Genomic DNA, 143748 nt, shown 5'->3' with positions numbered 1-143748 from the left:
ATATATATATATATATATATATATATATATATAGCTACATATATTTAGTCCACATTTTTTGTTTAGTTAGTATATGCAACATGTTTCGTAATCCGTCATGGAAACATTATATATATATTATATATATATATATATATATATATATATATATATATATATATATATATATATATATATATATATATATATATATATATATATATATATATAATATATATATATATATATATATATATATATATATATATATATATATATATATATATATATATATATATATATATATATATATATATATATATATATATATACATATATACATATACATATATTTATATCCCGCTACGTATATGAAACCTTCAGCTACATACTTGGTAAACCACCTTTCCGATATACATATTATGTCAATATCTGAATTTTCGAAAATATATTTGAATTCGTCAATTTTACTTGATAAGCTTTGAGTATTTATGTGACATATATTTAGTCCACATTTTTTGTTTAGTTAGTATATGCAACATGTTTCGTAATCCGTCATGGAAACATTATGTCCCCAAGGACATGTATAATACATTTTTGCAACTCATTTTTGGATTTTGACAAGTGGTATTGATACTTTTTTCCAATATGTTTATGTATAAAATATAGTATAAATAATGAATTAAAAATCGAAAGCATTACTTTAGGCATTAGAGTTAGCAGGACAAAAAAAACTGGTTTAATGTCATCAACTCTTATCCCGTCATCCTCCGGTGACGATTTGATATAAATCAGTCCACGGTATGAAAAAGCCGATGAAATAGCTTTTTGTTTTTAAGTCTTATTGCTGCTTGAAAAATTTTGAAATTTGTTGCAGTAAGATTCTCGTTTACATATATTACATTGGCTGACTCAAAACCAATATGATGAAGACGCAATGGACTTTTGGTATTTTTTTTAAACTTAGCAATTGTTTTCAGAAAATTATTTAAAAAAAATGGGCTTATTAGTTGAATCATTATAGTCGAGTCTGGGAAATTGTTTTTGTTTCCAGTTGGTATAACAGGTTGGCTGACAAGTCCCCGGTCTAACAAAGAAAAGTACATTTTTTTTGTCAAAATTCGTTTTTATTATTCCCTTCAAGATCGATACAACGATTATAACGACCTTCTAATTTTTTGATACCATTTTGGTAGTACTCCTTCGGTTTTGCCTCAAAATAGGCCTCAGTTTCGGCGATCACCTCTTCATTGCAGCCAAATTTTTTCCCTGCGAGCATCCTTTTGAGGTCTGAGAACAAGAAAAAGCCGCTGGTGGCCAGATCTGGAAAATACGGTGGCTGGGGAAGCAATTCGAAGCCCAATTCATGAATTTTTGCCGTCGTTCTCAATGACTTGTGGCACGGTGCGTTGTCTTGGTGGAACAACACTTTTTTCTTCTTCATATGGGCCGTTTTGCCGCGATTTCGACCTTCAAACGCTCCAATAACAATAAATATAATATTCACTGTTGATGGTTTTTCCCTTCTCAAGATAATCGATAAAAATTATTCCATGCGCCTCCCAAAAACAGAGACCATTACTTTGCCAGCGGACTTTTGAGTCTTTCCACGCTTCGGAGACGGTTCACCGGTCGCTGTCCACTCAGCCGACTGTCGATTGGACTCAGGAGTGTAGTGACGGAGCCATGTTTCATCCATTGTCACATATCGACGGAAAAACTCGGCTGCATTACGAGTTAACAGCTGCAAACACCGCTCAGAATCATCAACACGTTGTTGTTTTTGGTCAAATGTGAGCTCGCGCGGCACCCATTTTGCACAGAGCTTCCGCATATCCAAATATTGATGAACGATATGACCAACACGTTCCTTTGATATCTTTACGTGATATCTTTTCGTCAGTAACCACCTCTTTCGGGCGTCCACTGCGTTCACCGTCCTCTGTGCTCATTTCACCACGCTTGAATTTTGCATACCAATCAATTATTGTTGATTTCCCTGGGGCAGAGTCCGGAAACTCATTATCAAGCCAAGTTTTTGCTTCCACCGTATTTTTTCCCTTAGAAAACAGTATTTTATCAAAACACGAAATTCCTTTTTTTTCCATTTTTTCCACAATAACAAAAGTTTCTTCACAATAGACGCTCTATCTCATAAACTAATTGACTTACAGACGTCAAATTTTGACAAGAATCATTTGAAGGTTGGTACTATATAAAAGTAATATGCATTTAATACTAGCGACGCCATCTATGTGTCAGACCGGGGACTTATCAACCTGTTACGATAAATGGTCTTATATGGTGGGGTTGTTATTTGCAAGGCATATTATTAGATGATTCACTATTCACTTAAAAAAAAATGTGTCAATTCCAAAAATTAATTTTCAGAGTCAGTCCCAAACATTAATTTTTGTGCATATGCTTTTGTGTTGTTCGGGAGCCACCGTGGTGCAATGGTTAGCATGCCCGCCTTGCATACACAAGGTCGTGGGTTCGATTCCTGCTTCGACCGAACACCAAAAAGTTTTTCAGCGGTGGATTATCCCACCTCAGTAATGCTGGTGACATTTCTGAGGGTTTCAAAGCTTCTCTAAGTGGTTTCACTGCAATGTGGAACGCCGTTCGGACTCGGCTATAAAAAGGAGGTCCCTTGTCATTGAGCTTAACATGGAATCGGGCAGCACTCAGTGATAAGAGAGAAGTTCACCAATGTGGTATCACAATGGACTGAATAGTCTAAGTGAGCCTGATACATCGGGCTGCCACATAACCTAACCTAACCTAACCTTTGTGTTGTTCGTAAAGAGCAATGCTGCTCAAAATTAAATTTCGTATTTTCGCGGTTTTGGTCACAATTTTTGTTCAAATATGAACATTTAATATATTAATTTAGTGCATCTTAAACGGTATAATTTTGTGTAAAATTGGCAAACTACAAAAAGGGAAACGAAAGAGATTGTAAGCGTGCTGTTATTTTTTTCGTTTATTCTTAATCTTCGGAACTGTCAAACATAGTTTGACACCCATGGCTCATCTATGTATTATAGGGTCTATGGTTTCAACAGTTGATCAGAATCCACATTACGTAGACGAGGAGTTTTGGAGATACTCTCCGTCTTTGATGATTCCTCTCTCTCTTTTCGAAACTGCCGTTAGTTTATCTACGAGTTCGTCATGTAGTTTGTTGTTATTATTTATTATCTCCGATAATAGCTGATCTTGTTCAGCTTGAATTTGTATTTTCTCCATTCTCTCCATTCTATTGCTCTTTGTTTTGCAGAGATTTTTATTTTATGTTGTTTTTGTATTTGTCGTTTTAGTATTTTCTTGTATCCAGCACAAGTACACAACACAAACAATATATTTTTGATAAATTATTTCATTTTTTCTGGTTAGATATATTTATTCGCACCAACAGTCTTTATTGTGAAAGTTATATCAGAACTTTATTAAATAGTGCAATAAAGGTGTATGTTTAATGTTTATAAACAATTAAACAGCTATGATTTAAACAGAGCAATCACAAACACGTCCTATCTCTTCTATCTCTCTTTGTTCTTTTATTTGCGTGACAATTAAATATTGAAATTCTTTTCACAACACATTATTGTAATATAATCATCATGTTAGGTATACAAAAGTCAAAAGAAGTAGTAATGTCCATTTCGATTTTTAACAAATTCGTCTTATTGACTTTTGATTTTTTTGAATATAATGTTAATTTTTTACCTCGAAAAAGGATACAGAACATTCTCTACGTGAAAATTTCCCCTGCATACCTCATTGGTAGCAATGAGTTTTATGGCTCATAAAAGAGATATGCATGGGTCTATAAAATTGTCTAAGGAATCTTATTTATTTATATAATTTTTTCACCATAATTTTGTTTTTAATTATATGAACTTTTCTCTTATGATGATTTATTATTTAACACTAATGTGCATATACATTCCGAATTACTGTAGAATTTTTGAAAAAAATCTCACCAATATTTTTCCAAATAAAACTTTAATTGTTTTTCTTAATAAAAATTTAATTGAGGCATGAAATATTTAATCTAATTCTAATCTAATTATTCTCCCAAAGCTCACCACTACGCGAGGTAAAAGTCGAACCCCAAAGTGTGTTCTGAGCATTCAAATTCCGAGAACAAGTCGATGACCCACGGCAAAACCGCCCACCTGACAGACAATGTCCCGACTAACCCTAAGGTCACATTCCTTGTTAATATTGGTGATCTACAAAGGGTTGCAAAAGTCGACAGTCACCGTCTGAAAAAGTAGATCGCCCGAGGAGGTGGAGTGTTACGATACATTCAAACCGTTACTTACGAAAATCACCGTTCCTGACTTAGAGTATGTGTATTCCTTGTGATGAAATGCCTTGTAAAGTGATATGTGTTTCCTGAAGTACTATGATGTCAGGGCGATGTAAGGCGACGAGAAGCTCAAGGGCGTATTTATTATTCAGAAAGCCCCGAATATTCCATTGAAGTATGGTGACATTTAGAACAGGAACCATAAAAAATTAATTTAAAAAGTCAATAAATTATGCACATTCAAAGGGAACAATGCTTAGAATGAAATTATATACTTATGAAATTAAAATGTAATACAATTAAGTCTTGTATAGTGGATTTGAAGAATTTTTCTTAAAAGTATCAGGTGAATTTAAAACATTTAAGTTAGGAAATTTCGTATATGCCTGGCTAGGTTCTGAATTGTCAGGAGATTTTGAACCTTTTGGCGTCTTTGAATAGGCCAAGGCAGGATTTGATGTTGGCGATGAGGTTTTGGGTTCTTGTAGAATTGTTTTTGAGGTAGATTGTCGGATTATGGGTATATGGTGAATATATTCTCTTTATGGTGAACCTTTTGATATATTCCAGGCAGGCGGAACAGAATCCCGGTATCTAGGTCCACCCCGAATACTACCCAAACCCATAAATTTCTCCACAATTAAAGTACTACTGTTACCTTTTTGTGACCGTCAATTATCCAATAACTATTATTACGGTATCATACACTCACTAGAGAGTGAGTGTATGATCGTGTGTCTAGTCGACTGTATTATCGTGTACCAATGTCTAGTAAATAGTATCCCCTATCTTCTTTTGGTTCATCTACTTTTTTGTCTTATTCCTCTTCCCCATCGCTTTAAATCTTGTCGCCTCATCCTTGCAATGTATAGCAAACTTAAAGTAGTATTTTGATGAAAAAGAACCAAATCCGGCTTGGACATTTGAATAATTCCAATTTTTTAATAACTCTACACCATACATGGACGTATAGGGTATCTTCGATCTGGCCGATCACTAGAGAGTGAGTGTATGATCGTGTGTCTAGTCGACTGTATTATCGTGTACCAATGTCTAGTAAATAGTATCCCCTATCCTCTTTTGGTTCATCTACTTTTTTGTCTTATTCCTCTTCCCCATCGCTTTAAATCTTGTCGCCTCATCCTTGCAATGTATAGCAAACTTAAAGTAGTATTTTGATGAAAAAGAACCAAACCCGGCTTGGACATTTGAATAATTCCAATTTTTTAATAACTCTACACCATACATGGACGTATAGGGTATCTTCGATCTGGCCGAATATAGCGCCGTTCTCACTTTCCTCATTATTATATTCCAGAAAAAATAAAATATTATTTAACCTTCAACATTATATTTTGATGAACGAGAATTTTGTACGTGATTCATAGAACTTTTGAGATGTACAAAATTTTATGCAATTTATTCATATCAAAACGTAAACAAAAGATTGTTAGCACCAACATTTTGTAGCTATAGTAAAGCCGCAAGAAACTTCAGTTATTTGAATTTCAATGCTGTATCTGGTCTCAAGAAATCCATAAGATAAATACTTGAATCTTGTAATATCCAAATCTTCTATCATCAGCTGTAAGGTCGTGGCATTAATTGGAAAAATTTTCTGCAGGGGAAACTGGATTTTGAAAATGCAAAAAAAAAGAAACCCAAAACAATCTGGATAAAATTATTATAAGTATATGTGGTATGTGTTTATATAGTAACTGAAGTTGCTAAACTGGTCTTTGAAGTGACGACTGCATCTGAAGTTTTTTGAGTTTTTTTTTTGTATTTTTCTTTCAAATAAATGGAAAAAGAGTTATGTAAAATGGAATTTGTGTTTACCACTATTGTTTGTTCAATAAAAAACTAAATGAATGGTCCAGTCCACACAATTGGACAACAATGGTATGACATAGACAAGTGTTAAGTACGACAATTAGAAATTTCGTTAGATAAATAAACGAGAATTATACAATTTATTGTACTCTTTTCCCGTTTTGGTCTTTCAATGATTTAAAAAAAAATGAACGTCATTGTCCAATGTTCTTTAGATATCTCCACAATTCATTCACCGCAAAATATTGAAAAGTTTTCTTTCTTTGCTAATCGAGTTGATTTTTATAACTTTTAAGATGATGTTAGTTGTTGGAAGCTGGTGGGGCTTAATAAAGACCAAAAACATTATTCACATGGTTGTAGTAAAATCACACACACACAGAATCGCGCACACGTACCGGATGAGAAATTTGGTCTATTCACTTAGATTTTTTACGTTTCTACCACACCAGCCTTCTTCAGTCTTTTTAAGACACTCAAGATATTTCTAGTTTTGTTATTGTTGTTGTTGTTTTTGGATTTTTATCTTACGGTGTATAAAATTTAAACCCGTTTCGAGCTAACAGCTAGCTTAAGCGATCAAGCGTTCACACAGTTGGCGAGCGTAAAGGCAACTAAAGTTGAGCAACCAAAAACCAAACAAACAGAGCGCAATCCAATCTTGGTCTTTCTCTGGCCAATGGTGATAATGATGATGACTGGTTGAGTAGTTGGTGGAACGGCACAACAGAAGAAACCTTTAAAAAAAGTCATTAAGCTTGTCTGTATAAATAATAAAGAGTTGGGAAAGCAAACCAAAATAATTTAGAATAATTTTCTACATAGAATAGCGGCACTTGTCCTCTTCCATTTTTTTTTCGGGTCTTGAAAAATTTCATTTTTGCGATTGTGAAGATATTGTAAAATGCAAATAAATATGTATGTCAATGGGTAATTTGTAATTATTACTATGCACATACATACTCGGCTTGTAATTATAATGTTGTATATGTACATCAAAAGAGTGTTGAATGACTTTTCGTTTGCTGTTATTTTTATGATTTAAACACGTCTTCTCAATGCGTTTTCAGGGTCAAAGAAAAAAAATAGCACAGTCAAATAACAGATGTAAAACAAATAGCAATTGGGGGCAGTTAAATAATTGTGGCATCTCAATACTCTCACCCTTAAATACTTTTAAGAGTTATATTCAATTAGCTACAGTAGACTTTGTAATTTTGGTGCGCCTTAATTTTATACGAAAACTTTTATTTTATTTATTTTATTTATTTATATTTATTGTGAAAATAAACAAGCCTTTAGGCCAATATAAAATGGTTATAAAAAAGACTACAAAAGTAACTTTAAATATCTAAAAATTTGACCAAAAATAACAAAATAAAAATTGGAATAAAAACTAACAGTAATAAATTATAAAAGATAAGAACAAAGAATAAAAAAAATGAAATAAAAAACTATTTTAGTGATTTAGAAAGCAAAGTGAGAAAAACTACTAAACAATGGATAACAAAGAACTTATTACTACTAAAATATCATTACTACAAAATGTGATTTTTTTTTTTTTTTTGCAATTTACGTATTTAATTTTTATTATAAATATTTAGTTCTAATAATTAAGCTCTAATAAAACCTTACTTTATTTATTTATTATTATTCTATTTTTTATTTTTTTTTATAATATATTTTTTGTTTTTGTTTATATTTTTATTTCTATTTTTTTTTATTTATTTATTTATTTCTTTTTTAATTTTTAATGTTTTCCAATCCATTTCTTAAGGCTGTTTAATAACAAAAGTTAAGCAAAATTAATGTCTGCCAATTCTCCGAAATGTCTACAGTTAACTGTCCGAACTATCTGTAAATTGATATCTTTTTTTAGATCACCTCATTTGCCAGTGCCACATTATCTAAGTCTGCCAGCATTCTAATCTTTTTCAAATTTCAAGAAACAAACTTTAGAATAATTCCAAAAAGGTGATTGTATTCTTCCAAAAATGTATTTTTTCTTAGGAAAAATCCCCATGATTCTACATTTAACAAAGCTTTTATTTTTAATAGGATCCAAGTCGAGCAGTTCGAATGCATTACCCAGTCACACTGTAAGAGACTTACAGCTCCAAATGGCATAACAAGTATCTTTCATTTTAAGATGTCGCATATTTTTTCTTAAAAACTGGCAAATATGGATACATAAAATTAAGCAAATTTCATTGCTACAAAGAAAAATTCATTTTTTTGTCTTCAAAGCAATATTAATCCAAATAATTTTTTAATGATATACGGGGAATGATGGTATCAATCATCAACACCAATCAAACAATTATTAAATTAATATTTTTTCCAAAAGTATTAAAAAGTAGCAAAAAAAATCCCCATGTTTCGATATTCGAAACCGCAAATCCCAAGTATTTATTTTTCTTATAACGAAAAATACGAGATACTCTCGGACTCCAATCATTGAATTAAATATTATGGTTTCTTCCCATCTATAAGAATTTATTTTTTCTCTTTTTGAGTTATCTTCACAATGAGCACACATCGTAGCTTTTACCCCCTACGAAAATGTTGCTAGCTACGCCAATGTTTAATAGACAATTGTGACAAATTAAAATTGAAAATAAAATTATTTTATACCAAAAATTTTGAATTTTCAATTTGCTTTAAATTTATGACAGAAAAGTATAGAAATAAATTATCCTCATAATTGATGGTAAGAATTACTTCAATTATTCTTGTATACCGTATCATATTTCGAAGCATACATCGATCATTTCCAGATTTTCTCTATTTTAAATTTCCAACTTTTTGAACATATTGTTCAACAAGTGAGAAATTTAATTCAATTTGACTGAGTTTCAATATGGCGACTGACATTTTGGTTTTTGTAATACTAAAACTACCTTACTAAATCTGCCTTGCATACCCCCATGTTCTGGTTTATTTGCAAAATTTTTAACTGTCAATAAATTCTGAAACATATCATATTTTGACAAGAAATTTCTTCCATTTAATTTCCTTATCCATAAGAACAGTATGTAAAAATTTCGTATTATATATCATTGTGACTTGGAAACTAGCGGTTGCGGAAAAAATTGGGTTTTGCGAATTCGTAAACCAGAACAGGGGGGATAATTCCAACGTAAGGTACTTTTTTCCAGTAGGGAAAAATAGATAATTAAATTATTTTCACCATTGATTGTGTAAAATATTCGACCAAAAAGAGTCGTCCATAATCAATCAATTTAAATTAGGTAATTACACACAAACTTACGAAAACTCAAACCTAGTGATCGCTTAATACGGAATGTGAACCGATATGGGCAAATTGTGTTATATGTACGACCGAACATCAAAAAGTTATTTAAAATTTCTCTAAGTGTTTTCATTTGAATGTGAAATGCGGTTTGAACTCGCCTATGAAAAGCAGGTTCTTGGTCATTGGGCCAAACATAGAATGGGGCAGCACTCATTGATAATATAACATTTTACCGACTGTGTTGCTACAATGGACCGAATGATAACCTTACATATTACTTACACTCATACACAAGTTCTGCAACAACAGTCGGTGATGATGTCGGCTTTGAATCTCATGACCTACACGAAGGATTTTCAAAACCAAACATAATTTTAGGTATATATCAACTCGATATAAATACTGATATGTCTTAACTCGAGAAAAAATCAGGTTTTTGAATTTATTATAATACGAAAGTCTCAAACAAACAACAGCAGATAATGTCTGCAATTTCAGTAAACAATGAATCTTTGTACAATATCGGCAGCCGTTTTGCTGTTTTAGCAGATATTTCCACAAACAAATTTCTTTGGGTGTAACCTAACCCTACATCAATACTAACTACGAGCGGCCATGGCAAGATCTACTCGGAATTTCACTACACTACAAACAATATATAAAACGGAATGACAATGGTACAATGGTAGAGGATATAACAAAACATTTGAAAAACGAGGAAATATAGAGAGCTTAATTTTTGAAAACTAAACGTCATATACTTGCTTTCGCATCGGAAACCAAATCAGTGAAAAGTTTGAATTTGTTTTGTACATGAGCCCAGGGTGACTAATTAAGAACTACTGGCCAATGTAAATGTTCAGAATGCACACTGATGGTGGGCGGGTAAGATGCGACGACAATGCGGATGGTAAATATGATTTCATCAATTTGCTCGTTTATCAACGACGTTAATTAAATAAAGAGGTAATAAAGGTCACCAAACGAAATAATTTCAACGCTGCGCCGGTTTTCCATTAACTATTGCCTACAACCAACGAAAGAGAGGATCCGACTCCAAATGCAATACCAAAATATAAAAATGATACTTTCATATTGCTACGCAGGCGCAGGCGCCACAAAAATATTCACTCTCACATTTAATTTATTGCTTCCCAAGATTTCACTCACTGTTTACATTAAAATATCGTAAATATATTCGTAATATCAAAAGCACATTAACATATTTTTTCGTGCTCCCATTATGGAGCAATACAAAGAAGAAAGATGAACTCATACATAGCTATATACCAGATGAGAGCAGCATCAATGAATTTACAACTCACATGTTTTTTTTCTTTCAATTTTTATTGTTTAAATTTTCACATAATTTATTTAATATTATTTCGTTAACTACACTTTTTACACATAGATTACGACTAGTAAAATTTTTGAATATATACTGATCACTTGTTGCAGCGTAAATATTCCCTCTCCAACTACCAAAAAAAAAAAACAAATGTAAACACAAAGAATGATTGCCAAGTTCCGAATTGAGTCTTTGTGGATAGTTTTTAGGTGTAGCCACTATACCAAGAAAATATTTTCACAATGAACACAGCTTTTGAACACATTACTGTCAATAGGCGATTATGCACCGTTCGCCGTTACTTTATTCCGCGCTTTACAGACTATCAGTTATTCCGGACGAAAAGTCAGTGTTTGTAATGAATCTTACAGTGTGTCGGATCGATACGACTTGTCGGCGATGACTAAATAATCGGTAAATGTGTTATCGATCCCATAAACCTGCAGCAGTATCGATTATGCCTTCGGACTTAACTTATAATGTGCACAATTTATGGGATATGTTCGGCACGAGCACTGTCGTCCGGAATAACTGATAGTGTGTAAAGCGCATTAAGGCCGGTACTCTGTTCGGTTTTCGCGTTGAAACTCCATACAAAATTAAGAAATGCGAAAAACTAGCGAAATTTTTCCATTTGTGGCACTTTATTTTTTTCGAGTTGAAAAACTGACGTTTATAGCATGGCGCCATTTGAAATGTGAATTAAGAAATAATTTATTTATTGAAACTATTTGTGTCGGTTTATAACACAAACACGGTTTATATTTTTGTTCCGAAACTATACAAAGGATCAAAGGAGTAGCAGATCTATTGCCCAAGGAAAATAAAATGTTAATTTTGTAATAACAAGCAGCAACCACCAACTTAATTCAATATCGCTCCCTGTAAAATAGCGCTCCAAGTTACCTAAATAAACACCGCTTTCTATGTGCGAAATAATGGTTTCTATAAAATTTTTTCGCAAGAATGAACATACCCTGCCAGCATTTCAAAGTTCCATTTCATCCTCATCGCTACCACAGACTCGTAAGTTACACTGCAACAATCGCCAACTGTGATAGTATTTTGCCATCACTATTCGCATGAAAGTATTTTGCCATCACTATTGTTACAAGAGCCATTTTATATTTTGTGAAACACCAAGCACAACTAGCTTCTTATAATTTATTTAAATAAAAACGATAATGAAGTGCTGAAAACATAGCTATTTCGCTTAAAATTGTGAAAAGTATATTGGTGAACAATTTTTGATTTTCCAAATGGAATAAAGTGATAGTTTTTCAAATATTTTTCCAGACACGCTGCCTCCATTGGGAATAAAAGCACTGGCTGATAGACGCTACAACATGTAACTTGCAACTTGTAACTCAACATCAATCTTTTATTAATGCATAAACATATGTTAAATGTGATGTGATAGTCATATAAATGTTATATTTTTGAGAATTTATAAATGTTTAATAAAATTAATAAACATCTAAAAAATCATGTTTTACTTGACCACAATGATTCTTTTACAACTACACCCAGAAAACAAATTCGTTGCCTCAACCGAATTATTTGCCAACCGAAAGCAGGTGGTTCCAGCAACTATCAATGATATCTGTCATCACAACTAACATTTGGCAATTGTAACTACATGGTAGTATGTTGGATCAACTTTGCATTGGTTGTCGCAATTTCATATTAATTGTTTTGTTTGTTGGTGCAACCGCCCACGATTTTCTCTATTATTATCCTAACCAAATTCCAATATCAAATGAAAGGTCAGATTATATTGAGATTTTATTAATTTATTACAAGATTTACAATCATAATAAACTACGAAAATAAATACAAAAGGTGCTAACAACAAAGGCTTTTGACCTACATATAGGTGAGATCAATTTACATTACAATTTACAATTTGTTATAGGTAATGTTTGTATACCAATGACAGATGGTTATTTGGTTGCAATTATGTGGTCAAACTACAGAACCTAATTCAATATATACTTGCCAGAAATTTCTTCCTTAAGCCTCTAGATATAAATACAGATCGACTTAGACTCTTCCTGTATTCTTAATACAATAAAAAAAGCTCGCTTGCCGTAAAAAGTATTTGTGTTTGTTGGTGTATGAAGCCTGCAATTTTTATGGAAACTTTTGTAATATTCCTTTTTTATAAATCGGTGCGATACTTACCTTAAGGCAACTTCTTTTGTATGGGGTAAACTTTATTCAATGTATTGCGGACTATTATCAAGTAAATGCTGTTCCCCGTTTTGCAAATTTTGTAGCGTCATACCATTTACCATGTCGATGTTGATATAAATATTTATTTGTTGCAACAACTACCTTACGCCCGTCCTATAATTGAACTAAGATTCTATTAGTATACTCAACTTTTGGTTGTACCAACCATTTGATGACTCCCATGATGTAGGTCTCACTATGCTGGTAGTTAGCTCAACAATTTTATGCAGCATAAAACCAAATTTATCGGCATTGGTTATTGTAACCAATTGAATGGTTATGGGAATTTCGTTTTGATCCTGTGAACTTTTTTATGGTCGTGTTGAATGTATAATGGGGAAAATAATCAAAACATTGTTCTTGTAACAAAAAATAAGTTACTGACATCATTTCCTCATTGTAATTATCGAATTGCAACCAACCATTTCTCTGGGTGTAGCTTAAAATGCACTTTGTCTGATTGTTTAAAGGGGCTCTTATTGGCGTCCTTCTAAATGTATCCAGAAGGGCACCTAATAAATGCACTCATGCGATACTTTTTTGTAGTAACTTGGCGTGGTACAACTTCTCAATAGTGACGGCGCTTTTCCGAGGAGTTTTGGATATCGTATACGACTGTTTTCGACGTAGTGGGGATTCTCAGAAGCGCCCCCAAATTCAAAAAATGTTGGCAGGGTAGTACCGGCCTTTAGGTAAAACATAATCAATATACAAATTGAAAGAAAGTTTTGAATCGAACATTACACCTAAATCAAGATTTTTATCCACCTTTTCCAAAACTTGACTATCTATAGAATAATAAAAGCTTAAAATGGACGATCTTTTAGAAAAAGTTAAATGGACCCCTTGATATATTGAGAGGTAAATGGTTCAATTTACACCAATTCAAAATTCTATCTATTTTGTACTTTTTGTAAGATTGTTGTATTGTCATTTACGAGTCTGTGATAGCGATGAGGATGACATGGAACTTTGAAATGCTGGCAGGGATAATACCGGATTTTAAGGCCGGTACTCTGTTCAGTTTTCGAGTTGAAACTCCATACAAAATTAAAAAAATGCGAAAAACTAGCGAAATTTTTCCATTTGTGGTACTTTGTTTTTTTCGAGTTGAAAAACTGACGTTTATAGCATGACGCCATTTGCAATGTGAATTAAGAAATAATTTATTTATTAAAACTATTTGTGTGGGTTTATAACACAAACACGGATTATATTTTTGTTCCGAAACTATACAAAGGATCAAAGGAGTAGCAGATCAATTGCCCAAGGAAAATAAAATGTTAATTTTGTAATAATAAGCAGCAACCACCAACTTAATTCAATATCGCTCCCTGTAAAATAGCGCTCCAAGTTACCTAAATAAACACCGCTTTCTATGTGCGAAATAAAAATTTTTCACAAGAATGAACATAGTACCGGCTTTTAAGGTGGGTACTATGTTCGGTTTTCGAGTTGAAAATCACTTTATTTTCGCGATTACTTTTCCTGAAATAATCAAAATTATAAATTAAAACCAAAATATTCCTGTAAAGTCTTGCCGAAATCTAGGGGAACAAGAAACTGCGCATGAATTGAATTAATTTATCTGCTTCATATTGTTACGAATTTGATAATTATAGATATAAGTTTATTTAAATTAGTTTCCGTTAATTTAAAATTTAGAATTGTAACGATAAAATTTCGCTATCACTTGTTGGAATCATCCATTCATTTTCTAGTATTTTCCTGAATTTCTTTTATGTTCTTTTGTTTGCTTACCGAAATGTTAGTTCTCACTCTCTCATAGAATAACAACCCCTTTGCTTTGTTATTTTGCTTTCTCATTTCATCTCATTGTCTATTGTCATTGTTGTTGTAGTAATGCGAGCATATATCTATGTGAGTGTGTATGTGTTTGGCAGCCACCAGACGAATTACTTAATGGTCGTAGATCCTTCTAGCATTGTCTAAGAATGTTCTGGCGTTGCCAGAATATTGTAGTGCTACCAGAATGTTCTCGTATTGCCACACCGTCATATATAAAAGCGCTCGCATGCTGCTAACGAGTCAGTCTTAATTAAAGCGTCAAACGAATAACTTCAGTGTGAACGAATTGTAAAGTGTGAAGTCATAGTAAATAAATTGTAGATTGCCGTTATTTAAAAGAACTGTGTTTTAATTGTCGGGTAATTAAAAACGCCTAAATATAAAAACGTAACAATTGGTGTCAGAAGTGGGATAACGAAAAAAACAATCTACAATGAAGTTTAATGAGCTTCGTGTGGAAGACTTAAAAAAGGAATTGAGCAAACTGGAGCTGCCGACAACAGGCAATAAGGCCCAGCTTCAAAAGCGTCAACTGGAAGAGTTTGAACGGCGTAATATGGACATTGCGACGCATGAGTTTGATTATAAGGAGGACATTGATGAATCAATACTCGTCAATACAAGCAGTGTAGAAACTCCATCTGTGGCTTCGAGTGTTGTGGATTACACATCAATGCTCAATGTTTTGAGCAAAATGATGGAAGAAAACTCTAGAAAAATCATGGATGAGAATTCTAGAAAAATGGAAGAAAATTCTAGAAAAATGGAAGAAAATTCTAGAAAAATGGAAGAAAATTCTAGAAAATTGGAAGAAAAATTCGACGAAAATTCTAGAATGGTCAACGAAAAATTGCAACAAATTTCTGAAGGCATGGAGAAACGTGTGGACCATATAGAAAATCAAATTGTGGAATTGGATAAGAAAGTTCTTTCCGTGGATGAGAAAATTATGGTTCATGATGAGAAGTTTCTGCACATCGAGAAAAAAATGTCAGAGCTGGAAATTAAAGGTGGTCCAGTGCGCGTCATCGAGGGCTCAAAAATCAAAACTCCTGTTTTCGATGGCTCAACGTCATTTGATGTCTTCAAATTCCAATTCGAAATGGTTGCTTGTAGAAATTTGTGGAATGACGATGATAAAGCAATTGAACTTCTATTGGCATTAAAGGGCAATGCTGCTGATGTGATACAAAGCATTCCCGCTGCTTCTAGAAATAACTATAATGAAGTAATAGCGGCACTTCAACGCAAGTATGGTGGAGAGCACAAGCAGGACATCTTCAGAATGGAATTGAGAGGAAGAATCCAGAAATCGAATGAAACCCTACAAGATTTCGCAACAGAAGTTGAGCGGCTAGTGCTTTTGACATACCCAGGTGAGAGTCATCCTCTTGTGGACCGCATCAAGATTGAAACCTTCGTCAATGGAATTCGAGACCCAGATATAAAATGTGCAACATATGCGTCACAAAAGGCTACATTCGCTGAAACAGTAACATTCGCACTTGCACAGGAGACTGCGAGATTGCTAGCGCGGCCTCAAATTCACAAAGTACGTAAAGTAGAGACAGAGTGTGATGAATCAAAGTCCGTTATTGAGTCGATGAAAGAGGCCATGAAGCAGGCAATGCAAGAAATGAAGCAAGAGGCAAATAAATCCCGGATCAAATGCTATAACTGTGATAAGCCGGGACATCTAGCTCGAGAATGCAAAGCACGACGCAAACGGTCAAGGTCCACATCACCATCTCCATTAAACAATAGCCATAAGAAGGTAACCCCACAGTCAAGTGAGTCATCTTTAAACTAAATCGAGCTAGTTCAGCGGGGCAAGAGCTGGCTCCCACAGACGATGGCCCCACCATCTCCATAGCAATAGTTCAACAGAAAAATAACAATTTAACTATTGCGGGTGTTATTAATGGCGACAAGCGTACTTTGACGTTGGATACTGGTGCATCAAAGTCTATCATTAGATCTGATTTAGTAAAAGGAAAAGTTACACCACTGATTGGAGTCAAGCTACGCACGGCTACAGGGGAACCCGCAACCGTATATGGAAAGGTCACCGTAAAATTAACTATTGCTAACAAATCCGTTACTTATGATTTCATTGTGGCCGATATTGTAGACGAAGTTATAATTGGAGCGGATTTCATGATTGCTTTTGGCCTCAATCTGGATATGAAGCGTCGTGTAATGACATGGTGCGATGCCGAAATAACGGTAAACGTGGGATACGACGAGAATACACCTGTCAGACGTTTGACAACGAGCCAGTCAGAGTCTATACCACCGAATGCCGAAGCAATTATATGGGTTCCTATGAATGGAGATTGTGAAGTCGGCCAATTGTGGGTTGTTGAACCAGCAGAAAACAAAAGCAACAACATCTTGATAGCAAATGCCCTGGTAACAACGAACGAAGAGAGACTAATACCAGTTCGTGTCTTGAACTTGTCTGACAATCACGAGCAAATTGTAAAATTTTCTGACATTGGCAAATGTACACCAGCCGAGGCAATAGTCAATTTGGAAGGCAACTCATCAAAGACACATGGAGCAGTGAGAAAACATCTAGAAGCGTATGTCGAGGCTTGGACACGTCATCTATCGCCGTCAGAGAGAAATAAAGCCAAGCAATTGTTGTGGAAAAACGCCTGTGCTTTTGCTTCTGAAAAGGGAAATCAAGGAAGAACATCTGTAGTGAAACATGAAATTAAAACCGCAGAAGAAAAGCCCATAAAACAGGCACCACGAAGTGTTCCCCTGGCAAAAAGAGACGAAGTTCAAAAGCTCATAAAGGAAATGGCGGAGAGTGGAGTGATCGAGCCATCATCAAGTCCTTGGTGTTCCCCAGTTGTGCTGGTCAAAAAGAAAGATGGAAGTACCCGATTCTGCGTGGACTACAGAAAACTGAATGATGTCACCAAAAAGGACAGTTATCCGCTTCCACGCATTGATGACACGTTGGACACACTAGCCGGAACAACATGGTTTTCTACGCTTGATTTGCAGAGTGGATATTGGCAAGTAGAGATCGCCGAGAAAGACAAGGAAAAGACGGCTTTTGGCGTTAATGGCGGTCTCTGGCAATTCAATGTAATGCCGTTCGGGCTCTGCAACGCTCCGGCTACCTTCGAAAGATTGATGGAGCGGGTACTGAAGGGGTTGCACTGGAAGTCGTGCTTGATATACTTGGACGACATCATAGTGATGGGCAAAACATTTGACGAGCACCTTAAGAACTTGAAAGACGTTATCCAGCAATTGTCAGCCGCTGGTCTACGCATTAACGCAAAGAAATGCTCCCTTTTCCAGCGGGAAGTTAAATACCTGGGTCATCATGTGACTGCAGAGGGCATATCCACCGATGAAGACAAAATCCAAGCTGTCAGAGATTGGCCACGACCCCGAAATCTACACGAATTAAGAAGTTTCCTTGGGTTATGTACATATTACCGACGATTCGTCCCAAACTTCGCCAGCATCGCCGCTAGTCTCCATAAATTGACGCAAAAAGGTCAGAAGTTCCAGTGGAGCGACGAACAGGAGGATTCATTCCAACATTTAAAAGAACTTTTATGTTCAGCTCCTGTTCTAGCGTATCCTATTCCGGGCGAAAAATTTGTTTTGGATACAGATGCTAGCGCGCATGGTATTGGAGGTGTGCTATCCCAACAGATAGACGGCAAGGAGAAGGTCATCGGATATTTCAGCCGAACGTTGTCCAAGCCCGAAAAGAACTACTGTGTAACGCGACGAGAGCTGCTAGCCGTCATAGAGAGTGTAAAACATTATCATAAATATTTGTATGGACAACACTTCTTGCTCAGGACTGATCACTCAGCTCTACGATGGTTGCTCCAATTCAAGAATCCGGAAGCTCAACTGGCACGTTGGATCGAGAGGCTCCAAAGCTATGATTTCAGTATCGAGCATAGAAAAGGTGGAAATCACGGTAACGCTGACGCCTTGTCACGTCGACCTTGCAGTATAGAATGCAAGCACTGCTCGAAAGCTGAACACAAGGAGGAGATTGTTGATATTCGGCTGTTACACGTCGAATCTGGAGTGGACTGGCCAACAGAACAGCGTAAAGATCCCATTTTGATCAAAATTATTTTGGCAAAGGAAGAGAACAAGAAGCCCAGTAAGAAAGACATTGCAGCCGAAAGTCCACTTATGAAATCATACTGGGCTCAATGGGATAGTTTAGTTCTAGTCAATGGATCCCTGCAACGTAAATGGGAAAGCGAAGATGGCAAGAGCAGCCGAAATTTGATCATCGTTCCAGATTCCAAAATAAGAGATGTTTTGGCGGAGTTCCATAATGGTCCCAGTGGAGGTCATCTGGGAATAACCAAAACCGCCGAGAAAGTGAAGCAACGATTCTACTGGGTTGGATGCCAGAAATCAATTGCTGAATGGGTAGCCAATTGCGAGAAGTGCATGAAGGCGAAAGGTCCAACAAGGAAAAGTCGAGGTCCTATGCAAGAATATAGACCAGGAGCCCCGTTTGAAAGAATAGCAATGGACGTGGCAGGCCCTTTCCCAGTAAGTGATTCTGGAAACCGTTATGTCCTTGTGGTCATGGATTACTTCAGCAAATGGCCGGAGGTGTATGCAATTCCAAACCAAGAAGCAAAAACGATTGTGGATGTTGTCAACAAAAACTGGATATGTCGCTACGGTGTGCCGTCCGAGATTCACTCAGACCAGGGAAGAAATTTTGAATCGGCCATATTCAAAGAGATGTGTGAATCCCTTGGTATCAAGAAAACGAGGACTACACCATTACATCCACAATCCGATGGCATGGTAGAAAGGTTTAATCGCACTCTGGAGGAACATCTTCGAAAAGTAGTGGACAACGGCCAGAGGGACTGGGACGAGCATATACCAAAGTTTTTGCTGTCGTATAGATCTGCCATTCATGATTCCACCTCTCGAACACCGGCCAATGTTCTATTCGGAACTGAGTTGAAGTTGCCTGGTGATCTGATATTCGGTGCTAAACCTAATGAGCTCGCCATGGAAGAAAACAGAAACGACATCCCAAACACTTTCGGTGAAGTTCACGAATCAGTGCGCAACAAAATAAAAATGGTCAGCAACAGAATGAAGGCGAGATACGATCGTGCTGTAAATACTGAAGGCTTCCAAGAAGAAGAATTGGTTCTGCTATTTAACCCGCAACGAAGGAAAGGATTGTGTCCTAAACTGCAAACACAGTGGGAAGGCCCATACAAAGTCATCAAGAAGATCAATGATGTTGTATACCGGATTCAGAAGGACGACAGCCCTAGATCAAAGATGAAAGTTGTACATCTGGAACGATTGGCTCCTTACGGAACAGGTTCTGTGCCTGTTCGGGACGAACAGGCTTAAGCGGGAGGCAGTGTTACGAATTTGATAATTATAGATATAAGTTTATTTAAATTAGTTTCCGTTAATTTAAAATTTAGAATTGTAACGATAAAATTTCGCTATCACTTGTTGGAATCATCCATTCATTTTCTAGTATTTTCCTGAATTTCTTTTATGTTCTTTTGTTTGCTTACCGAAATGTTAGTTCTCACTCTCTCATAGAATAACAACCCCTTTGCTTTGTTATTTTGCTTTCTCATTTCATCTCATTGTCTATTGTCATTGTTGTTGTAGTAATGCGAGCATATATCTATGTGAGTGTGTATGTGTTTGGCAGCCACCAGACGAATTACTTAATGGTCGTAGATCCTTCTAGCATTGTCTAAGAATGTTCTGGCGTTGCCAGAATATTGTAGTGCTACCAGAATGTTCTCGTATTGCCACACCGTCATATATAAAAGCGCTCGCATGCTGCTAACGAGTCAGTCTTAATTAAAGCGTCAAACGAATAACTTCAGTGTGAACGAATTGTAAAGTGTGAAGTCATAGTAAATAAATTGTAGATTGCCGTTATTTAAAAGAACTGTGTTTTAATTGTCGGGTAATTAAAAACGCCTAAATATAAAAACGTAACAATTGGTGTCAGAAGTGGGATAACGAAAAAAACAATCTACAATGAAGTTTAATGAGCTTCGTGTGGAAGACTTAAAAAAGGAATTGAGCAAACTGGAGCTGCCGACAACAGGCAATAAGGCCCAGCTTCAAAAGCGTCTACTGGAAGAGTTTGAACGGCGTAATATGGACATTGCGACGCATGAGTTTGATTATAAGGAGGACATTGATGAATCAATACTCGTCAATACAAGCAGTGTAGAAACTCCATCTGTGGCTTCGAGTGTTGTGGATTACACATCAATGCTCAATGTTTTGAGCAAAATGATGGAAGAAAACTCTAGAAAAATCATGGATGAGAATTCTAGAAAAATGGAAGAAAATTCTAGAAAAATGGAAGAAAATTCTAGAAAAATGGAAGAAAATTCTAGAAAATTGGAAGAAAAATTCGACGAAAATTCTAGAATGGTCAACGAAAAATTGCAACAAATTTCTGAAGGCATGGAGAAACGTGTGGACCATATAGAAAATCAAATTGTGGAATTGGATAAGAAAGTTCTTTCCGTGGATGAGAAAATTATGGTTCATGATGAGAAGTTTCTGCACATCGAGAAAAAAATGTCAGAGCTGGAAATTAAAGGTGGTCCAGTGCGCGTCATCGAGGGCTCAAAAATCAAAACTCCTGTTTTCGATGGCTCAACGTCATTTGATGTCTTCAAATTCCAATTCGAAATGGTTGCTTGTAGAAATTTGTGGAATGACGATGATAAAGCAATTGAACTTCTATTGGCATTAAAGGGCAATGCTGCTGATGTGATACAAAGCATTCCCGCTGCTTCTAGAAATAACTATAATGAAGTAATAGCGGCACTTCAACGCAAGTATGGTGGAGAGCACAAGCAGGACATCTTCAGAATGGAATTGAGAGGAAGAATCCAGAAATCGAATGAAACCCTACAAGATTTCGCAACAGAAGTTGAGCGGCTAGTGCTTTTGACATACCCAGGTGAGAGTCATCCTCTTGTGGACCGCATCAAGATTGAAACCTTCGTCAATGGAATTCGAGACCCAGATATAAAATGTGCAACATATGCGTCACAAAAGGCTACATTCGCTGAAACAGTAACATTCGCACTTGCACAGGAGACTGCGAGATTGCTAGCGCGGCCTCAAATTCACAAAGTACGTAAAGTAGAGACAGAGTGTGATGAATCAAAGTCCGTTATTGAGTCGATGAAAGAGGCCATGAAGCAGGCAATGCAAGAAATGAAGCAAGAGGCAAATAAATCCCGGATCAAATGCTATAACTGTGATAAGCCGGGACATCTAGCTCGAGAATGCAAAGCACGACGCAAACGGTCAAGGTCCACATCACCATCTCCATTAAACAATAGCCATAAGAAGGTAACCCCACAGTCAAGTGAGTCATCTTTAAACTAAATCGAGCTAGTTCAGCGGGGCAAGAGCTGGCTCCCACAGACGATGGCCCCACCATCTCCATAGCAATAGTTCAACAGAAAAATAACAATTTAACTATTGCGGGTGTTATTAATGGCGACAAGCGTACTTTGACGTTGGATACTGGTGCATCAAAGTCTATCATTAGATCTGATTTAGTAAAAGGAAAAGTTACACCACTGATTGGAGTCAAGCTACGCACGGCTACAGGGGAACCCGCAACCGTATATGGAAAGGTCACCGTAAAATTAACTATTGCTAACAAATCCGTTACTTATGATTTCATTGTGGCCGATATTGTAGACGAAGTTATAATTGGAGCGGATTTCATGATTGCTTTTGGCCTCAATCTGGATATGAAGCGTCGTGTAATGACATGGTGCGATGCCGAAATAACGGTAAACGTGGGATACGACGAGAATACACCTGTCAGACGTTTGACAACGAGCCAGTCAGAGTCTATACCACCGAATGCCGAAGCAATTATATGGGTTCCTATGAATGGAGATTGTGAAGTCGGCCAATTGTGGGTTGTTGAACCAGCAGAAAACAAAAGCAACAACATCTTGATAGCAAATGCCCTGGTAACAACGAACGAAGAGAGACTAATACCAGTTCGTGTCTTGAACTTGTCTGACAATCACGAGCAAATTGTAAAATTTTCTGACATTGGCAAATGTACACCAGCCGAGGCAATAGTCAATTTGGAAGGCAACTCATCAAAGACACATGGAGCAGTGAGAAAACATCTAGAAGCGTATGTCGAGGCTTGGACACGTCATCTATCGCCGTCAGAGAGAAATAAAGCCAAGCAATTGTTGTGGAAAAACGCCTGTGCTTTTGCTTCTGAAAAGGGAAATCAAGGAAGAACATCTGTAGTGAAACATGAAATTAAAACCGCAGAAGAAAAGCCCATAAAACAGGCACCACGAAGTGTTCCCCTGGCAAAAAGAGACGAAGTTCAAAAGCTCATAAAGGAAATGGCGGAGAGTGGAGTGATCGAGCCATCATCAAGTCCTTGGTGTTCCCCAGTTGTGCTGGTCAAAAAGAAAGATGGAAGTACCCGATTCTGCGTGGACTACAGAAAACTGAATGATGTCACCAAAAAGGACAGTTATCCGCTTCCACGCATTGATGACACGTTGGACACACTAGCCGGAACAACATGGTTTTCTACGCTTGATTTGCAGAGTGGATATTGGCAAGTAGAGATCGCCGAGAAAGACAAGGAAAAGACGGCTTTTGGCGTTAATGGCGGTCTCTGGCAATTCAATGTAATGCCGTTCGGGCTCTGCAACGCTCCGGCTACCTTCGAAAGATTGATGGAGCGGGTACTGAAGGGGTTGCACTGGAAGTCGTGCTTGATATACTTGGACGACATCATAGTGATGGGCAAAACATTTGACGAGCACCTTAAGAACTTGAAAGACGTTATCCAGCAATTGTCAGCCGCTGGTCTACGCATTAACGCAAAGAAATGCTCCCTTTTCCAGCGGGAAGTTAAATACCTGGGTCATCATGTGACTGCAGAGGGCATATCCACCGATGAAGACAAAATCCAAGCTGTCAGAGATTGGCCACGACCCCGAAATCTACACGAATTAAGAAGTTTCCTTGGGTTATGTACATATTACCGACGATTCGTCCCAAACTTCGCCAGCATCGCCGCTAGTCTCCATAAATTGACGCAAAAAGGTCAGAAGTTCCAGTGGAGCGACGAACAGGAGGATTCATTCCAACATTTAAAAGAACTTTTATGTTCAGCTCCTGTTCTAGCGTATCCTATTCCGGGCGAAAAATTTGTTTTGGATACAGATGCTAGCGCGCATGGTATTGGAGGTGTGCTATCCCAACAGATAGACGGCAAGGAGAAGGTCATCGGATATTTCAGCCGAACGTTGTCCAAGCCCGAAAAGAACTACTGTGTAACGCGACGAGAGCTGCTAGCCGTCATAGAGAGTGTAAAACATTATCATAAATATTTGTATGGACAACACTTCTTGCTCAGGACTGATCACTCAGCTCTACGATGGTTGCTCCAATTCAAGAATCCGGAAGCTCAACTGGCACGTTGGATCGAGAGGCTCCAAAGCTATGATTTCAGTATCGAGCATAGAAAAGGTGGAAATCACGGTAACGCTGACGCCTTGTCACGTCGACCTTGCAGTATAGAATGCAAGCACTGCTCGAAAGCTGAACACAAGGAGGAGATTGTTGATATTCGGCTGTTACACGTCGAATCTGGAGTGGACTGGCCAACAGAACAGCGTAAAGATCCCATTTTGATCAAAATTATTTTGGCAAAGGAAGAGAACAAGAAGCCCAGTAAGAAAGACATTGCAGCCGAAAGTCCACTTATGAAATCATACTGGGCTCAATGGGATAGTTTAGTTCTAGTCAATGGATCCCTGCAACGTAAATGGGAAAGCGAAGATGGCAAGAGCAGCCGAAATTTGATCATCGTTCCAGATTCCAAAATAAGAGATGTTTTGGCGGAGTTCCATAATGGTCCCAGTGGAGGTCATCTGGGAATAACCAAAACCGCCGAGAAAGTGAAGCAACGATTCTACTGGGTTGGATGCCAGAAATCAATTGCTGAATGGGTAGCCAATTGCGAGAAGTGCATGAAGGCGAAAGGTCCAACAAGGAAAAGTCGAGGTCCTATGCAAGAATATAGACCAGGAGCCCCGTTTGAAAGAATAGCAATGGACGTGGCAGGCCCTTTCCCAGTAAGTGATTCTGGAAACCGTTATGTCCTTGTGGTCATGGATTACTTCAGCAAATGGCCGGAGGTGTATGCAATTCCAAACCAAGAAGCAAAAACGATTGTGGATGTTGTCAACAAAAACTGGATATGTCGCTACGGTGTGCCGTCCGAGATTCACTCAGACCAGGGAAGAAATTTTGAATCGGCCATATTCAAAGAGATGTGTGAATCCCTTGGTATCAAGAAAACGAGGACTACACCATTACATCCACAATCCGATGGCATGGTAGAAAGGTTTAATCGCACTCTGGAGGAACATCTTCGAAAAGTAGTGGACAACGGCCAGAGGGACTGGGACGAGCATATACCAAAGTTTTTGCTGTCGTATAGATCTGCCATTCATGATTCCACCTCTCGAACACCGGCCAATGTTCTATTCGGAACTGAGTTGAAGTTGCCTGGTGATCTGATATTCGGTGCTAAACCTAATGAGCTCGCCATGGAAGAAAACAGAAACGACATCCCAAACACTTTCGGTGAAGTTCACGAATCAGTGCGCAACAAAATAAAAATGGTCAGCAACAGAATGAAGGCGAGATACGATCGTGCTGTAAATACTGAAGGCTTCCAAGAAGAAGAATTGGTTCTGCTATTTAACCCGCAACGAAGGAAAGGATTGTGTCCTAAACTGCAAACACAGTGGGAAGGCCCATACAAAGTCATCAAGAAGATCAATGATGTTGTATACCGGATTCAGAAGGACGACAGCCCTAGATCAAAGATGAAAGTTGTACATCTGGAACGATTGGCTCCTTACGGAACAGGTTCTGTGCCTGTTCGGGACGAACAGGCTTAAGCGGGAGGCAGTGTTACGAATTTGATAATTATAGATATAAGTTTATTTAAATTAGTTTCCGTTAATTTAAAATTTAGAATTGTAACGATAAAATTTCGCTATCACTTGTTGGAATCATCCATTCATTTTCTAGTATTTTCCTGAATTTCTTTTATGTTCTTTTGTTTGCTTACCGAAATGTTAGTTCTCACTCTCTCATAGAATAACAACCCCTTTGCTTTGTTATTTTGCTTTCTCATTTCATCTCATTGTCTATTGTCATTGTTGTTGTAGTAATGCGAGCATATATCTATGTGAGTGTGTATGTGTTTGGCAGCCACCAGACGAATTACTTAATGGTCGTAGATCCTTCTAGCATTGTCTAAGAATGTTCTGGCGTTGCCAGAATATTGTAGTGCTACCAGAATGTTCTCGTATTGCCACACCGTCATATATAAATGCGCTCGCATGCTGCTAACGAGTCAGTCTTAATTAAAGCGTCAAACGAATAACTTCAGTGTGAACGAATTGTAAAGTGTGAAGTCATAGTAAATAAATTGTAGATTGCCGTTATTTAAAAGAACTGTGTTTTAATTGTCGGGTAATTAAAAACGCCTAAATATAAAAACGTAACAATATTAAACTGTTTTAATAAAGTAACCGCGAAAATTTCAACTCGAAAAGCGAACATAGTACTTACCTTTAGACGCTAAAATCAAAAATAAAAACAGAATTACTCTTTTTTGCAAAATCTATTTAAAACATGGAGAGGAAACGTAACAGTGAGAGTGGCCATTTTAGCGCGGTAATGTCAATTTAATACCGACCTTTAAATTTAAAAATGTTTGGCAAGGTTATGGAAAATGTACACCGCATTCATATTATGGACTCTTGTTCTCTTTTAATAATTCATTCATTTTTTATTTTTTTCTGTGGATTTTCTCCTGGCCATAAAGAGTATTAGCAAATAAAGTTATTTTTATATAAATTATTTTTTAATCTTGTTTTCAATTTTGATTAGTCGCCGGCCGATAGTTTCGTGTTTACGCACCGCATAAATTTGGTATTCTGAGTTCGATTATTCGATACCAGCTACTCGGTACTTTTACACTGCTAACTCGCTTCGCATCATACTTATAGGTATAGAGAAAAGAAAATTGCATAGTTTGGATTTGGTCTTTGTTGCGGCCGGTAGACAATTTAATTTTGTATTCTAAAAAGTATTAAAATCAATAAATAATTATTAAAATGAGCCGCGTTTTGATTGGAAATTTACCACCTGGTACAACAATTAGAAATATCGATGATTTTTGCAGCCCGTTCGGACGTCTTCTATATGTAGATGTAAAAACCCAAGGCAACGCCACCCTTGCTTGCGTTGAATATGAGGCCGCCAGGTAAGAAAGGCTAAGAAGAAAATTATTATATTTCGTGTTGATTTACAAGGTTGAAAAACAAATATTCCTCTCCAGAAATGCAAATAATCTCATTCGCGCTAGAAACGGGTATAACTTCAATGGTTATACAGTGCAAATGAAAGTCATGACTGAGAATTCGGGCTCAGGTGGCCTCTTTGAGGTTAGAGACGACTCAAGGCGAAGAAATGCGCCTTCTGGTGGTTCAGCATCATCATATCGCTCCCAAAATAACTATTATGACAACTTTAATAGTAGTAGTGGCGGTTCTATGGGCGACAACAATTTAGATTTTACAGAAGCTTGCCGAATTGTATATGATCGTTTCGTTAGCGAAGGATACAATCCAAAAATTGCAAGAGAAAAGGCTTTAGAGTTTGTGAGCAATATGAGGGGAGGAAATAATCAAGGCTTTGATAACAGCAACTCTGATTATTTCAATCACCCTCAAGGTAGAGCCGGCATGCAATCAAACTTTGGCCAAGGAGGCATGAGTTCAAATAATTTTGATAACTATGCCAATGGTAATCAAAATTGGGGCGGAAATAGTGGTGGTGGTGGTGGTAATTGGGGTGGCAACCAAAATTGGGGTGGAAGTCAAAACTCATTTCCACAAAACTCAAATTGGGGCAGCTTCAATGGCCCAAACAATCAACAAAATCCCTCGTCCTGGGGCGGCCCCAGATATGGCTACAACAACTCAGGATGGAACAATGGAGGAAATAACTATCATCCCAACTCGGGAAGAATGGTAATTACGAAATATATATATTTTAAATTTCTTTTTAGTAGCTGTAATACCAACATAATTTGTAGCTTGTGTACAGTCCTCAAGGAAATTTAGTTTTTCCGACCAGAACTGTACCATATAAAAAAAATTGTATGTATACATATATAGAATTTCGAATTTTCCACGATTTGAATTGTAGTATGTTGAAATTGTCGAAACTTTCATTGAAAGATGCATCAACACATATGCATTTTGCAAGAGGTGTTTGGGTATAAACTCTCAAGTATAAACCAAAAAAGCCGATAACATTGCACAATTTTCAATATTCCATTTGGTTTCGAAGAATGGACGAAGAATACATTTGTGTTAAATTTTTGATTTTATCAAGTATAACTTGTTATTACTTATCTCAAATATAAATATTTTGAAAAGGAGGATCCCGCATGGACTGTGGCAATGAGTACACACTTTTCTTTGTCATTTTTTGTTGCCTTGTTTGATTTGAATTTCTTTTTGAAGAATCAATTCATTGGCAATTGGAACGAGTAGTATAAACTATATGCTTTTGAAAAAAATTCAAATATCTCCCAAGTATCACAAAATGTTTACTGCATTTGTCGGAAGAGTATATTAAAAGACACAAACGTTGAAATGGAGTTGAGTTAAAATATTTTTCAAATGTTTTTTGGGATTAAAAAAAAAATGAATAGGGAACTACCAAGACTGTTTTAAAATATATTTAGTATAAAAAAACATCACATGGGCAGTTTTCAAAAATCTCAAATTTAATTAATGAAAAATAGTTTCAACCATTATGCCAGATACTGTGGGAATATTCGTAAAATATTACATGACCCACACAACATATTGGTCACACTCTCTTTCAACGAACATTAATATTCGTTATAACGGGAAGGCATGATGAAGCCGAGCATTCAATATCATATGCAAAATGAAGAGATTTCCTCTGTATATTTGCCAAACATTTTATACATGTCTTTACTTCTGATCAAGTCATCATAATGGTCTGAGTGTTTTATACATGTCTTTACTTCTGATCAAGTCATCATAATGGTCTGAGTGATTTATAATGTAGTCACTAAATCGTAATAGAGCGTTGTGTATATAGTCTGTACATTTAAAGATCAAGGCCATATATACATGATTGAATGTAAAGAGCTGGAATAAAATTATCAATACTTTATTTTGAATTTTGTTTAAAATCTTTTAATATTGCTGAATGATGCTAGCTGCTTTTTCCGAGTTTTCTGAAGCTAAGTATGATAAATGCATTAGTTTTCCAATAAACAACAAAAAATATCACTTTATTATGGAGAACGATATAGAAAAATCAATTTTTAATATACGCGAATATTTTGCGAATATGATCACAGAATAACTAGTGTTTTGGTATATTATTAATTGATATAACTCTTCCATTTGTTGCTATTTTTGTGATAACTTTCAGGATATTTGTAAATATCCAATTTATAATATTATCCTGAAATCTATAAATTTCAAATGTGTGCAATTGCGATCGTCCTCCATTCATTATATATAAATGTTCCAAAATGTCACTATGTGTGCGCGTCTACAACACACATTTATAATGAGAATGTGTAAAATATATATCACCAATCGTCAAAGGTTCGAAATTGTCCAATATTTTATTTTTATTGCATGTGTTCATTCGAAAAAGAATCCTAGTATCGTCGTTTTCCATTGATTGGAAAATGTTATTGTTTTCATTTCATTTTCTTTAAATGGTCCTCGAAACCACAAAATTCGCAATTTTTTTTTCACAGGGCGGAAGACAACCACAGCAACAACCTATTAACGCTGTCGACCATGATACCTATTTGAAATCTGTGGCCATTCGCAAGAAGATTGAGGCGAAAATTACCAAGGGCATCAGTACTCCACGTGATTTGAGAAATCTTCAATTCCATACCCAAATTATTAATGACTATGAACGTAGTGTTCGTTATCAAAAGAAGGCCTTGGTGAATAATAGCAATGAATCCGACGAATTCCAAAAATTGCAACGCTATAAATCAGCTCTGGGTATTGTTCACAAGTTCAAGAAAATGAACAAATCGTTGCTTTCACCAGAGGATCTGAAATCCTACAATAGAAATAAAGTTATTGTGGATGAATACGAAAGCTATGTAGCATCAAAGAACAAGGGTCGTGCACCTGGTGGTGGAGGTAAAAATGGTGCAGCCGTAGCAGCATTCGAACGTAGAAAGAAACAGTTGATAAATGAGGCCAAGAAGACATATGGCACTGATTTCAGGCTATCTGGTGCCGCCAAAAAGAAGATGCGTTTCCTTGTTGCCGAAGACTTCGAGATGGATGATGCTCGACTATTAGCTCTACATTCAAGTGTAGTCGTAAAAGAAATCATTGATATGAAAAAAGCTGCAGGAATTAAGGGTAAACCAGTTGATAATAGCAAAGCTTTGGTAGCAGTAAAAGGAGCTGGAAAAGCCAAACCAGCCGGTGATGCTAAACCTGCCGCACCAGTAGATCCCGCGGCAGGAAAATTAGGGGAGATGAGCAAGAAAGAGAGAGCGGCTTTGCGTTCGGCCAATAGGCTTATCTCAAAATATGAAGCTCGCAATGCCGAAATTGAATCATTGACACAAAAAGACATTATCCTTTTACGTATTGCTCTTAAACGTTTGAAGACCTTCAACGAGAAATTTGAAACGCCAGTACCACAAACGAAATATGAAGAACTACTTTCCGAGAAGTATGATAAGAAAGAGGATGATGATGCTACAAAGAAGGAAGGCGAAGCCGCAGAGCAGAACAATGAAGGCGGCGATGCAGAAGCTAATGGAGATGATGATGGTAAAGATGCAGAGGCTGGAGAGGGGGAAGAGGACCAAACGGCCGCAGATGAATAGATTAGACATTGCAACTACTAACATATAATTATCATAAATTTAATTGCGAAAGAAACAAAATACTTTACATAATTGTACTAATATTTATGTATGTATATGAGCATACCCTAGTAAATGATATACAAGCTAATGTATATCCGTCATAATCCCTATGATTCCAATAAATATAAGACCCACATAATGAAAAGAGAACTGAAAAACTAAAACTGACAAATGGCAAAATTTCGCCCCTAATATTGGACTCCAATCGGTCAATGTCAATAAGAAGACCATCCACAACATTCGATCAAAAAATCATCTTACACATTTTATTGATTAGACACAGTATATGAAAATAAAGGTAGTTCAAATAAAATTAATTCATACTTGTTATTTTTACTGTGATTGGGGATAAAAACAATATGACTGGTCGTTGAATTCCAAATGATACGCATTTTTAAAAGTTTTCTACTGCAACTATTTCCTCCAGCCTAGTAAGATAATTAATATAACAAAAGGAAGATTTCATATTAGATGTTTGAAGAAGCGATTCACCAGTGGTAAAAAATTAGGCGCGAAATGTTTTTATTCATGAATTAGTGATTGGCGTCACTCTTTAACTGATTCCTAGAATTATTTCGTCGGCAACTTCTGCATAATTAAAGGGTAAATAGTCGCCATTATGATTGAACGGTTTAGCGATAGCTGAAAAGATTACATCCTTTTTAAGTGAGTGGAGATCTCTAGGGCCGATAGTGTACTAAACTGGAGTGAATCATAGAAAAATAACTGGTCTAACGTACAGTACTGCAATAAGGCCAGTATTAAGAGTATTGCGTTAAAACAATCATTTTAATGGATAGTTAGTAAGCTTCATTAGTGAAAATCAAATAATTTTAACGTTTTGGTTTTCGCATTCTTTCGAAAGAATCAGCTTAATTTGATGTTACTTTTTCTCAAATTATTAAAAATATAAAAATGTGAATATGTTCCGTTTCAAACTTGGCAAAATCTGGATGAAAACCGTACATTTCGAAAGAATCAGCTAAATTTGCGGTTACTTTTTCTCAAATTATTAAAAATATAAAAATGCGAATATGTTCCATTTCAAACTTGACAAAATCTGGATGAAAGCCCGTACATATCAATTCAATAAGCTTATCTATTTTGAAATATATAATAAATGTAATCACGAATGATGATGTATCAACTCGAAAATCCAAGTTATATGAAGCTTTGCAAATATCGTTGTTCCTATTTTTATTGTTTTAGTTTTGATTTCCACTTGTGAAGCCGAAAGCTTGGTTTCAGCCAAATATGTACTAGCTCGCCGCTAGTACATATTTGGTGCACCATTTCCTAGTCATAGACATAAGAGTAGAATGGCCTATGGGGGAGGGCTTAGAAACAAAAACAAATGAAAGAGTAAGTAGTAAATATTATTTAATATTTATAACAGGTTGGCTGATAAGTCCCCGGTCTAACAAAGAAAAACACATTTTTTATCAAAATTCGTTTTTATTATTCAACATAGTTCCCTTCAAGAACGATACAACGATTATAACTACCTCCAATTTTTTGATAACATTTTGGTAGTACACCTTAGGTTTTGCCTCAAAATAGGCCTCAGTTTCGGCGATCACCTCTTCATTGCAGTCAAATTTTTTCCCTGCCAGCATCCTTTTGAGGTCTGAGAACAAGAAAAAGTCGCTGGGGGCAGATCTGTAGAATACGGTGTGTGGGGGAAGCAATTCGAAGCCCAATTCATGAATTTTTGCCATCGTTCTCAATGACTTGTGGCACGGTGCGTTGTCTTGGTGGAAAAACATTTTTTTCTTCTTCATATGGGGCCGTTTTGCCGCGATTTCGACCTTCAAACGCTTCAATAACGCCATATAATAGTTACTGTTGATGGTTTTTCCCTTCTCAAGATAATCGATAAAAATTATTCCATGCGCATCCCAAAAAACAGAGGCCATTACTTTGCCAGCGGACTTTTGAGTCTTTCCACGCTTCGGAGACGGTTCACCGGTCGCTGTCCACTCAGCCGACTGTCGATTGGACTCAGGAGTGTAGTGATGGAGCCATGTTTCATCCATTGTCACATATCGACGGAAAAACTCGGGTGTATTACGAGTTAACAGCTGCAAACACCACTCAGAATCATTGTTTTTGGTCAAATGTGAGCTCGCGCGGCACCCATTTTGCACAGAGCTTCCGCATATCCAAATATTGATGAATGATATGACCAACACGTTCCTTTGATATCTTTAATGCCTCTGCTATCTCGAACAACTTCATTTTACGGTCATTCAAAATCATTTTGTGGATTTTTTTTTTGATGTTTTCGTCGGTAACCACCTCTTCCGGGCGTCCACTGCGTTCACCGTCCTCCGTGCTCATTTCACCACGCTTGAATTTTGCATACCAATCAATTATTGTTGATTTCCAGCGGCAGAGTCCGGAAACTCATTATCAAGCCAAGTTTTTGCTTCCACCGTATTTTTTCTCTTCAGAAAACAGTATTTTATCAAAACACGAAATCCTTTTTTTTCATTTTTTCACAATAACAAAAGTTGCTTCACAAAAGACGCTCTATCTCACAAACAAATTGACTTACAGACGTCAAATTTTGACACGAATCATTTGAAGGTTGGTACTATATAAAAATAATATGCATTTAATACTAGCGACGCCATCTATGTGTCAGACCGGGGACTTATCAACCTGTTACGATAAATGCTCTTATGTGGTGGGGTTGTAATTTGCAAGGCTTTACATGTATTATTGAATATTTCATTTAAATTTTCTGATCTATTTTATGGTATACCATTTACACGCAAATCGCATGCAAATGTATTTGTACATTCTCTCTTCGCCCTCTTTTACATAGACAATAGAAATACATAGATGTCCCACTCTTCTCTTTAAAAAAATGTGTCAGTTCCAAAAATTAATTTTCTGACATTTCGTTTTGATTTTTTCGTTAAGAGAGATTCTTTTGTATTCGTTGTCCATTCACAATTAATTTTTTATGAGGAGTTTTTTATTACAGAACACCCTGTTGTGTTAAAAAGAGTACCAAAAATGGGACATCTATATGAATCTATTGTCTATGAAAGAGTCAGTCCCAAACATTAATTTTGGTGCATTTGCTTTTGTGTTGTTCGTAAAGAGCAATGCTGCTCAAATTAAATTTCGTATTTTCGCGGTTTTGGTCACATTTTTTTGTTCAAATATGCACTTTTAATATATTAATTTATTTATAAATCCTCTGGTGCATCATAAACGGTATAATTTTGTGTATATATAAAAATAGTATGCATTTAATACTGCGACGCCATCTGTGTGCCAGACCGGGCACATAGATGGCGTCTTATCAGCCAACCTGTTACAATTGTTTTCGACGTGGTGGGGATTCTCAGAAGCGCCGTCAAATTAAAACAAATGTTGGCAGGGTAGTTGTGGTGGTGAAAACTTTGTTGTCTTCTCTGTTGCCCCTTCTTTTCACTGGACAATCTGTCGTTGGCCACAAATGTATATTTCGTTTGGTTGGCAACGTTAGGTTAGGTTAAAGTGGCGGCCCGATTAAGATTCAGGCTCACTTAGACCATTCAGTCCATTGTGATACCACATTAACTAAAAGTATCTATTACATATGGTTACTTCTAGTTTTAACCACTGAACTTTCTCGATTATTTTCTTCTGTTGAACAAACTAGATTGTTCCAAAAAACATTAGCAGACTGCTTAAGTTAACGTTTTCCAGGACCGCCAGTAATCTGAAGCTATATGCCCCTAAAATTTGCTTACGCCTTACACAAAATGCAGGAGACTCACACAAGAGGTGTTTTATTGATTCCTTTTCCTCCGCATCATGACAGCTCATACAATAGTCATTATACTTCGCAACAATAGTTTTTGCAAATTCGTCTATCAGGCAGCGACCCGTTATAGCAGATATCTGACGTCTTGAGAACACTAACATATCTAGTGTACGGTTCAAGTTTTAATCGGGACATATTTGCTTGGTGTCGTTACAACCCTTGCAATTCTCCCATCGAACATTTGCCATCATAACAGCCTTCTCACGCAGTATGAGCTTGCAGGTAGTCAGGGGCATACCAACAGATTCTAGTTCCCCTGGAATATGTAAGATACCGTTTCGCAGTTCCCCGGTATGTTCCTATGGCCAGGCACCCATAGTAGGTGAATATTGTGCTGCTCAGTCATCTCTTTGAGAGATTTGCGGCAGTCGATGGCCGTTTTCGTGTTAAGGAACACAGAGTCCAAAGATTTTATTGCAGGTTGACTGCCTGAGTATATATTAATGCCAACATTTTTTGGAACATTCTCAGCCAATTCGCCACCACTCATTGCTAATATTTCAGCCTTTAAAACACTACAGTGATTAGGTAACCTTTTCGCTATTCGAAGTTCCAGATCTTTAGAACATACTCCGAAACCCACTTATCCATCCAATTTGGAGCCATCAGTGTAGAAATCTTTATATCGTTTGTTCCCCGCGGCCTGTGTGCACCACGCCTCATTGTTGGGAATTAGAGTTTGGCCAAAATGTCTAAAGGCAATAGATGCAGCATGACATTAAGGGAAATTGTTCCTGTCTTGCTGAATGCGCCTGAGATACACAAGCACGTCATACGCTGAACTTTATCTAAACAAGTCGGTTTCTGAAGTGCCGGCCACCAGACTACAACACCATATAGCATTATAGGTCTAACCACTGCCGTGTATAGCCAATGCACAATTTTTGGTTTTAGGCCCCACTTTTTTCCTATTGCCTTTTTGCACGAGTACAAAGCTACCGTTGCTTTCCCCGTCCTTTCTTCAATATTAAGCTTAAACTTCAGCTTCCTGTCCAAAATAACGCCAAGATATTTTGCACACTCAGCACACTCTTTCAATACCCCCTAAGGAAATGGGTCTAACCGTGGGAGTTTTGCGATCTTTGCAGTATATGACTAGTTCTGTCTTTGCAAGATATACCCCAAGACCATTATCTTTCGCCCATTTCCCAGTCATCCGGAGGGCTCTCTGTATAATATCTCTGATTGTGGATGGGAATATTCCCCTGACTGCTAGCGCCACATCATCTATGCCACCAATGTTGGCAACGTTATTCAATTGGTTGTTCAACCAATCTTAAATTGTGAATGACCAGTACGCAATTCCTAGAGGTTGCTCAACAAACGACAACTGTCAAACGCTTGTTGTTTTTACTTGTTTTGTTGTAAATTTATTTAATCAAAGTGCTGGAAATTGTTGTTTAAAAACAAAACAATCGAAATACAATAAAAAAAGATGTGTTAAAATATATACATGATGGTGATATATACAAAAAACCAATGAGAATTTGGTGGGAAATATATTTATGGTTGCTTGGCATTCGACATTCTATGCATGAAAAGATGAACATTTAAAGTACATCAAACTTTGTAATAAATAGTCCTGCTAGAACTTCTAATTATTAAGTTCAAAATGTCCAACAATATGTTGAAGAGTGTAAATTTCTATGACTTGTGCCGTATATGCACAACAACAGCATCAACGGGAAAGACTGACATTTTTTCACAAGAAGGAAAATCCAAAAATTTGAATGGAAAAATCATGGAATGTTTATCAATTACAGTAAGTGGTCACAATATTTTTACTACAGGTTAAGAAACTCTTTGTTTTACTTCTAGATTGAGGAAACGGATCGCTTGCCAAAAGTTGTATGTCAGCAATGTGTAAACTTATTGGAAAATTTTACAGAATTTCGAAACATTTGTCGAAATTCTCAGACCATGTTAAATTCTTGCCTTGATTCATCTCAGAATGGAAGCGGTGGTGGTAGGGTTGTAATCAAAGATGTTATAACTTCTACTGGTAAAAGCGCCAGTGTTCTTAGTAACGTTTCCAATTCCATGGCTGTTCAACAGCAAACAATGCCAATTAATGTTGCTCAGCCACAGCAAGTCCAGATACAGCAACCTTCGATATTCTCACTGCAAGGATCAAATTTGATAGCAATGCCAACCACTCCTACCGTACAAAATCAGGATTTTCTAAATTCTGTAATGCAACTGGGCTTACAGGTAATGTTTTAATTGCTATTCTATTTTTATTATTATTAAAAAAAATTATTGCAGCCCGATAGCGTTGTCAAAACAGAAAAACCTTCCTTGCCGCAGTACACGATTACTATGGATAACTCTAACCAGCAACAATTGGTACAGACACAAATTTGTTCAGAACCTTCCAAAGAAAAGGAAACGAAATCTAAGTAAGTTGAAAAATAAATGAACATGTATGACATTAAAAGAAAAAAATCAATATTTTTAGTGCGTTAGAAGAGTTCTTAAAGTTGAAGCCGAATATTAAAGTGACACCGATTCCCAAGAGAACACAACCGAATCAAATGGAAATGCTTCCCCAGGATCAACTTGTTCAATTGCAATTGCAGCAATTACAACAACAATTACAATTACTAACATCTCAGTTACAGCCTCAGCAAATAACCATAACGGCTCCGCCATTGCAAGCTCCTCTTGCATCACAAACATCGCCTAACACATCAATTCCTGCCACAGAAAATACAACAATTTCTTCTTCGGATATCGAAGATTCAAGCCCTTCGAAGAACAAAAAACCCAAGCTTAATTTTGTTCTCGCACCACCTGCTCCCACACCGACTAATACTGCAACGACGCTATCGGCTACTATACCGCAGTTGGTAAATTCGCCTCAAATACAATTTCAACTACAACCAGCATTACAGCAGCCTAATTCTGCTGCAACTTTGCTCTCGAATTTGGCTCCTTTACTACAACCACAAACACAAAATTTAAATGCTCTTCTACAGAGTCAATCTATTACTCAAAATACGCCGAGTTACTTGCCCATAACCATTAAAGATGAAAATACAGATCAGCAATATGTGGCCCATATAGACGCAAAGAATTTCCTTTTACCAACATACCAATTGCAAATGAAGGTAAATTCAAATTTCTTTATTACGTTATTGAAACCGACTCTTGGTAAAGCCATTAAAAAAAGGCTTTAAAAATTTGGAAAAGATGACTTTTTCAATTCTTCGACTTTTCAAATTTCAAATAAGGCAAATGCCTTATAAAAAGTGGAATTCTAATCCACTTTTAGTGGATTTCGAGCCTAATGTGAATGACGTATTATATATATTTTAACTAGATTTCAACTGTCATTTGCCTTATAAAACTGGTATTTCCAATCCACTGTTAGTAGATTTCGTGCCTAATGTGTATGGGCTATTAGATTTTCCCGATTTGACTTTATAAAAAATTCTAAAATTAGGTTTTTTGACTCTTTTTATTATTTAAAAATTGACTTTTTACGTTAAGACTTTTGTTTCCTTTCCAAAATCTTCGATATTTGGGTATTTTCGACTTTACTAAATGGGAACAATTGCAAAGTTTCGAGCTTTAAATATTTTTAGATTAACATTTAATGTTTGCCAAAGCACAAAAAAAAAACTATTTTTCTATTATTGAAAAAAAAAAACTGTTTCCAATCTTTTTTAATTGTTGTTATAATTTTAAAATTTATATGTGCCCATAGTTACAGCCTCAAATAACCGGTCAACAGATTATGCAATTTGCTCCGACTCTCCAGCTGACCCCAAATCCATCGTATCAACCTTCTGCTATAAATTCACTTAATACTAATATTTCATCATTGAGCGGTACAACTCAAAGTCTACCAATACAAATCGCCAACACACCATTACCACAAGCTCTGACAACTTCTAAGCCACAGATGACAGCAGCGACGACAAATCAACAACAACAGTCCAATGATAATAATACTCAAAGGCTCAAACAGACTTCATCGGGAAAGAACATAGAAATAACATCGCAACAAATTATTAATCCGGGAAAAATAAAACAAGAGCCGCTTGACACTGTAGAAAAACCAAACAAAACTGAGATAGGAGATTCTACTAATCGTCCAAAATATAAAATATCTCAATCTAGTAGTGGTGGTAATACAATAGAAATCACACCCACGACCAGTTTTACGCAGAAAATAATGCAACAAGTCCAGGAGCAACAACAACAAAAAATCTCACCCACAACGTTAGCTCAACATGGTGGTATAACGGTCCAACGTATTAATCCAAAATCGAATCAAGTAACTACAAACGCCACAAAAGAAGCCCCCATACATTCCACAAAGCCATCGAATACCACTCCAACGAATTTGCCAAAATTGCCAATTTTAAACAAGGGTAATATTACGATCAGTCGAGTAACTTCATTAAACCCACAAAGTCAAAAGACAACAAATACTAGCAATCAAAATCCAACACCACAAACTCAAACAGCAAACGTAAAAATTGTCAGTCGACAGCAAACACTGCGTTCATCATCTATACCAGCAACACAACAAAAAATTACACAATCTCCCAATACAACGGCGATCAAACAACAAAATTCAGGACAAAGTCAAAAACCCCAGATTATTAGTAATGTTTCTGCGAACGTGACGTCCTTAAATATTTCACCAACAAAAAAAATTATTAAAAAAATTCAAAAACCTTCGGAATCAGAAAGCGATGGAAATGTAATTAAAGAAAATCAAACAACATCAATGTCTTCAAACGTGGCCCAAGCGGAATCAGGTGCAAAGTGTTCTTCAAATGAGAATAATGTTCCCAGTACGGATTCTAGTCAAAGTAATGCTCAAAACAGTATAGAATGTTCACAATGTGGTCGTGGCTTCAAGAAGAAAGAACATTTAACCCAACATTTGAAACTCCATACAGGCATTCGCCCATTCCGCTGTAATGAGGAAGGTTGTACAAAAGCATTTCATCGTAAAGAGCATCTACTGCGTCATCACGTTAGCCATTCTGGCAAGAAGATGTTTAGTTGTGATATATGTCAAAAGCCTTTTTCTCGAAAGGATAACCTTAGCAAGCATAGAAAGTAAGTAAACACAATTTTCTTGAACGTTGTTGGTTTCGAAGCTTGGTGTAGATGGTTTGATAAACTTTATTTTCTTTCTATTTAGAATTCACACTGAGGCTAACACGAATAGTTACGAATGTGAGATTTGCAACAAAACATTTGTTGTAAAAACCTATTACATACAGCACAAATTGTTACATAAAACGAAATCATTGCCACCACCTGATGAGGTAATTGAATTTGATTTTAAATGAAACAAACCAAACGCAAAACTTCCAAAATCCAATAAAAAAAATTAAGGTAAAATGGATTTTGGAAAATGATACGTATAAAAAATTTTGTGTTTTCAATAATTTTCATTAAATATTATATACATATATATTTTTTTTTTATCAATATAGGATCCCAAATCTGAGACACAACAAGAGGCAGATAATCAAACTAATGAATCCAGCTGTGAGAAAACAACGCAAAATCAAACCGATTATCAAAATCAACATCAATTGCTTCAACAACAGGAACAATTACAGAAACAGCAACAACAGCAGCAACAAACTTTACAATTAGTACAACAGCAACTTCAACAATTACAAGGTCAACCCCAAATAATGCAATTACAATTACCAACATCCATGGTAACAACACAAAATGGCAATACTATAACGATACAAGCATCGAATGATCCCAATGCAAATTCGTTTAAAAGTCATGAGACGACTGTTTTAAATTTACCCGCCACTTCACTCGCAAATTTTGTTCAATTATCACAAGCCCAATTTGTGAATCCTGCAACGGGACAGATTATGGGACATTTAAAAATGGAAAAATGATCAAATAATGTCTAAACATTGGATATAAGGCTTAATCCATTTGTAAATTAATCTCGAGTTTCTATAATCTCTCTAATTATGGCCACATTGATGTAAGTTTCTGTTGTTAATATTTTGTTATTTTTATTTTATATTTTTATATGTTTTTTACACTTTTTCTATTTATACAATTTGTTTCAATTTTATGAGTTATTGATTACATGTTCAGTGTTATTATTATTTTTTTTTCATTTACATAAAAGCTGTAAGGTTTTTTGTTCACATTACCAGTTTAATTTACCTATTTTAAGGTGTCCGTCTTATAATGCCATTTAACAAAAACAAAAACTATCGATTTACCAACCAAATGCTGTCAAATAGTTTTTTATCCCCATTTCATTCTCGGTAAAGCGTTGGGTACCTTGCATAAGATTTTTTCTTGAAAATTTCTGTAAACATATAAATTGAAAATATTCAGAAAAGCCCAGATGTGTGCAATAGGCCAGATATGTCGAATATTTTCACTAGGTAAATGTCTTTTGGCAGACTCCAGGGGCATATATGTATAACAAACGTTTCTTTTTAATTTTAAAATCAAATCTATCCAGTGCAATATCATATTTATATTATTGGAAAATTTATATTAAATTTTTATTAAAATTTGACTCATGACAAACATTTTTACTACGAAAGTGGACTTTTCGATTAAAAAGTCCGAGTCGACTTTGCTTTTGCCCAAAATCCAAAAGTTGTTTTTGGATTGAAAAGTAAATGAGAATCTTTTCTTGCTAACTTCAAGAGTATATGTAGAGGGTACCTTTCATTTAAACATAGTGCTATCATACTTACCAATGAGTTTTATAGAATAGTCTAGTATGGCGTATTTGTTGAACCGCAACGCAGTGTTGTTTCCTTTGTTTGACATTTCTCAAATTTCGATATTTCCAAAATTTTAAATCGATAGGACGAAAACTCCACTTAATATAAAAATGATTTATATTTTCCAAATTTTATTATAATATTTATCTCCAGATAGTTTGAAGATTTTAACAATAAGTAGTCGGACAATCTCATTAACGTAAAAGTTATATATAGTTTGGTGTTTTGCAATTTATTTTATATAATATCCTAAAATAAATAATATAGAAAAAACATTAATATAATACAGAAAATAAACATATCTTCCAGTAATTCTTGCAAAAATTTTGTATATGCCCAATTTACATTGAGAAAGTTTCAGAAGAAACTAAATGTCAAAAATTCTAACCAAATGGCAGCCGGGTAACAAAAATAGTTAGCCTCTTTTGATTATTTTAAGCATGGCATTTCTGAAAATAAATTACATTTACATGTGTAGACACCTTAAAATTATCTTCTTTCCTACAATTTACTTTTAAAATTCATTTTGTAAATATTCTATAGTTCATTAATTATAATAAACAATAAATGTATTTGTGTAATATTTTACATTAATATGAGAAAGCATTTCCAAATTTTTTGGAATTTGAAAATATTTTTTTTTCAACATCAAAATACGATGTTTAGCTTATTTTTACTCGTAATTTACATACGTAATATATTTTTATATTTAAAAATAAATTTAGCTACCCTCAGAAGAATATCAGAGAGCCTCTCCAAGCGTCTGTAAATAGGATTCTTTTATCTGTAAATGGAAATCACATGAAAGAAAATTCATAGAATTAGATTTTGCTAATACATAAGTTTTACGTAAAATAAAATAAAGATAATGTTTATAAAGCAAATGCACAAAATTATTAAATAATAAATAAAATGTAATAATAAAAACCAATTCTTTAGTGTTAATTCTTCGAAGGGATATATATTTTCATCTTCCCTAATCTTCCTCATAATGTTGAAATAAAAAGTCTGCGTTGTGCTTCCCTTTCGCTTTACTTCACTTAACGTCGCCTTTAGTCTAGTATTATGCTTGGTTTCCACACCGAAACTCTCGCGATTTTAATCAATCATGCCCCCAGGTAAATTTTATTTTTATTTTATTTGCTCTATTTTGTAATATAGGTTAAATTACAATAAAAACTACTCCAAATTACTCATCCAATTCTAGGATTGTCCCTATGTTTAATAACGAATACCACTTTATTTTCATTGACGAAGGGTTTTCGACTCTGCACTTACGCATTCTCAAAAGTAAATTTTAACCGTAACATTCGACCCAATGGTGAGTTACTAAAATTTTCTTGAATGGGACGATTTTTCGTGAGTCACCAGGGGGATAATCACGGCATTCGATATCGAATTCATAATCGTATCGAAAAAATTGTCGATACGATTAAAAGTTTGGATCACGCCATTCGATCGAAATTTGATTCAATTTATCTAGCATTGCCAACAGCAAAAAACGAAGCAGAACAAAATGAAATAACAAAATTAAGTTAGCGGCACAAAATAGAATGTAGAAAAACACATGTTTTTGAAGATTGCAAAGTAAAAAGTAAATTTTATTGCATTTTATATTATGAACCCATATCTCTATTTACATTCCTCCGATTTCCTTCCTAATTGGAGGATGAGATGAATATAAAATAATTCGGCGACAGATAAGGAATAAAAGTGCACATTGTTATTGGTGTAAGTACATGGGTTTGAAATGGTGTGCACTGTTAGAAAGTCACCTTTTTGCAGGCTCAATGGACGATTTCGGCTGACGAAGGAGGCATTCGAATGGAAAATAATTTTTGGTGGCATGTCAACGTAAATTCTATCGCTTTACAATTGCCTGCCGTCTTAAAACTTTTTGCCAGTGGAAGCCTTCATCATTCACTATTCTTACAAGGTGGTCCAGAAGCGTTATGTTTGTCACGGAATGGTACGGTAATTGGTTGATCACAATCTCTTGGATATCGATCTAGCATATGCACTTTATATATGGTTCTTTGCCAAGCGAGGATGCTCGCTCCCGAACTCGACTATGACCATTTTTTGTTTAACTTTTATTGGAGTTGCATTAGTCCTAAATATTCAAAATATGTTAATTATATGTAAATTTACTACAATTCGAACTAAAACTAATATATTTACTATTCCTATATGACGAAAACAATGTAAAAACTAGTGAAAAATGTTTTACGATTGCAATTTACCAATCGAAAATATTGTCGATCAAAAAACTCGATATTGACTCCCGTGATCCGAAAAATTTAGATTTCGATCAAAAATTTTCGATATCGAATGCCGTGATTAGCCCCAGATTTTTGGTGAGTCACGATATTTCAGATCGTGAGTGTGAGTCTTTAAAAGATTTTCGTGAGTGTGCGTGAGTTCTACCAAAACCTCGTGCGTGAGTAAATTTTTTTAGTGCGATTAAAATATTACTCGCGTCCACACCTCTTGTTTAGGGGTAATCGAGTTTAAAAAATAGCAGAAAGTGTGTGCTTTTTCAGCAGCAGACTTTCTGCAGTTTTAGTAGGTTTTTCTACTATTTCTACTAACAAATTTCTTTGGGTTTAACAGTTTTATAAGAGCCTATTTCAATTTCAACAAAACGCTGATTTTAGACCCACTGTGTAGAAAAAATGCGCCAACATCCTTGGGAAAGTCGATGAAAAATTGTCTAAATAAGAAATTTCAAATTTTATGTTTACTTAATTGTTGGATTTGCCTCTATACAACAAGCATTCTCTGTTCTATTTTAGATTTATTCAAATTTATTTGTAAACATTTCAATTTATTTTCCAAAAATTTGTTTGGTTTTTTTTCGTGGGAAATGCATTGTTTGTAATACATTAAAAATGTGCAGATTTATTAATTTGAGTTGTAACTATGGCATATTAAAACATATATTTTATGTCATAATTGGAATTTTTTACACAATAGGAAACATTTGTTTAATGAACAATACGTGTAAATATAGAAAACTTTGTGAAATTTAGGAATATTTCAATGCCATAAAATATGATAAATTGAAGAGAAAGTCAAATAAAAAATATTGCATTTTTGTTGAATGTTTATATTGATTTCTGACGTGTTCCTAAGAAAAGTGTTTAGAAATGATTCCAATGACGTACTTGAGGAATACGAGGAATATTAGCCATATATAACCGATATTGAGTGGAAACCCCATAAATATGTTTTTAAACGTTTTGTGAGTAAAATGTTTATTAAAAACTTGCTATTTCATATATATTTGTTTATGACCTTTTCATTAATGACCATATCATATTAAATATTGAACTACACTCAAAAAAGGTGAACCCTATATTTCACTAAAGCCAATTTATCTTTATTTAAGTTCATGGAATTATTATGTTTGGAGAAAGTTTCCTTTACTCTAAAAACAACAGATTTACTAATTTCGTACTTCTCACAAAATAACATAGTTCATTATTTCTATAAATTTGTAAATTTTACTACAAATGCGCCCATCTTGAACTTCGTATGGCACTAAAGACATTCTTGCAATTTTGAACTCCAATTTTTTCCTTCAAACTACAAAATTTTCTTTAACAGGTGAAAAAAATTAAATATGTCTAATAAATATTCCTGAGTTTGTCAAAAAATATGTACTTATTTTTGTGATATCGGCGTGATGTCGGCGTTTGTAATACTGTTTACGGCCATTTTCATGTAGCTCCGTTAGGCTTTAACTGTCAGTTACCAGAAAGTAAATTGCAAATATCTTTTCTCCAGTTAACTTTAACTGAAAAATTTCTAGCAGTTAAGCTCCTAACTGGCATATAGAATGTATAGACAAGATGACAGATATGTCCATAGATTGGTTTAAAAATTAGTTAGCTAACGTAGCACTAACGGAGCTTCATGAAAATGGGGGTTAGTTAAACATTTCTAAAACTAAACTAAATTTTCAAAAATTAACCAAAAAATTTCTGCCTGGTGGGTTCACTGTTTTTTCAGTGTATTTTCAGATTTTATGGAATTCGAAAAATAATTGAATCCGTCGATTTGAATTTTCATTACATGGTTATTTTAGGCAATTTTTTGAAACTGTCATGGTTTTAAATTTAAATTTGAATACTAATCTGACAACTACATCATATTGGTTTTCTCTGGAACACCTCAAAGTGAACTAAATGCGTGTGTGTATCGTACCATAAATATTTATAATGGTACTGGTAGCGTTGCCAAATGCCATGACCGCAATGGTTCAGCGAAAATATCCTGTAATAGGATAAATTATATGCACACATATTGATAAACGATTTCAAGGCAAAGACTTGCAATATAATGTTTTACTATTTGTTAAAATTTCGACACTTGCAGTCATTGAAAAGTTTGAAATTTTTGGCATCGTGACGAGTTGTTAGAGTAGAAAGGTCTACATCTTATTCATTTGACTCGAAAGTTGTCTTCGATCTTTTATATATGTTTTTGTAAAATAGTCGGCTTAATATTTTTGACAAAAAGTCGATCACTTCAAATTCGATTTTCGACTTTTGTATCCCTATCCTACATACCAATCGGATGGAATTTTCTTTTTGTGTTATTTAGCGCGATTTTTTTTGAATATTTCTTTAAAGGAATATAACTTTTTGTAGCTTTTATTGAGGACACACATTAAATCGTGTTTTCTTGTACTCCATTTACCACACCATGCCCAGGAACCAAACTACTTAGGTTTAGAATTTCATGTAAGCGCCTTAAAGTATGCTAATATTTTAATAGATTTTTTTTTGTAGTTAGGAAACAGGTTTATGCAATAATTAGTGTGAAAATGAAGTAAATAATTTTTTATGGGTTGTACCATTTGTTTATAAATCAATATGACACCTTTTATTATAATTGTCATTTGTGAGAATTTTTAAAAATTTCTAGCGGCAACACTGGTTTGTATAGAAATACTAATGGCCGGTTTCTAATCCTTCGATTGGCTTTTAACCAAAGGCTAAATAAGTGTGTTTGTATGCTGTCAGCCACTGTGGTGTAATGTTTAGTAGGCCCGTCTTGCATACAAAGGGTCCTGGGTTCAATCGCACTTTAGACCGAACACCAAAAACTTTTTCAGCGGTGGTTTACGCCTCTCAGTAATGCTGGTGACATTCCTGAGTGTTTGGGTTTAAAGATTTGATAATAATTTCAAGTCCAAAATCAAGATATTTATAATATATTCTTAAATATATTTTTCCTTAGTATTTTATTCTACAAAATGTGGGTTCAGCATTGTGGGTTGAATAAAAAATATTTTTTAAAAGCTACTTATTTTTTCAGCGTATTTTATAACCTTTCCCTTTTTTGTGCTTTAATAAGTAAATCATTTTAAATAAATTAAATGCAACGGTATATAAGTAAGTTCTTTTATTATTAAGAAATAGTTCAACGTTCTTTAAATTTATTGTAACAAATAAGCAATACAAATTAATAAATATTATATTAAAAAAGCTTAAATAAATCAATTGGCATTCTAAAATAAATTAAACTATAAATATAGCTTTGCAATATAAAAGGAATTATGTGATTCCAAAACATTCCGCATATTCTCAACGGTCATTATGGATATTTGAGCTCCACGTAGAATTTGTCCTTCGATTATTATAATAAAAATAAATTAAAAGAAACGATAAAATAGTCTTTGGCCCAAATGAAATGCATTAAAAAATAATAGTTATTCAATAAGCTTATATATAATAACAAGATTTCTTGTTTATATAAGTCAGCTAAACTTTATAAGTGAGCTATATATAAAAATGATGAAGCCTTTCTCGCACAGCCATTAAAAGATAGTTCAATAAGCCAAGTTACTAGTTCCAACACTCTGAACCCCCACTTTATTCAAAAATGCTTCAATTATGGTTCGATACATGTTGGACTTAAGACAGATGATGGCAGGCGGAGCTACGAACTATGTAACATTCAGAGTAGGATGCAGGACAAACACAAACAAATGCAGGAAAGACAAGAACAAAACGTAAAAAACGCATATAAATAAAGACATTTTTTTTAAATACTGTCAACAATTTTGAAAATAATTCAAATTATTAAAATACTTTTGTATGGAATTAGGAAGTGTGCTTAGATGACAGAGAGAGATTTTCAAGCAAGTGAAAAAGAAAGAATAGTAACGGCTATGATTTGAATTAGGTATATACTAACTTTTTCATACCCGTTGACTACAAGTGGATAGTAGCAATCGAGTGTAAGTTCTTAGAGATTTCCATTCCAGACATGGTGAAGGGTGATGTAAAACAGGAAACGTTTTCAATGCACACTTCTCTACGCATATTTATATGTTAATTCCGATATTTTTTTCACATCACCCCAAACTTGTAAACCTTTAATGTCAGATATATCGAAATATGTCTCATATGTGGTAATGCGATTGGGTGCATTCTCATAGATTTTGTATACATCAATCACACCATCTTGGAATGCAAATTCTAATTCGAAAATTTGACCTAAAACAGAGTAATCGAGAATTGAATTATTATTGTTATTTTGGTATGACACTACACTGGACTTATTGCTATCTCTACTATAGGACACACCATCTAAGCTATCATAGTCCTGCTCCATGTGATCCATCCAACTGCCATTGTCCTTGTAATTTTCAACGATAACTTGTTCGTCCAATAGCCATTTGAAGTGATATGTAATAAAGTCGGGATTTTTACAAAGTTCATTGACGAAATTTATCGAAAATCTGTAATGAGAAGCAAAGAAAATCGAAAAATAATTTAAAAAAAATTATATATAAATTATTAAAATTATATTAGTATATAATAAATATATAAATATGCACCAGCTAAATAAATTTCAATTGATCTCATTAAAAAATGTCCTGTGACATGAAAGAGTAAAATTTACTGTTAATGCACACGAAAAATTATAACCATTTTTTAAATTAAATTCTCAAAAATTTAATTAAAAAATTAATTGTTTGTATTTACTCATTTGCGTGATTGTTGCAAATTAAATTAAAAATGAATTGCCCGAAAATTCCCAACTTAAATAAAAACCCAAAGCAATTAGTCACAAGCCATAAAAGGTGGCACATTCATTTAAAAAAGTGGCACACTTTTTCATAAAGAAAATGCTACGCATTTATATCAGTGTATTATATAGCTTAGTGAACTTAGATCTTTATTAATCTAACATTAGTAGAAACTTTTTGAAATTTAATATTAAAAAGTGACACAGTATGGCAAAAAGTGGTGCAAAAGGTATCACATTTAGTGGCACAAAAATATTACAAATTGGGAATTTGCTACTAAAGTGACACAATGGTAACACTGACCCCAATACATTGGTGAACAATTCTTATGAAAAATAAATAACAATTTATTGATTAATCTTTAGACATTTAAATTCGTGGAACAACCCCATATCTTCATATATTTCCACTGCAATGTATAGTGACTTCCCTGGACCCAATCTCATAGGTATAAAAATCATAAAAGACGTATTTCAAGCAAATCGCATTGTAAACGCTTGTTCGATGAACAATCTTTATCATATCTATATTTATGGTCCAAATCAGGGTTAACATTTAGGGCGAATATTTCCCCAAGCAGAGTAAAGTGTACATTAGCGCTCCATTTCTACTCCACATCCATGAAAGAAAATCCCCAATTTGGGGGGAATAAATCTGCACATGCTCCATTTGTAATGTTCGGGGACCTACTTCAATAAGGAAGATTTCAAAAAATCCTCACAAAAGTCCCCAAATGTGTAGACATTTCCCATCAAATAATCAACGAAAGAAAATCCCCAATTTTGGTGAAAAAATCCCAATACTGGCAACACTGCCTAGCAATGCCAACGCTATTGTGATTGTACAAAAAAACGATAAACTAGCTCAAAATTAAGCCTTACATATTCCAAAAGGCAAACTATCTTACATAAAAGCGAACATAGGTTAAACATGACGCACACGAACGTGGAGAGTTTTCCCATGTGGTTATTAGTGAGACAATTTTCTTTTTTAAAAGATACATATATAAGTATGAACTTGGTAATACATCATGTCAGCTACTTTGATTTCATTTCATTTCATTTATTTATTTTCGCATAATCTGTAAGCCTATTGTGGCCAAATCGATCATAAGCATCAACATGAGAGACCATAAGTACAATATTAAGATATTAATACTTAATAGACAAATAGATTACTTAATAATAAAGCTACAAAATAAAAATTACAAGTTTATAATTATGAAATTGTACATAAAAAATTTTACATATAAATTTAAAAAAGTTTCCTTAATATGCTCCGGGTACTGGAAAAAGTCTAAACATTGTTCCAACATTTATGGTAATTTCACATAAACAAAAAAATATTACACCAAAAACATTGATACGCGTGACAAAATTGCTAACAATATTTTATTCCGGGAACAGAAATATTTTATCTTCATATGGCAAACGCTGTTGTTGCTAACATAAAATCATTTTGTCAGACACTTAATTAAAATATTTGGGTTTTTATTTTGTGCTAAAAATAGACTTCTTACGTACTTGTCGAAAGGCGGAATTCTTATAAGCGTGTCTGGGAGACTAATCAAACTCAAGAGAATATGGAGAAACTGGGCTATCGATTATGATGAGGTCTTATAGACATAAATTTGGTATGAACCAGTAAAGTGATGACTAATATTGAATATTTTATTAGGGTTGACAGATAAACCATTCATCATAAATTGATATTAGGTTCTATAGTTTTTTTTATTTAATTTAAAAAATTATATTTTTTGTTTGGTTTATTTGCTGCCAATCAACATGTCCTGTAGAAACTATATTGCAAGCGACGATATGATAAAAAGAAGTACAGTGGAACCTCTCAGAAGTGCGCACGATCGCCTAAATTCTGTTCACATTTGGGAGGTGTCTAGTTTTGAGAGGTTAATGTATTAATATAGCAACGTCTCACGTTTGTGGACAACTTTTAATAGGTGTAGGGTTTTCAGAATGTCCAAGTTCCAAGTAAATACATATCGAAAAATTCTTCAAACTGTATTAGACATAATTAATAAGACTACACGCAAAAAAATAATTCTTTCCTCCCAAACGAAATTTTAGACAAACAAAGTTCGTTTCTCATTTGCTTTTCGCTGTAAGGAAGTGTATTTGGAAGAAAAGTATATACTTTTTGTGATAAACGTTTATTCTTTTCCAGGATGTAAAAACAATTTCATAAAGACTAGCTCAAAAAAAAACATTATTTTCTTGCTAATTGCATTGTCCCTCACATCTTTCTCACATCCACGAGGATTTTTAGTTCTTAACACCTTTTCCTGTAATACCAACAATGTAGAAGAAATTATACGATTTTATAAATTTTTAAAATTTTTTTTACCTTTCGCCTGGACGGAGAATCGAACCGCGGACCATGCACATTGTAAGCCAACACACTAACCACTGAGCTATGTACTTGTTATGGTCATCAATAGATAAATATCCATATAAGTTATATTTATATAGCATAGCTTGCGGCGCCCACGAACCAAATAAACAAAGTTTATTTAACAGAAACAAACATTTAGTTTGGCACCGTGGAGCAGTGGTAGCTACGTCCGACTCTCATGCCAAGGGTCGTGGGTTAGATCCCTGCTTCGGCCAAAGTTTTTTTTTTGCTTTTGTTTTTTTATATATATTCCAGATATATTCGGAAGATTCCGAAAAAATTTTCAACATTACATTGTACTATATTAAATTTTGAACTGTAAAATGTGTCTTATTAAAGACCTAAAGTCAGAAAAGAACAGTGTTTGATATAAACGAAATGGACTGTGTTGTTATTTCAAAAATAACTTTTTTTATTGAAAAAATAAAAATTTTGAAACAAACGAATTTTTTTGGTGATAAAAGTTTAAAATTTTCGAAGCAATTCAAAAAACTCTAACAAAAGAAAAACGTTTTCGGTACACGTTTTCCAAACGTTTTTTTCTTTGCGTGTAGTTTACAAAAAAAGTTTTTTTTTCATGTAAAGTAGCGTATCTTTCCTTTTTAAGAAAATGTAATAATTTAATAAAAATTGTAGTATAATTTCTTAAAAATTTCCTTAGCGTCATATTTTAATTAACAATTTTAATATTTTATATTGCGCTAAGGGCATTCTTATACCAATTATTTTTTTCTTGAAATTATTACATTTTCTTAAACAGAAAATAAAAACTAGTTAATAAATTACAATAAAATAAATTAATAATTAATAAAAAATAATAAGTATACGCTTCATTTCTATTTAATTTTTTTCTCTTCCCTACTTCGTGCAACTATAATTAACAAAATTTGATTAAAGTGAAGGAAATTTTCTCATATTGGAAAATGTTTAACTAAATTCGTGAGCTAAAATAAAATTAAATTGGCTTTAGCGGTGTTTATAATTAATACAACTCACTTCATACTTAAACAATTAATTTCGAACACAATTTTTTTTTGTGACACCCTAATGTACTTATAATGTACACATGTTGAAACATCCATTTGTCCAAAAGATAATGTTTAACATATTTTTATTTCAGCAAAATTTATCGACACCAATGTATATGAACAATTTATAAAAATAAAAATCACACCCAAAGAAAAATATTAGATAACTCTTAAGGAATCTTCAAGTTCGATATTTCTATACGAATTCCAAATGTTCTCTAATATTTGAAACATTTTCAAGTTTGCAATAGATTTGTAACAAATGTTTTGATAGCGATATATACAATTATGAGCCATATACTTTTTTTACTTGGAATAAATAAACATTTAATTACCGCTTTGAATAACAGATGTTAATTTATATTGAAAATTTACACATACCGAAAGAAATAATTTTACATTTGAACTCATAGTTTCCAATACAAATTCTGGAAAATTGTTGTCAACAAGTCTTAAGAAGTATGAATGCCATAACAAGTTTATGTGCATGCAACGAAATCATATCGTGATTTTTAATTTGGAGTTTAAAATATATAACAAATCGTGACTGTATATATTAGCATAATATAACCATTTAGCGGAACTACAATTTTCCTAATTCCAATTAATCTGACAAGTACAGGATATTTTTGTACCAAGGAAAAAAATTCTAAGAAAACGTGATGTTTTAGTGGGTAGATGTATTTATGTCATATCCATGCAGTAATATTAAAAGACTGAAGGAACTTTAAAAATATATATGTACCAAAGAGAAACATAACAGAGAAAAATAGACAATAAATTTAAATCTACAATAAAAATATATAACATATTTACTTAATAACAAATACTGTTTGCAGTATTTGCCACTTTATCAAAGCGTGAATTTTTTTGTGCATACGGGTTCAATGCCAGTTTCGTACAAACAAAAAAATGTGTTTAATGGCGGATTTCTGAGTTTTCCGTTTCTCCAAATGGTTTCACCGCGATGTAGAACACCGTTCGGAGTCGGCTATAAAAAGAAGGTCCCTTGTCATTGAGCTAAACATAGATAAGAGAGAAGTTCACCACTGTGGTATCACAATGTACTAAATAGTCTAAAAGAGCCTGAAATATCGGGCATCCACTTTACCTAACCTAACCTAACTGCCACTGTATAATTTCACCGCCTAAAAGTATGCAAGGAAATTTTTCTCTAGTGTAGAATTGAAAAAAATATTTTTCAACTTAATAGAGATACATTTATTTTTATGATCCTTAAGATCTAGATTGAAAAATTATTTATTTATATATTTACAATCATAATGAATTATGAAAATGAACATGCAATATACACGGATGAAAAAGACTGTTTTTCATATGTTTAGCTATAAACATTATATGTTTGGAACACAAATTTTTAAACAAATGTTCATAAACTAGCATAACATGTTTGGGACATATATGTTAATATGTTAGAACATATTATGTTTGGGACATAAAATGTTTGTAAATATAATATGCTTGGATGCAAGCATATATTAATTTAGAAATAGCCTATAAACATATATGTGTTTAGTAGCTTGGAGCGCTATTTAACAGGGAGCGATATTGAATTAAGTTGGTGGTTGTTGCTTGTTATTACAAAATTAACATTTTATTTTTCCTTGGGCAATTGATCAGCTACTTCTTTGATCCTTACAAACTGTATGGTCCGCTGTTCGAATCCCCGTCCGGCAAAAGGTAAAATTAAAATAAAAAAATCATAAAATTTATTCTACAATGTTTGTATTACAGAAAAAAGTGCTAAGAACTAAAAAATCTCGTGGAAGTGAGAAAGATGTCGGGGAATATACACTTGGGTAGAAACAAAATTTTGAGCATTCAGGTCGAAAACCTATGTTGTTAGCACCTATATTACCTGTTTATTTTCATAATTCATTATGATTGTAAATATATAAATAAATAAATAAAATTTTGAGCACAATATTGTTTGGGAGAATTTTTTTTAAGCATATAATATTTTTGGGTGCAAAATGCTTCCAAACATATTATATGGTCACATAATAACATATTGTTTTTTGGAAGACAACATTATTGAATTTGGATGCAAAAATACAAAATGTTTGGAACTTAGACTACCCAAACATATATTGTTTAGACCAATATGCTTTCAAACATATTATATATTGGTAGAGATCAAACATATAAATGTTTGGGCAATACCCAAAAATGTATATGGTTGAAGCAAAATATGTTTGGGAGTATATGTTACAGAAGCGATTTTTTGTGAGGGTGTAGGTGCTAACAACATAGATTTTCGACCTGTCTAGATTGAAAAAAATCACTATAAAAAAATACTGCCACCTTTTGTGGCACGTTACACTTTTGTGCCGCTCTTTGGAAATTCTCAACGATAACGCTGAATCTGTGGCCTATATTATAGGAAACTTTTTTAATTAAAATTTTATAATTTGCAAGAGATATTTAAATTTGTTAGGAAAATTTGATTAGGAAAAGGAAAATTAAAGTATTATTTGTATATTTTTATTATTGAAGGGGGTCCTATAATTTTCTTTCTAAAGTGTAAATTTAATATTTTTATTTTTGTATATTTTTTAATTCTTAATTTAAAATGTTTTTAATTTCAGTTTCTATTTTTTCCATTTAGGCATTTGTATACTGTCTTTTTTTAAATATTTTGTAATTCTTTTAAAACATGTTTATTAAATTTATTTTAATTAAAATCTTTATATCAAAGAATCAAAAGAATTAATATCATAGTTTTTTCGATGAGTGCACGGATGAAAAAGACTGTTTTTGATATGTTTGGCTATAAACATTATATGTTTGGAACACAAATTTTTAAACACAATATTTTTGAGTGCAAGCATATAATGTTCATAAACTAGCATAACATGTTTGGGACATATATGTTAATATGTTAGAACATATTATGTTTGGGACATAAAATGTTTGTAAATATAATATGCTTGGATGCAAACATATATTAATTTAGAAGTAGCCTATAAACATATATATGTTTAGTAGCTTGGAGCGCTATTTAACAGGGAGCGATATTGAATTAAGTTGGTGGTTGTTACTTGTTATTACAAAATTAACATTTTATTTTTCCTTGGGCAATTGATCAGCTACTTCTTTGATCCTTACAAACTGTGTGGTCCGCTGTTCGAATCCCCGTCCGGCAAAAGGTAAAATTAAAATAAAAAAAATCATACAATTGGATAATTTCTTCTACAATGTTTGTATTACAGAAAAAGGTGCTAAGAACTAAAAAATCTCGTGGGAGTGAGAAAGATGTGGGGGAATATACAATTGGGCAGAAACAAAATTTTGAGCATTCAGGTCGAAAACCTATGTTGTTAGCACCTATATTACCTGTTTATTTTCATAATTCATTATGATTGTAAATATATAAATAAATAAATAAACTTTTGAGCACAATATTGTTTGGGAGAATTTTTTTAAGCATATAATATTTTTGGGTGCAAAATGCTTCCAAACATATTATATGTTCACATAATAACATATTGTTTTTTGGAAGACAACATTATTGAATTTGGATGCAAAAATACAAAATGTTTGGAACTTAGACTACCCAAACATATATTGTTTAGACCAATATGCTTTCAAACATATTATATATTGGAAGAGATCAAACATATAAATGTTTGGGCAATACCCAAAAATGTATATGCTTGAAGCAAAATATGTTTGGGAGTATATGTTACAGAAGCGATTTTTTGTGAGCGTGTGTATACTACGCCCTACCTAATGTTTGCTATTAAATAAACAGTTTTTTGTAGTGTATATATATATTTGTATTGTCATTTGCATAGAATTTTGTTGAATTTTACCACCAACATTTTTCTTGACTGCATACAATATTGTAAAACTAATTGTTTGACAAAGTCATTGACCTTTTCTATACTTGAGGTTTTATTTTTCGAAAGTTCTTATGTTGAGTATTTTTGACCAAATCCTTATTACATCAGTCACGCTCTCATGTTGTATTATGGTATCAACGCGATTAAAAGTAAATCAACTTTTACCATATCACAAAAATAATCGGGTTAATTACTTTTTGTCGTTTACTTTTGACCATATACTCGTACTTTAAAATGGTTATTTGACGTAGAGAAGGCACCAAAGACATGATAGGTACGAGTATTTGTTATACCCTTCACCACTACTGTGGTACAGGGTATAATAAGTTTGTGCATTTGTATGTAACGCCAAGAAGGAAAAGTCTGAGACCCATCGTTTAGTATACCGATCGTCTTAGAATTAAATTCTGAGTCGATTTAGCGATGTCTATCTGTCCTAAAATTTGGTATGGGGTCCTGTTTCGGCTCAAAGACGATCCCTATTGATTTTGAAAAAAATCGGTTCAGATTTAGATATAGCTGCCATATATATTTTTCACCGATCTGGTCATAATTGGCGTGTATATCAACCGATCTTCCTCAAATTCCGTACATCCCAATATTTTATGAGTCTCGAAAAACTTGCAAAATATCATCCAAATCGGTTCAGATTTAGATATAGCTCCAATATAGAGCTTTCGCCCGATTTACACTCCTTTGTCCACAGAGGCCAATTTTTTGCTCTGATTTAGTTGAAATTTTGCACAGGGAGTAGAATTAGCATTATAGCTATGCGTGTCAAATTTGGTGGAAATCGGTTCGGATTTAGATATAGCTCCCATATATAGCTTTCGCCCGATTTACACTCATATGACCACAGAGGCCAATCTTTTACTCCGATTTAATTGAAATTTTGCACAGGGAGTAGAATGAGCATTGTAGCTAAGCGTGCCAAATTTGGTTGAAATCGGTTCAGATTTAGATATAGCTCCCATATATAGCTTTCGCCCGATTTAAACTCATATGACCACAGAGGCTAATTTTTTGCTCCGATTTAGTTGAAATTTTGCACAGGGAGTAGAATTAGCATTGTTGCTATGCATGCCAAATTTGGTTGAAATCGGTTCAGATTTAGATATAGCTCCCACATATATGTTTTTCTGATTTCGACAAAAATGGTCAAAATACCAACATTTTCCTTGTAAAATCGCCACTGCTTAGTCGAATAGTTGAAAAAATGACCCTAATTTTCTTAAACTTCTAATACATATATATCAAGCGATAAATCATAAATAAACTTTTGCGAAATTTCTTTAAAATTGCTTCAGATTTATATGTTTCCCATATTTTTTACTAACATTGTGTTCCACCCTAGTGCATTAGCCGACTTAAATTTTAAGTCTATAGATTTTGTAGAAGTCTATCAAATTCTGTCCAGATCGAGTGATATTTAAATGTACGTATTTGGGACAAACCTTTATATATAGCCCCCAACACATTTGACAGATGTGATATGGTATCGAAAATTTAGACCTACAAAGTGGTGCAGGGTATAATATAGTCGGCCCAGCCCGACTTTAGACTTTCCTTACTTGTTTTATAAGAAATTTGTTTATCAAAGATTAAAATATATTTATTTGTGTTCAGTGATCATTAAATAAAGTATGGATACAAAATTTTGTCAAAGTCGATGTCGTCTTCTTAAATCGATTTTTTAATAATTCCACAAAAAATATTAAAAGTCGATTTTTTCACAATTTTAAAAAGTTGACTTTTTCCATTTAAAAAATTTTAAAAAATAAACTTTTCTAAATTTTAAATGAAAAAGTTGAAAAAAAATTAATGCTCATACAATCCCTATGATTGCTGTTCACTGCTAGAATAAGTATCAAGTCATTTATAGTTTTTCTGAATGGGGACACAAAAGGAACATTTTAATACAAGTATACATTAAATACATTACAATCCCTAAAGTTACTATTCACTCCTAGAATAAATGCCAAGATATTAATATTTTTCTGAATTGTGGAAACGGAAGGAACATAGGTACGATTGACTAATATGATTCTTATATTTGAACCACACACACAATTTTTTTCTGATTCAATCACGTATTTAATTGATCTAATTAATTTTTTAATTGAAATGTCTTCAATCACAGAAATTATAATATCAATGAAAAATTAATTGAAAGTCTATTAAAAAAATAATTGATCCAATTAAAAAATTAATTGATACTATTAATTTCTGTTTCAATTAAACAAATTGTTGAATCAATTAAATGTTTAATTGAATATTTTTGTAAACTCATTAATTAAACTAATTGGAAAAATTTTCGTGAAATTTTTTTCTGTGTACTCATACACTTTGTCTAGGTTGGTTTTACATTACATTCTTAAGTAAAGTGACTCACACGTGACTTCTTCTCGCGTCACAAATGTTATACATTTGTGACGCGAGCCCATCTCCGCTCACATGCTATCGATTTTGATTATTTCATGCTTGTTTTTTATTTTCTTAGAAATTTGAAGAGTATGTGTGTACGTTTTTGTGGCTCCTTTTAAATTTAGCCACATTTACGGTCCTTTTTGAGTAGCCTTATTGTCTGTCTATGACATCATCGGCGCACTACTTGAACGCAATAAATCTTTTGAATTCATTTTGGCAATGGCAAATGAAAGGTTTTGTGAATTTGGTGTGAGTTCAACTAATTTCATACAAAATTGCATGGTGAAATGATTAATTCTTGTCTGGATGAAAAGATCCATTAAAAACTTTTACTTAAAGAAATATAAAACAAATATATATGAAATCAATAATAGTACAATTATACACTTAGAGAAAAAAGCCTGCTACAACAGTCGGTATTTTCTGCTATATTTTTGTGTTCCTATCGGACAACAATTCACAACATTTTTAGGTTGTAAAATGTTACCCAAAGTATTGTCAAGAACAAAAGTATATTTTTTTTGTATATTCCTGCCATAAGGTGAGTATTAAGTTCGAGTTTAGCCGCTAAATTTCACTAAAGTGAAAACTAAATCAGTAAAAAAAACATAAAATTATACATATTTGTTGCAGATTTCATTATAACTTGATGGGAAATATCCCAAAGCAAAATTTCACAAAGTTTGTACTCCTTAAAATGGATTTTTAAAGAAAAGTAATCGTGAAAAAATGACGATTTTAGCGGCTAAACTCGAACTTAATACCCACCTTTACACTGAAAGCTGGGGTTTTTTTTTTGAGGAACGAAATTTTAGGCAACCGAATTTTCCTTAGATGCTAAAAATTTTCTTTAAAAGCAAAGAAAAATGATTGGAGACAATCGTTGGGACGGTGTAGAAGTTTAATTTAAAAAAAAAACAATGTTTGCTTTTAAAAAGTTAAATTTAATTCGGAGATATATTTTGAAAACAAGAGGGAATGAATTCTATTTTTTTAAATGACTATTAAAATTATGGTCTAAATTCGTTAAGACTAATTAATAGGGAACTAATGAATTTATAATTTTAAAGGGAAAATAAAAAGTTTGCTTAAATTAAAAAAAATATGTATTTGAAAAATGTCTTACAATAATCAGGTATACTTTATTTAATAGATCATTAATGTACAATACAGTTTTTAAGACGTGCTTTATAATATTCTTATCTTATAATATTTCTTAATCAGCATCAAAAGTTAATTTTTATTATTTTACCACTCGCATGGATTTGTTTCATGTTTTTTTTTTTTTTTCAAATCAATATATGAATTTATAATTTAATAGGGTACTAAAATGGTTACATAAATTAGAAAATATAATGACCATAGTATTGGCCCTAGAAATCGGTACGTGTGCAATCATAAGGAGCCTTACTTAAGCAGTTCTCATTAATGTATACACCCAGAAAAAAGTGACCCCTTCTTTAAGTTAAAATGAACTCATTGTGAAGAAAGTTGAACTTCGTATAGCGCCAAAGACATTTTTATTTGTTTGAACGATGTGATTTTCGTAGAAATTAGGAATAATGCATTCCATATATTAGTTAACATTTTCCTATATTTATATACCACTATACTACAGAATGAAAAAATTTAACTAATTTGAATTCATATATGGAATGATTTTATTGAAATTTTTTCATTCATTTCGACAAATCTTACACATTTGTGGTAAAACTTTTACTTCATAATTAGAACTGCTTACCTTCGTTTTTAAATACAATATTATTTATTTCTATAAGCAATTTTATCTTCAATTAAAGACATGTTTTATTAATATATTGAATATATTTATTAAGAATCAACAGCATCGAATCTCTTTGAAATATTAGTTTATTATTCCACTATTTCCAATTTCCGTGTGATATTATCAACTGTAAAACGCACTTTTTCTTCTTCTTGTACTTTTCACTTTTAATAAGTTGCTGCCTAACGATTTTGTCCTCCTTTTACAATTTCAATACCTACAAATATAAAAAATCATAAAACATTTTTGTTGCAAAAGGTTAGCGTCACTGAATATTACCTGATAATTGAAGATTCCAAAATGAAGACAAATGAAAGGGTTGTTATTCTGCTGGTGTTTTCTTTGTTTATACACTATCACGCACATTGATAGATTTATTTAAAAAACCGAAAATTTTTCTCACTAATTTAAAATAACAAATATTTTATATATTTTATTTGTTATTTATTATATTATTTTACCATATTATTTTTTAACAATCTCTCCGAAACAACGCGATTCCAACTAAAAAAACAACCGACGCGCAAATATATCGATTACACCCACGCGCAAACACATCGATTACGATGACAGGTATCGATTACAGGTAGACAATAGAAATTTAGGAAAATTTCCTATATTCTAACAAGTGTGTTTCCTTAAGTTTTGAAAGGATTGCATACTTCTTAGTACGAATGAACTAAAATATTTTTCTATGCCAAGTGTTGTTCGTATGTATGAAAAACTTTCTATTATAAAGGAAGTCGCAATTATCATTTTATAAGAAATTTTACTAATTTTGAGGAAACTTGGTTTTAGTTCGGTTTTTGTTTATTTTTACGAATGCTTTGTTATCGGTGAATAAAATTTTCTTTTTCAGTAGTAAATTCTTATACCCAGCGAAGAAAATAGTATGAGTAAAATTCCATGCCTTATTCTAGTTAATGAACTATTCCTAACTGCTTGCAGTTTAGGATTTTTTTACTGAAACGAGTAAATTTTATTATTTTTCACAAAAATTTACCTTAATGGAAATAAAATGGATAAACTATATTGATGAAAATGTTTTCCTTTAGTTTGGAAGGCACTTTTTTCTGGGTGTAGTGGAGTTTTCAAAAGGTGTTTAGTCCGTGACATTGTTCATAGTTAGTTTATTATCGTGCAATAAAAGCTCCAATTGCAGCATAAATTACTATGTCGTAATGATATAATCATTTTTTTATTATACCCTATTTCTAAATGCCTTTTGCTAAATGAAGGTAGCAACTTTTTATCAGATCTTAATGTTTGAAACTGCTTTAATCAAAACACTAATATAAGAGGGTTAGACACAAGGTACGAACCTTTCATCCGTATAATGAAAAGTTTTGTTTGTTAACCTCCCAAACCTACACAGAAAAAAATATTTTTTGTCTTCAATCACGAATTTAATTGATACAATTAATTTTTAATTACAGAAATGATAGTACCATAACCAAATTCAATTAAAATATTACTGTTTCTAATATTCACTTTATCACAATTTCTATCTTATGTCAAACTTGTACTTCTACACTCATAGAAAAAAGTCTGCTAAAAACAGCAGTCGATGTTTGCTGTTATATTTTTGTAATTCAGGCCCAAATGTACAACAATTTATAAAATTTTTAGGTTATACATTTTTCCCCAAGGCATATTTAAGAACCAAAAGTAGTTTTTGGAATATTTTTGCACTGTAGTATACTTACAAGCTCCTAAATACGATCAGCAAACATTTTGTTTGCTGTTATGCCTCAATTCAATAAATATTCAGATTTTTGGTCAAATACTATAGATAATCATAAAATATTGTTTTAATTATGTTAGAATAGCTCCTAAGTTGACATTTTTATTTGTTTCAAAAGTAGCAGGAAATGTTTGCTCAGCAAACAGTGACTGCTGTCCCTTTTTCAGCAGACTTTCTGCTGTTTTAGCAGACTTTTCTGCTGTCCCTACTAACAAATTTCTTTGGGTGTACACTGAAGGAATAAACTATTCCTTTTCTAAAAACATAAATTTTATACAAAATAAGTATTCTTTTGTCGTTAATAAATTTCTTTAAAAGCCAATAGAAATAGTTTTATCTGCTCTTACAGAAAATACTTTGTATCAAAAGGGAGTTTCATACCACATGAACGTAGTTTTTTCTTTCGCTAAAAAAAAATAATAACATACTCCAAGGGTTGGGAATATTACAGTTTCTGATTTTCATATCGTTACAATTGTTGTTATAGGATATACATCTAATTATACACTGAAAGAAACGTTTGAATCTTTTTCAAGGAAAGAAATTTAAAAAAATCAAGTTTTCTTTAGATTTTTTCTTCATCAAAAAACGAAACTGATAAGATCTTGAAACTCGGGATTTATGCATGAATTGGAATGAATCTTATTCTTCAAACTAGAATGGGTTTATTTATGTTTATATGTGCATACTTCAAGGAATAGAGAATCGAGTTTTCAACTAATCGATGGATTTCGAATTAGTTATAAATGAAATAATTTTTCAATAAAATCAAATAATTTTTTCAATAAAATAATTCACTTTTTCCTGCGTATGAGTCTATTGACATCAATTCGATATAACATAATTCTTTAGTTTATTTCATCAATTAGGTATACATTTGATAAGATTATCACACACTTATCAGCAAGAAATTGTTATCATAGAAATTAACTTTTTGTCTATTTTGAACCTATTTTGAAAATAACATTCATAGATGACTCTTCATTAGAATGATAAGAGTCTTGAGAAAACTGTATACAATGACATCACAAAATCGACTATGCGAATAAAACAAACATTTTCAAATATTAAAATTCTCACAGAAATATGAGTCATCAGAGGCGACATTTGAAGGAAGTTCTGATTAGTCTTACAAAAAGAATGCAAACAATATTTTCTTAAAAAGAGCTGATGGTAAAGACAAGTTCCAAAAGCCATGCTTTTCTTTACTTTGGTGTCAGAAAACAGTTAAACTCGAAACGGCTTAAATTTCAGAAAATCGTGTTACTAATTTGGCAAGTTCGAAACTCTAAAAATCATTGCGTTTATCTATCTAACGGGAATTTGAGCATCTCAAGTGATGGAAAGTACAGCATGCCGACGGCTGCTCTCCAACCATTTTCATCGAGCCTCCACTGAAAAAAAAACATGCCTGGTTCTAAAGATTTTGTCTTTACTTTAAAAATTTTGGTATTGATTCCGAGCCAAAGAAGCGGAGAATACAAGTAAGGATACTTTTAAGATACAATTCTCTTTTAAATTTGGGTTTTGTGTATTTGCTTCTAGGAAGCAAATTTTAATTTTTCGCTTTTTCAGTTTTTTTTTTCTTCATATGCTATATGCTATATATCAAAGACCTTTAAAAACGTGTTAACGATAACTTTAGTTTCCAAATTAAGACTCGACTTCCAGTAGAAATTATGCTATGTTTCAAGTAAAAAACGTATTTAAAATAAAGTGTCCTAAATATGAACAATTTTTTACTTTGTAGTCAAGATGCAAAAAGACAACAATTTTTATGAATTATTAAAGTTAAGCTGAGCTTAGCCCAAACATTTTTTCTTTCATGTTATGATACCCATTTTTAAGTGAAATCACTTAATTATAAGGACAATACGACTTCATTGAAAAGTTTATCGACTTTTGGACAAAGAAAAAAAATTTATATTAGAGAAATGCATCTTCTATGCTAAGCAAAATTTGCATTCGTATTTTAAAGACATGAAATCTTTGACCTCACGACAATATTTTTTTCAGTGTCATTACTGTGAACGAAACTTCTTATCGGAAAAAAAATTGGAAACAACCATGGACGTACCAAGAACCGCAACAGAGAAATCGTCTTAAAAATAACGGATATATTGAATTTTTAGATTTAAATAAAAACGTCTTAGTGTAGGCTAAGACTTATTTCGATCTTACATCTTTCACTTAAGGTTTTTTGACATTACGAAGAAAAATTTTGACATATTTGTGGATTGGATTTTTAAACCGACATTACTTGTATTGGAATAACTTTGTTGATATATCGCAAAAAGAGAATGAAAAATCGATAAATAAATTTTCACAAAGTTTGTATTCCTTAAAATGGATTATTAAGGTAAAGTAATCGTGAAAAAATGACGATTTTAGCGGCTAAACTCGAACTTTAAGGGTGATACGGTCAAAATTTGGTCAATATAAACTTGACGTATTTCTTTCAATTTTGCATTTAAAAAACCTGAACACCCCTCATTTTGAAGGTGTGTGTGTGTAGAATGTTGCTCCTATTTTGATTTTGGAATTCACTCTTCAGTTGTCAAAATGCCGTCCAAGCAAGGAGAGCAGCGTATCAAAATTTTGCTCGCGCATCGCGAAAATCCGAGCTACTCGCACGCAAAGCTGGCAAAATCGCTAAAAGTTGCCAAATCAAATCAAAGGAAGGGGAAAGGTAGCAGATATTTTCAAGCACATAAAACTGTCAAAGTTCGCAAAGAAATATCTGGTTTGGCAAGCCATCTGTACCTGTGGCTTGAAAAGCAGCATTTTCATAGCTTCCGGGACTGTCAACCAAGAAATTTACGTGAAAGAGTGTTTGAATAAACGTCTGCTGCCTTTCCTGAAGAAACACGGTTGTTCCGTACTGTTTTGGCCGGATTTGGCATCTTGCCATTACGGTAAAAAGGCCATGGAGTGGTACGCCGCCAACAACGTGCAGGTGGTTCCCAAGGACAAGAACCCTCCCAACACGCCAGAGCTCCGCCCAATTGAGAAATACTGGGCTATTGTCAAGCGGAACCTAAAGAAGACCAAAAAACTGCTAAGGACGAGCAGCAGTTCAAGGCAAACTGGCTTTCTGCGGCGAAGAAGGTGGACAAGGTGGCTGTACAAAATCTGATGGCAGGTGTCAAGCGTGAGGCCCGGCAATTCGGATTTGGAAAAGCGAAAGCCTAACTGAATATTTTTCCTGAATTTTATACTAATTGAACTTGAAAAATAAATTTAATTTGATTTTTTAAATAAACGATTTCACCGATTTACACGCGTTTTCCCTTGACCAAATTTTGACCGTATCACCCTTTAATACCCATCTATACCGCGAAAAGAGAATGAAAATTCGATAAATGTAATCTGTATCCTAATTTTAATTTTATTGTTCCTATATTTAAATCCAGACTGGTCGCAAAAAAATGTCTTTATTTTAAAATAGCCGCATCTTTGGCTTGGGAGCCACCGTGGTGCAATGGTTAGCATGCCCGCCTTGCATACACAAGGTCGTGGGTTCGATTCCTGCTACGACCGAACACCAAAAAGTTTTTCAGCGGTGGATTATCCCACCTCAGTAATGCTGGTGACATTTCTGAGGGTTTCAAAGCTTCTCTAAGTGGTTTCACTAGAATGTGGAACGCCGTTCGGACTCGGCTATAAAAAGGAGGTCCCTTGTCATTGAGTTTAACATGGAATCGGGCAGCACTCAGTGATAAGAGAGAAGTTCACCACTGTGGTATCACAATGGACTGAATAGTCTAAGTGAGCCTGATACATCGGGCTGCCACATAACCTAACCTAACCTAACCTTGGCTCGGTATCAATAGCAAAATCTTTGAGGGGAGGTCAAAATCTTTGAATCCAAGTAAACTTTTTTTGAGTGTATCATTAGTGTAATTCTTTCTTTGGCTCGGAATCAATGCCAAAAGGTGGGTATTAAGTTCGAGTTTAGCCGCTAAAATCGTAATTTTTTCACGATTACTTTTTTTAAATAATCCATTTTAAGGAATACAAACTTTTTGTGTAAATTTGATTTGTGCACCCAAAAAAAAGTGACCCCACCGTGGAAGAAAATGTAGGTTTATTTTAGAAAAATTTTAACTAAAATAGTTTTCTAATTGCAACATGTTACAAATAAGTTAATACTTTTTGTCAAATTGAAGAACACTTTTTAAAAATAATTAATTTTTTTCCGTTGTTTAAGAAAATTTCATATGTTGAAAGAAAAATATACGAAGTTCGAGACAGGTACAATTTTAGTAAAATTTACTCATTTCAGAGACTTATGAACTCAATTTAAGCAAACTTCTGCCATTTTAGGAAAATATGAACTATTTTATTTTTTAGTAAAATTGTGCACTATATTTGTATACAACTTTTTTCTTATTTTTAAGTCACGCCATTAAAGTTAGCAAAAAATTATTCAAATAAGGAACATTTACTCATATTGTGCAAAATTTAACTAAAATCAACTAATCTTCATGAACTAAAATAAAGTTCAGTTGGCATTGGAGCCCTTTTTTTCTGGGTGTGCAATTCCCCATCAAGTTATAATAAAATTTGCAACAAATATGTATAATTTTATGCCTTTTTTACTGGTTTAGTTTTCACTTTAGCGGCTAAACACTCGAACTTAATACCCACCAAAAACATTTGAAATAAATACAAAGTCTTTAGAACTTGGTAATCTTTTTTCAGTGTGCAAACCAAGAATGGCCAAAAAATCCGCACCTCATTTCAAAAACGTAGTGGATGCGTATCCTTCGGCTCTTGCCAATCCACAGAACTAAAGACCACAACTCTAAATTTATGAAAATGTAAAAACAATTGAATTGGATCCATAGATTTTGGTAATGATATTTTGTTACGTTACATAATTTTTGTTCAAAAGTCAATATAGCTGTCTTTCTCAGTATAACTGCAATTAAGGTTGGAATTTTATTTTAGGAAAATAAGGCCATTAAAACACTTACTCTTGGGCATTATCCTTCAAAACTCCTTTGATGCGTATTTTATCACCTTTCCGCAGAATATTGGGTATTATATTAGTAGAATATGCTATCGGTGGCATGTTGATATTTTGTACTCGTTTTCCTTAAAATATTGTAGATGCACTATTCTGGTATGCCAATTTCTTTTATAAATAGCAGTGATATGAACCTTGATGATGCGTTTGTATATTTTTTAATTTATAAATATTTCTTGTCGTTTTAAGACGCCTACTGCTAATTATGTTTTGCTTGAAATATTATGTGAAATATGTTACTTCTGATACAGTTATATTCTTTTCATTCATAAAAATTATTATTTGTTGTTTTTTTTTTATATTTCACTTGCTACCGTTTTGTTTCTAATGCGAAGACGATTGTTATGGAAATTTTCTCTCGTCCGTTGCTAAGTATAGAAATAATTAATAATGTAGAGTTTTTTTTTGTTTTGCACAATTTTCGTTTTTATTTATGATTTCCTTAAATGCTTTCTATATGTTCGATGACACTTTGAACACAAAAATTAATTTTATTATTATTTATGAATTCGAATATTTTTCACTTATTGCGCTTTTTTAATAAATGTTCTGCCACTTATGTGAACTCCGCAAATTCGACTAAATGCAGAGTGTTGATTGGCTTTTAGCGAAACGTATCTGCCGGAATTATATGTTGTGTTCTCTTAATATATGAAAAATACCCATTTGAGTGTTGCCAACTCTGCAGTAACAGATATAATTATTTGACCGTTGGCAAATCGTTCTCTTCGATGTGTACGTGGGATATATAGATTGAATATTCATTAATGGTGAGTCTACCATTTGGTTTTAAATTGTTTATGTTATTCTATAGAAACAACTTGACGATTCTTTTATTGATAAGTTTATAAACTTAATTTTAAAATTGGCTTTTAATGTAAATGTTTTGTTATAGAATTTAACATTATATAATATTCATTTTTGCAATAATGAAAAATAAATGTAAGCTGAAAGACACATGTTTCTCATATTTTACGAAAATTAGATCGAAGTGTTTACATTGAACAAACAAACAATATTTCTCTTAATTCTTGCATATCTTATTTGTTTTTGAATTTATTGCGTAGTATTGAAACTATCATGAATAAGCTGTTTCTACATTTCGGAAAATGTTACTCTCATATGTATAAACAGGTACATTTGCATTTAATTTTAAACCAATTAATTAACTATATTTTTCACTGCTTTTTATAAGAAGTAGAGGTGTGCGCGTGACACGAAATTATCGTGACACGCGTGATTCACGCGTGAATCACGTGAGTCGTGAATAAAATCTGAAGCGACTCTCGTGAATGTGCGTGAATGGGACTAAAACAAATAAGTCGTGCGTGAGTAATAAAATCGGTTCGTGAATGTGCGTGAATAAAATTTCTGCAAAATCACGCTCACGAAAAAAATCAAGATATAATTCTTACTCGTATGTTAACTGAAATTGATTTAGCTGTCGAACTATATTTTATTTATGAATTTTGTTACCCTTGCTCATTCCCGATGGGAAAATGTCGTGAGTCTCGTGAATTTGTCGTGAGTCACGTGAACTGTCGTGAATCGTGCGTGAGCGTGCGTGATTACTGCTTTTCATTTCGTGAATGTGCGTGACTGTGAGTGGGTACGACACTTATCGTGCGTGAGCGTGCGTGAATAAATATTTGACTTCGTGAATGTGCGTGAGTGTGAGTGAAATTTCACTCACGCGCACACCTCTAATAAGAAGTTTCACTGGATAAATCCATCTGGTTACCAGTTTTTATCTGGATTATAAGTAAATTAATATTTTGCTGTTTTTTGCACGCTAAAATTGTAACATTGGACATAACATTGCTCTCTTAATAAGTTTACTCTTGCTCCAATAATTCCGCCTGTAAGTAAAGATTTTCAATCATTTCGTCTATTGTAATAACCAATAAAATGGTAAATTGATTATTGCAATGTGACTCATATACGTTCATACATACTTCACGGGAAACGTATAAAATTCCTGTTTGCTTTCCACCAAAGGCGATTTCTTTTTACCAGCAACAAATATTTTAATATGAGGGGGTGATTTGGTTAACTCTTTTGGAAATTTTTCAAAATTTTCTGAGAATTCCCATAAACGTACAAAGTACAGAATTCCCACATCATTTGAAGAGAGCTCGTCATGAATATTTATACCAATTCTATTTTTGGAATGGGGAGTTTTAAGATTAATCAACTAATAAATCATAATATTACATACACCTAAAGAAATAGTTTTCTTTTATTATTAATGTACACTCATGTACATTATCATGTACACTCGGAATATAAAGTCTACTATAGGCAACAACAGTTATCTGCTGTACCTGGTTTGTGACTAGGCTAACAACAGTGCACTTCAGTTAATAAAAAGAAATAAATATTATAGCCCGATTTTCACTGACATGATCATATTAGTCCAATTGTTGGTAATGTTTTAATTCACAATGCTAAATACGTTATTAGGTAAATAAATAGTAAATGTCAATAGGGTCTTCTTTCCCATTTCGTATAGACAAAATCTGCTTATTTTTCTTTTGTAAACGAAAACCACGGTTACTTTTTGAATCAATGAATTTAGAAAGATAAAATGTTACACAACCAACACAAAAATATTCGTCGTTCTATAAAATTTTATACTTTTACAGCCAATTTCTTATACCCGAAACGAACGCTTTCGCACCAAAAACAGCTAATTTTCGTTTATATTTTTAGCTGTTTCAGTCATCCTAGTCGAACGAAAGCATACGTTTCAGATATGAAAAATTGACTGTTAATTTAAAGTTTTGGAAACGACAAACATAGTATCCACTTTATTCAATGGGAACTTTATTCACAGACTAAACTTGAGGACAAATAAGTATATATTGGCAAAAAAATTGTTTGTACTACGTTCAAAATATGGCAATCTCTTTACAAATTGAGTTCCATTTGTTTTTGGCCAAAAAACACTTCTTGAAAGTGTGGAGATTCAAATTAAACCGTATATAAAGGGTGATTTGTTAAGAGCTTGATAACTTTTTTTTAAAAAAAAACGCATAAAATTTGCAAAATCTCATCGGTTCTTTATTTGAAACTTTAGATTGGTCCATGACATTTACTTTTTGAAGATAATTTCATTTAAATGTTGACCGCGGCTGCGTCTTAGGTGGTCCATTCGGAAAGTCCAATTTTGGGCAACTTTTTCGAGCATTTCGGCCGGAATAGCCCGAATTTCTTCGGAAATGTTGTCTTCCAAAGCTGGAATAGTTGCTGGCTTATTTCTGTAGACTTTAGACTTGACGTAGCCCCACAAAAAATAGTCTAAAGGCGTCAAATCGCATGATCTTGGTGGCCAACTTACCGGTCCATTTCTTGAGATGAATTGTTCTCCGAAGTTTTCCCTCAAAATGGCCATAGAATTGCGAGCTGTGTGGCATGTAGCGCCATCTTGTTGAAACCACATGTCAACCAAGTTCAGTTCTTCCATTTTTGGCAACAAAAAGTTTGTTAGCATCGAACGATAGCGATCGCCATTCACCGTAACGTTGCGTCCAACAGCATCTTTGAAAAAATACGGTCCAATGATTCCACCAGCGTACAAACCACACCAAACAGTGCATATTTCGGGATGCATGGGCAGTTCTTGAACGGCTTCTGGTTGCTCTTCACTCCAAATGCGGCAATTTTGCTTATTTACGTAGCCATTCAACCAGAAATGAGCCTCATCGCTGAACAAAATTTGTCGATAAAAAAGCGGATTTTCTGCCACTGATTTTGGTAATAAAATTCAATGATTTGCAAGCGTTGCTCGTTAGTAAGTCTATTCATGATGAAATGTCAAAGCATACTGAGCATCTTTCTCTTTGACACCATGTCTGAAATCCCACGTGATCTGTCAAATACTAATGCATGAAAATCCTAACCTCAAAAGAATCACCCTTTACATACAGTGTAAAGCATTTTGAACGAGATTTTATTGAAATCCGTTATGTTGCCATTCCAAATCTACTGAAAGCGGTAGAGATTCCAACCGAAATCTTTGTTTTCCATGTCCATAATGATTCTACACTCTTTCAATTTGAATTCTACCTCGAATCTCTTACTAAATTCCAACCTTATTCAAATATGTCATTTTTTCCGTGGGCAATGGCAACACTTAGAACTGAGAACTAGAGAACTAACGATTTTGACCAATAGGAAATGACTTCGTGGAAGAGAGAGAGAGAAAGTGAAATAAAAAGAGTTTTGATTTATTGAATTAAATTCAATAAAAAGTATATTTTAATAAATAAAATATATAGTACAAAAATTTAATATTTTATGTTTTGAAAATTAAAAAACTGGTAATACGTGATATATTTGTTTATGTTTGCTTTTGAACCTCTCACATACCAAAGCCGTTTCCTATCTTACAATAGGCTCTGAACTTCGTGTGCTCTCCAGCGTTGCCATTTTGGTTCGATCGGACCAAAATTGGTCCCAAAGATTTCTAATTTTTAAATTTGGTCCAATGGTCGGACCAAACGGAATTTGGTCCATTTTCATAAATTTGGTCATATTTATAAATTTTTTCTACTATTTAAAATGTTTATCACATATTCAATAGTATCTATGCACTGAAAAAAATATTGTCGTGAGGCCGAATATTTCATGTTATTAAATACGAATGCGAATTTTGCTTAGCACAGAAGACTCATTTCTCTGATATAAAGTTTTCTCCTTGTCTAAAAGTCGATAAGCTTTTCAATGAAGTCGTTTTGTCTTTATAGTTAAACGATTCGACTTAAAATTGGGTATCCTAACATGAAAGAAAATTTCGTTTTACTTAAAAAATGTGCAAAATTAAGGAAATCATTTATAGTATTGTTGAATTTTTGCATCTTGAGTATAAAACTAAAAAGCTAAACTAAAAAAAATATAATATATTTTAACACTTTATTTTAAAGTCGTTTTTTATTTGAAACATAAAATAATTTTCCCTTGAGAAAGACAAAATCTATGAAACCGTGAACGTTTTTTTTCAGTGTGGGATTAGATACCATTTCAATCACAGAAAATCGAATGAAAATTTCGCGTCTTTGGTTTTATATTTTTTGAACAATTTTAATACCAATACTCGAATGTGCACAAGAAGTGGAATATTAGGATTGAGCTATGTAAGAATATGGACCACATTTTCCGCATAAAATTATGGGTGCGAAGCAACACTACAGCAAATTGGATGAAAATTCGGAAATCTATTGTATTCTCTCAAGTAGGGTCTTCATGGGGCAACGACAATACAAACCAAATGCGTGACTGTTGTGGTCTTTAACTTCCTCTAAGTCGGAAGTTTAAATAAAAGTACTATGTACAACAATAAAATACGTTTTAAGGCATTTTTCTTCGAAATTGGAAAATTGGTCCGATGGAGGTAATTTTGGTCCGATTTTTGAAAAAATTTGGTCCAAAATAAAATTTCGCTGTGGCAACGCTGGTGCTCTCTCTCCTGTTGCCATTGTGCCGCCTCTAAATTTCATGTGCTGACTTTCTTTTTTACATTTCACAGTTTGTCACCGGCTAAAATACCTCTCGCGGAATTACTGTTAGAAAGTACTGGAATTAAAAATAAATCGCTCATATATAAAACAACAAATACATAATAAAAAAACAGTAAGTTTACCTATGCATTAAAGTTAGAAGTCTTATCATTTAAAGAAGCTTAGAAATCCTTTCCAAAACGTACGAACAAATCATATGTTTTTCGTGGAAACTGAAATAGCTTACGTGGTCTTTCTTTGCCCTCCCTCAATTTGAACCTCGACATATATTTGTACATTTAATTTCTTGGTATTCTAGGTATGAAATCGTTTGTTTATTTTGTTGCAATTGCTTTGGCCATTTTGGCCCAATCATCATTTGCCTTGAAAGAGGAGGATTGTGAAGGTAATGCCGTTTACGTGTAATTTTACATGCAATTTTACAACTAAAATTTTTCCTAATTTCATCTTTAGTGTGTGTGAAGACAGTCAGAAAATTTGCAGCAACATTGGACGATGCCACCAAGAAAGATTTCAAACTAATCGAAGCTGATTTCAAAAAGTTCTGTAAAGAACAAAAGAACAAGGAACAAAGACTTGTAAGTATTACCGCCTGTTGATATTATTTTGCCATTGGGTATAATAGGCAAGACTCATCTCTAATGACGTGTCTGTTACAAACATTTGCCCACCTATTTCTATTGTGCGATGTAAGTTTGTTTAACTACATATGTATTGTCTGTGTTTTTGTAGTGTTACTATTTGGGAGGCTTGGAAGAATCTGCTACCGGAATTCTAAATGAATTGACGAAACCACTCAGCTGGTCTATGCCTGCCGAAAAAGTTTGTGAAAAGTTGAAGAAAATGGATGCACAAATCTGTGATTTACGCTATGGTAAGAAATGATCGGGAAATATAAATATAACTAAATGTAATAATCATTATCCGAAAGAGTAACTCCTTCTCTTGAGTCATTGGCCAAACAAGTCAGGGTCACTTTGAAATTTATTATACCCACCACCATAGGATGGGGGGTATATTAACTTTGTCATTCCGTTTGTAACACATCGAAATATTGCTCTAAGACCCTATAAAGTATATATATTCTGGGTCGTGGTGAAATTCTGAGTCGATCTGAGCATGTCCGTCCGTCCGTCCTTCCGTCCGTCTGTTGAAATCACGCTAACTTCCGAACGAAACAAGCTATCGACTTGAAACTTGGCACAAGTAGTTGTTATTGATGTAGGTCGGATGGTATTGCAAATGGGCCATATCGGTCCACTTTTACGTATAGCCCCCATATAAACGGACCCCAAAATTTGGCTTACGAGGCCTCTAAGAGAAGGAAATTTCATGCGATCCGGCTGAAATTTGGTACATGGTGTTAGTATATGGTCTCTAACAACCATGCAAAAATTGGTCCACATTGGTCCATAATTATATATTGCCCCCATATAAAACGAACCCCCGATTTGGATTGCGAGGCCCCTAAGAAAGGCAAATTTCATCCGATCCGGCTGAAATTTGGTACATGGTGTCAGTATATGGTCTCTTACAACCATGAAAAAAATTGGTCCACATCGGTTCATAATTATATATAGCCCCCATATAAACCGATCCCCCGATTTGGCTTGCGAGGCCCCTAAGAGAAGCAAATTTCATCCGATCCGGCTGAAATTTGGTACATGGTGTTAGTATATGGTCTCTAACAACCATGCAAAAATTGGTCGACATCGGTCCATAATTATATATAGCACCCATATAAACCGATCCCCCGATTTGGCTTGCGAGGCCTCTAAGAGAAGCAAATTTCATCCGATCCGGCTGAAATTTGGTACATGGTGTTAGTATATGGTCTCTAACAACCATGCAAAAATTGGTCCACATAGGTTCATAATTATATATAGCCCCCATATAAACCGATCCCCCGATTTGGCTTGCGAGGCCCCGATCCGGCTGAAATTTGGTACATGGTGTTAGTATATGGTCTCTAACAACCATGCAAAAATTGGTCGACATCGGTCCATAATTATATATAGCACCCATATAAACCGATCCCCTGATTTGGCTTGCGAGGCCCCTAAGAAAGGCAAATTTCATCCGATCCGGCTGAAATTTGGTACATGGTGTTAGTATATGGTCTCTAACAACCATGCAAAAATTGGTCCACATCGGTTCATAATTATATATAGCCCCCATATAAACCGATCCCCCGATTTGGATTGCGAGGCCCCTAAGAGAAGCAAATTTCATCCGATCCGGCTGAAATTTGGTACATGGTGTTAGTATATGGTCTCTAACAACCATGCAAAAATTGGTCGACATCGGTCCATAATTATATATAGCACCCATATAAACCGATCCCCCGATTTGGCTTGCGAGGCCCCTAAGAAAGGCAAATTTCATCCGATCCGGCTGAAATTTGGTACATGGTGTTAGTATATGGTCTCTAACAACCATGCAAAAATTGGTCCACATCGGTTCATAATTATATATAGCCCCCATATAAACCGATCACCACATTTGACCTCCGGAACCTCTTGGAAGACCAAAATTCATCTGATTCAGTTGAAATTTGGTACGTGGTGTTAATATATGGCCTCATCTTCTCATATAAAAATTGGTCGATATCGATATCCATAATTATATATAGGCCCCATATAAACCGATCCCCAGATTTGACCTCCAGAGCCCCTTGGAAGAGCAAAATTCTTCCCATTCGGTTGGAATTTGGTACGTGATGTTAGTATATGGTATCCAACAACCATGCAGGAATTGGTTCCTATCAGTCCATTATTATATATAGCTCCCATATAAACCGATCCCCAGATTTGACCTCCGGTGCCTTTTGGAGAAGCAAAATTCATCCGATCTGCTTGAAATTTGGTACATTGTGCTAGTATATGGTCGTTAACAACCATGCCTAACTAGGTTATATATGACCCTCAGATAAATCGATCCCCAATCACACAAAAATTGGTCCATATCAAGTTCATAATTGTATATAGCCCCCATATAAGCGACCCCCCTATTTCAATTCTGGCTCTCTACGTACAAAAAGTCCATATCGATTCGTAATTATTTGTAGACTTAACTATACATAACTTTTTTGTCTAATATATTCCATGTATGGACTAAATCACAATTTAGAAAACGATGTTAAGAAGTTTTAATATACCACAACCCAAGTAATTCGATTGTGGATGACAGTCTTTCGTAGAAGTTTCTACGCAATCCATGGTGGTGGGTACATAAGATTCGGCCTGGCCGAACTTGCGGCCGTATATACTTGTTTTTACTATTCCATTGTTACATTGTATCCAAGGGTGGACGCAATTACTATCCACTTGGATTGAAACTTAGTGCAAGAATACATTTTTGTGTTCAATTTAAAAAATTATTCAGATGTACATCCATCGCTTGGTATTTCCTGTTTAACACATCAGGGCTCACAAATTTTCTCCGATTTTAACGAATTGTATAGGATTGTGAACATAGGTACTAAGTGACCTAAGTTTTCTTCTAACGCTTCTGATTTAGATATATGATCAAGATTAACACTCCCGTGGCGACAGAGTCAAGAAAATTTCTCAGAAATGGAGATCTAATTGATTCATATTTAGATATTTTAATGATAAGGATGCTTACGGATATAAAATGTAAGGTTTTGACTATTCCATTCGGCTTGAATATAAGAATGAGTTGTACACTCATTTATATGGAAGATGCTTATTCTACCTACGTTATCACTCCGTAAGCTCATAAAACGAGTCTATCCGTTGTCGGGAAACCACTGATAGATTAGTTATTGTCATATGCTGATAGCTCTAAAATATTTAGTTCTCTATGGCCGTAAAGTTCGTTTACGGCTTACAAATAAATCAAGTAACAACCCGTTAGTACAGATATTAGGAGCCAAGACGTCAATCGTCTTGAGAACATTAGTATGTATAGTGTGTTTATTAATTTTAGATGGGTCACTTTTGAGTATGTAACATTTGCATTTCTACAATCGTTCATTCGCCATCTCGGTAGTATGAACTTTCAGCCATCTCGTTGAGGGATTAGCATCAGGGCATTGAAAGCCACTGTGATCCAATGATTAGGACGAGGTCAGGGATGCTATCATAATGTCTGTTAAAGGAAGACCTTTTAATTCATTCGCACTAAAAATGACATACAAACTGAAGCCGTTTAAAGGGCTTTACTGCACGTTAATGGTACTAAAAATCGAGTTGATAATGGCTCGTTTGGCTGGCTGAGTTTGCTGTGTACTTAGTGAATAGATTTTATCCATTTGTGATAATCCATTACAGATTTTGCCATGCTATACATGTTATTTTATTGAATTAAATTGTTTTACAACCATCCTCAAACGGCTATATACGGTTAGAGGCATACTCATTATAGAGCAAATACAATACAAATAAATTAATAATAAAAATTTTAGTGTGTTAATTACATTTTTTCTTCTTTTCAGAAAAACAAATTGATTTGAATGCTGTAGATTTGAAGAAGCTCAAAGTACGCGACTTGAAGAAAATCCTCAATGACTGGGATGAATCGTGTGATGGTTGCTTAGAAAAGACCGATTTCATCAAAAGAATAGAAGAGCTTAAACCCAAATATGTACGAAATGAATTATAAAAGCAGTTTGGGTTTCAATTCAAACCACACAAACACAAAAGACTTGATTTTAGTTACATAAATAAAACAACCATATAAAACACAAACTTTTCTTTGCATTTTATAGTGCAGTAGTAATTTGTTTAAATAAACGTTTATTATGTGTTCATATGATTGGTAGTACATATATACAAAAAAATGTTTAAACTATTAAATATTTATACACATACATGTTTTTTGAAAAAATTTATTGTCGACAAAATTAAATGAACAAATCAAAATATTTAAATACAAGTAATAGTTTGTTTTTGTGCACATACAATGCAAAATCTTTTAAATTAAAAGCAAATGCAATATGTTGGAAGTGGAATATGGGAATTGAGCAATTTTAGAAAATCAACCAATCGGCCTAAGGTGTAATCCAAAATAGGCCCAAATCGTCTAATCATATATTAATGTCGACCAAAATTAAGGTTTATTGAAAACATTTAAAAACCGTATTGGTCGGAAGGGGAAATGTGATATAAATCGAAGGGTAAATCGGGGAGTATGTGTAGATGATATCTATTGTTTGTCTAAAATGTCCAAACGTTGACATTTCGAAATATTTAAATCTTTCCAAAGACGACTTTTCGAAATATATAATTAACTAAAAAAGTATTTGTTTTAATTTCAAAAATGCGAAAAATGCACAAATGCGAGATATGTTTTTTAAATTCGAGCTTTGCAGTCGAAAGCCGACTATTCAGATTTTTGAAATTCGACTTTTCAATTGTTTTTGAGTGTGATAAACAAAAAATGGATATAATCTAGACATAGTTCCCATATATCGCCCCAATTGTACAAATATGAACATAGTTTATTAGCCATTCCTTTTGAAAATTAGCACAATGTATTCATATATGGTATCACACAGACGCAAAAATCAAAAATAAATATTAAAAAACATAATTCCCCATTTCTAATAAAATTTGCAACAACATTTTTTGTTTAAAATAATTTTTATTTTAAATATTATAATATTAGCGATAACACTCGAATATTGTACCCACCTTTTCTACTAATAAGTGTCTTCGTAAAAATTGGAGTATTATATATTTCTAAACCCTTTAAAATGTATATTAACATTATTACTGAATTTCCCCGATTCTTTTAAAATATTAACAAAGAAACACATCATGTTATTTTAGTTTTTTTTAATACCATACATGTATGCATTTCATAAATATTAGTTTCAAATTACAATATATTCTAATCGTTATGCAATTACGACAAAACATTAATATTCAATTTTTCTTTAAAGAAAAATTCGATTCGGGTTTACATTGTTTAAATGTAAATTAAAATTTATCAGTTATAAATGTTTAGTTTTGCTTAAAAATAAATTCATTAAAAATATAATTCATACAAAATTAAATAAATATTAATAAATTGTTAAAAAATTAAGCTCTATTTATTGCATATAATGTTCCGCTATTCACCGGTGGCATTTAGCGTCTGTAGGGTTGTTTGTTATAACGCCCTCTTTCGTTTTCCTGTGATAAGACAGTGTATTCGCTGTACACAACGCACCAACAGTAGGTTAAAATTGCTGTAAATAAAAAAAGAAGGAAAGAAAAGAGAAAAAATGTTATTATCAGTTTTTTGGGAAGTTTAAACTTTCGACAGATATTGACTGAAATAGGCTACCAAAAAATTGTGTAGCGCTCTAGCAAACACTGCATGCCGGTGGTGGTGAAATGGTGCATGATTTCCCGAAATGTACACAGAAAATAATTTCACGAAAATTTTTCCAATTAAAATCTCAATTGAGTTTAAAAAAAAAAATTTTCAATTAAAAATTTAATTGATTCAACAAATGTTTTAATTGAAACAAAAATCAATCACAATTAATTTTTTAATGGTATCAATTAATTTTTTAATTGGATCAATTAATTTTTTAATTGAAACTATCATTTCTGTGATTGAAGACAAAAAATATTTTTCGGTATGCATCTCTACGAAAATTTCCGCAACCATCAATAATGCATTGTTATTTATGATACCGAAAATCGCTAGGGAAATTTCGGCGACCCGCAATAACTGCATTACTTTAGTTGCTAACGAAAATTTAGTGAGACGTTGTTATCGATTGTATACATTTGACATACATGGCAAAACTGTGACATTGACGCACAAACGAAATTTCCGATATTGATTGTTTAGATCTTCTTCTTCATAATTAGTACTGTATTATCTGGATTTTGTTTTGTAGTTATTTTATCGACGTGATAAATAATAACCGGCTATCGGGAAAACAGACAACCACCATGCCTAATGTTCGTTTCTTATAGTACGAAAATGTAAACAGTCGATAACAAATAGTTCAGAATGTTATCATATTTTTTACCATAAAGCCTGATGTGCACTAAAGCGAAAATTTCGCAATAATGACTCTGATTAAGAGATCCGTATATGGAAAAATTGCATTATTGGCTTTAAAACGATCGTTTCTAGTAGATGCTCAAATCGACTTAAAAATATACAGCAAAACTGTATTATTGGCATACGGACGAAATAGTCTTTGGTGTATACCGGGAGATATGTGGTATTGAGGATGTTCTCTGGTGTCAAATTTATAAAACATGTCAGTAGAAATAAAAATCTCTTGATGTCCCGGTGCCTTTCCTTGCTATAAAATGGAAAATTGCATGTCAATAACACAGTTTTTTTTAATATCAGCAACATGCTACTTTCTAATACGCTAATTTTATGATATCAATGCTCACTCTTGCTGTTTTCCAATTTTGGGTAAAAATTTCACTATCGACACTAAATTAACCTTTTTATAGTATAATGCCATATATCGTTAGCTTGTCTAAAAATTGTTGATAACTTATACATTCCCTCATTTGTTAAAGAAAATCGTTAAAGTAAAACGATATGCAAATTCCAACTTTTGCCAAATGCAAAAACAGATAACAACAAAGCTAAAAGTAAAGCCTATGTGGTTTGCTCTACAAATACAATCGATGTATATTTTATTTAATATCTTTGTTGGCTGTTGTAACACCATCAATGGGGCTAATATAGTAAATTATGATGTGATCTTCTTTCTGAAAACCACAAATGCAGTGTACTTTTAGGACAAGAGATCGTCTTTTGCTACGGTGTAAATGTAATTCGACACAACAATAAAAAATAAACCACAGACTACTTTCATTCGTCAAGCCCTGTATATACCATAAGGTAAGTACTATGTTCGCTTTTCGAGTTGAAATTTTCGCGGTTACTTTATTAAAACAGTTCAATATGAAGCAGACAAATTAACTCAATTGATGCGCAGTTTCTTGTTCCCCTAGATTTCGGCAAGACTTTACAGGAATATTTTGGTTTTAATTTATAATTTTGATTATTTCAGGAAAAGTAATCGCGAAAATAAAGTGATTTTCAACTCGAAAACCGAACATAGTACCCACCTATTAGAGGTGTGCGCGTGACTGAAATTTCACTCACACTCACGCACATTCACGAAACAACCGACTTTATTTCTCACGCACACTCACGCACGACATATTTATTTTAGTCCCATTCACGCACATTCACGAGACTTGCTTTGGATTTTGTTCACGACTCACGTGATTCTCGCGTGAAGCACGCGTGTCACGAGAATTTCGTGTCACGCGCACATCTCTACCACCTATACAACGAAATCTATTCCACCGAAGAAGCAAAAATTCTTAAGTTTAAGTTACATCTCAAACTGGATGGGGTAATAAAGCAATATATGTAAATTGTATTAAAGATTATTTAAAACTGATATATTTCAGTCAAAATAAGAGATTCATTAAGGAACGCTATGGTGTCCTGAAGCAAGGACTATGACATAGAAATATGTTGCAAAACTGCATTACCGGCACTGAATTTTCGCATCTCTAGCGGAATTCCTGCTACACAAAAGGTATCTCGCTTCCATGCTAATAACACAATTATGTCATGTATTTTTTGGGAGCTAAATATAAACCATCGATAATACCGCTTCAAGAAATTTTCGTATATACACCCAGAGAAGGAATATGATCACCTCAAACATGTTTTAAGAGCAAAATGTTATTTTTGGGTTGTGACCATGTAACATGGTTTTCGCAACCATGGTATTTTCTCGGAAATCATGTATCTGATTTCGACAAGCAGGTTATATTTGACGAGAAAATAAATTTTTTTTGACAAACATGTTACATGGTCACCATACCAAAATAACATTTTGCTCTTGAAACATGTTTGAGGTGATCATATTCCTTCTCTGCGTGTACATATATCCATTTTCGATTTTTGTGCTTTTTCGATATTTGTTTTTTCGAGCTTGAGATCTATATGTTTTTATTTGTATTTTCTTCAATATTTCGCAATTTTCTTGAATTGCTTCTTCACGAAGTATTGATATCAGTTACAACAACTAAACACAACACATATTCTTGTTAGAGACAGCGAAACATCACTGCTCTCTTCTGGTGTTTATATTGCACTCAAGCTCGAAAAAACATAGAATTTTCATATCCATTTTCGCTGTGAATACATAAGGAATTTTGTGAATAACACAGATTTGCCATGTATTTCTTATTGGAGGAAAATTTAAACAATCGATAATAACGGAGTGGAGATGCACACAGAGCTTAATGCGCCGTCCAGACTATAAGTTTATCCGGACGACAGTGCTCGTGTCGAACATATCTCAGATGTTGGCCACACAAAAGTTATGTCGGACCGCATAATCGATACTGCTGCTTGTTACGCACCTTGTAGACTATTGTCTATAAAGTTTATCCGGACGACAGTGGTCGTGTCGAACATATCCCATATATTGGCCACATTATAAGTTAAGTCCGAAGGCATAATCGATACTGCTGCATGTTTATGGGATCGATAACACATATACCGATTATTTAGGTTAGGTTAGGTTAGGGTATGTGGTAGCCCGATGTATCAGGCTCACTTAGACTATTCAGTCCATTGTGATACCACAGTGGTGAACTGCTCTCTTATCACTGAGTGCTGCCCGATTCCATGTTAAGCTCAATGACAAGGGACCTCATTTTTATAGCGGAGTCCGAACGGCGTTCCACATTCCAGTGAAACCACTTAGAGAAGCTTTGAAACCCTCAGAAATGTCACCAGCATTACTGAGGTGGGATAATCCACCGCTGAAAAACTTTTTGGTATTCGGTCGTATCAGGAATCGAACCCACGACCTTGTGTATGCAAGGCGGGCATGCTAACCATTGCACCACGGTGGCTCCCTACCGACTATTTAGTCATCAACGAATTGTATCGATTGGCCACACTATAAGATTCTTTACAAACACAGACATTCCGTCCGGAATAACTTATATTCTGGACGGCGCATAAGCAAACTTTTATTATCCATGAACTGGGTCCCACTACCACTTCTTACTAGAGGTACATAGCGGAGTACGTGGTTATCGATGGTTACACTTTTTGTATTATTTGGATACAAAGGAAAGTTTCGGGAATATTCATATGGGGCAATAAGAAACACACACATACGGTATTATTGACCACATTTTTTTCATTTGAGAGCATAAAAGACTTTGGTTCTCCCGAAAAGAAATATTAACAATCGGTGGCAACACCTATAAAACACATGAAACTCCGAGCAATATACCAATACTTACCACATGCAATCAAGCCAAATACCAGCCATAATACACCCGAAAGTACAAAACCATCAATGAAGAATACGACAGCTGTATAGATAACCGAAACCAGAAGACCAATTGCGATCATAATGCCCAACACTACCCATGGCATCATTAGATAATGGTTGCGCTAAATTAAAAAAAAAAAAAAAACAAATAAATATAAATCGGTGAAAATGTTTAATTATCTTTCTCTTACCTTTATAACACCAACAATCATTAGAGTTGAGATCAAAATGGTCATACAGAGATTAATAACCAATATTATTTTTACAATATTTGTATCCAAATCAAAGAATATTGTCTTAAATGCCACACGAGTTGTGAAAATCACAATTATTGTTATGATTGACAATATAATGGCCAGTAAGCCGGAAGCAATGGACCCATTTCGGGTGGATGTGCAAAAGCAACAAGAGTTTAGTGGTGGACCGGCCATATTGAAGTTTGAGGGTTAAGGTTTATCGACTGAAAAGAAAACGAAAATCTATAGTTAATATTTTTTCAAAGCTCTCACAAAAAAATTTAAAATAATATATTTCCTAGTGATAGACAGATGTTATCTATTATTTACATTTCTTTCAATATCGTGATTAATAAAAAACGATTGAACAGTCTTACCGGCATGAAAACCTATAATTTTTTTCGTATATCATAAAAAACGTAAAATATAAAAAAAATCTGTTGTTTTTTTATATATTTTCGTAACCTCATAATTGAGCATAAATGCTTCGTTTTCTGCTGTGACGTCAATTGGTTCATTTTATATTGTTTATTGAACTCATACCACGTAGGAATATATTTATAGAATGAATTTTTGTTAGAAACTAACAAATCTTATTTTTCGATTTCAATGCGGAATATAAAGGGATGTGTCTAACATACTACCCATTGTTTGAAGTTCTTTTCCAATATTAATGGTATGGAATATCCATGGGGGGTGATGAATAATACGGTGTGATGACTTAACTTGTGAGAGATAACAATTTTCGTGGTTTACTTGAAATTATTATTCATAATTATTTGATTGCAATTGAGAAATGACATCAACTTGTTATGATTGCAATTCCTCTTAGTTTTATCATAATGGGGAATAGAATGTAGAAACTTGACCATGAATTCGTGATATAAGTAGGATGATAGAGTTTTTAATAATATGAGCAATTATCTGCGGTAAATTTCTTTAATTTTATTTTCCTTAGAAGCACAAAATTGTATACCTGCCGGTAATACAGTTTTGTGGTTGTTCTAACACTTGTAAACCGGTATGCAATTCTAGCTAAATTTCCACTATTCATAAGAAATGTATATTTGCTACGAAAAATCCCGGTAACATGGTTTTGTCTGGTGTTTCGAAACAGGCGGCAACAACACATTAGTTCGGAATGCAATCAACTGCCATCTGCGTTTTATCTTTTATTGGCATCATTCGTTCGCCTAGTATTTTTCAGTTTTTGCCTTCGTTTGATTCTTAGCCCCATCAATTGAGTTTTCAACACCTTCAACGTGCGTTATAGTGAATTATTCATTGTTGAATGTTTATATAAATATTTCTATTTGATTTGACTACATTTGTAAGACTAATAATCGAACATTTTTTGCTTCAAGTATGGAATGGAAGTTTACGTTTTTAAGACCGGTATGCACCTCCAGCGGAAATTTTCGCCACGCATAAGAAATGCTTGGCTATATATTTACTAACAAAAATTCTGTGAGGCGTTATTATCGATTTTTACATTTTGCTTCTATAAGAAATACATGACAAAACTGTGTAATTTGCACGCTAACGAAATTTTGGCAAAAGGTGCATACCGGGCTTTAGCAGAAATTATTGCTACCCACACAAAATTTGTTATCGATCGATTTTTTTTTCAATATAATAAGGCCGGTACTATGTTCTCTTTTTGCGTTGAAATTTTCACGATTACTTTATTAAAATAAATTAATTTAAAGCAGACAATTTAACTCCATTTATACGCACTCTCTATGTCGTCGAGATTTTATCGAGATTTAATATGAATATCATGTATAATTTGGTGTATTTAAGTAATAATAATCGTGTGATTTTCAACTTCAAAAACCGAACATTGTATCGGCCTATACATGTCAAAACTGTATTATTGACAATAATACTGAATTTCCGCTTGTGATGCATATCGGCTATGCAGCTTTTGAAAAAAATCTGTTTCATGTCAATAAGACAGTTTTGCCAGTTTTTTTTATTATGGGATAAAATGTAAAGAAGGAATAACGCCCAAAAGAAATTTTCGTTAAAGCTGATGCCGGGCTCGCAAAAATAGCTGTCGAGACGATGTTATCTACTTTCACGTTTAAAGCCCGGTATGCACCACTAACTGGAATTTCATTTGCGTGTCAATAACACAGTTTCGCCACGTATTTATTATGGTAGTGAAATGTAAACAGTCGATAACAACACGTCACGAAATTAAGCCGCGAGGCGTTGTTACCGGAATGTTGCACTTACGAAAATTCCTGCTGCATAATATGTCTATGAATTATTATAAAAACTTTATCGGCGTTTCTTATTGCTTTTAATGCTTCTAATATATTTTGCCATTGCTTTTTTTCTCCGTGTACATTTATGACTGAATACCGCTCATCTTAAATACTTTTATAATAGCTTTGTTCTCCTTTCACTGGAAAGCGAACACATATTGAATGCGTTTCTGGTAGTTATTGTAAAAATTGAATGTTCATTTTCTGCACACCGATTGTGAACACAACACTAATTAATAACAAATTGCCAGTCGTTTTTTTTACTTTTTGTCGTTATTGGCTTTTCTTTCCGATTAATGACAATTAATTTGACACAATTTTATTATATTGTCATAATGAACAAGGTGATGAGAAATTTTATGTATTTTTAAGACATGGAAAAATTATATCAAACAAGTTTTTCAATAATCAGATAAATAATTAATTAAGATCTTAACGTTGTATGCAACTCAAGCAAACATTTTTTTCCTAGATATTTATATACTTTCCCAAAAAAAAAAAAATAAATAAATACATAAAACAAGTATATACGGCCGTAAGTTCGGCCAGGCCGAATCTTATGTACCCTCCACCATGGATGGCGTAGAAACTTCTACGAAAGACTGTCATCCACAAATTTCAACTCACTCGGATGAAATTTGCTCCTCCAAGAGGCTCCAAAACCAAATCTCGGGATCGGTTTATTTGGGGGCTATAAATGATTATGGACTGATATGGACCACTTTTGGCATGGTTGTTAAATACTACCACCACGTACCAATTTTCAACCAGATCGGATGAATTTTGATTCTCCAAAAGGCACCGGAGATCAAATCTGGCGATCGGTTTATATGGGAGCTATATATAATTATGGACTGATAGGAACCAATCCCTGCATGGTTGTTGGATACCATATACTAACATCACGTACCAAATTTCAACCGAATGGGAAGAATTTTGCTCTTCCAAGATGCTCCGGAGGTCAAATCTGGGGATCAGTTTATATGGGGCATACATATAATTATGGACCGATTTCGACCAATTTTTGCATGGGTGTTTGAGGACATATATTAACATCACGTACCAAATTTCAACTGAATCAGATGAATTTTGGTCTTCCAAGAGGCTCCGGAGGTCAAATCTGGTGATCGGTTTATATGGGGGCTATATATAATTATGAACCGATATGGACCAATTTTTGCATGGTCATTAGAGAGCATCATGTACCAACATCATGTACCAAATTTCAGCCGGATCGGATGAAATTTGTTTCTCTTAGAGGCTTTGCAAGCCAAATCTGGTGATCGGTTTATATGGGGGCTATATATAATTATGGACCGATGTGGACCAATTTTTGCACGGTTGTTAGAGACCATATACTAACACCACGTATCAAATGTCAGCCGGATCGGATAAAATTTGCTTCTCTTAGAGGCTCTGCAAGCCAAATCGGTGGATCGGTTTATATGGGGGCTATATATAATTATGGACCGATGTGGACCAATTTTTGCATGGTTGTTAGAGACCATATACTAACACCATGTACAGAATTTCAGCCGGATCGGATAAAATTTGCTTCTCTTAGAGGCTCCGGAGGTCAAATCTGGTGATCGGTTTATAAGGGGGCTATATATAATTATGGACCGATGTGAACCAATTTTTGCATGGTCATTAGAGACCATATACTAACATCATGTACCAAATTTCAGCCGGATCGGATGAAATTTGTTTCTCTTATAGGCTCTGCAAGCCAAATCGGAGGATCGGTTTATATGGGGGCTATATATAATTATGGACCGATGTGAACCAATTTGTGCGTGGTTGTTAGAGACCATATACTAACACCATGTACAGAATTTCAGCCGGATCGGATAAAATTTGCTTCTCTTAGAGGCTCTGCAAGCCGAATCGGGGGATCGGTTTATATGGGGGCTATATATAATTATGGACCGATATGGACCAATTTTTGCATGGTTGTTAAAGACCATATACTAACACCATGTACCAAATTTCAGCCGGATCGGATGAAATTTGCTTCTCTTAGAGGCCTCGCAAGCCAAATTTGGGGGTCCGTTTATATGGGGGCTATACGTGAAAGTGGGCCGATATGGCCCATTTGCAATACCATCCGACCTACATCAATAACAACTACTTGTGCCAAGTTTCAAGTCGATAGCTTGTTTCGTTCGGAAGTTAGCGTGATTTCAACAAACGGACGGACGGACATGCTCAGATCGACCCAGAATTTCACCACGACCCAGAATATATATACTTTATGGGGTCTTAGATCAATATTTCGATGTGTTACAAACGGAATGACAAAGTTAATATACCCCCCATCCTATGGTGGATGGTATAAAAATAAAAAAAATCGGTTAGTACCAGAATAATGCCCGGTGTGCACAACCACCTATTTTTTCGGCAAGTCCACTCCAGTATGAACCTTTAGCAAAATTTCCGGTATACATAAAAAAAATTCCCTGTCCAGCTTTTATCGATTGCCTTGCCATAAGATATACGTATGCATTACCGTATATTATGCTACATAAAACAGGCCTGCAACAAAATTCCTCTGGTATTTTTGCTATTGACAATTCTTTGAATCGTTGTTATCGATTATTGACTTTTTACTGCAATGAGAAACATGTGACTAAATTGTCTTACCGGTATACAAACAGAATGTGCACGAGAGATTTATATCGATCTTAATTAATAAATAAATTATAGTTCCAGGAATATATAAATCTTATTTATTGAGCATAACTATAAAAATTTTAAAAGTTTATATTTTCCAATATTTCTGTATGGCTGCATAAGGGGTTTGATGTCTAAAACCACTTTGTGGAATGTTTGCTATCGATCACATATGTTTGGCTTGCTGCAATTAAAAATCATAATTAAATCAATGGAGCTTAAGAAGTAAGATTCCAATATGTTAATTATACCGTTACACTCTATTATTTCGATACAGGTTCCAATGATTGTCTGATATGTGGGCATTTATTCGCCAATTAATTATTGATCTTAAAACTACATAGACAGATAGGTATGTATGTATTGTGCATATATACATATATATTCGACATTTAATAATATTAGAGTCCAGTCATTGCGATTATAAGACATTAACATTTGATGCATACAAAACGCCTACGTAAAATTTGGTATTTATGAATGAAAATTATGATAATACATAGTTTTTGTAATACAATCTTAAGGAAATAAATATGAATGAAGTAGTTGCAAATATTAGCTTTAGTAGAGAGACGAATGAGATGAGTCGAATATCGGCTTTTCGAAAAACTCGAAGACGACTTTTTGTAATGTTTGACATTTGATATTTTTGAAAATCTATTCAAATCGGTTTATCGGCTTTTGATGCTGGTCAAAATAGACTAATCGACATTTAACGAAAAAGTCAACATAGGGTTAAAAGGAGAGTATGATGTCTATGGTATGGTAGAGGATACCATTTATTTTAAAAGGGATGCGTATGTACGATGAATATGAATGTGGAATGCCGAAAAGATGACATTTCCAAATTGAACGTTGCTATCGACTTTCTTCATACAATCAACCTATGGGAAACGCTTTTTAGTGACATGTAAACTATATTTCCGGTAAATCATTAAGACGGGATTTAAATCATAAATAGCTATGTACGTCATTTGGGTAAAGAAAATTTCGCCAGATGTGCATATCACATATGTCATGAATACAAAAATGTGGAAGCAGGCGGGGTATAGATATTTTTAACAGTTCTATTGACATGTTCGCTGGCTCTATATATCAAGCTCTAGTGGTAATTCCGTTTTCATGACGGTTTTGTCATGGGTTTCTTGCGGAAAATCTAAGTGGTCGATAATAGTGTCTTCAATTCTGAGACATTTCTTATGAGTGGCGAAAATTTTGCCAGGGGTAAATAGCTGACATCAAAAACAAAAAAATACGCAAAGGAGACGTATGGAATTTTAACTTAAATTTATTACTTGAATATAATTTAGGTGTCACCCACATTATGGTTAAATATCCACAATGGACAAACATCTCTAAATTAGTACAAGTGGTTTAATTGTTATCAAGAAACATTTATTAAAACAGCAGTAGATTTAGTGCCGTCATAATGTCAAAGATCAACTTCTTTCATGTCACTCCAAGTAAGTTAACTAACATGTGATCTATGGAATTTATTTGTCGCCATTGGTTTGGTCTACAAGTTCCATGGAAAGAGTATTGTGATAATATCGCTGGATTGCTATTGTTTACCAGCTTGGCTTAGAGGAAACTCAACGGAAAACTGGTTACAACAAATTTTGGGCAAATATTTGATGAAACTAACCAACCTTTCGCTTGCTAAAAAGATAAACAGTCTGAGTTGAACTTAAACAGACAGCATCTTTGGCTTACAAAATGCCAACATTGTGGTCCAAGCATACAGTAGTTCGCATATGCTTTCAGTTTTTTCTCTCGATAAAACCTAGAGGTACAATGCGTGGTATGAGTATTAATTTTTTTCCTACTATAATTTGTTTGTTTTTCAAGAAAAAAAGTTGCCTTGTTTTGTCCAAAACAAAAATAGAAGAATTATTTCTGACCGGTTCGTGGGTTGATAGTGAGATAGTGCGTATGTTTTAACGTTAATTTGTTGTTTGGTCTCATAACAGACTTGCCTATCCCAATACGATGCTATGTATGTACATATTATGTTGGTAGATAATATGGTGTAGGTTTTTGAAATAAATTCTATATTGGATGTCTATGAAGATTACGCAGGAAATGTAATGCATTCCATAATGGAGAGTAGTGACGGCAAAAATTTTTCTATCTCAAATATTAATCAATTAATTCGAGGAACGTACAAATCTTTTTTTATATGAAATTTTCGTTCAGGTTCCGTAAGACGTTGTTATCGATTACTTACATTTTTCTGCATTCGAAACAAAAGCACGATTGCCACAGTAGAATTCTACCAATAAAGACAGATTTTGCACTGTTTGGTAGATTGGCAGAAGTTTGGATGTTTTGGTAGATTCACTAATTTTCTACAGAAATAAAACTTTGACAATATTTCTATAGAAAAAAATGAACACAATTTTCTATAGAAATAAAATTTTGACAAAATTTTCTATAGAAACAAAAATTTTGACAAAACTTTCTATAGAAATAAAATTTTGACAAAATTTTCTATAGAAATAAAATTTTGACAAATTTTTTCTATAGAAATAAAATTTTGACAAAATTTTGTATAGAAATAAAATTTTGAAAAAATTTTCTTTTTTCGATTATTGACTTTTTACTGCAATGAGAAACATGTGACTAAATTGTCTTACCGGTATGCAAACAGAATGTGCACGAGAGATTTATATCGATCTTAATTAATAAATAAATTATAGTTCCAGGAATATATAAATCTTATTTATTGAGCATAACTATAAAAAATTTAAAAGTTGATATTTTCCAATATTTCTGTATGGCTGTATAAGGGGTTTGAGGTCTAAAACCACTTTGTGGAATGTTTGCTATCGATCACATATGTTTGGCTTGCTGCAATTAAAAATCATAATTAAATCAATCGAGCTTAAGAAGTAAGATTCCCATATGTTAATTATACCGTTACACTCTATTAAATTTCTATAGAAATAAAATTTTCAAAAAAAAAAAATTCTATAGAAATAAGAATTTAACAAAATTTTCTATAGAAATAAAAATTTGATAAAATTTTCTATAGAAATAAAATTTTCACAAAATTTTCTATAGAAATAAAATTTTGACAAAAGTTTCTAGAGAAAAAAAAAATTGAAAAAATTTTTCTAAAGAAATAAAAATTTTCAAATGAAAAAAAAATGAGAAATGTTTGGTAGTGTTTTGTACATTTTTCTCCAATTTTTTTTCAAAATTTTCTATAGAAATAAAATTTTGACAAAATTTTGTATAGAAATAAAATTTTGAAAAAATTTTCTATGGAAATAAAATTTTGACAAAACTTTCTATAGGAATAACATTTTGACTAAATTTTCTATAGAAATAAAATCTTGACAACATTTTCTATAGAAATAAAATTTTGACAAAATTTTCTGTAGAAATAAAATTTTGATAACATTTTCTGTAGAAATAAAATTTTGACAAAATTTTCTATAGAAATAAAATTTTGACAAAATTTTCTATAGAAATAAAATGTTGACAAAATTTTCTATATGTTAGAAATAAAATTTTGAAAAAAAATTCTATAGAAATAAAAATTTAACAAAATTTTCTATAGAAATAAAAATTTGATAAAAGTTTCTATAGAAATAAAATTTTGACAAAATTTTCTATAGAAATAAAATTTTCAAAAAAATTTTCTATAGAAATAAGAATTTAACAAAATTTTCTATAGAAATAAAAATTTGATAAAATTTTCTATAGAAATAAAATTTTGACAAAATTTTCTATAGAAATAAAATTTTGACAAAAGTTTCTAGAGAAAAAAAAAATGAGAAATGTTTGGTAGTGTTTTGTAAATTTTACTCCCAATTTTTGTCAAAATTTTCTATAGAAATAAAATTTTGACAAAATTTTCTATAGAAATAAAATTTTGACAAAATTTTCTGTAGAAATAAAATTTTGATAACATTTTCTGTAGAAATAAAATTTTGACAAAATTTTCTATAGAAATAAAATTTTGACAAAATTTTCTATAGGAATAACATTTTGACTAAATTTTCTATAGAAATAAAATCTTGACAAAATTTTCTATAGAAATAAAATTTTGACAAAATTTTCTGTAGAAATAAAATTTTGATAACATTTTCTGTAGAAATAAAATTTTGACAAAATTTTCTATAGAAATAAAATTTTGACAAAATTTTCTATAGAAATGAAATGTTGACAAAATTTTCTATATGTTAGAAATAAAATTTTGAAAAAAAAAAATTCTATAGAAATAAAAATTTAACAAAATTTTCTATAGAAATAAAAATTTGATAAAAGTTTCTATAGAAATAAAATTTTGACAAAATTTTCTATATAAATAAAATTTTGACAAAAGTTTCTAAAGAAAAAAAATTTGTAAAAATTTTTCTAAAGGAATAACAAATTTCAAATTAAAAAATAAGAAATGTTTGGTAGAGTTTTGTAAATTTTTCTCCAACTTTTGGTAGATTATTTTTGGTAGATTATTACAGCGTTCATAAATAGCCACATATACTTTGCCTTTGAGTATAAAAAATATGAACTGTTAAAATACTTTGGGTAGCAACATTTTTGCTAAATCTGCATTTTACTAAAGATGTTTGTTAGATGTAATTTAGTGCAAACCAAAGTCATCAAAAATACTAACAATTCAATTATCTATTATTCACTGTAAATCAAATGATAAGGTATAGTACGACAGTCAAAATGTCAATAAACTCTCTGATAACACCAATCATCATAACCCCATTGATAGTCAATTGTTTATAAATTGAATTTTATGTGGTAAATGACACATTAGATCACTGTAACAATGCAAAATCGTATCGATCACAATAAATGTCAAATAATTACCGACAAACAAACAATCACATTGCATAGAAAAACAAGAAAGTCTAGCAAACGTTTTTCAACTAACAATTAGAGAGATAAAACATAAAACTATGTTTTTGTATATCTCTTTTCATAGTCTAAAATAACTAAATTTTGTTTTATCTTTTTATGTGTTCCATGGTGATGGAGAAAATGTCAAATGTAATTAAATTCGTATTCAGCTATAACAAATGGCAATAGAAAAACACGACCTAATCTAACTCACTTTTAATTGTTTAGCGGCACACACTTGGCTCCACATTGTTGGGAAGTGGAGCGAGCATTTGTTGTCGGAAATCAGCACAGTGGTGTGATATCAAAATGTGAGGAGATAAAAACACAGTCTAATAAGGAAATTTTATGTTAAATTTGGTAAAAAATGTAATCGTCAATTTGTAAACACTGTACGTATAACTTTTGTAGTAAATTTTTAAATGGATTTCGAGGTATGATAATGTTGGCATTACTGAAAGGGAACACACGACACGATCATAAATAAACATACAAACTCTGTTGATCGCCATGTCACCATGAAAATTGATGTATCTATCCAACCATTACCCAGCCCATCATATAATCCATAGGTTATTCGTTCAAATCATGGCCCATATATTTGATTATGATCCATTTCATGTTGCCATTGGTTTGTGGTCGTAAACATTTCATTTTGTTGTCGATTTCATGTAATCATTGTCTGTTGACTGGGGGATTTATGTATTTCCTAACACTTCGGTGGTTTTCTTGATGTCAAACGGTATTTTGGAAATACATATAATCCCCGAGCTCATATAGCATATGTGGCATAGTTTTTATTGTTTCAAATGTTTTTTTTGTGGTGGTATTTTTCACTTTTTTTACATAGGTCTAAAAAATAACAAACGGCTTTTGGTGGAGAGCTCAAACTCATCAAATGGAAGTAAATGTTTTTATTTCGCTTCATATAGTATTATAATGATACTGGTAGCGTTTACCAGCATAATTATAAAATGTTTAATCAAAAAAAAAAAAAATCAATCACCAAAATTAATTGAATTAATAATGATTTATTAATTGAATTAATACACTTTTTAATTGATATTGTTAATTGATACTATTTTAAAAATTTATTGGATTGGATGATTGAAAACGAAAATTATTCTTAAGAATGAATGAATTACGATGGCTAATATGCTAATAATTTGGCTCCAATGATTTTCTTCACTTTTCGTTAATCCTTATTTTTATGTGAAAAAATATACAAAACATAAATATTACAAGTATATAGGGCCGTAAGTTCGACCAGGCCGAATCTTATGTACCCTCCACCATGGATTGCGTAGAAACTTCTAAGAAAGACTGCCATCCACAATCGAATTACTTGGGTTGTGTTAATACTTACAGATGGCAAGGTATCTTTAAAACTTCTTAACATCGTCTTTTAAATTATAAGTTAGTCCATACGTGGTATATATTAGACAAAAAAGGTATAAATAGGTAAGTCTACAAATAATTACGGACCGATATGGACTTTTGCGCAGTAATTAGAGAGCCAGAATTGAAATATGGGGGCTTTATACAATTAATAGAATCGATATGGACCAAATTTTTGTTTGATTGGGGATCGGATTATCTGAGGTCTATATATTACTATAGATCGATATGCACCTAGTTTAATATGGTTTATAGCGGCCCTATACTAGCAGAATGTGCCAAATTTCAACTGAATCGGGAGATATTTTCTCCTCCAAGAGGCTCCAAAACCAAATCTGGGGACCGGTTTATTTGGGGGCTATATATGATTATCGACCGATATTGACCAATTTTTGCATGGTTATTAGAGACTATATAGGTACACCACGTACCAAATTTCAACCGTATCGGATGAATTTTGCTTCTCCAAAAGGCTCCGGAGATCAAATCTGGGGACCGGTTTATATGGGGGCTATATATAATTATGGATCGATAGTGACCAATTTTTGCATGGTTATTAGAGACTATATACGTACACTATATACCAAATTTCAACTGTATCGGATGAAATTTGCTCTTCCAAGAAGCTCCGGAGGTCAAATCTGGGGATTCCCATCCTATGGTGGAGGGTATAAAAATATCAGTATATATGCGTTATTTTGATGACGCATTATGGAAATCTCAAAAAATGGTATAGGATTTTGTTTAATTTCATTCGAAGTAGTTCGTTTTTCCCATAAACAGTTTAAATTTTTGTCACATGTAACTATTTTATTTTATTATTTATTATGGAAATCTCAAAAAATGAAATAGGGTTTAGTTAAACTTTCACACGACGTAGTTCATTTCTCCCATTAACCACCATTTTCATAAAGCTCCGTTAGCGTTCCGTTAACTAACCAACTTTTACACCGTATTATGGACGAAGCTGTCATGCCCAAAGGTCAGTTAGGAACTTATCTGACGAAAAAATTTCAGTTAAAGTTAACCGGAGAAAAGATATTTGCAATTTACTTTCTGTTAACTGGCAGTTAAAGCCTAACGGAGCTACATGAAAATGGCCGTAAGCAGTTTATTTTTTTATGTGTGCTTCATTTATTTTATTTATTACTATTTTTTTTATTATTATTTTTTTTTTCTATTGCATAACATTTGGTAATCGACCTTTGGCATACGACATCTACACGCTCACAAAAAATCGCTTCTGTAACATATACTCCCAAACATATTTTGCTTCAAGCATATATATTTTTGGGTATTGCCCAAACATTTATATGTTTGATCTCTTCCAATATATAATATGTTTGAAAGCATATTGGTCTAAACAATATATGTTTGGGTAGTCTAAGTTCCAAACATTTTGTATTTTTGCATCCAAATTCAATAATGTTGTCTTCCAAAAAACAATATGTTATTATGTGAACATATAATATGTTTGGAAGCATTTTGCACCCAAAAATATTATATGCTTAAAAAAATTCTCCCAAACAATATTGTGCTCAAAATTTTATTTATTTATTTATATATTTACAATCATAATGAATTATGAAAATAAACAGGTAATATAGGTGCTAACAACATAGGTTTTCGACCTGAATGCTCAAAATTTTGTTTCTGCCCAATTGTATATTCCCCCACATCTTTCTCACTTCCACGAGATTTTTTAGTTCTTAGCACCTTTTTCTGTAATACAAACATTGTAGAAGAAATTATTCAATTGTATGATTTTTTTATTTTAATTTTACCTTTTGCCGGACGGGGATTCGAACAGCGGACCACACAGTTTGTAAGGATCAAAGAAGTAGCTGATCAATTGCCCAAGGAAAAATAAAATGTTAATTTTGTAATAACAAGCAACAACCACCAACTTAATTCAATATCGCTCCCTGTTAAATAGCGCTCCAAGCTACTAAACACATATATGTTTATAGGCTATTTCTAAACTAATATATGTTTGCATCCAAGCATATTATATTTACAAACATTTTATGCCCCAAACATAATATGGTCTAACATATTAACATATATGTCCCAAACATGTTATGCTAGTTTATGAACATTATATGCTTGCACTCAAAAATATTGTGTTTAAAAATTTGTGTTCCAAACATATAATGTTTATGGCCAAACATATGAAAAACAGTCTTTTTCATCCGTGTAAGATTCGGCATAGATATTCATTTATTTTATTGCTCACCACGGAAACTGTTGTCTAGATTATGAATTATGGTGGGAATGTCTAAGATTATTTTATATTATATTCTCATGTCATTATAAATTTTTATTACTTATTTTTTTTATCAAAAATAATAAAAAAATATATTTGACACTGTGTCCAAATTCCCTTTTACATTGGATGATGTAAGAGATTCTAAAAAATTTGAGAATATTTGTTCTAAACTAGACCATCAAATATTTTAATATTTTTATGATATTATGTCGCTCAGCAATAGGTTAATGACCTGATGGACTGTCTGCCATTGTCATGGACACAGTGTAAGTTTGTGTGAACATGAAGAAAGAATTCAGAATACTGGAGAAGTTTTAGAATAAAGATTTTCAATGTAAACAAATATTAGTTTCAATTAACGAATAAATTTACCTAAAGTTTCTTTATAGAATATCTTCACAATTGATTACGTTATAAAAATAGAAGTTAATTGATTTCGTTATAAACTATTTGTTTATCAATTTGTTAATTGAGCATTTTCTCAACCTTGACAGTAAAAAAACGAAACCAGAAAATATATCTGAACTTGACGTTCATCTGTTTGACCATATCTTGCTCTCCCACATTTTGTCAAGCCATTACAATCCATTTGAAATGTCACACACCTTAAATCTTAAGCACTCTGACAACAGAAATCATCAGCAAACAATATTGTTGCTGGTTTGGTAAAGAGGAGGTTGCGTGAGTGAATAATAATAGACATGTTTTGTTTATTAGATTTTCGAGGAAATAAGAAAGCAAATGTCTGACGCCTCATTGATGTTCAAGCATTGAGTAAGAGATAATCTCTGAGGTTAATGACGTTCGATCTGCTATGAGAAGAAAATTCGATGATGGGAATAAATTTTACAAAGCATTGTTGTGTGAGGGGGAATATAATTCGGCGAAATTTTAGAAGCCCAAAAAAATTTTAAAAACGGACTATTTTGGCTGCATTATACACTGAAAAAATTATCTTCTCTTTTATGGGGTACCTTAGGCACCAACATATGTTCATTTCCACTGTTCATAGTTGAATATTATGAATTAATCTCTTTTGTTTTTCTCCGATGAGAAGCCCTTCCAAATTGAGCAATTTGTGAACAAACAAATTGATAGGGTTTACTTTCCAAAGAGGTTATCTGAAAATATACACCTTCGATTGGATCCATGCTCGTATTCATCGACATAAATGCTGAATATTATCGGGAAAATGTCCTAAAGACAATATTGAAAGAGTCGGACAGGCAAAAATTTTGGCAGCATACCATGTACATTCAAAAGCACTCAGCGCAAGTTAACCATGAATGGCTTAAAAGGGAGGTACCTCGCTACATTTCTACCACATAATGGCTACCAATTTTTTTCGGATTTCAATCACTGTTGCCACTCGTGCCAAAAATAATCTACCAAATTAAAAAAAAAAACAAATTTGACAAAAATACGCATGGAAAACCAACTATGTACACAGAAAAAAAAAATTCCGTAGTTAAACTAACGCTAAATTTAACTTATTTTTATTGTAAAAAAATTATTTGTTAGTAGTTAAATTTTATTTTTGCGAAATTTTCCACAGCCCAATGAAATTTTAATTTTTTTAAGTATGTCTCAAATATTTTATGAACTAAACGTGAGTATAAAGTTCAATGACCGTACACATAAGTTCAATATGAGCTAAAGCAAATGAAAATTTTCCTACGATTCAAAAAAAAAAAAAATAGTAAGAATGAACTACTGTTTGGTTAAAATGGTCATGATTTGGCGCCAATGATTTTCTTCTTAACTTTTAGTTAATATTTTCTTCTATTAGAGGGTGCAATATCGTGAACTGTAGTTAAAAAGTACAACAGGGCATTAAATTTTCCCGGTTTTAACAACGCTTTGGGGAGATCTCAAAATGTGTAGCAAAATTTAGTTCAATTTTCGTACAAGTTACTTTATTCTTCCTATAAAAAAGTTTACTTTTTTTTCGATGTATCCTCATACCCAATTATTTTTTCAAGTGTAGTATTTTTCTAATGGAAAAACGAAATGTATGTGGCATGTTACATAAATACTTTTCTTTAAATATCTTCAAAAGTTCATTGCCAATAAATTAATCTATTTAATTTGTCATCTAATGGAGGGCTGTGAAGACATTAAACAAAATTTAAAGCATGCAATTTAAAATAAATTAAAAGAAATAAAATTAAATCACTTTTTTGTATGTAATGTCTGACATTAATCGCCCTGGACTTTTTATGTTCAACGTCCATACACAATGATCTAGCAGAGATTAGTTTATCTATATAAAGATGTTTTTAATTTTAAGATTTCTCGGCCTTGACTTCTTAGTTTTAGCGGGATGTGTTAATGGTTGTAAATGTTGTGTTTTTATTTTGCTTTGCTTCGAAAAAAATCTAAGAAAATAAATCAATGGGTAGAATACTATACACTTTTCTTCTTGCAAAAAAACTAAGCAAAAACCCATATTATGAAAATATATAACTTTTGTAGTTTTTTTATATAAAAAATAAATTTTCTATTTTTATCTGAAATATACTACAGAGAGATGCTATTCGAAATAGATGAATCATCATTTATTTCGTTTGCCACTTGGATTTGGGAAACATGTTAATGTGCCAATTGAAATAGGTTGTTGATTAACTACAAATTTAAATAAAATTGTTAAAAAAACATATGAAATAAAAAATATATTTATAAATAAATGCAGAGATTTTTATGTTAGCTTGATATCAATATAGGCTGGTTTAATGTCCAAATTAATTATTCCACACATTATTAAAGTTTTTTTAGGAACAAGAAGATGAACGGAATTGAATTGTTGCAAAAGGTCGACATAACCGGTAACATCCATGCAAAACAAGCGTCGTCAAAAAGTAGTGAATATGTTTTTTTTTCTGATTCAATATCGAGATTAATTGATCCAATCAATTTTTTTATTGAAATGTCTTCAATCACGAAAATGATAGTATCAATCACAGTTCTAATATCTGATTAAAAAATTAATTGATTTCATTAGCAAATTTCAATTAATTTTGTAATTGATTCAATTAAAAATTTAATTGATGTTGATTGCAAAACTCAATTAATTTTTTTTTCATTAAAAACGTAAAAATTTCAATTAATATCTGAATTGACTTAGTGTTTTAGTTTGAAATAAATTTTTATTTAAAAATTTAAAAATATGTCCATCACTTTTTTGACTGACTTACTCCTACGAAATTAATAAAAAATTAATTGTATCAATTAATTTTTTTTAATTAAAAATTTAAAAATTTTCAATGATTGACTTAATGAACTTAATATTTCTATCTTGATTAAAAACTTAATTAATTGATGTTGATTGCAAAACTCAATTTTTTCATTAAAAACGTAAAAATTTCAATTAATATCTGAATCGACTTAGGGTTTTAGTTTGAAATAAATTTTTATTTAAAAATTAAAAAAAATATCCATCAGTTTTTTGACTGACTTACTCCTACGAGTTTAATAAAAAATTAATTGTATCAATTAACTTTTTTAATTAAAAATTTTAAAATTTTCAATCATTGATTTAATGAACTTAATATTTCTATCTTGATTAAAAACTTAATTGTATCAATTAATTTATTAATAGAAAAAATTGTCAACTTCAATCAATTGGAAATATTTTGGTGATATATTTTTCTGTGTAGAACGGATGTCCATTATTTCACATATGGACTGAATAGTCTAAGTGAGCCTGAATCTTAATCGGGCTGCCACTTTAACCTTTAACCTAATGTGTGATCCGAATTCATTGTTTTGAATGTGAATTAAAAAATTTTGTGATATTTTGTAAAATAAATAATTTTTATAATTTTTTATGATTTTTAATGCATTCTAACGCTTGTCTGAAATGTTTAACATCATATGTTTTCAAAAATTCGCAATTTTTCTAGAACGGAATTTGCATTTTTTTCGAAAAAAATTTGCTAACATTTTATTAATTCTTACTCTGTTTTTAACCTATGTGAAAAAAAGTTAAAATAATAAAAAAGTTAAAATAATAATAATAAAATTAAAAAAAGCGAGTTAAAAAATTGAAAAAAGAAATTGAAAAATTGTGCCTTTGGATTTTTTTTTGTTTTTTTGCTATGATTACAATATACTTTAATAATATGTATCTGTCTTACGCTTCTTTAGCCAGAAATTCGTTTCAATTTCGATGTGTTTCATCAAGATTTTGGCCATGTTTGCCTTTAAGAAGCAAAATTGAAACAATCGATAACAACGTACTCAGGAAGTGTGCACTAAAAATTTGTTTTTTTATTTGAAGCAAATATTTTACTTATACATTGCAAAATTAGAAATCTTTCACATCATTGTTTAATACGTCACTCTTCAGCTGTATTGGACAATATTAGAAATCTATTTAAATTTTGCAATTCAAAGTGGAAAAATCTCAAGAACAACATTACGGAAATGTTCTCATTGATCAATGAAAAGCCCCATTCAACTATTAACGCAAACCATTAGCTATAGATTACCCGATCGATCTGTGCAATATGCGTGTAAATACCACTCTAGACAAAAAGGGCACATTGCGTATTACAATATTAAGCATCTGTTGTTTTTCTTCTGGTCGTCGGATGGATGAAAGGCTACTATATAAAATCTCAAGTGAACAATTGATAGCATTTAGTTGAGTCAATGAACATTAATGAAATTGGCATAGACATGCAAAGAACAAAAAAAACAAAAAAAAAAACAAAGAATAATGAACTTTAAGAAACAAAATTGAAGGAAAATAATTTAGCATTAAAGGTTACATTTAGTTAAGAAACATTTCAGATTAAACATTTATCACTGCTGTAGTAGTGCTTCGATATTCAATTAAAAAATATTTTAAAAAATAAAAAAAAAATATTTAATTTAATTTTTTAATTAAAACATAAATAAATCACAAAAACTAAATGTATAAATAAAGTTTTTAATTGTTTTTTTTTTAGTTTTTTAATCTATGTTGGTGGTTGATAGTCACCCTTTCTTTGATTAAGGAAATTTCAATTAAAAATAATTGGATCAATTAATGAAACCATGATTGAAACCACAAAAGAAATATGTTTTTCTCAGTAGATGATAGCTTTGGTTAGGGCTTTGTACAAAAATTGATAGTATTCGCTTCGATTAAGGGTATTTATTAACCTGAAGGAACGGTAATACCGCTCAACCCGCTCAAAGCCAATATACGTAAAAAATATCACAAGTAAAATTAAAAAAAATAAATAAATTTAATGTCAGAGAAAAAAAATCTGTGTGGAATTTGATCTAAAATTGAGACCTCCTCGAAAATAGAGATGTAGTAAATTATATATTTTGTTTATGTTTGTAGTAAGTTATATATTTTGTTTACTTTTTGTTAAAACGACGTGAAGGTTATAAGCGAGACGCCCACCGCAAAACATGAGACATTCATACTGTCAAATATTAAGGCCTGCAAATTTATACATAAGAGTGATACAATTGTGTACACAAGTGATATTTATTTTCTTAGTCACTCTTGTTTTTTTCTTAATCAATAAACGAATTTGGCAAAAATTGATGCTGTATTTTGGTGATGACGAAAGATGAACCTGTTTCACATTCTCTCACAATTTCGTCTGCATTCACCATCCTATTTTATTTGTATAATAAAGCAAACAAGAAGTATTAAAAGTAAATGGAAATAAAAAAGAAGCAAAAAAAAACTTGCTCTTGGCCCAAGTTGCCGAAATATTGAAATGTACTACATTTCAAAAATTTTCAATGTCGTGAATATGTTCATTGAACTACGCAAATTGTTCTTGATAATATTTTCTGCAAGGCTATGGCAGAGGAATTCCGAAAATCAATCTACATGTTTTTTAGTTTATTGTTCAGCGAAAAATCTCTCTTGTCGTGGTGATTTACTATTTACTCATAAGAATCATAAAACGGCCTTATCGACATGAAAAAGGAAATTGGTACAATGTCAATAAGGCAGTTTGTCATGTGTTTCTTACTGTAATGTAAAGAATCGGTAAAATTGTCCTAATGAAAATTTAGCTAGCAAAAGTGCCTATGCATTTCTTAAAGGTAGCAAAAAATTCACTAGAGCCTACGAAATATAAACAAACGTAATGAAAATGGATGAACAGAAAAAAAATTGTCACCCTACTATAGCAAACTTAAGGCTTTATTTTAAGACCAGCAAGGTAGTTATGGAGATATGAGCTTATGAAGAAAATATGAGCAGTCGATAATATCGTCTTCACTAAACGTTCACCAAAAATCTTTATAGGCTGTAAAAAAATTGTTAGAGGATCTACTTCGTTTAGAGTACAATTTGTTCGAATGTATGTAACCCAAGCGTATATTTTAAGATCTTAACAGTATTTGCTTTGTATTTTGTTTGAGGAAAATAATTTTTGTAAAAACCAAAGGGGGAGATTTTGCACGTACTTCATAGTTAAAATTAAGTGTTTATTTCAAAGTAAATTTAAATCGTAAATTAAATTCGACACGAGCGAACATACTTAACATTCGAATTCATAAAAGAATATAGAGTAGTATGTTATACATTTATGGGTTTGTTTATATGAAAATATAAATTATAGATATGCTGTTGCATATTCACAAAATGCTTGCATCATTTTTAAAACGCAGAAAACATCATCAATGTCACTCTCATTACCGCTCATAATTAGGTCATCAGACATTGCGATTTCAATATTTTTCTATTATGTATATCTGTTTTTCGCTTTCCTTTTCTCCGTCTCTACAAATTGGCGTTTGCAGATTCAATCAATTTTCTTTGCATTGCTTTCTACTATGAAATATAGCAAAATTACCAAATCTGTTTATGTTTTGTTTACGGAACATTTAAACATTTATGAGATGACGTAAATACGTTCAAGTAGATTGTGAAGTGAAGCAATTTTCTTCTTCTGTTTGCTGTTTTTTGCCATTTTAAAAATTCATTAGAAAACTATAGAAATTTGGATTTTTTAATTTGGAAATTTTATGTAGGTATAATAAAGAAAGGGGGTTCGTGGAGAATTTTGGGATTCGAATTTTTAATCGGGGTTACTATATAAAAGGGGGTTACGATATATAAGGTTCTCTGGTGTTGAAGATAAATGAGACAATGCTCCAGTGATGATCTATTATATCGATATATAAACTTCTATTTTCCATTAGTGTTTAATACAGTTTTGTCATGTATTTCTTAATTTGGCAAAATTTGTTATATATTTCTAAGGAGTAGAGAAATTTCGCTAGAAAGGGGCTAAATAAACAAAATAAAAAATGTTTTGTTCGTGTCGATAATACTGTTTAATATTTCTTGAAATGCCTGTATCTCTGGCGACAGCAGCGTTTACAGGTCAATAATAAAGGAAATTATTAACGAGAGAAAAACGGTCGATAATACTAGTTGTTGTTGTAGACACTAAATAAATCTAACGTTCCCGACGAAAATGCTGAAATGCTTTGTATCTCTGGGGACAAAACTGTTTGCAAGCCAATAATAAAGTGTTCTAAGGGAATTATAAACGTAAGAAAATCTGTCGACACACTAGTTGCTGTTGTAGACACACTTAGTGTCGTTTTCTCAAACATTGGCTTTTTTTGAAGACGTTTAGCGGGAAAAAATGCATTTAGCTTTTAGCTTTTTTTCTGGCTTTTTTTCATGACCCTTTTAGCTATTTTTGGCTTTTTTATTTTCGACATGTTCCTATTGAAATATGGTTAAAACTTCGTTTTTATCAAAGTCTTGCTGCCAGAATAAGGTTTTCCACATACACACAAAGAAATTTTTTTCTGATTCAATCACGAAATTAATTAATCCAATTAATTTTTTAATTGAAATGTCTTCAATCACAGAAATGATAGCATCAATTAAAAAATTAATTGGAGGTCAATTAAAAAATTAATTGATCCAATTAAAAAATTAATTGATACTATTTATTTTTGTAATTGATTTTTATTTCAATTAAAAAATTTGTTGAATCAATTAAATTTTTAATAGAATATTTTTTAAAACTCAATTAAAATTTTAATTGGAAAAATGTTCTTGAAATTTTTTTTCTGTGTACTTCAAAGATCAATTGAAGCCTTAATAATTATTCCAGCCATTATGCGAGCATTTTTGCAGCAAATACAACTTGTTGTCAAGTTTTTTCCTCGTATTCATAAAAGTTATCGTAAACTTTAAATCTATTATTACCATACAAATTCCTTATATAAACTGTCAGTAAATTATTAGGAATAATACACCAAAAAAAAAGTTTACTATTGTTTACGACAAATGAACTAACCCATAGTAAGAATGACCATGATTTGGCGCCAAAGATTTTTTTCATCTAGATAAGTTCATGATTTTCTTATAAATAAGTTTATGTATTGCATCGTATTTTAGTTCATTCTTACTACGCTGTGGGAAGAATGTACTTACACTCATTCAAAATATTCCTGCTATCCGGAAAAATGAACAAGTTTTTGGGAATCCTATATTTAGAAATTGGTTTCAAATAAACTGTTTATCAGTATAATTTTCAAAGAAGTAAATAAATTGAGGAATTAAAGGTACAACAAGCCTGTATACAACTAAGAATTTTTTCGTACAATATAAGACAATTTTACATAACTACCAGTATTTTATTTCAAAAAATTATTATTATATTACATAAAACTATGGCTTATGATATACAATAAAAGAAATGTTTTTATTCGTACGTTGTATGCTGTTACTTTTCGGTAGTTAGTAATTGTTTCTTCAAAAGAGTAATATTCTATGTTAGTAGAATGAAACTAATTAATATCAATTTCCATTTTTTATCCATATGAAAGATATATGCCATAAGTTGCTATTTTCATTTCATTTTTGTCCAATTTCACCGATTTCGCTAGTTTTTGTGGTGTGGATTTGCGTCATAAGCCTCTGAAGTTAAAAAGGTATATAAAATATAAAAATATTATCAAATTCTATGGTATTTTGATCTTTAACTTACAAGAGAATTTTCTTAGTTAGCATTAAACAGTAAGAAGATTCCAAAAAATACCATTAGATTTGCTGTCGTCCTGCAAATGAAAATTATTTTTAATAAATAGAAATTTTGGCTTTATTACAAATGGACGAAAAACTTACCACATTGAAAAAAATCATCCAATTACTACACTGAAAAAACAGTGAACCCACCAGGAAGAAAACTTTCGGTTAATTTCAGAAAATTTTGAATATTTGTAGAAAATTTTAACTAAACGGTATTACAAACGTTGGCATCACGCCGATGTCATAAAAATAAGTAAATATTTTTCAACAAATTCAAGAAAATTTATTAGACATAACTAAGTTTTTTCACTTGTTAAAGAAAATTTTGTAATTTGAAGGAAATACTTGGAGTTCAAAATTGCAAGAATGTCTTTAGTGACATACGAAGTTCATGATGGACGACTTTTTGGTAAAATTTACCAATTTAAAGAAATTCTGAACTATTTTGTGGAAGACACGAATTTAGTTAATCTGTATGCTTCATTTGAGTATATTTTTTCCTCGGTTTTAGTTAATTTAACTAACGTAAATAAAAAATTATTAGAGTAAAGGAAACTTTTTCCAAACATAATAAGTCTATGAACTAAAATAAAGTTAAATTGGCTTTAGTGAAATAGAGAGTTCATTTTTTTTTGAGTGTACATTAGTGGAATCATATCCATGCACAAATGGGACATTTTTGAAATCCTTCTCAGAATATAAATGAAATAAAAATATTATAAAATTAGATATAATTTCCACTTGTCAATATAGCATTTAGTATTTATGGTGGATATTAAGTTCGAGTTTAGTGGCTAAAATCCCAATTTTTCATGATTAGTTTTCTTTAGAAATACATGGGAACAAAATTGAACCGTTTTTGTGTTCATTTAAAATTTATATCAATTTTTTAGTAATTTGAGGTCGCTGAATCCAAATTTACACTTATTTTTTTAAGACATCGACTTTTTGAGATATACGGTTATGTTCAAAATTAAGGCACTTCCGCTATATATTTTGGAATAACTTGAAAACGATTCATCATATTAAATTAAAAAAACAGCGTTCTACATAAGCTTAAAAACGATTTTCTGTTCTTAATCGTGTAATCCATTTAAAGAATATAAACTTAATAAAAAACTTGTTTCGAGCTATTCTCCATCAAGTTATATTTAAATTTGCATCGAAGGGGTATAATTTTATACTTTTCTTACTGATTTATTTCTGATTTTAGCACCTAAACTCGAACTTAGTACACACCTTAAGGACTCGCTATAACATAAAAATATAGACTCAAAAAATTGTATTGTGATCCAGATGTAGAGTAAATATAGATCATTTTATTACCACTCATTATGAATATTTTTATGTAAACCAATTTAAAACCGCACTGATTTTAAATTATTAATAGAAATATACAGTTTCTTAATATGTGATTTATTTTAGAGTTATTTATTTTTTTATCAATATAAAGTGTTTTTGTTTTCTCTTACATCACACCATTCACTTATCAGTTTCTAAAATGTTACGAAATAAATGTATTTTTATTAATAAACACAAATACCGCACGCAAGCCCACCACGTGTGCGCTTCATGCGCACCAATAAAACTCAAAGACACAAATAGTCATAAAGGACACATATGTAAAGAAAAACAACTCCACACACACACATGATCCCTTTCTGATCTCGCTATTGCAACAAAACAACTATCACCACAAAAGATACCAACAACACACATTCCATAACATCATCGCAATAACAAACACAAACAAAAAAAAAGATGATGCAATAATTTCATAATTTCTTCTCACTTCAATTTCCAGTATCACGTTTATTGATTAGTTGGTATTCTATATATAGGATAAGGTAAAATATATTCAAAATTTACGAGGAATCCATAAAAAATTATATACACCCGTCAAGGATTAAATTAACTACTTTTTATTCTACTTTATCTAAAATTTTCAATGTGAGGAAATATACTCCAACTTATAGTAAAAACCGAAATAAGCTGTAGGAAGCCGCCATACGAATCGGTACTGTGGTTAAGTTAATTTTTACTACAAAAATTTTTTTCCATACAAAAATTTTTCTTAGTAAATTGTCCACATTTCGTAGTAAGATTTTTATATTGCCTATGTCTTTTTATAATACAATCAACGCTGCATTAACTATTGTATTGGAAATTTATTTAAGGAAAAATCCGTCCCATTTCGTAGTTTGTGAACTAAAAAACATTTACTGAAGTTTTATAAGTTTTCCTTTAGCTAAGTTAATTTTCGCAGAGGTTACGAAAAATGAACTATATTACAGTAAATTTTTTGAACTATGTGGAAGTTAAACTGGTCCTAAAATTAACAAGACACCTTTTTTTCTGTGTAGCATTTGACTCGTTTATCCTTTTTATGTTATTATAATACGTATTCTAAAGTAAATTAATTGGTCTTTAAATTTGTGGAGTTTTTGTATCTTGACCACAAACCAAAATAGCGTTCAAAAATAGAAGAGGTTTTTCAACATTTTATTTTAAAAACGTATACACAGAATAATTTCTACTTAAAGTCGAGTCTGAATTTGGAAATTTAAGTTGTCGTTAGCACGTTTTTAAAGCCGGTGATAGCTCATGAAGAAAAAGCTGAAAAAACCAATAAATCCAAAATTGACTCGGAATCAATACCAAAATCATTAGTGTACAAAATCTTTGGAACCGAACATAGAAATAATTAAGGAAATAAAGTTTTGAATGTGGTATTATTTTTTTTAACATCAAAAAAATGCAATAAAAAATTCGTAGTGATAGGATCAAAACAAATCTGCTATTTATTAATGGAATGGATTTACATTTACGAAAATTGGACAACAATAGGTTTGTATGGGAAATTTTCGAATAAAAGTTATTCAATATAAACTTGCAAGACAGTTAGAATGGGTTTTATTCTCTTGGGTAATATTAGGAGAAGTGTACACGAATTTATCATTAATTCAGTTAAAATGAAATATATTGATATTTTCTAATGCAGTTCTATGTGACATTGGACTTGTTGATGATTAACTAGCTGATAATTGCAAGTTTACCGGGAAAAAGTTTTTACTAGGAAATATAAATGAAGGACTTCCAGTAAAAATTTGTACGCAAACAGAGCTAATGTGACTACACGCTCATAAAAAATTGCTTCTGTAACATATACTCCCAAACATATTTTGCTTCAAGCATATACATTTTTGGGTATTGCCCAAACATTTATATGTTTGATCTCTTCCAATATATAATATGTTTGAAAGCATATTAGTCTAAACAATATATGTTTGGTTAGTCTAAGTTCCAAACATTTTGTATTTTTGCATCCAAATTCAATAATGTTGTCTTCCAAAAAACAATATGTTATTATGTGAACATATAATATGTTTGGAAGCATTTTGCACCCAAAAATATTATATGCTTAAAAAAATTCTCCCAAACAATATTGTGCTCAAAATTTTATTTATTTATATATTTACAATCATAACGAATTATGAAAATAAACAGGTAATATAGGTGCTAACAACATAGGTTTTCGACCTGAATGCTCAAAATTTTGTTTCTGCCCAATTGTATATTCCTCCACATCTTTCTCACTTCCACGAGATTTTGTAGTTCTTAGCACCTTTTTCTGTAATACAAACATTGTAGAAGAAATTATTCAATTGTATGATTTTTTTTATTTTAATTTTACCTTTTGCCGGACGGGGATTCGAACAGCGGACCACACAGTTTGTAAGGATCAAAGAAGTAGCTGATCAATTGCCCAAGGAAAAATAAAATGTTAATTTTGTAATAACAAGCAACAACCACCAACTTAATTCAATATCGCTCCCTGTTAAATAGCGCTCCAAGCTACTAAACACATATATGTTTATAGGCTATTTCTAAATTAATATATGTTTGCATCCAAGCATATTATATTTACAAACATTTTATGTCCCAAACATAATATGTTCTAACATATTAACATATATATCCCAAACATGTTATGCTAGTTTATGAACATTATATGCTTGCACTCAAAAATATTGTGTTTAAAAATTTGTGTTCCAAACATATAATGTTTATAGCCAAACATATGAAAAACAGTCTTTTTCATCCGTGTAATATGACGAGTACGCAAACAGAGCTAATATGACTTAGATTTTCTTACAGTCTCATAGAAATCGAAATAAAATGAATACAATTAAAATAATATGCATTTTAAGTGAAATAAAGCCTTTATGTTTGTTAAATTTCAATCAAAAATGTGACTTTTGATATAAAAAAGTTTAGCTTTTTTTCTAGCTATTTTTTAACATTTTTTAGATTTTTTGGCTAGTTTTTTGGACAAATCTAGCGGTTTTTGGTGAAACAATTCTGGCAACGCTGACCGTTTTCAAACCAATAATAAAGACTCCAAAGGACATTATAAACTAGAAATTAAAACGGTCGATATTATGAGTAGCTGTTTTTATACATATTTAGAACGTTTTTTTGACCATCTAAACGCATACTAAAGTTTTATAAACCAAAAGACAAAAGCCGTTAGAGAATAAACAGATTTTCCAAAAGGAGAACCGATCATAGTAGCAACCCTAATAATATGTTTAATGCAAAATTCGTAAAACATTCATCCATTGTATTTTGAATAACATAATATGGTAAAAAAAAACATTTCCAGTATCATAATTAGCATATACTAAACCAAACTGGTTTCTATGATCCCAGCATGTCTGCCAAGTGAATACTCTTTAGCTCCGGGAAACGTCATTTAAAATATCATTATCGATATTGATATCTTCTTATACAAAAAAAAAAAAAAGAAACTATGCTCAGTTGGGATGGTGATGACCGTGTAATGGGTTTGTTATGGTCACAAACATATTTAAAATATTCCAAGGAAGTTAAGTATTAATTACACATCAGCATCATCGCTAAGCTCCAGCGTTGACTGTTTGCTCAATTGATCGCATGCTACTGTCTAAACTAATTGACCATGAAAATTATTATGCCGACATATACAGCTCAGTGATCTTACTTTCGTATGTGCTCGCTCATGCAAGTAATACGAGAAGGAATGCTAGAGAGTGGGTTTAGAGGAAATACTATGGCAATAAAACTGAATTAATTAACATTGTAATGTATAATTTCACGCGAATTCTTTGGTGCTTCTAAAAATCCAGAGAAATGTGTCGCAGATTTTCTGATCATATTGAAAAGTTAAAAGCAGATTTAAAATTCAATATGGTATATAAGTAGAAAGTATTTCCAATTTTTAACCAAAACTAAGTTTCGTAGATACGCAAACGGATGAGCATAGGAAAATAATTTTATATTATAGTAAAAAAAGGCATAAAATTATACATATTTGTTACAAATTTTATTATAACTTGATGGGGAATAGCCCAAAGCAAATTTTAACAATGTTTGTATTCCTTAAAATGGATTATTAAAGAAAAGTAATCGTGAAATGACGATTTTAGCGGCTAAACTCGAACTTAATACCCACCTTTAGTCTATGAATTATATCTGAGTCGTCTTAAGATTGTAAAACTCATATTCTACATGGTTTCTTTTGATTTAAAAAAGGTTTCATTTGTTTTGAAAAATAATTCATTTGATTTGAATTGTTAAATGTTTCACATTCATCGAGCGACTTCCCCTTATATGGCTATAAGACCACGGTTGCCACAGTTGGTAGAATTCTACCAAAAATATTCCTCTCCAACTATTTAATATATATAGAAATACAATTTTGAAAAAATTTTGTATAGAAAAAATTCCCCAAATTTTCTATATATATTATCTTTATGACCAATAAGCTCGTATTAGAATTGTAAGGATATGAAAAAAATGTTTACAAAATTTTCTATAGAAAAAAAATGACAAAACTTTCTATAGAAATAAATTTGTTGTAGATTTTGGCAAAATTTTCTATAGAACTAAAAATTTGACAACATTTTATAGAGAAATAAAATTTTGACAAAATTTTCTATAGAAATAAAATTGTGATAAAATTTGTTAGATATAACATTTTGACAACATTTTCTAGAGAAGAGATTTTGAAAAAAATTTTCTAGAGAAATAAAATTTTGATAAAATTTTCTATGCAAGTAAAAGTTTGACAAAATATTCTATAGAAAAAAATGACAGAACTATAGAAAACAAAAATTGACAGAACTTTCTATAGAAATAAATTTGTTCTACAGATTTTGGCAAATTTTTCTATAGAACTAAAATTTTGACATAGTTTTCTAGAGAAATAAAATTTTGACAAAATTTTCTAGAGAAGTAAAATTTTGAAAAAATTTTCTATGGAGGTAAAATTTTGACAAAATTTTCTAGAGAAATAATTTTGTTCAAAATTTTCTAGAGAAATAAAATTTTGACAAAATTTTATATAGTACTAAAATTTTGACAAAATTTTATATAGAACTAAAATTTTGACAAAATTTTCTATAGAACTAAAATTTTAATAAAACTTTCTAGAGAAATAAAATTTTCTAGATATGAAATTTTGACAAAATTTTCTAGAGAAATGAAATTTTCTAGATATGAAATTTTGACAATTTTTCTAGATATGAAATTTTGACAAAATTTTCTAGAGAAATAAAATTTTCTATAAAAAAAAAAAGATTTTGGCAAAATTTTCTAAAGAAGTGAAATTTTGATAAAATTTTCTATGGAGGTAAAATTTTGACAAAATTTTCTAGAGAAATACAATTTTTCTAAATATGAAATTTTGACAAAATTTTCTAGAGAAATAAAATTTTCTATAAAAATAAAATTTTGACAAAATTTACCAGAAAAATAAAATGTTGACAAAATTTTCCAGAGAAATAAAATTTTGACAACATTTTATAGAGAAATAAAATTTTGACAAAATTTTATAGAGAAATAAAATGTTGACAAAGTTTTCTAGAGAAATAAAATTTTGACAAAATTTTCTAAGGAGGTAAATTTTGATAAAATTTTCTAAGGAGGTAAATTTTTATAAAATTTTCTATAGACGTCAATTTTGATAAAATTGACGTCTATAGAGATGTAAAATTTTGTCAAATTTTTTTTATCAAAAGCGTCAAAATAAAATTTTATAAATTTGGTAGAGTTTCGGTAAAATTGTCTTCAAATTTTGGTAAATTATTTTTGACACGAGTGGCAAACGGTGTATATGACCCCTATTTATTATCCGATTTTATACAAATTTGAAGCACGAAAGAAACACAATTAATTCCAAAAGATACACAGAAAAAGTTAATTGAAAACTTAATTTTTAATTATGAACTTAATTGAATTGAATACAAATGCAATTAAAGTATTCATTGATTCAAGTAATTATTTAATCCAATTCGAAACAAAAAATAGTATTTATTTGAAACTCTAATGGAAATTTCAATTATAAATCTATAATATATAATACTGTAAAAAAATTAAACAGTCGATAACAATGTCTCCTGGTATTTTCACAAGCTAAATTCATGCATCATTTTAGCAAATAACAACCACCATTATAATCAAAAACTTTCATTGCTTTTTTTTTTTATTTGAAAGAATTTTGCATATTTAACGCCCATTGATATCAATAGATTTTCTGGCACTGTGAGAGCTATGAAGAGAGATCCCTGTTTTTTTGTTATTTTGCATATTACTTATTAATTGATTTTCAATTCGAAATATTTGCGATTTCGTATGAATTATAGAGCAAGATACACGCCTGTGCTTAAAAAAAAATAACGATCAATGGTCATGACATTCAATGTTTGTTTTTCATACAAATTTTTTTATTTATTTTTTTCTGATATGACTCACTTAATTTTATTTATGACATTTCACATTTCGCAAATTTTATAAAAATAGACTGACTTTCCACCAATACTTGTTGTTATTGAAAACAAACACAAAAAAATGCAATGTACAATTCATTTTTAAAAACAATTTTTTCCCTAGGAATACTGAAAGTATACGTTGATTTGAAGATAGAATGGACACATGTTACGTTATGCTAATGTAAACATTAAAATTGAAAGTAAATATCCATTATAATTTATAATTGTGGGCATTACAAAAAAAAAAATACTAAACATAAATTTTCTAGAAATTCACCTTTTAGTAGTATAGAACTCAGAACTCTTATCTATATATCTGGCGTGGGTGATGGAAGTGAAACTGAAATGTGTTTATTCGCAATACTTCTTTTGAGTTTGATTATGTGCTAAATAAAATGTATGAATGTTCTGTAATAAACACTTCACTTGATTTGTTTAATTTCGAATTTTTTTTCCTTTTCGTATCTGTAACTTTTTTTTTACTTTTTTCTCTTGCTTTAAAAGGGCCTTTTGTTTATTTTTTCCTCTCACTTTTTTTTTTAAATTAATTTATTAAGCTCCGATCATATAACAACCATATAGTAAACAAACTTTCAGTTGTGTCCGTCGTACTTGGTCTGTGATATGACGTTGTTATTGTTGTTTCACACTGTTACCGTTCTCCGTCTTAGCGTATTAAACTCGCACGTTCCGCATTCAATTCTCGACTGATCACCGTTGAGAGTTTTTTGTGTTTGTTTGTGGCAAAATGTATGGCATTATTGTTTGTATTGCAAAAGCTGTCCGCCACTACTATAGCTTTGTTGTTGTTGTAGCCATTGTTGTTAACTTATTTTTTTTTATGTGGTTGTTGGAATTGTATTTTGTTTTTATTGTTGTAGTCTAGTAGTCGCTATAAACAATGATGATGTGCTCTATGTATGGCAGCCTAGTGGGTATTGTTATTGTTGTTATGTGTTTTTTTTGTTAATTTAATTCAAGAGAGAAAATTTTTGATTCTGATATAGTACTTTTTTTTATTTGAAAGAAAAAGTTAAACTTTTAAAATATTGTTTTTATGGTCATACCTTACACTCGAAAAAACAAATAGGAGATATTAACAAAGTATACGGTTTGAATCGTGGTGGAAATCCAAAATTTAATTTTTGAGCTATAAAGTTTTGCGATAGTGGATTTCAAAGCTTTTTAAGGAAAAGGCTCCATAAGCCTCGTATGCACATATTTTCGCTACCCATATGAAATGCACTGCTATATTGACTAACGAAATACAATATGCTCCCATAAGAAATAAATGGTTGAACTATGTTATTGACATATAATCGAAATTTCCGTTAGTGGTGTGTACCGACCTTTACGCACCAATAGTCCCGAATGTACATTTAACAAAATTTCCACAAAATATAAATAGTCTCCAACAACGTAGCACTAAATTTTCATTCCCCCGTATGCACTTCTAGCGAAAAATTTCGCTACCCATATAAAATGCACTGCTATATTACGAAAATTCCGGTTGGCGGTATTATCGATTGTTTACAATTTGCGCCCATAAGAAATAAATGGTTGAACTATGTTATTGACATACAATCGAAATTTCCGTTAGTGGTGTGTACCGACCTTTATGCACCAATAGTCCCGAATGTACATTTAGCAAAATGTCCACAAAATATAAATAGTCGCCAACAATGTTGCACTAAATTTTCATTAGTAAAAAATGCTATCGGTCATAACCGAGAGGAGATAAACCACAGCTTCATAACTAAGTGTGCAAAATTTCCACGAAATATAAATAGTCGATAAAAACGTATCAAATTTTCGTTAGCAAAAAATGCTCATAACCGAGAGAAGATAAACCATCGCTTAATAATTGAGAGAGCTTCGAACAAACTGTAAACAAACCTATGACAATTTGTATGATAAATGGAAATGTGAATCAATGTGGCAAAGTAGCAAAAGTAGCTGCCTCCGTTAATGGCCGGTAAGTCCCATTTTGCGAAAACTCCTTTTGCAAGCTACAGGTCGGTTTGCACCTTTAGCGAAATTTTCGCTACCCATAAAAAATATATTGCTATAATTACTAACGAAAATTCCCTGAGGCTTTGTTTTCGATTGTTTACATTTGCTTCCATAAGAAATACATGATAAAACTTTGTTATTGGAACGCAAACGAAATTTCCGCTAGAGGTGCACAATCGATAACATCGTCTTTACGAGCATTTAGTTAGCAGATATAGAAATGCAGTTCTTGTAGGTCGTGGAAATTTCGTTAGATGTCCATACCGTCCTTTAAGCCTACTAAGTAACGGCATCTTTGTACAAACAACTTCGTGGGATGTTGTTATCGACTGCTTTAAGGGTATGTAAAAGGAATAAAACAGTTCACGAGGATTTTGTGATATATTGTTTATATTTTAAGGAATGCACCTCTAACGATATTTCCGCTACCCATAAGAAAAACAATATTTGCTAACGTAGGGTGTTGATTCCGTAAGGAGTTATTAAAGATTGTATACATTTTGCTCTCAAATCTTATACATAACAAAACTGTGTTATTGGCAAACGCAAATTCGCTAAACATAAGAAATGCATCACCAGATTTGCTAACGAAAATTTCGCTGCTCAACGGGCTTTATCCAGAAAAAGATGGACGACTACAGAAAATTCCCTGAGAAGTTTTAATGTGGGCTAGTGTAGTTGTAATCACGAAAATGTCATAGCTAAGAAAAAATCATGTATAATTTGCGACTAGAAATCAAGTCGAAAAGAAATCAAGCCTATAAACTATATAACCCTTGACCTTGATAGCCCTACATAGACATTCTACCAACTATAATTTTTCTTTTTACATCTACTAAGTGAAATGAAAACCATTTACACAACGGCAACTCAAAAATTAAAGACAATATAAGTTAAACAGGCTAAATCCGAAATCTTTGTAATTCCATGTCATGAGGTATTTTTCTATATTTAAAGATTAGTTTACTCGTAATTCATATTTGCAAGAAAACTGAAAGAGTAAACAATGCTTTTAAAGATAAACTAAGTTGGTAATCGTACACTAGGAGGTGAATATTAGAGTGGGTTCAACAATTTATTTTAATACATTGATGTGACAATTGTCAATGTTTCTTATATTTCACCCACTCGTTTGTTAATTTTGTTATTGTATGTTGGAATAACCCAATAAATACTGTCGTCAACCTCAACTCCAAGGAATATACATTGCATTTAGTTATGTGCGAGTGTAAAAGCAATTTACACCGCACAGTGAGTATCAAAAGATAATTTGAACGGTTTCATATGGAGAAACGTTGACAATTTGTTCGCCTGGAAACAATACTGCATTTATTGTAGGGAAGACGATATCAACGATTGTTTATACATCCTTTACACAAAGTCCAATATACACTTCTAGTGAAATATCCGATACCCACAGAGAATACATGCGTAGGATCACGAGTAAAATGTCGTGAAGACGATGTTATAGATTGTTTGCAATTCATTCTAAAAAGCCTGGTATACATCTCTACCGAAATTTATTCTACCAACACGAAAACAACAATTCGCTGTCGAAATTTTCGTTGAGACGATATTATAGACTGTTCCCATAAAAACATGTAAAACTTCCAGCCATCATACAACAGGCAATTTTTATAACAGCACGCCTTACAGAATTTTCGCTAGCGAAAATGCCCATGCATTGCTTATAGGTAACAGCAATTTCGTTAGAGGTCCACCGTTAGCCCGATATCTCAGGCTCACTTAGACTATTCAGTCCATTGTGATACAACAGTGAACTTCTCTCTTATCACTGATTGCTGCCCGATTCTACGTTAAGCTCAATGACAAGGGACCTCAGAGCCAGAGTCGATGGCGAAACAATTCCGACAACAAAATACCCCAAGATTCTCGGGGTCACATTCGACAGCCTTTATAAGTCGTCCGCCCATGCCACTGCAATTTGTGATAAGCTCCGCGGTAGAAACAAGGTCCTCAAGTTGCTTGCCGGCAGCACTTGGGGTGCGGACAAAGAAACTATGCAGCGCCAGTGTGGACACCTCAAACGAGTGATATGCAGTGGAATAACATACAGACCTGTCAGAACGCAAGTGCAGCCGCCTCAATTCATACTTATCAGTGACTGATAGCAGCGTAGCTGACGTGTGTCCCATGTGTAATCAAGGGCCACATGACACTCGTCACCTTTTTGCTTGCCCAGCTAAGCCTACTCGTCTCACTACCAGATCACTCTGGACACACCCCATCCTTGTCGCAGAGTTCCTTGATCTGGCTACCAGCGGAACTACACAAGCATAGAACAAAATGGATGCAACTACATTAAAAACTGTTACAACAACAACAACACAAGGGACCTCCTTTTTATAGCCGAGTCCGAAGCTTTGAAACTCTCAGAAATGTCACCAGCATTACTGAGGTGGGATAATAAATCCACCGCTGAAAAACTTTTTGGTGTTTGATCGAAACTGGGTTTGAACCCACAACCCTGTGCATGCAAGGCAGGCATGCTAATCATTGCACCATGGTGGCTCCCTTACCGGGCTTAATTACATGAACGTCTCCCATGTTCATTTTCTTTCAGATTTCTTGAAGTTCGACACTTAAAGTGGTTCCCATAGGCTGTATAACATTCACAGCCGGCCTATCACCATTTCTAATTTTTAATAGTTTTACGGGTACATTTCTCTTCTTTTCTCAACGAAATCCCTCAAATAAAATGTGAAATTTTCTCACCCCAACCCACTGTACTGCTCACATAACGTTTCACCTATTGTTCAACCATACTCCAATATAGAAGAAACGCTAAGAATGCTGACAAAAGACCATAGTCACATTCACCATAATGCACTGGGTAGGTATCGTGGACAAATGGAAACAAATATCATTGGTTATATTCGTTAAAGTTTTGCTAACTTCATGAATGTTTTTCGCTATGGATGTCTATTCAGTGTTGGTTGCTGATTCTCATTGTTTTAATGCGAACGAAGATGTCCTTATTTGTAAGATTAGATTCCCGTTAGGCCTAATGTTGATATTACCAGAGATCATTGTTTCATGCAATGGCCATATATGACTATGTCTAATGGACATCAATATTTCTTTCAAATGGTCATTCAATAGAACGGAGGATGCTTTGATATATACAACTCCATGCAGTTCTTTCGTCTTGGCCTCAATATCTGTGCAAATACGGCTTGCACGACAATGAACAACAGCGTCTGACATACATACAGAGGCTAGATAGCCTTGAGTCTAGTGAAGTAAAATAAATAGCATGATTTGCCATTTCTACTAGGTTATATCCATTTATGTCTGTCATGTATATTCCCCTGGAATATCATTTTGCCACCTTGCAATCAACCTTTTTTTCTTTAGAATGTATACTGAATTTCTAAATAATTTTATAGTGTTCCTCATTACCAATTTTCTTATTATCTTTAATAGCAGACGTAGCGTCTGCCTGTTTTTCAAAGAATAATTCTTTATTAGTAAAAGTATTCAAAGAAAAATTCTTTATTAGTAAAAGCAAATCTGCATCTGTAGTAAAATTTTGTTTGCATGTCGATAAAGCAGGGACGAAATATTTGTTTAACAAAATAAATTAGTAAAATCGCATATGTATCTCTAGTGAAATTTTGTTTACATGTCGATATTTATTTTTGTTACAGCCCGGTATGGTATTCTGGCGAAATATTTGCTTCACAAAACAAATGTTGAAAAGGCTACTTTTGGCTCTGAATATTTTTTGAGATCAGTATTGATTGTCTAAATGAATCTACCATAATAATTACACTGCGAAACTGTTGAATACTGGATATTAACAGACAAAAATCGGAAAGGAAAAATCCAAAGGAAATTTTGTTTGTATGCCAAAATAAATTCCTATGGGAGTAAAATCAATTGATAGAAATAGCTCACAGATTTTTCACTGGCATAAATACATTTTTTATAAATAATCTATACATGACAATTTTTGGTTGGCTTACGAATAACGCAGCATTGCTATGTATTTTTTATAGGAGCAAAATTGTATGATGATAATTTGCCATGTATTTCTTTTGGAAGCTAAATGTAAACAAACGATAACTTGCCGTTCAAAAATTACGGAAATGTCCGTTATCCATAACAAATGCATTGTCATAATAACGCATATTTCCTAGGGCGTTATTATCGATTGTTTCCATTTTGCTGCCATAAGAAATACTTGGAAAAACTTTGTTACTGGCACAGAAACGAAATTTAAATTGGAAGTACTTTCCAGGTGGGAACAAATATAGCTATGGACATCGGAAATATCATGAGTAAAATTCTGAGTAACAAGAAATTTACACTTTTGATGCGTAACAAAAATTTCAATAGGCTTTTGATGGGGTTTTTAGCCTTTGAATGATTCGTGCCTGTTCTGGTACACACATGTATCGCTTTCGTGAGGTGTCACACTTAAGAGGTGTTCTGGACTACACTTTACACCGTCACATACCTGAAAAATGTACACGAACATTTTTTCTGTGTGGGCTAAGTGTACAGCTATCGTATGTAAAGTTAGATTGTTTAACACAATAAATAACATATTTCGAAACTTTAATGTGTTTTTTATATATTTTGCACATTATATTGAGCAAAATCAGTTGAATATGCCACGAAATAAAATTTTATAAAACCATATAAAATTTGAACGAAAAATTCTTCTGGCTGGTGTAAACTTTTTGGGGTTGGTTTTTTTCCACATTCTACTGTAATTTTCCTGCCAAATAGCTTTATTTTATGGCTCCTGTCTGCAAATAAAATGTATTGCAGAAAAAAAACGTTTTTCGAACAGAAATTCCAAAAAGTTTTCTCACGTGTGAGTCAGAACAACTAAAAAAAATAAACGAAGAAATCAAATACGTACGTGTCTTCAAGCATCCACGGTGACATCACACATCAAAACAAAGAATCCAGACTACACAATGGAAGAAACAAAAATTGACGTGTCCGGCGATATGAATGTCCCAAAAACTGAGCCCAAATCTCAATTTGACTTTAGCAACTTTACACAATTTCAGAAAATACCCAGTCCCTTGGAGCTGATACAACTGACACGCAAATACATTCGACCATGGTCTGAATTTTTGAAAACTGACAATTTTAAAACTGCTGCAAGCATGCCACGTTTAACAAGTCGTTTTGTACGCAATTTGGATTACTTTAAAAGCAATTACATCTTTGTTTTCTTTGTCTTGATGATATATTGCCTGTAAGTAAAATACCTGAGAGTATTTTCACCATTGATCTTGATAGTAATAGCTGGTGTGGCTTAGCATAACACTGTTTTGTGAGCAAAATGTAAACAGTCGATAATAACTCCTCACGGAAATTTCGTTAGCAAATATGCAGTAATGCATGCATTTCCTATGGGTAGCGGGAATTTTCGAGATGACATGGCAACCCTGTACTGCATATGTATGATAATGGTGAAAATTTAAAATCACCTTTCTGTATGCCAAAATTTGGCGTACTGATTTTAAATTTTCACCTTGATTATATAGATGCGCCTAAAAATATACTTTATATTTTTTACATTGTGTCATAACATTAGGTGTAATGACACGACGAAATAAAATTGCTTTTAGTTTGAGCTTGCCTTAATCTACCTTTAAGCCCAATGTATTTGCAAAGTATTTCTTATAGGAGCAAAATGTAAACAATCGATAATAACGCCTCACGGAATTTTCGTTAGCAAATATATAGCGGAAATTTCTAGGCTAGTGTTGCATGCCGGCCTTTATACTAGATATCAATAGCTAGATTGAAAATCCTTGTACTATTAATTTAAGGAATTTGTCGAAATATACTCAACGTTGATTTTCCGATTGCTTCAAATTTTGAAAATGTTGACTTTTTTCAAAAGTGGAAAAGTCGACTTTTTGACTTTGAAAATTTGCAAAAATCAATTCTTAGACTTTTGTGTTTAGAAACGGTGAAACGCTACAAGGTTTTGTTTGTCCAACTTAACCTACCCGACTCACCACCAGGTCACTTTGGCGGACCCCATCCTACTCGCAGAGTTTATTGATTTGAATTCCAGTTGAACAAAAACTGGAAAAAATCACAGAAAACTGTTACAACATCAGTTTTGATGTTCGTCAGTCGATTTGATTAAATTTAAAAAAGTTCAAAAGTGTATTAGAAGATTTAAAAGATTACAAAAAGACTTTTGTATCCATAATGTGATGATATGGAGATCTAGGCACTCGGTAACAGATAGAATACACTTCCATCGCACTTCTACCAATTCTAGATAAGGAGAAGTTGGAGCGGCAGGTAAAAACTGCTCTGGTTTGCCGTTGGAGGTCACATTCGTCCGCTACCTTGAGAGATTGTTAGACTCAAAGAAGGCGATTACCTCATAGCTACTTACTTTTACAGTATATCCATGAATTCCTATGTAGTAGGCTGCGATATCTAAAAACTCTCTCTTGTAAAGCTGAACATCACCCTCTAGATAGTGAGATCAGCCCTGTCTTTCCTGGTAGGTTGACGTCTATACGCAAAAGGTTGATTTACTTCAAAAAGTACCCATTAGTCACTCCTTTCACAACATATCTTCGTACATAGAAGGCTATCTTATAAGAAGTAATCAACAAGATTTATTCGTTTGAATCCCAACATCTGCCAACAAATGCCATCAGAATCCATTTTATACTATGGAGCTTTTCGTATATAGCCGTGGAATGAAGGCTGCCTAATATGACCTCTAAAATCTTGGGATTATTTGTTGCCGGTATTGTGCTACCAACTGTTGGTTTTGCCTTCCATAGAGTGACGGTGGCGGATTCTCCGTGAAAGTACTGCAAGTATCAGTGAGTTAGAAAAATTATATTATTTTACAGTCGTCCAGACATACAATCTTAATGTTCTCTAGAGGAAACGGGTAAATCAATGCCGTAGACATCACCTTCTTCTATTTAACTCTTCGTGGACTCGACCTCTTATGTATCCGCATATATAATTCAAGATCAAATGTTTTGTCCCCAGGATGAATAATGGTTTCATATAAACTGAACAATATAAAATGTAATTTAAAATTACAATACAATAGGTATTTCCATTTTTTATATTTATTTTTATTGTTATATAGTTTCGTTTCACAAATTTGTATTTTTCTTGGTAATTAATAATCTCTTAAATCTTAAGAAATTATATTCATTTTTAATTCAATATCTTAAAATACTAAAAAATAAAAAAAAATGACAAAATAATAATTACTAATATAATATATTGAATTCTTTTTGTTTCTCTCTCAATTATTGAGTTTCTATTATATGATTTGGTTTATAGTTAGACGATCTTAATAATCCAAAAACTTTTACTGTTTTTTACTCAGCTTTTCCTTTTTTTATCGAAATTGTGGTAGATAAGTTGCAACGAAAAATACTTGTTGTTGGGATCGGTAGTAGTTAGTAAAAATGGTTTTGCTAGGCGCAAGAAAATAATTGTACGAAAAAATAATAGTTTTGTGTTGAAAATGTATCAGGTAAAAATAGTATAGAGGGTGTTACTGCTTGAAGATTCTAGATAAAAGCAAAAAATATATATGAGTTGATTACTCGAGTAGTGAGGCTTCTTAATCTTTACAAATTTCAGATGTTTTAATGAGGGTTGCCATAACGGCTTTACATATCTAACTGTAGATTACTGTAATTCTGCGTTGAATATGCAAGTGATCAAAAGTATTCTGAATGAGCAGTTAGTTGTTAGTTTCCCCCTCAAAGGGATATTTAGTTAGCTAGCTAGTTGGTATTGTTTTCGTTTTGGAAAAAAGTCGAAGATCATATTTTTGACGGAACACATAAGAACGAATGTTTGGAGAGTCTGTTCTGTGTTTTTGTTGGTTTTAAAGCTGATGAAGCTGTCAAACCAACCACTACTTATTAGTAGGCCACAGACCGGTTATATTTTGTTGATTTTTCATGTATTCTTCTTCATTTATATGGATTGATTAATGACAATGATCGGCCTCAATTGATGTCAGTGAACTATAGATGATGTTTGGGTGTTTTATTCTTATTTGACCTTTGCTGCTGCCGCCGCTGCAGCGGCTTCTTCTTTTTTTCTTTGCTTTTCACGCATAAGATCAGCATCTCTGTAACAGATATAGATTGAAAAACAGTTTTGTTTATTTTTTAAATGTAATTTTAATTCTAAAAGTGATATGAAAAATCTATGGCCTCACAAAAAAAAAATGCTCTGCTTAATTAAAGTAGATGGCCTCAAAAATAAAAATGTTCTAAAAATATCATATAAATACCAGGGGAAAATTCTCGAATATTAATGGATGTATGGGTAAACTTCTACTTTTGTCAAAACAATTTATGCATATAATAATATATTCAAATTTAGTAAACTAGTTTTTAAATTCTTGGCAGTGGTGTTACAAGGCACATACCAATTTCATATTTTATTGAATTTATTTAGAAATCATTTGATTTAGCCGATTAAATTATGTGCTATAAACTAATTTTCTCAGTCTGGCTCATGTGAGATGCCATAGGGATCTATAAATCGAAAATCGATTAATCGATTATTCGAATTTTGGCATGAAAATCTAAAAAAGTCGAAATCGATTATTAAGCTAAAAATAATCGCAAAATCGATTTTAGATTTTCAATTAATTTTTAATTTTGACCACCAAAAATTTAGTTTAAATTTTGAACTAGAAAAATAAAAATTCTGATTTTATTAAATAAAATATCAAATTGGTGGAAATGAATCTTTGTGTTTTCAATTTCCTTGAATTTATAGTGTAATTATTTGGGGAAATAAAAATTAATGATTGGCACATGTTACAAATTTTATATTGAACATTTTAATTTTTAAACAAATTTAAAAATTAACATGTTTGACTGGAACACTAATTTTTTGCTTTTCTTACCAAATATTGTTAATAATACTCACAAAAAGACAAATAGATTTCATAAAATCGAATATTTTTTAGAATCATTATTTCTATGAAAATCGATTATGAAAAATCGAATATTCGAATTTTCATTGGTAAAAATAATCGAAAATCGATTTTTGATTAAAAGTCAATAATCGAAATGTCGAAAAATCGATTATTAGTTTGTACTATAGATCCCTAAGATGCCACTGTTGGCAAATAGTAAGGGGTTCATAGCTATATCAGTTGCAACTAACTAACTAACTATATCAGTTGCAACTAACTAATTGCCGGCGAACGGTCTAGAAATCTTATTTTCTCAATATGGGGATATAAGTTCTAGGCATCTAACACATAAAGGGTATAGTTTGTAAATATTTATTATAATTGTTATAAGTACCTCTGTTTACGTTGATCAACGGTTAAATTGTCATTTCTCTTTCCTTTTGTCAATTCTTGCTGTTTTTTCATGTTCTTTTGACGGGCAAGATCACGTTGATTTCCACCTAAAATAAAGTAAGAAAAGTAAAAAAAAAATTAAATTTATTTTAGGGTACATAAACATGCAAACAAACGAGCAATTGATGCCAATTGCAATTCTATATGCGCATATCTACTATAGCCAATAAACAAAATTAATGATAGATGGTCGAATTAAACAAACGGGTGATATCATATTGACACAATTTCTATATGGATTCGCCACATATGCAGTATGAATGTAGGAAATTCTATATTTTCTTTAATGAAAACAAGACAAAACTCTAGATTTCTAAAAAAATTGTTTTAGAGATAAGGTTAATGTTTTGTATATATGTATACAATGTACAGTGGAACAAGGTTATAATATTCTGCATGGCCCAAAGAATTTTCTTAGATTCTCGATACAAATGGGTTGGCATGACCGCATTTTATACAAGGCTTCATGGATTTAGTCCCAGTTTCGGACGAAGACAAAACGTTTTTCAACTGCCATTTATCCCCTCTCAGTAATACTGTTGGTTTTCAGAACATTGATGCAAGTATACAAAAAAACAATTTTTGCTGGATAATGCAAATATAAGAAGTCAAATTTTTAAACATTTTAAGATAGCAAAGTAAATTTTATTTATTTATCAAAAATGATTCCTAACGTAAAATGGTTGTATCCTTTTAAGTCCACATGATTAAATATGCCATCATTCTTCCGAAATCCAAAATCCCATTCCCAAAGAGTTATACTATAGCAGTGTTCGACTGTTACTTTACACATACATACATACATACATACTTATGGGAATACAACTCATGTACATAAAACAACAATGCGAACAATTGTTCCCAATAATTCTACTTACGAGTCATGATTTCAATTTTATTCTGCTGTTGTTTGCTAATAGATTTGTTTTCTTATCTCGACTCTTTTATATTGCGTGGCCTAAACGCTGGAAATGTATTAAGTTTCACCAATTTAAAAAGGACACGAAGAAAAAAATCACTTCAATAAAAACAAAACTTCTAATTTTCTGTAATGTCTGTTGAACGACTTGCTTTCTACGAGTTCTGGACGTTTCTTTTCTCCCCACTATATATAAAATAGTGATGTCCAACTGTCGAGTAGTTTATACCAAGTACTCATTTAGTATTCATATGCCGTAAAGTAACTAATGGATCGTTCACATTGAATGATTTGCTTTATATACTTGACGATGTTGCCATCTCCTGAGAAAGTGTACCCCACTCTAAAAATTTTGTTAGTAGACACAAGAGAAAAATCTGTTCAAACAACCAAAAGTTTATTGAAAAGGATGAAGAAGTGACCAGTTGCTGGACATTTTTGAAATCGATATAATTAAAACTTGTTTTTGTTTGACTGGAACAACCCAGCAAGAAAACGTCGCAAAAACGTAGTGAAAATGTTCTCTTTTGGAGTCTGAAGTGGTGTAAAATTGGCACAGAAGCGATGAGGCTTGTTACACCCAAAGAAATTTATTAGTAGAAACAGCTGAAAAGTCTGCTAAAACAGCAAAAAGGGTCACTGATTGCTGATATAGCAAATATTGTCTGCTATTTTTTAAGCTCGATTACACTAAACCATTTTTAGTTTGACTGAAATTTGAAAAAAATTGTCAACTTAGAGGCTATCGTAACACAATTAAAACAGTATTTTCCCTGCTAGTATTTCAAAGTTCCATTTCATCCTCATCGCTACCACAGTCTCGTAAGTGACACTGCAACAATCGCCAACTGTGTCGGGGGAAGCGTATCAAAAAGTATGAAATGTACATGAAAATATTTTGCCATCACTATTATTACAAGAGCCATTTTATATTTTATGAAACACCAAGCGCAACTATCTTATTATAATTTATTTAAATAAAAACGAAAATGAATGAATTGGTGAACAATTTTCAACTTTCCAAATGGAATAAAGTGATAGTTTTTCAGATATTTTCCAGACACGCTGCCTTCATTGAGAATAAAAACACTGGCTGATAGATGCTGCAACATGTAACTTGCTACTTGTAACTCAACATCATTCTTTTATTAATGGAAAAATATATTTATATATTTATTTATAATAATTTATAAATGTTTAATCAAATTAATAGACATATAAACAAACTTGGTTTACTTGACCACAATGATTCCTTTACAACTATCCTCAAATGCACTTTTTCCGATAGTTTGAAGAGGCTCTTATTGGCGTCTTTCTAAATTTATCCTAAGAGGCACCTTATAATTGCTCTCATGCGATATTTTTTTGCAGTAACTTGGCGTGTTACAACTTCCGACGAGTTTTGGATATCATATACGACTGTTTTCGACGTGGTGGGGATTCTCAGAAGTGCCGTGCGATATTTTTGCAGTAACTTGGCGTGAATATTTAACAAATTGAGGCATATCAGAAGCAAAATGTTTTCTGATCGCATTTAGGGGCTTGTAAGAATATTACAGTGCAAAAATATACCAAAAACTACTTTTCTTAAATATGCTTAGGGGAAAAATTTATAACCTAAAAGTTTTATAACTTCTTGTTCGTTAGACCCTGAAGTACAAAAATATAACAGCAGACATCGACTGCGGTTTTTAGTAGTCTTTTTTATGAGTGTAGGAAGGACGTCCACCCTTTCACCAGCCGTTGCACTGAATGTACAACGTCTTAAGGTGTGCTTCGAATTCAGTGTTTTGGATGTGAATTAAATACCATAATTTTGTGATATTTCGCCAAATAAATAATATATATAATTTCTTTCACAAAATATCAAAAAACAATAGTGATGTCAAAATACATTTCGCACTTTTTATACCCACCACCATAGAATGGTGACGAGGGTATAATAAGTTTGTCATTCCGTTTGTAACACATCGAAATATCGATTTCCGACTATATAAAGTATATATATTCTTGATCAGGGAGAAATTCTAAGCCGCTATAAACATGTCCGTCTGTCTGTCTGTTGTAATCACGCTACAGTCTTCAATAATGAAGCAATCATGCTGAAATTTTGCACAAGCTCGTCTTTTGTCTGAAGGCATGTCAAGTTCGAAGGTGGGCTATATTGGTCCAGGTTTTGATATAGTCCCCATACAAACCGACCTCCCGATTTGGGGTCTAGGGCTTATAGAAATCGTAGTTTTTATCCAATTTACTTGAAATATTAAATCTAGAGCTATTTTATGACCATAAAGAGGTGTGCCAAAAATGGTGAGTATCGGTTCATGTTTTGGTATAGCCCCCATATAGACAGATCTCCCGATTTTACTTCTTGGACTTCTAGAATCCGCAGTTTTCATTCAATTTAACAGAAATTGGAAATCTAGAGGTATTTTAGAACCATAAAGAGATGTGCCAAAAATGATGAGCATCGGTCAATGTTTTGGTATGGTCCCCATATAAACCGACCTCCCGATTTGGGGTCTTGGGCTTATAGAAACCGTAGTTTTTATTCAATTTGCCTGAAATGGGAAATCTAGAGGTATTTTAGGACCATAAATAGGCGTGCCGAAAATGGTGAGTATCGGTCCATGTTTTGGTATAGCCCACATATAGACCGATTTCCCGATTTTACTTCTTGGGCTTCTAGAATCCAAAGTTTTTATCCAATTTGCCTGAAATTGGAAATTTGGAGGTATTTTTGGACCATAAAGAGGTGTGCCGAAAATGGTGAGTATCGGTCCATGTTTTGGTATAGCCCACATATAGACCGATTTCCCGATTTTACTTCTTGGACTTATAGAAACCGTAGTTTTTATCCAATTTGCCTGAAATTGGAAATCTGGAGGTACTTTTGGACCATAAAGAGGTGTGCCGAAAAGGGCGTGTATTGGTTCATGTTTTGGTATATACCCAATAATGACCGACCTCCCAATTTTATTTCTTGGGATTATAAAAACCGTAGTTTTTACCCAATTTGTATGAAATTCGAAATCTAGAATTATTTTTTGATCATAAAGAGATACGCCGAAAATGGTGAGTATCGGTCAGTGTTTTAGTATAGCCCCCCATAAGAACGATTTCCCCATTTAATTCCTTGGGTTTCTAGAAACCGTAGTTTTTATCCGATTTGCCTGAAATTTCACTTCTTGAGGGTATAGAAGGCGCACCGATCATGAAAATTGCTTGAAACTGAATGTAAAATTTCCAGATTTTACTTCTCGGGCGAAAATCTACAGATTTAAGATTTCAAATCAAGACGTTATTTTATAATTTTCTTGCACACTTACAAGAGATGTTAATGATTCCTCTAAAACAAAAATGGTTCTTACAAATCCAGAATCTGTAAATTTATCTCCGGAAAGTGTATTGGTTGAACCGCTCTGCTTGATTTGTCCTCAAACCCCCATGTAATTTCAAAGGAAATCCTAATATTTGATTCAGGGTGGTGGGTATTTAAGATTCGGCCTGACCGAATATACTTGTTTTATTTATATTTATATATGTATTTATATTTATCAAAAATTATCAATTGGAAAAAAGTATTTTTATTTATATTATTATTATTATTTCAATTTTTTTATAAAAGTCAGCTTTAGGTTATTAATTTTTAACATATGTTACTATTTAGTTTTTTGTAGTTTGTTTGTTTTGATTTTAATTTCATGGGCTCGGTTTGATTAAATAAATATGAATGAATTTAAATTTAATTTCAAAGAATTTAATATGGTTGTGACAAATATGAACATTATGATCTTGAAACATGTTTGGGGTGATCACGTTCCTCTCTGCGTGTATGTTTAGAAAAATCTCTGAAAAATATCACCAAATAAAATCTATTCTTATTCATTATAGGAAAAGGAGATAGTGTATTATCTATCAACATATAGTCCGCATGGGTTCGGTTTGATTAAATAAATAAGAATGCATTTAAATATGATTTCAGAGAAATTAATATGGTTGTGACAAATGTATATAAATAAAAATTGAATAAAAAAAATATTGTTTTATTGTAATGTGGGATACTAAACACTAACACGAGTGATCAGAAATGTAATTATAAAGAAATTTATTATAATTATTAGTTCTGAAAGAAATGTAGAGGTGATGGAATGGTTAGACATAGCCTCGAGACTTCAACAAAAAAAAAAAAAAAAACATTCATAATGGATGTGAATGATCATGAACTTTGCAAAATTTTATTTTTATTGCTGAAAATTTGCCATAATTAAGGTCAAATGAGTTCGCAATTAAATTGCTTTGTTAATAACGAAAAAGTAGATATGAAGTTAATTAGTTAAATTTTACTTCTAACTATGTGTTACATTACAATGCCTAATATTAACACATTTTTATTGATAGGATAGAGATAAGTATCGAAACTAAAACAGGCAATTTTCTCGAATATTCACATCGATATCTTGTTCATTAATTTACTATGAGTCATATATTTTTCCACTAAACATCAGTCACTGACAGTACCAAACTATTCATGATTTTCTGTCACAATAACCAATTACAATTGCTTTTAAAAAAATTAAAAGCAAATTATAAATTTCCGCTATATTAAAATCCCAAATAAATTCAGGTGTAAAAAAACAAATAGAATTTAGAATGCATAGAACTCAGTCACTGGAACGAAACTTGTGTCACAATACAAAAATACACAAATGGTAAATACAAACCGTTCATGGATAAGGCGTAGGTGTTAATTGGCTGTATTAACACTTTTACACAAATGCTGTAGAAAACAATTCTTGGGGGGTTTAAAACACGTAGAGAAGTAACATGGGTTCGTTCACATACACAATAAGAGCATAATTGTATATAAGCACTGAGTAGACGAAATGAAGTGTTACCATGTTAGACATTACAACTAAATTCCCTTAGGTTAGGTTAGTTGGTAGAGAATGACATCAATTTTATGTTGAATTGACGCCCACTTCCGATGCGGTCCCCTTTGGAATAGTACCAGAACTTTCACCCGCTCGTTTTCTTTAAAAGAAATTTTAGAACAACCAACCAACCAGACCAACCTACCAACCAGCTGCACTCCCGCAGATCAGTGAGAGCCTGAAAGAAAAAGGAGCCCAGTATCTTGTTTCTTCGAAATGATAAAGCTGGACACTGGTACAGGAAGTGGTACGAGTCATCCGTAACTTCCGGGTAGATGGTGCCCCTACAGATATCATCATCTTTAAGGCCCATTCTTATCAAGTGTTTCCCAAGTGTGTTATGTCCTGTTATGATGCCAATCAATGGCCGCAATTCCTCTCTGTTCATCGACATTAAAATTTCGCAGTTCCTACATTTATTTTCGTCCCTTATCAACTTGGTTTGCTCGCAACCATCCGAAGAGACCCAGCGTCTTCGCCATAGTTCATCATATTTGACCTCTATCCTGTAATGATAATGCTGCAGAGATAACTACCTCTTAGGACATGTCCTTGTGAAATTAAATTAGACTTCCATTTAAAGGTAATTGCTTACCAATTTTGAACTAAATTACCTCAAAGATTGTTTGGTAATAACAGTATTGGTTGGGTGTGCTTGCTTTATATATGCCTGGAAAATCACAACCGGCTATTTTGGTGAACTCAAAAACCTCACTATAGTGATACTGATAGCGTTGACAAACGCCATGGTTAGCTGAATGAAGGCTCGAATTTATCGATATAACATATTGAAAAACGAACTCATTGTAAAGCCTTAAAAATTCCAAAAGCATACGAGCGCTTTCGGTCGTAGATTATGGACGCGCCAACGTACAGTTATACAAATCACATGAGATACCATTCCAATGGGCAACCTTTTTAAGTAGTATGCCCATGCCACTGCCAAGGGACCTGGGTTCAATGCCAATATCGACAAACAATAATTCCGACAGTAAACTACCACAAGATACTCGGGGTCATATTCGTCTTTTTAAGTCGTCTGCTCATGCCACTGCAATTTGTAACAAGCTCCGCGGTAGAAACAAGAAACAAGGCAGCACTTGGCTGACTACTTATAAGGCAATTGGCCGGTCAGTGGTAAATTATGCAGCGCTAGAATGGACACCTCAAACGAGCGACACATAGTGGAATAACATCCATACCTGTCAGAACACTGCCCTCAGAACTGCGACATACAAATCACCATCCTGTGGATAGGCAACCACCACCCAGGAATGTAAGGGTTGATCTTCATCTTCAAGAGCGCGAGATCCAGCGTTACAAATACAATGAAAATATTCGTTAATAGTACGAAACGTTATGTTGATTGGCAGAAAATTTGTTATAATAACGAAAAACTTCGTTGTAACATGTTGGCTGATAAGTCCCCGGCCTAACAAAGAAAAACACATTTTTTTGTCAAAATTCGTTTTTATTATTCAGCATAGTTCCCTTCAAGAGCGATACAAAGATTATAACGACCTTCCAATTTTTTGATACCATTTTGGTAGTACTCCTTCGGTTTTGCCTCAAAATAGGCCTCAGTTTCGGCGATCACCTCTTCATTGCAGCCAAATTTTTTCTCTGCGACCATCCTTTTGAGGTCTGAGAACAAGAAAAAGTCGCCAGATCTGGAGAATACGGTGGGTGGAGAAGCAATTCGAAGCCCAATTAATGAATTGCGTTGTCTTGGTGGAACAACACTTTTTTCTTCTTCATATGGGGCCGTTTTGCCGCGATTTCGACCTTCAAACGCTCCAATAACGCCATATAATAGTCACTGTTGATGGTTTTTCCCTTCTCAACATAATCGATAAAAATTATTCCATGCGCATCCCATGCGCAGAGGCTATTACTTTGCCATCGGACTTTTGAGTCTTTCCACGCTTCGGAGACGGTTCACCGATCGCTGTCCACTCAGTCGACTGTCGATTGGACTCAGGAGTATAGTGATGGAGCCATGTTTTAATCCATTGTCACATATCGACGGAAAAACTCGGGTGTATTACGAGTTAACAGCTACAAACACCGCTCAGAATCATCAACACGTTGTTGTTTTTGGTCAAATGTGAGCTCGCGCGGCAACCATTTTGCACAGAGCTTCCGCATATCCAAATATTGATGAATGATATGACCAACACGTTCCTTTGATATCTTTAAGGCCTCTGCTATCTCGATCAACTTTATTTTACGGCCATTCAAAATCATTTTGTGGATTTTTTTTAATGTTTTCGTCGGTAACCACCTCTTTCAGGCGTCCACTGCGTTCACCGTCCTCCGTGCTCATTTCACCATCCTTGAATTTTGCATGCCAATCAATTATTGTTGATTTCCCTGGGGCAGAGTCCGGAAACTCATTATCGAGTTTTTACTTCCACCGTATATTTTTCCTTCAGAAAACAGTATTTTATCAAAACACGAAATTCCTTTTTTTCCATTTTTTTCACAATAACAAAAGTTGCTTCACAAAAGACGCTCTATCTCACAAACTAATTGTCTTACAGACGTCAAATTTCGACACGAATCATTTGAAGGTTGGTACTATATAAAAATAATATGCATTTAATACTAGCGACGCTATCTATGTGTCAGACCGGGGACTTCTCAGCCAACCTGTTATTAACGATTGGCTGACTTTTAACGACACATTTCGTTAATATAACGAAACTTGTTCTACTAATGTAGATCAGGCAGCATATCAGACAGGTCTGAACAGGATTCATTAGGATACTGTAGATGAAGCGGTGAGAAGCTATAAGGTTAATCCTGGTCCCGCAGTCCGACCATCGCCCACAGCACCAGAGGAAAGAGACCTTCCGCGGCAGAGCAGGATATTTCTGGTACAACTAAGTTCAGGCAAGTGCAGCCGCCTCAATTCCTACCTATCAGTGATTAATAGAAGCATAGCTGAGGTGTGTCCCATCTGTAACCAAGGGCCACATAACACTCGTCACATTTTCGCTTGCCCAGCTAAACCTACCCGACTCACCACCAGATCACTCTGGACGTACACCACCCTTGTCACAGAGTTCCTACACGGATGAAAAAGACTGTTTTTCATATGTTTGGCTATAAACATGATATGTTTGGAACACAAATTTTTAAACACAATATTTTTGAGTGCAAGCATATAATGTTCATAAACTAGCATAACATGTTTGGGACATATATGTTAATATGTTAGAACATATTATGTTTGGGACATAAAATGTTTGTAAATATAATATGCTTGGATGCAAACATATATTAATTTAGAAATAGCCTATAAACATATATGTGTTTAGTAGCTTGGAGCGCTATTTAACAGGGAGCGATATTGAATTAAGTTGGTGGTTGTTGCTTGTTATTACAAAATTAACATTTTAGTTTTCCTTGGGCAATTGATCAGCTACTTCTTTGATCCTTACAAACTGTGTGGTCCGCTGTTCGAATCCCCGTCCGGCAAAAGGTAAAATTAAAATAAAAAAAATCATATCATTGAATATATATAATAGAATGTTTGTATTACAGAAAAAGGTGCTAAGAACTAAAAAATCTCGTGGAAGTGAGAAAGATGTGGGGGAATATACAATTAGGCAGAAACAAAATTTTGAGCATTCAGTCGAAAACCTATGTTGTTAGCACCTATATTACCTGTTTATTTTCATAATTCATTATGATTGTAAATATATAAATAAATAAATAACATTTTGAGCACAATATTGTTTGGGAGAATTTTTTTAAGCATATAATATTTTTGGGTGCAAAATGCTTCCAAACATATTATATGTTCACATAATAACATATTGTTTTTTGGAAGACAACATTATTGAATTTGGATTCAAAAATACAAAATGTTTGGAACTTAGACTACCCAAACATATATTGTTTAGACCAATATGCTTTCAAACATATTATATATTGGAAGAGATCAAACATATAAATGTTTGGGCAATACCCAAAAATGTATATGCTTGAAGCAAAATATGTTTGGGAGTATATGTTACAGAAGCGATTTTTTATGAGAGTGTAGATCTGGACACTGGTTGAAGTACCAAAGCATAGAACAAAATGAATGAAATTACCTTAAAAACTATTACAACAACAACAACAAGTTTTCAGCGGTGGTTCATCCCCTTTCAGTTATTAATGTGTAATGTGAACGTCGTTCCAGCAGCCCCCTTGTAATTGAGCTAAATATAGAATCGGGCAGCAGTCATTGCTAAGAGCAAAGGTATTACAATGGACCAAATAGTCTAAGTGAGCTGGCTGCCACTATATCGAACCTTATAAAATTATTACGTTGCTATATAACTGGGTGTGGCAAAATCTCGGGAATTCCTGGGGATCCATTTTCCAGGGAAAAAACCTAGATACTACATTGGGACATCTATTGTTGGTAGTAATAGTAATGTTCCCTAGTAGGTCCAGTGTATTTGTTTCCGAATTAAGGGATACGTATACACCCCAAAAAAAAAGTATTCATTATGAGTGATCGCCTTGCTGATAAGTAAATTGTAATTTGTTTGCTTTTGTGGTAAAATTGAAAAAATTTTGAAAAGCCATATTTATCAAAAACTTCAAAATGAGATGTTTTTTAATTTAATAGATTTTCGATAGAATTTTCTTAAAATGTGGGTAAATTAGTTTTTCACTACGATGGCAACCGTGACTATAATACCTTGACCATGAAGTGATTTCTATATCCCATGGAAATGCTGATCGATAGTTATGTTATGTTGTTACCATAATCCAAATTGGATGGTGTAAATTCGTGACACAATTACCTACAATATGGAAAACTTTATCCACTTCAATAACCCCTAGATGCCGTGCAACTACAATACATAATGAAAAAAAAAAAAACAAACACAAATATTTGAATTGAAGTTTGAGTTTGACTACGACTTTGTTGTTATTGTTCTCAATTCGAAACCGATTAAGTTGTTAAAATGAAATTAGTAAGGGAGAAAGGCGAGCGACATCATCACAAGCCAAAGCAAAAAGTTCTACAGATGTTTTTGTCAGCATTTGTTTTGTCAGGTGGTGGGGGTGAGGCGAGGCGAGAGCGAAAGCATTTGGCCAATATGATGGCCACCCTTCCGTTTCATATATGATATACGTATACAATATGGTACATTTGAACAAAAAAATAAGGTCAACTTTGGGTATGCCTTTGATTGGAGGTGGTAAAGTGTTAATATTTTACTTAAAACTTTGAAGTGTTGGAAAAACTGTGATCCCCATTTGGGAAATGCCCGAAGGCTTTTTGGTCACTATTTAAATATTACAATTTCCTCTACGCTTGTTAGTCTGTTGGGAGTGAAAAGGTTGTGAGTTTTTTTTTTTTTTTTGGTTGAAATGGCAAATCTAGCCAGTCAACCATTATAATGCTTAAGTGGTGTTTACATACCTCTATGATGTATGATGATGTGGTATAGTTGGATGATTTAAATCTGTAATGTCCAAACTTTGTTGGGTTGAAAATATACTAGAAGGATGTGGTCCTTGAAATCCATACACGCAAAGAACAAAAAACGTTTGGAAAACGTGTACCGAAAACATTTTTCTTTTGTTAGAGTTTTTTGAATTTCTTCGAAAATGTTAAACTTTTATCACCAAAAAAAAAATCCGTTTGTTACAAAATTTTTATTTTTTCAATAAAAAAAAATATTTTTGGACCAACAACGCAGTCCATTTCGTTTATATCAAGCACTGTTCTTTTCTGACTTTAAGTCTTTAATAAGACATATTTTACAGTTCATAGTAAAAATTTAATATAGTAGTATGTAATGTTGAACATCTTTTCGGAATCTTTCGAACATATCTGGAATATATGTAAAAAAAAAAAACTTTTTGGAGTTCGGTCGAAGAAGGGCTCGAACCCACGACCCTTGGTATGCAAGGCGGACGTAGCAACCACTGCTCCTCGGTGCCCAACTAAATATTTGTTTCTGTTAAATAAAGTTTGTTTAATCGGCTCGTGGGCGCCTCAAGCTATGCTATATTAATATAACTTATATGGATAGTTACCCAGCAAAAAAATTTGGAAGTTCTTCCAAAGGCACAAATTTAAAAGCACTTCCAGAAGATGTACTCCCAATGATGTTCTTTATTTTATTTTAACTACACAGGAAGTTCTTTTTGTTAAATTTTTTATAACATGCTTTTTTCATAGTTTTAATGGGTAATTTTAGCCTTTTTTGTTTCAAATAGGTTAAAAATAGAGTAAGAATTCATAAAATGGTACAAATTATGTAAATTTTGTCGAAAAATAATGCTAAATCCGATCTGACAAATTCTGAATTTTTGAAAATATTTGAGGTCAAACGTTTCGGACAAGCGTTAGAATCCATTAAAAATTATAAAAAATTTTAAAAATTATTTATTTGACAAAATATCACAGAATTTTTTAATTAACATCCAAACATTGAATCCGGATCACACCTAAAGAAGTGATGCAAATTCAGTGCAACGGCTGTTGAAATGGAGGACTTCCGTCCTAATACAAGGCCATGTTAAATTCATCGCTTCTGCGTCAATTTTGCACCACTTCCGGATCCAAAAAGAACATTTTCATTACTTTTTTGGCGACGCTTTTTTTGCTGGGTAGCTATTGATGCCAATAACAGCTACGTAGCTCAGTGGATAGTGAGCTGGCTTACAAATTGCATGGTCCGCGGTTCGATTCTCCGTCCAGACGAAAGATTAAATTTTAAAAATTTATAAAATCGTATAATTTCTTCTACATTGTTTGTATTACAGAAAAAGGCGCTAAGAACTAAAAAAAATCGTGGAAGTGAGAACGATATGAGGGAAAATGCAATTAGCCAGAAAAGATTGTTTTTTGAGTTAGTCTTTATGAAATTGTTTTTACATCCTGGAAAAGAGTAAACGTTTATCACAAACAGTATATACTTTTCTTCCAAATAAACTTCCTTATAGCGAAAAGCAAATTTGAAACGGACTTTGTTGGTCTAAAATTTCGTTTGGGAGGAAAGAATTATTTTTTTTTGGGTGTAGTTTCAAATGTAGAGATTGCGGATATACAGAGTGGCTGATATGTATAGCAACCAAATTTAGATTGTTATTATTTCTAAACTGCTTGCCCGACAGCTGACAGATTTATTCCAGTGACAGTTCATCTTATTGTTTACAAACTTACAAAAGCATTTTGAATTATTGTACTTAGAAATAAAGTTATTCGTGATATTATATAAGTGATTGCTTTGGCTGGAAACCACAAGTGGCTATCGTTATCGAATTCTACTGTTTGGTAGAATTCCTTATGTTTGGGTAGATTTTGCAAAGAGGATAAATAAAATGTTGACAAAATTGCCTATAGTAATAAAATTTTGACAAAATGTTCTATAGAAATAAAATTTTGACAAAATTTTCTATAGAAATAAAATTTGGCAAAATTTTCTATAGAAATAAAATGTTGGCAAAATTTCCTATAGAAATAAAATGTTGAAAAATTTTTCTTAAGAAATAAAATTTTTACAAAATTTTCTATAGAAATAGAATTTTGGCAAACTTTTCTATAGAAATAAAATTTTGGCAAAATTTTCTATAGAAATAAAATTTTGGCAAAATTTTCTATAGAAATAAAATTTTGACAAAATTTTCTATAGAAATTAAATTTTGACAAAATTTTTTATAGAAATAAAATGTTGACAAAATTTTCTATAGAAATAAAATGTTGACAAAATTCCCTATAGAAATAAAATTTTAGCAAAATTTTCTTAAGAAACAAAATTTTGACAAAATTTTCTATAGAAAAAAATTTTTACAAAATTTTCTACAGAAATAAAATTTTGACAAAATTTTCTATAGAAATAAAATTTTGGCAAAATTTTCTATAGAAATAAAGTTTTGACAAAATTTTCTATAGAAATAAAATTTTGACAAAATTTTCTATAGAATAAAATTTTGACAAAATTTTCTATAGAAATAAAATTTTGATAAAATTTTCTATAGAAATAAAATTCTAACAAAATTTTCTATAGAAAAAAAAATTTTGACAAAATTTTCTATAGAAATAAAATTTTGACAAAATTTTTTATAGAAATAAAAATTCCATAGAAAATGTTGTCAAAATTTTTGACAAAATTTTCTATAGAAATAAAATTTTGTCAAAATTTTCTATAGAAATAAAATTGTGCAAAATACGATTTTTTGTTTTGTAGTTTTTTTGGTAAAAACTTCCTCAAGTTTGGTAGATTATTTTTGGCTCAAGTGGGTACCGTGGTTGGCCATCGTAATGGGAAAATGTTTTATAGACAGTATTGAAGCCCTGGACAGAAAAACATTCTGGTCGCAGATCAGGAGGCTTAAAACGGAGGCCTCTCGATTTATTTCTACTACAGATTGGCCACCAAAATCTTTGAATCAAAATCCGCTGGAATTTGGCGTCTGGATGCCATAAAAGAGTAAGTTAATTAGGCATCATAAAATACCAAAGTGTCAATAATCTCAAGACGTCACTTCGGTGGATATGAGCCAAAATACTGCAGAGCCACTTTCGTCCAGCCTGTGATGGCTTTGTTGGCCATCGGCTTTTTAATGCCATAATTTGTACCAAAGGTAGCCATGAATCTCAAAATTGATTTTGAAATTTGTTGTTATTTCTATCATTTTTTTCTTAAATTAAAAAAAAGAAAATTTTGAGCTTTACTTTGTTGCATTACGTATCAGTCACCCTGTACATACTTCAGAATTCAGCACGTGAAATGATGTTATATTCAACATAACAATGGTTCATATATCAAACCCCAGCAAAAACCTAATCTTAATCCCACATATAAAAATCTTCTAAATGGTCGAAAAAAAAACACAATTCTACAAATTTTGTCTTTACTTTAATTATTTTGGTATTGATTCCGAGCAAGAAATTACTCTAAGGATTTATTTTAAAACACAATTCATTGTTAAATTTAGATTTAGAGTACTTGATCATAGGCCACAAATCTTAGTTTATTCGTCCGGAGAGTTTGGGCTCCCAGAACAGATACGATCAATGGATCGAAGATGGGTGAGAGGACGTGGCATTCGGAAGGCAATGACAGCAATGTCAGATAATGTGAAGCGATAAAAAAATAATGATAATAATTAAATATAAATAACACTCAAATAGGCAGTTAGGTGTGCTTATTGTGTAATCTCCTCTCTCTCTCACACACACACTTATTACGTTAATTGTAATGAAATCGCCTCAAATCTAAATCATGAAGTGCCTATGATTGGCCAACGCAGACTGATTTGTGAAAATAAACACAGTGGACAATTAGGTTGTACACAAATGAATCTACCCCTCCATATTCCATTGAAATAAATGAAATTGTTTAAATATAAGCATTGGCCCTATTGTCATATAAAAATTTAAATTATTAACAAATTCATCAGTGATTTGCTATCAACTAAAGAGTGAACGACGAGTGTTTAAAAGATACGGATTATTCTATTAATGAAACAAAAGGATATAGCAAATAAAACAAAATACAAAAAGAAAATACTTGTAAAAAAATAAATAGTTCATACAAAAATAAACAATTCGACATATTCTACTCGCAAAATATAAAATAAAGAAGTGAAATATTGAATTACTCTTTAATAATACGACTACATAGCAAGTTCATATGAAAATGAAAAATGCTTTTGTGATATTATTCTGGTCCTACTGCCATTTGGCCAATGTACAAGGATTAAGTAGGGATGATTTTGGCAGACACAAACAGTTTACATTTGCTGATAGTGGTAGTGGCCAAGAAACTCAGCCACAGCAACAGGAGGCAACAGGTAAATGTGAACTGCTTTAGTTTAATCTTTAGTCTGCATATGTGTGTATGTGTGTGTGTAATTAGAAAACAAAGGACTCGAATCGATTGCCAAACAATGAAAAAACTATGAATGGATATGTGTAGTTCGTATGTGTTTCCATTCTAAATTCAACCTTTCTTTGAAATACTCTATTTAATTAATTAGTTTTTGTGTTATGTCACTGTTATGTTGAATTAATGAATTGTTCAGTGAAACAGTTTGTGTAAGTTTTGATCCAGTGTATCTTTATAATTACGGATACCATAATTTTGAGCACTTTGTCCTTTTCAAATCGTCGTGCTATTAAGCGGACCAATGTAACGCCTGAAAATATGCAAAGCAAATTTTCTACAGTAGGTAAACTGGGTTCTCCCAAGCAGAGTATTGGGGATTTTTTTTTTTCAAATCGGGAATATTTTTTCGTGGATGAGGATACAATGGGGATTCTGGGGACTTGGGGATTCGGTGGGGAATTTCTACAAATTTTGGGATTTTTGTGGGGACTTTTCAAAATCTGTTTACTATAATAAATCAGATTAAGAATTATGGTTTATGAAATTCTTCACTTCTACATGCTTAAAAACGTCTTAAAGAAGTACAGAGAATATCCAAAATATAAAAAAACATTCATCCTCTTTATTCTTCGGCATTTATTTGGGCGGCCCAAGAACTTCTTTACAATTTATTCTGTCTCGTAAGAAATTTTTTAATATTGTGAAATAATTTCGTAAGGAGTCATCTGCGTACATCACTGATTTGGAAAATAAATCCCATACATATAGAATAGAGGACATATCGGGACAACAATTTTTGACTATTTAGAACCAAGTTTTTATTCATATGTTCACATTTTCATTGAAATCCCATTTTTATTTCTCGAGCATTTAGAAGTTGATTTGCATAAGAAAAAAAATCGATGACGATATAGACATGTTCATCGAACTCCCATTTTTATTTCTCTAGCATTTAGAAGATGATTTGAAAAAACAAATGGATGACTTTATACCAATAATTAACTCTGATGAGGGCTGGTATCGGATGATATTTTGAGCACCCGTCTCCTGGTTTTGTGTTTCAAAATCTTCATCTTTTTGTAACTCGCAAACTAGTATAACAAAAATTGCACATTTTTCCAAATTTTAATCTTTTTTACAGCAGAGTCTATTCCTTTACTTTTTTTCCAAAAAATTGTGGGGGATTTTTGGGGATGAAAGCGTTCAATTTTGGTGACAATAGTCCGGAAAATACTGGCAACACTGCTCCGTCCGTTTCCTAATGTTGTAGTCAGATTGAGGAAGACCTTGGTATGGTATGTGAATGGACATCCGTTTTATCAGCAAAAAAAAACGTCGCCAAAAAAGTAGGGAAAAGGGGTTCAAAATTGGCGCAGAAGCGATGAATTTAACATGGGCTTGTCATAGGACGGATGCCCACCATTTCAATAGCCGTTGCAATGAATTTGCATCACTTCTTAAGGTATGATTCGAATTCAATGTTTTTTTGGATGTGAATTAAAAAAATTGTGTAATATTTTGCCAAATAAATAATTTTTATAATTTTTTTTATGATTTTTTAAGCTTTCTAATGCTTGTCTGAAACGTTTGATCTCAAAAATTTTAAAAAATCCGCAATTTTTCTAGACTGGATTTAGCATTTTTTTCGACAAAATTTTAATAATTTGTACACGGATGAAAAAGGCTGTTTTTCATATGTTTGGCTATAAACATTATATGTTTGGAACACAAATTTTTAAACACAATATTTTTGAGTGCAAGCATATAATGTTCATAAACTAGCATAACATGTTTGGGACATATATGTTAATATTTTAGAACATATTATGTTTGGGACATAAAATGTTTGTAAATATAATATGCTTGGATGCAAACATATATTAATTTAGAAATAGCCTATAAACATATATGTGTTTAGTAGCTTGGAGCGCTATTTAACAGGGAGCGATATTGAATTAAGTTGATGTTTGTTGCTTGTTATTACAAAATTAACATTTTATTTTTCCTTGGGCAATTGATCAGCTACTTCTTTGATCCTTACAAACTGTGTGGTCCGCTGTTCGAATCCCCGTCCGACAAAAGGTAAAATTAAAATAAAAAAAATCATAAAATTGAATAATTTCTTCTACAATGTTTGTATTACAGAAAGAGGTGCTAAGAACTAAAAAATCTCGTGGAAGTGAGAAAGATGTGGGGGAATATACAATTAGGCAGAAACAAAATTTTGAGCATTCAGGTCGAAAACCTATGTTTTTAGCACCTATATTACCTGTTTATTTTCATAATTCATTATGATTGTACATATATAAATAAATACATAAAATTTTGAGCACAATATTGTTTGGGAGAATTTTTTTAAGCATATAATATTTTTGGGTGCAAAATGCTTCCAAACATATTATATGTTCACATAATAACATATTGTTTTTTGGAAGACAACATTATTGAATGTGGATGCAAAAATACAAAATGTTTGAAACTTAGACTACCCAAACATATATTGTTTAGACTAATATGCTTTCAAACATATTATATATTGGAAGAGATCAAACATATAAATGTTTGGGCAATACCCAAAAATGTATATGCTTGAAGCAAAATATGTTTGGGAGTATATGTTACAGAAGCGATTTTTTGTGAGCGTGTACCATTTTATTAATTCCTAATCTGTTTTTAACCTATTTGAGATAAAAAAAGTTAAAATTACTCATTAAAAATATGAAAAGAGGAAGTTATAAAAAAATTGAATTAAAAGAACTTCCTGTTTAGTTAAAATAAAAAACATCTTTGGGAGGACCTTTTTGGAAGTGCTTTTAAAGTTGTGCCTTTGGAAAAACTTCAAAAATTTTTTTGCTGATTTTCTATGTCAATCTTCCAGTTGCAATCCACAGTAAGAGACGTTACAATGTGACATTCGGAAGGAAGTTATAAAAAAAGTTGAATTAAAAAAACTTCCTGTTTTGTTAAAATAACAGACATCTTTGGGAGGACCTTTTTGGAAGTGTTTTTAAAGTTGTGCCTTTGGAAAAACCTCAAAATTTTTTGCTGATTTTCTAATTCAATCTTCCAGTTGCAATCCACAGTAAGAGACGTTACAATGTGACATTCATGCTGTTTTCAGAACTTTGAAATCGTTTCGTCATCTATTTTATAGTGCAATGCTCCATATTAAATACTGGTATCCTTGACCGATTGGTGACATGTCTATGAGGCAATTATTTTTTTAATACATGCTCTATTATTTATTATTATTAACAAATGGATAGGAACATACAAATAATCAACTCCAAATTTAAAAAAATAAAAACAACAACAAGTTCCCATTTTTTATTTCTCCATTGCAAAAAAAAAACGTCATTTCTGCAAATCGTCCAACAAGTACAGCAATAGCCTTTGTCTGCAGAGGATGACGCCTTGCTGGGAGTTTTTTTATTTAATCGCGTGTATGTAATCGTATACATTTCTATATATTTATGTAAGATATTTGCAATAAATGTAAACAACAAATATTTGCATAGGA

General features: G+C 32.6%; 9 protein-coding genes and 1 long non-coding RNA gene across 18 annotated transcripts in view; 6 read left to right on the top strand and 4 right to left on the bottom strand.

The window, feature by feature from the left end:
* The window catches only part of Cad87A (cadherin 87A), a 28906-nt gene extending 18033 nt beyond the window's left edge, over positions 1 to 10873 (bottom strand). Inside the window, exon 1 of one of the 5 annotated variants that reach the window (XM_075289214.1) lies at positions 10715 to 10873. The gene's annotated coding sequence lies outside the window, so the exon portion shown is untranslated. Of the gene's footprint in view, positions 1 to 4313; positions 4333 to 6139; positions 6492 to 6531; positions 6754 to 10714 lie in introns of those variants that run through there. The other 4 variants (XM_075289213.1, XM_075289215.1, XM_075289216.1 and 1 more) reach the window with 4 other exon arrangements.
* A 686-nt stretch (positions 10874 to 11559) lies between these two features.
* Positions 11560 to 12225, top strand: LOC142237398 (uncharacterized). The gene is made up of 2 exons (XR_012722479.1): positions 11560 to 11965; positions 12034 to 12225. It is a non-coding gene; the product is annotated as an uncharacterized LOC142237398 (long non-coding RNA).
* A 14691-nt stretch (positions 12226 to 26916) lies between these two features.
* Positions 26917 to 31179, top strand: LOC142220211 (uncharacterized). The gene is made up of 3 exons (XM_075289212.1): positions 26917 to 27160; positions 27236 to 27929; positions 29714 to 31179. Exons 1-3 carry the CDS (start codon positions 27012 to 27014, stop codon positions 30818 to 30820), a joined length of 1950 nt encoding a protein of 649 aa, XP_075145327.1. The 5' UTR covers positions 26917 to 27011; the 3' UTR covers positions 30821 to 31179.
* A 4875-nt stretch (positions 31180 to 36054) lies between these two features.
* pad (poils au dos) lies at positions 36055 to 42365 on the top strand. The gene is made up of 7 exons (XM_075289208.1): positions 36055 to 36447; positions 36504 to 36896; positions 36951 to 37084; positions 37144 to 37795; positions 38395 to 39764; positions 39850 to 39976; positions 40148 to 42365. Exons 1-7 carry the CDS (start codon positions 36298 to 36300, stop codon positions 40574 to 40576), a joined length of 3255 nt encoding a protein of 1084 aa, XP_075145323.1. The 5' UTR covers positions 36055 to 36297; the 3' UTR covers positions 40577 to 42365.
* Positions 41549 to 67394, bottom strand: LOC142220210 (galactose-binding lectin l-1). 5 transcript variants are annotated; one of them, XM_075289211.1, is made up of 3 exons: positions 66716 to 67394; positions 48034 to 48188; positions 41549 to 42218 (listed from the first exon to the last, which is right to left on the bottom strand). In XM_075289211.1, exons 1-3 carry the CDS (start codon positions 66811 to 66813, stop codon positions 42166 to 42168), a joined length of 306 nt encoding a protein of 101 aa, XP_075145326.1. In that variant the 5' UTR covers positions 66814 to 67394; the 3' UTR covers positions 41549 to 42165. The 5 variants fall into 5 exon arrangements, 3 of the variants coding, with proteins under 3 accessions (XP_075145326.1, XP_075145325.1, XP_075145324.1); XR_012717844.1 differs by lacking the exon at positions 41549 to 42218 and adding an exon at positions 46832 to 47390 and having other exon boundaries at positions 47642 to 48188; XR_012717845.1 differs by lacking the exon at positions 41549 to 42218 and adding an exon at positions 46832 to 47071 and having other exon boundaries at positions 47642 to 48188.
* A 4851-nt stretch (positions 67395 to 72245) lies between these two features.
* On the top strand, positions 72246 to 76999 carry Manf (mesencephalic astrocyte-derived neurotrophic factor). The gene is made up of 5 exons (XM_075289206.1): positions 72246 to 72399; positions 72586 to 72672; positions 72741 to 72865; positions 73020 to 73161; positions 76747 to 76999. Exons 2-5 carry the CDS (start codon positions 72588 to 72590, stop codon positions 76911 to 76913), a joined length of 519 nt encoding a protein of 172 aa, XP_075145321.1. The 5' UTR covers positions 72246 to 72399; positions 72586 to 72587; the 3' UTR covers positions 76914 to 76999.
* A 31-nt stretch (positions 77000 to 77030) lies between these two features.
* LOC142220208 (uncharacterized) lies at positions 77031 to 113851 on the bottom strand. Its single transcript, XM_075289207.1, has 4 exons — positions 113407 to 113851; positions 82788 to 83056; positions 82565 to 82718; positions 77031 to 78483 (listed from the first exon to the last, which is right to left on the bottom strand). The coding sequence occupies exons 2-4, from the start codon at positions 83025 to 83027 to the stop codon at positions 78383 to 78385; spliced, it is 495 nt and encodes a 164-aa protein (XP_075145322.1). The 5' UTR covers positions 83028 to 83056; positions 113407 to 113851; the 3' UTR covers positions 77031 to 78382.
* A 6212-nt stretch (positions 113852 to 120063) lies between these two features.
* On the top strand, positions 120064 to 120385 carry LOC142221370 (prenylated Rab acceptor protein 1-like). The gene has a single exon (XM_075291086.1). It carries the CDS (start codon positions 120095 to 120097, stop codon positions 120383 to 120385), a length of 291 nt encoding a protein of 96 aa, XP_075147201.1. The 5' UTR covers positions 120064 to 120094.
* Positions 120386 to 122229: 1844 nt separating this feature from the next.
* On the bottom strand, positions 122230 to 125634 carry LOC142220206 (putative SERF-like protein). Its single transcript, XM_075289205.1, has 3 exons — positions 125403 to 125634; positions 124466 to 124571; positions 122230 to 123270 (listed from the first exon to the last, which is right to left on the bottom strand). Exons 1-3 carry the CDS (start codon positions 125407 to 125409, stop codon positions 123192 to 123194), a joined length of 192 nt encoding a protein of 63 aa, XP_075145320.1. The 5' UTR covers positions 125410 to 125634; the 3' UTR covers positions 122230 to 123191.
* Positions 125635 to 139795: 14161 nt separating this feature from the next.
* The window catches only part of LOC142220205 (inactive CLIP domain-containing serine protease A3), a 12572-nt gene continuing 8619 nt past the window's right edge, over positions 139796 to 143748 (top strand). The window contains exon 1 of the mRNA XM_075289204.1: positions 139796 to 140193. Coding sequence (XP_075145319.1) covers positions 140034 to 140193 — 160 coding nt within the window. The 5' untranslated portion in view covers positions 139796 to 140033. The remainder of the gene's footprint in view (positions 140194 to 143748) is intronic.

The sequence above is a fragment of the Haematobia irritans genome, chromosome 1 (genome assembly GCF_050003625.1).
Source record: "Haematobia irritans isolate KBUSLIRL chromosome 1, ASM5000362v1, whole genome shotgun sequence".
Taxonomy (NCBI): Eukaryota; Metazoa; Arthropoda; class Insecta; order Diptera; family Muscidae; genus Haematobia; species Haematobia irritans.
The sequence above is the reverse complement of the archived record's forward strand: the minus strand, read 5'-3'. Positions and strand labels throughout refer to the sequence as shown.

Excerpts from the sequence above, each read along its gene's own strand:
- LOC142220210 (XM_075289209.1), bottom strand. The coding sequence starts at position 66,813 with ATGCCACCGATAGCATATTCTACTAATATAATACCCAATATTCTGCGG. Across the intron at positions 48,189-66,715 it reads TTGAAGGATAATGCCCAAGA|ATTTTCGATAAATTTCGTCA; the intron begins GTAAGTGTTTTA and ends TTCTCATTACAG.
- LOC142221370 (XM_075291086.1), top strand. The coding sequence starts at position 120,095 with ATGGAAGAAACAAAAATTGACGTGTCCGGCGATATGAATGTCCCAAAA.
- pad (XM_075289208.1), top strand. The coding sequence starts at position 36,298 with ATGTCCAACAATATGTTGAAGAGTGTAAATTTCTATGACTTGTGCCGT. Across the intron at positions 37,085-37,143 it reads GAAAAGGAAACGAAATCTAA|TGCGTTAGAAGAGTTCTTAA; the intron begins GTAAGTTGAAAA and ends CAATATTTTTAG. Across the intron at positions 39,765-39,849 it reads AACCTTAGCAAGCATAGAAA|AATTCACACTGAGGCTAACA; the intron begins GTAAGTAAACAC and ends CTTTCTATTTAG.
- LOC142220211 (XM_075289212.1), top strand. The coding sequence starts at position 27,012 with ATGAGCCGCGTTTTGATTGGAAATTTACCACCTGGTACAACAATTAGA. Across the intron at positions 27,161-27,235 it reads GTTGAATATGAGGCCGCCAG|AAATGCAAATAATCTCATTC; the intron begins GTAAGAAAGGCT and ends ATTCCTCTCCAG. Across the intron at positions 27,930-29,713 it reads ATCCCAACTCGGGAAGAATG|GGCGGAAGACAACCACAGCA; the intron begins GTAATTACGAAA and ends TTTTTTTCACAG.
- Manf (XM_075289206.1), top strand. The coding sequence starts at position 72,588 with ATGAAATCGTTTGTTTATTTTGTTGCAATTGCTTTGGCCATTTTGGCC. Across the intron at positions 72,866-73,019 it reads AGAACAAGGAACAAAGACTT|TGTTACTATTTGGGAGGCTT; the intron begins GTAAGTATTACC and ends GTGTTTTTGTAG. Across the intron at positions 73,162-76,746 it reads AATCTGTGATTTACGCTATG|AAAAACAAATTGATTTGAAT; the intron begins GTAAGAAATGAT and ends TCTTCTTTTCAG.
- LOC142220208 (XM_075289207.1), bottom strand. The coding sequence starts at position 83,027 with ATGGCCGGTCCACCACTAAACTCTTGTTGCTTTTGCACATCCACCCGA. Across the intron at positions 82,719-82,787 it reads TGATTGTTGGTGTTATAAAG|CGCAACCATTATCTAATGAT; the intron begins GTAAGAGAAAGA and ends TTTTTAATTTAG. Across the intron at positions 78,484-82,564 it reads ATTTGGCTTGATTGCATGTG|CAATTTTAACCTACTGTTGG; the intron begins GTAAGTATTGGT and ends TTTTATTTACAG.
- LOC142220206 (XM_075289205.1), bottom strand. Across the intron at positions 123,271-124,465 it reads GTTGATCAACGTAAACAGAG|AGATGCTGATCTTATGCGTG; the intron begins GTACTTATAACA and ends TATCTGTTACAG.